The sequence below is a fragment of the Macaca mulatta genome, chromosome 2 (assembly GCF_049350105.2).
Source record: "Macaca mulatta isolate MMU2019108-1 chromosome 2, T2T-MMU8v2.0, whole genome shotgun sequence".
Classification (NCBI taxonomy): domain Eukaryota; kingdom Metazoa; phylum Chordata; class Mammalia; order Primates; family Cercopithecidae; genus Macaca; species Macaca mulatta.
Window position 1 is genome coordinate 181092422 of NC_133407.1, and position 144179 is coordinate 181236600.

The window sequence follows — 144179 nt, forward strand, 5'->3', positions numbered from 1 at the left end:
GACCAAAACCACATGGAAAATTCCAAGGCTTGGGACATGCAATCTCTGAAGCAATGGCCTGAACTGTACCTTGGCTCCTTGTAGTCACTGCTGGAACAGCTAGATGCAGCGGCCGAGGCTGCACACAGCAGGGAAATCCTGGACCCAGCCCAGGAAATCATTTTTCCTTCCTATGTATCTGGGCCTGTCATGGGAGGGGTTGCCTCAAAGGTCTGTGACATACCCTGGAGACATTTTCCCCATCGTTTTGGCAATTAGCATTTGACTCCTTGTTACTTATGCAAATTTCTGCAACCAGCTTGAATTTCTTTTTAGAAAAATTTATTTTCTACTACATCATCAGACTGCAAATTTTTCAAACTTTTATGCTCTGTCACCTCTTGAATGCTTTGTTGCTTAGAAATTTCCTCTGCCAGATATCCTAAATCATCTATCTCACGTTCAAAGTTCGGCAGATCTCTAGGGCTGGGGCAAAATGCCGCCAGTCTCTTTTTTAAAGCATAGTAAGAGGCATCTTGCTCCAGTTGCTAACAAGTTACTCATTTCCATCTGAGACCATCTGCACCTGGATTTCATTGTCCAAATCACTCTCAGCCTTTTGGTCAAAGCCACCCAACAAGTCTCTAGGAAGTTCCAAACTTTCCCATATCTTCCTGTCTCCTGAGCCCTTCAAATCTCTCGGAAATTCCAAACTTTTCCACATTTTTCTATCTTCTTTTGAGCTCTCTAAACTATTCCATCCTATGCTTGTTAACCAGTTCCAAAGTGGCTTCCACATTTTCAGGTATCCTTATAGCAGCACCCAACTCCTGGTACCAATTTATTGTATTAATCCATTCTCACACTGCTATAAGGACATACCCAAGACTGGGTAATTTATAAAGGAAAAAAGTTTGATTGACTCACTGTTCTGCATGGCTGGAGAGGCCTCAGGAAACTTGCAATCATAGTGCAAGGACAAACAAACACATCCCTCCTCACAAGGCAGCAGGAGAGAGAAGTGCCAAGCAATTGGGGAAAAGCCACTTATAAAACCATCAGATCTCATGAGAACTCACTTCTAGCACAAAAACAGCAGCATGGAGGTGACCGCTCCCATGATTCAATTACCTTCCACTGGGTCCCTCCCAGGACACATAGGGATTATGGGAACTACAATTCAAGATGAGATTTTGGTGGAGGCACAGTGAAACCATATCAGTATTACAGTCTTCTTACCACAAGGGTAGAATAGAGATAGAGATGGGCTTAGTCCCTGGGTTTTAGACTTTTTAACTCCATGTCTTTATTCTTAACTAACTACAGTTGATATAATTATATTCCATGCTATGACAAGGAAAAGAGTTTTATTTTTAATGCCTTGGTATTATTCTGAATCATATGCATTACTGTAGCATTTAAGAGTGACATTTAGAGAACGAAAGGATGCACCATTAGGAATTATGAGTCTGTACACAAATGAATACAAATGCAAACATGAAATGCCTTGGTCATTCCCTGTTTCCTTCCTGAGTCTATGGTTTATGGTAGAAAGCTTCATTGCTCACAGAAACCATTTTGGAAGGATCATTACCAATTGCATAAAAGTTTTTGACAGTCAGAACATATTAGGTGATTGTTGACCATAACTTACTGAAAATATGAAAGTAAGTGAAGCAAAACTGAGACTAGGGAATTACTCTGAGGCTCTGAACACCAACAATTTAGTTGAATCCAGTAATTTACTGTTGCCAACTTAGTATGGCTCTCTGAAGCACTTTAAGCTCTACTGCTTGCCAGAGTGGTCAGTTGGTGGGTGAAACGGTTTTTTTTGTTGTTGTTGTTGTTTTATTTTCTAACATGTTTAGATTTTTTTTTTTCTGGCAATGAGGTTCTAATATTGCTTCTTTTCAACCCTCAAAACCCTACTCTTCTGCCCAGCTTGAGGTGTCAGGGAATGATATGGAAAATAATATTATTTTTACTCCAGGACTGTGCCCAAAAATCAGGTAGAAAGACTTGCTTTGTTTTCTCAAGGGCTGGAAATCACTGCCATAGGAATGAAAAAAGGGTGAACTGGATAGAGTAAGACATCTATCTCTTAAGCTGGGCATCTGTAAAATACCTAAAGGGACGTAATTTACACTCCAGGATTTCTCAGCCTGATTTAATTTTTTGTGCTCTAAATGGCAGGCTTGGTGTGATATATTGGATATAATCTCTGTGGAAGGTAAAATTACAAGATTGTAATTGTGAGGGCATGAATTACAATTTCTGTAATAATGGGCAATCAGAAGATGTGACATCCTCAGTCAGTGCTGCTGATTCCTGGACGAAGGCCCTGCCCGTGTCTTTGCAAAGCCTCACATATGGTGTTTGAAGTATACTGACAAAAAAAAAAAAAGAAGAATTATGAGTGGTATTGATGCTGGTGCTGTGATTAACAGTGATACAAAATCCTTTGAAAAAAATATAAAATGGCATAATTTAAAGTTCCTTCAGTATCATAAAAACAGCATGGAGGAATAAATGAATCTAAGCATTCAAACCCAAAGGAAAATAGCTATCTCAGCCATTTGTCAGGAAATTGAATGAATTCTGTAATCTTTCTTCAATCAGTTGATTGGGGGTTTTAGGAAATGGCGTAATCACTTGAAAGTGGTAGGATTCCCCTAGATGCACACAGAAGTGCTGCTCACAGTGTCCTAGACAAAACGTAGAATCTAGTGGTGGGGAAAGGTTTTCCAAGACCATGAAACTTGTCCCTCATTATGTGGTGCAGCACCTAAGCACTAATTAGCTGTGAGATCTTGGGCCATTTACTTAGCCTTAATCTTCAAATGTAAAATAAGAGGTTTGAGAAAAGTGATCTTATATACTCTTATGATGATTAAATTATGAGATCCCAGGTAGATACCTGACTTCCTCTGGAATGGAAGGGCAGTCAAATGAGCAGGTGTTTATTATCACATTTCTTTTTTCTTTTCTTTTTCTTTTTATTTATTTATTTATTTTTGAGATGGAGTCTCGCCTATTGCCCAGGCTGGAGTGCAGGGGTGTGATCTCGGCTCACTGCAGCCTCTGCCTCCCAAGTTCCAGCAATTCTCCTGCCTCAGCCTCCTTGGTAGCTGGGATTACAGGCACACGCCACCATGCCCAGCTAATTTTTGTGTTTTTAGTAGACACAGGGTTTCTCATGTTGGCCAGACAAACTTCTGACCTCAGGTGATCTGCCCGCTTCAGCCTCCCAAAGTGCTAGGATTACAGACGTGAGCCACTGCACCCACCCCAACCTATTATCATATTTCTAATTTTGATTATTATATGCTGTATTTTTGGTTGGCAAGGTGATTGACAATTTTAATACCTTGGTTTCTTCAAGAGCTAAAAAATAATTCTTCCTAGAAAGTTATATTATTGTCAGTTTCAAATAAAATATATAAAGCATGCCAAGTATTACTGTAATATACTTTTCCCAAGCCACTTGTTCCTGTTCTTCCTCCTCCTCCTTCTCTTGGTTATTTCTTTCTTTCATATCACTCATTAACTTGCCTGAATTGTCTACTCACAGTTCAATGCTCATAAAAGAAATAAGTGACTTTTACATAACCAAAGATGCTCGATTCTAACCCCTATGTAATTAAGCTTTAGACCACATTATACCAACACTAAAGGCACTCAACCCTACAATGACCCTTATCTACTTATCTACTACAGCCTTTGAGGTATGTCCTAAACTTAGACACCCATTCATTGTAGGTACTCTATGCTGTACTATAATTATTTGTCCGGCTACATGGTTTTTCTTGAAGAACTTGAATACAAAGAATAGAGAGACTCAGATGATATAGCAGCACAGAAGAAAAGTCATGAAGAGTTTTCAGTAAACAAGAGCCATAATACAGGAATAACTGCAAAAATAGAAACCAGTTAGCTCAAGTCTCAGTCAATAGTAGAAACAGAAGTAGAGAAAGAATTATATAGAGAGATTGAAACTGAGTTGCGGGAATAATTTACTACCGGAATTGTTGTTGTGCATCTAGAGTAGCTTGAATTTTTTGAGTTCCAGTTCTCCATGCGACCTGATTATGTACATGCTGAGGCCTTTTTCAGTGTTTCCTGGTTCTTCTGTGTGAATCCTGATCAAAACTAACATTATCTGAAAAAAAGAAAAAAAAAACAACTTGTGTACCTTTTTGTTCTTTGCCACCTTAAAGAGCCTAATATAAGGAAGTGTCAATAAAATTAGCCTGTTGTTTCTGGTTCCAAATGGGCTTATTCCTGAATATGCAAAAGCATTTCAGTAAGGGTAGGCAGAAGGGAATTACAGTAAAGCCTAGACACGTTAACCTATTTTGTTTTGTATTTCAGGTTTTAGTTAAGGGATAAGTAGTCAAGGAATCTGAACCTAAAAGTTTACATGAGGTGAGTATCTATAAACTGCATGTATCCATATTATCTCTGTTCATGATTTGTAGGGATAGTCAAGGTTGAGGTGTAATAAGATTATTTTGTAAATAGAATTTGGTTAATGTTGTTATTACCTTCGTGAATCCCTGGTATCAGCAGTGTAGTTTATCATTCCCTACCAGAGAATGGTATAAATTAGACTGCAGAATGCTTATTCTGTCTGCTAGTCATTGAAGTATTTGTCAGTGTGCTAATTAGAGTCCTGTTTATGAGGCTGAAAGAGCTCAGGGCCAATTTCCCACATAAGCTCCTGTTGGTGGGCATAGTTTCCAGAGAAGCATGGTTACATCTGGTGTGCATGTTGTAGCTCAGCATTGATATTTTATTCATTTCATAGCTAGCAGCAGTTTTTCAGGCAATATCTGTCTGAAACAGTGGATTCAGTAGAAACGGCAATGTAGCTATGATATGCTCTGTTCTATCAAGTGGAAAACTTTAAAGGAAAACCTGTGTGATTTGAATATCCTCGTAAATCATGTTTAATGCACCTTTAAATTAAAGGAGAAGAGTTGATCACAGAAACAATAGTGCTTAATACAAATCTCTTCCCGGTCTGATGCAAAGTAAGCCTCATACAATGTCATGAGAATGAAGCCATAATCATAGGGTCAATTCAGGAACCAAGAAGAGCAGAATAATATTTTGATCCATGGAAAAAAGGGCGGTGCTTTCTCCACTCCGATTTAGTTTGTCAGTCAGGCAATAGAACATTTACAAACTTACTTGTTTTGGTCAGCATGACTGTGAATTTGAGGGTGAACATACTTTCTTTTTTTCAGTCCATCTATTCCTATGTTTAAATTGAGATCCAAAACAGGAGGTACTAAGATCATGCATTCCTCACAGGAAAAACTGACTAATTTTCATTATCCATAGGTCCAGTTGAGATGCAAGTTTAGCTGCTGATCAATTTCATTCATTTAGAAAAGCAGGTGCCTCTAGGTGGATTTAAACATCTTTAAAGGGACAATGCTATTTATCCAAATTATTACTCTATCAAAGGTATGACTAGTTTATGACAGTATCTTGTCCACAGCCATCAACACTGTGGTCCTTAAATGACCCACCCAACTATATTATCGACACAGTTCACAGCAGTGTCCTGTGACTTACATGAAGGATGAAAAAACATTTGAAAAGCCTGAGGTCATCCTCAAAATGTTACCTGCTTGATAGACATAGTAGACATTCATAAACCTGCACCTCTCTGGTGTTGAAAGCCAAGAAAATATTTTATAACTCTGCCCTTCTATTTTCAACATCTCACCTGGAAAAGCAAGTTAGGTCTAGAGAGAACCACAAAATATTGGGGTAGAGTTAGAATGCAGAAAATGAGAAGAAGGGTCATAGATAAAATGTTCTTTTGTTCTGTGATGACTTTTCTCCTTACCCTGAATATTAGACTGGCCAGGTCAGGTTAATACAGGTTGCCATCAAATGGCAAAAAGAGAAAAGAAAAGTCAGCGAGCGATGTATGCACTTTGTTGCAGTTGCTGAATGACAGTGGGGATTTGTTATGGGACTTTGTGAAACACTTTAGATTTTGGTCCACAGTGATGCTTTTGGTTTCGGGAGAAACTTTGTTTCTCCCTCCATCTTTTATCCATGACCTTCACCTAACACTTTTATCCTAGTGAATTCTGGTTAAAATAAAATAAATATCAAAGGAATATACAGCTTAAGAGAAATACATTTTAAAAAAGAGAAGGAGGCATCAAAGCCAACCTCTGTCCCCTATGGGTTCAGGGATTTTTTTTGAAATCCAGCTGCTGTTCTACTTTTCGTTCTCGTATTTTTTAACTGCAGCTTAGTATTGGTAAATACATCTACAGAGAAAAAGACAATATTTCCTCTCATGAATTAGCACCTATCTTGCAAAAGATGTTCTACTTAGCATTGTAGAGAAAACGGCAACCTGATTCTTGCTCAGGCCTCTCAGATTATGTTGTGAATGAAAAACTAAGGTAGAAGGATGAATGTGAGTATGTTCTAGAAAATGGAAAACAGGCAAGGGAGACATTGATTCTCACCTAAGAGATCTGAGAAAGCTACATTAAACAAAATTTAAAGGTGGAATTTGTGATTCTAGCATTTTAGGAGGCTGAGGCAGGTGGATCAATTGAGCCCAGAAGTTGGAGACTAACCTGGGCAACATGGCAAAACCATATCTCTACAACTATAATACATAAAGTAAGCCAAGCATGGTGGCACATACCTGTGGTCCCAGCCAGTTAGGAGGCTGAGGTGGGAGAATAACCGGAGTCCAGGAAGTCGAGGCTGTAGTGAGACATGATCATGCCACTGCACTCCAGCCTAGGTGAAGAGTACGACCCTGTCTCAAAAATAAATAAATAGAAATAAAGGAAGAATTTGGGGCGTAGAAATAGTGGAAAAGAGGAACCTTTTGGTAGAGAGAGGAGACATATGAAAAACTCCTCAATCAATATTCGTCTGATTAACTAAAGAGTTGACTAGCTATATAAGTCAAGAAAAATTAGAACAAATTCAAGGAATGGCATCTTTTTGCATGCTGGAGAATAAGATGCTGGAGAGATCTGAGGAAAATATTAGAAGACGAGGTAACAACAAAAGACAATGGCTACATTCAATAGAACATTATCCACTGTACTGAGGGGCCATGGAAGTGTTTTGAATAAAGTTGTAATCTGAAAATATAGGTTTTAAAAGGTACCTCTACCAACACCATTAAGAATGGATTAGGAGGTGTAATGACTAGTAGGTAGAATACCAGTTAATTAGTTACTATAGTTCTGGTAAATTTCAATAAAATGTTTAAAATTCTATGGTGTGCTGTAGTTTGCAAAGTTCTCACACACAACAAAATTCAAAGTTTGCTCATCTGAATAGTACCTGATTTAAGGGAGAAGGGCATGACTGAAAATAAAGCACGGATCTGAGAGATATTGTAGAGACTGAATTGAAGTATCTGTCTGCTGTTTAAACGACGACGATACAAAAGCTATCAAAAGACATCAGTCTTAGCTGAGAATCACTTATCATCGTCGCCACCAACAATATATTGAGGACATCCTGAGTGTCAGGCCCTGTTCTGAGATGATCGCCTTTAATTCTCACAACTGCGTGTAGTCACTCCCATTTTAGAGATGAGGAAACTGGGCATTAAAAAAGATGAGGAAATTTGTTCAAAACCACACTACTGGTAAGTGACAGAGTCAAGATTTGTTTGAATTTGAAACTGTCAACCACTCTAACATTGAGTGCCTTCTGTAATACTGGTGAGTGACAGGCATGGAAACAATCTGTTTGTTTGTATTTTCCTGATTTGGTCCAAGAAATAGGGGTCTTACGAAAAGTTTTAATTTGACTTTTTAAGTTATTCATTATTTGATTCAAGATAGACAGTACTTTATTTTAAATTATTAGCCAGAAGCTTGTCAGATTTGATTATAATGGCAACAGATCCCACTTAAAGAAACTTGGCAATCTCTTACCACACTAGATTTTAAACATGATGGCGGGCAAATAATGGGAAGCTTTTCTGCCAAGGTGCTGCAGCATCCTGATAAAATCACCTTCACTCTCAGAAACCGTTATATCCAAAATCCTCAAGGCTTGAGTGATAATTTCCTCTTACCACCCATACACATATGATAATATGTGCATTCTCAAAGTTATTGTTATGCAGTCACAAAATGTATTTCCAACATGTCTTACTTTTAGCAATCCCGTTTCAACTACTGTAGATTTCTTTTGGAGCCCAACTTAAATCTTTCAGGCCCCAGGGATCACTTAATAGGTTACTGCTTCAATGCGCTAAGTGGGCCCTTGGTGGCATGAAGCAATTAATGAGTTGTCCAGAAATGCCTGGTAATAGCTTAAATCAAGAATACAAATGAAGCTCTCATTTGCTACATCTTCTACAATGTATTTTCATGTAAGTGTAAATGTGCACTATCTGATGGTTTCTCTATGATTTCTTTCTATGCTGTGCTTGAAATCACAGTACAACTAGTACAAATTTCTTTTTCTCTATGTACTTCTTTTAATTATATGATTATACACTCTCCAGAGAGGTTGTATTGGAAATGACCTGTGGAAAGAAATGTTTGAAGGTGCAAAGTCATACTATTATGAGAATGTAGAACTCTTAGTTCAAATGAGAGGGCCATTTAGTCACAAATATTTTTTAAAAATAGTAAGTATCTATGCGCAAAGTAACCATTATTATGTTTCTTATCTTGTCTTTCCCTTATATGGCACATTACTTTATTTTATTCATAAATTTGTCCTGAAGTACAGAAGAAAACACAACAACAGGCTGTATTAAAACTATTTCTTTCCAGAGAAAGCACTGGCATGGGAAAAATCTATTTAAAGAGCATTGTCTCTTTGGTTAAGCAGGAAATGAATTTGCTACAAAGGGCTGTGGAACCCTGCTCTGATAGAATTGAAGGTAATTAAAATCTAATGGTAGAATCTAACCATTTAAATTGCAATTTAAATTGGTCAAATAGGATTGAAATCAGAATATTTGACAACTTTAAAATGGGACTATAAGAGATTCACTGTGTGCATATGAAATATTTTCCTTCCTCTGGATTGAAATTAACATTGCATGGAAGAAATGAAATAGTTTTTACATTTATATGACTTTTCATTCGTCTAAAAAGAGAGTTGAGTTGTGAGCATTTTTATTTTATAATACATCATGATAAAGAACAATTGGCAGTAAATTAAAAGCTTTCAATAACAAATGAAAGATGATTAGGTATTTGCTGTTTATGAGATCTTATTATTTTAGCATGTTTACTTTATTATATAAAGTCTGAAGATGAGAATTTTATATTATCAAATTACATTTATTGCTGGTTTAACTTAAGGCTGCGTGGTTAGGAACAGTTTTTCTCTTCCTAAGTGTGGAAAACTTAAAGTTGCAATGCATATGTTTCCACATGTAATTTTACTATTTTTATTAAAATGTTAATACATTAAAGTGGTTTGACACATGAAGTCAAGGTAAAGCTAATTTTACTTTTTACAGGAATTAATAAAACACAATGATAAAGACTAATGGAAGTTTAGAGAGATTATGATTTGCCTAAATGAATAATTCTTCCAAGTTTTTGCTCAACACTATTTTTTAAAATTATTTTAAGTTTAGGGTGACATGTGCAGGTTTGTTTCATAGGTAAACTTGTGTCATGGGGGTTTGTAGTAAAGATTATTTTGTTACTCAGGTATCAATCCTAGTACCCATTTGCTATTTTTCCTGATCCTCTCCCTCCTCCCACCCTCCACCGTCCAACAGACCCCATGGTGTGTTGCTGCCCTCTATGTGTTCATGTGTTCTCATCATTTAGCTCCCACTTTTCTAGTACATCACTAATTCTTACCATTTTGCACATTATATAAGGCCCTAGGTACAACTATTCTTAGTACCACACCAAACACCAGATGTCCAGTGTTTTTGAGGATATGATCCACTGCATCTACATCTGTCAGACTCCATCTTCTATCAGAAGACCACGGAGAAAGTTTTCAGGCCTTATTGGCCACATACAACCTACATCTCTGAATAGGGCTAGGAATTGAAATACACCGGTAGAAGAATGGCTAGCTAAAGTGCTAATAATAAAAGATAGATGTAGGTAAAATCATGTAAGTGTAAATGTGCACTATCTGATGGTTTCTCTATGATTTCTTTCTATGCTGTGCTTGAAATCACAGTACAACTAGTACAAATTTCTTTTTCTCTATGTACTTCTTTTAATTATATGATTATACACTCTCCAGAGAGGTTGTATTGGAAATGACCTGTGGAAAGAAATGTTTGAAGGTGCAAAGTCATACTATTATGAGAATGTAGAACTCTTAGTTCAAATGAGAGGGCCATTTAGTCACAAATATTTTTTAAAAATAGTAAGTATCTATGCGCAAAGTAACCATTATTATGTTTCTTATCTATAAATATAAAATAAAATATAAAATTTTATTTTATATTTCAATAGCTTTGTTCTTCATTAAAATTGTTTTCTAATTAAGGATTTTAGGAGGGGGGTTGTAATACATTTATACAAACAATTCTCTCCTACACCCCCCAAACACACATACAGGCACATTTTAAGAACTTTAGTTTACGAGAATTTTGTATCTCAAGGAAATGTGTGCTTAACTCATAGTAAAGGACTCCAACACTACATAAAGTAACCACATAATTTGAAGTGAAATCATTATTTCAAAAGGGAAACATAGGGAGGAAATAAAGTTCTAACAGCAAGAGGAAAATCTGGTTCTCCATCCATTAGCTTCATTGAAATTATAGACAAGCAGATGTTCATGAAAGACAATATATTTATGTATTTTCCCATAGGAACAATGTTAAAATTGAGAGTTCTATTCTTGACAGGAGATTTGGCATAAAAGTAAGCCTAGCTTAGGCCAACGATGTCATTAAAAAACCCATAAAATTCTTCCATATATTTAATAGTAAAATTATGCTCAGAGCCCAATAAAATGAGCATAAATATCCTATACACATTGATTATACAAGAGGGCACTCTATGCTATAAAGTATACATGCTTCACATAAATAAAATTACACTATACTATAAATTAAAACTACTTAAAATTAATATGCTAGCTATAATAAAGATTGAATATTTAATTAACAATATTTTTGCTTGCCTTCTTAGAAATTTTATGATTTGAACGGATTGGGTATCTTAAATTGCTGTCTAAGGAAGATTGAAATAACTTATTTTCTTTGAAAGATTCCCTGTCTTAACTCACACCATCCAGACTGCAAGAGATGGTGAGACTGCTCAGCAGACTATTGCGTACGAGAAGTAAGCTGAGAATAATCATGGATAAGAACACACAGGCACTGGACCCTCTGGCATTGGCCAGCCATCCAAAAATCAAAATCAGACCTCAGACAGATTTACACATGACTTGAGCTAGTGTAAAATTCCAAAAGGGGGAAGAGATGGAAGAGACACAAAAGAGAAATCTTGCAACATTAGTGATACTTTTGGTCAGGAAGCACTGCAGCTCTTGATTCCTCTATATAGCAGGAAATACAGCCGGGGAGCAACTGACAGAGGCAGGGAAAAGGGCTATGGAGATTATCCGAAAAGTGAGTAAGTCAAAGATTAGAGCTAAGGTCTAGTCTTGAGAGGTGACAGTAACAGAAAAGGGTGCTACTTGGTGGATATACAGATGTCCGGAGAATTCCCAGAGATCTAATGACAATGGATCTTAGAGGCAGCAAGACAAACTTAAGACCCTATCATCAACCCTGATGGAGGAGGGGTCTCTAACACACAGTCGGGTTTGTCTTTACTGGCTCCAAAATTGGATCTTCAGTAATCTGCAGTTAGGTGGCCTGGAGTAAGAATTGATAGGCCGGGCGCGGTGGCTCAAGCCTGTAATCCCAGCACTTTGGGAGGCCGAGACGGGCGGATCACGAGGTCAGGAGATCGAGACCATCCTGGCTGACACGGTGAAACCCCGTCTCTACTAAAAAATACAAAAAACTAGCCGGGCGAGGTGGCGGGCGCCTGTAGTCCCAGCTACTCAGGAGGCTGAGGCAGGAGAATGGCGTGAACCCGGGAGGCGGAGCTTGCAGTGAGCTGAGATCCGGCCACTGCACTCCAGCCTGGGCGGCAGAGCAAGACTCCATCTCAAGAAAAAAAAAAAAAAAAAAAAAAAGAATTGATCAGCACTTCCGCCAGTAGACAGAAGCTCAGCTGTCATCCAGTGACCCTCACATGATGCTCAAAAATTGAGTTCTCATTTTCAGAACAAGAATTTTATTTTATTTTAGTCCATTCAGATATCTATAATAAAAATGTCATAAACTGGGTGGCTTATAAACAACAGAAATTTATTTTCACAGTTCTGCGGGCTGGAAAGTCCAAGAGCAAGGCACCTGCAGATTCAGTATCTAGTGAGGGCCCCTTCCTTATAGACCGTGCCTTCTGACTGTGTCTTCACTTGGTGGAAGGGGCAAAAAGCTCTCTTAAGTCTCTTTTATAAGGATTCTAATCCCATTCATGAGGGCTTTGCTCCAAATACCCAATAACCTCCTAAAAGCCACACCTCTTAATAGCATCACTTTGGAGATTAGGTTTCAGTATATAAACTTGAGGGAGGAAGACACAAACATTCAGATCATAGAAATCTTCGTGGCATATAAATGTTCATTCCAAAAAATAAACTTAGTAATATGCACATAATTGCAGCAGTAAATCATTTGCTTTTACCCCTCATCTCATTCCACCAAGACCACTAAGGCTGCCAAAAAATGCAAATAAGTTGTCTGCTTATGTTATTGATTGCTTACTTTGCTGTGCATAAGTATGTTTATTGGAGCACTATTCACAATAGCAAAGTAATGGTGTCAACGAATGTGTCCATTAAGAGTTCATTGGAGAAAGAAAATGTTGTACATATACACCATGTAATACTATGCAGCCATAAAAAAGAATAAAATTGTGTCCTGTGCATCAAAATAGATGGAGCTGAAAGCAATTACCCAAAGAAAGTAAGTCAAAAACAGATACTCAAATACAGCATGTTCTCACTTATAAGTGAGAGCTAAACAATGGGTACATATGGACATAAAGAAGGAAATGATAGACACTGAGGATTTCAAAAGGAGGGAAGCTGGAATGGGAATGAGGGTTGAAAGATTGTCTGTTGGGTACACTGTTTATTATTTCGGTAATGGATTCACTAGAAGCCCAAACTCCAGCATTATGCAATATAGCCATGTAACAAACCTTCACATGTATCCCATGAATCTGAAATAAAACAATAAAATAAAATAGAAAATGCAAATAGCAAACTGAGGAATGTGATTTGAAATGAGCAGCTATCGCTATCTTCCTCTGCCTTCATGTTGTATAATCTGGGGAGGTGTTGATTGTTCAATTATCTGCACATGGCCTTGAAGCTTTTTATTTCAGTTTTTGGAATCACGTTCATTACCTCATTTTATTCACAATGCTCTAACATAGATACTGGGAGAATTATTATTATCCCCATTTTACAGATTAGGAAACTAACTTGAAGAAATACAAAGTAATAAATGCAAATTTGTGCTTCAATAGTATTAGGCAAAGCATCTATCTGTGCTCAAGTTCTCTCACGTGGTAAATCCTCAAAAATATTTATTTGCTAAATGAATGAAGTAATGGATGATTTTTTTCCACCAAAGTATTATGTTTTAGGGTACAAGCAGAGTAAGGTAGAGATGTGAAGTCACACCAACCTGATGAATGAAGATGATAGTCGTAGCTAACATTAATTACATGCTTACTATATGTCAGTCATTTGATAAGCACCTTATGCTAATTTATTCCTTGGAAGAACTTATGAAGGTGGGTAATAGTATTTTTTACATTATACACATGAGGAAACGACAGGATGTATTTTAGAGCTGGAATTCACACTCAGGTAGGCTGACACCACAGCCTATGCTCTTAGCTCCCACCACTCCAGGTAGAATCAAATCTAAAAGTCAGAAGTCACAACGATGGCAAAAAGCAGCCTTTGGAATAGCAAGGGGAAGCCAGGCAAGTTGGGAGGTCTAATATCTACCATGTGCCCGGCCTTCAACTAGCTGCTTTACATAGATTATCCCTAGTTCTCAACTTAAGCCTAAAAATTGATATGACAATCTGACTTCATAGATAAGGAAGCTGAAGCTCAGAAGCTAAATGACTCCCTCAAGGTCATTCAACTAACAATTGACAGAACTGTGGTTCACATCAGGCCCAATACCAAACCAGGTCATTTTTTTCATTATACATAATAATCTATGGAACTAATCTGCAAAGGAATTCATATAAGTGTCTTTTTCACCAAGGAACAGTCTTTCTCAGTTTGAAAAGTTCACCCCTTTTAATGGAACATATATATTAATGCCTCCCGAGAATAAACAAGGAGCTATGAGGAAAAAACACACTGTTGTAGACGTTGCGTGGTGTGTATACTTCTTTGTATTTGAGGATATAAAAATGATGCCACATATCGATGATGATCTCTTTTTAGCTTTCTGGAATTGAATTCAACTTTACTCTAGAGCAGTGGTGCTCAAACTTTAGGATCAAGTGGAGGGCTTGTTAAACAGAAAATCTGGGGTTCTACCCCCAGTTTCTGATTGAGAAGGTCTGAATTTGGTCTTGAAGAACTGTATTTCCAACAATTTCCCAAGTAATACTTATTTTACTGGTCAGGGAATAATGCTCTGAAGACTATGGTTCTAGAGTTATTACAAGTTTCCAATTTATTCCTCTTTACCCCAGACCCATGTTCACCATGACACAATATTAACTTTTAGGAATGAGCAATATGTTCTTTGAGCAAAGTGCTGAATTCCTTGACTTCGGGTATAACAAGGCCTCTAGGGAACTAGGTACTGACTTGCAGATGTTATGCATTTCATAGTGAGTTCCACATTTTCCCTAAGCTAAAAAGCATGGATATAGATGATAACTAAAAGTTAAAAATAATAATGCATACAAATGCAATGTATGCATAGGTCCTATACTTTTTAGATTATTTGAGGTAGCCCTGCAAAATAAACATAATCTAGAAAGCTTCACCTGATCAATATTGTAGAATTTGTTCATTTTTTCTGCCAATAATCAAAAAGAAATAAGGCGTTGCTCATGTTTTGCAAATGTTTTAAAAACAATTTTCATAGCTTCACAGCAAGCCTTGGACTTTTCTAGTTGTCAAAATTCAGCTAGGAAAAGCTATGACTGACTGTTTCATTCTGACAGTTCCTTTGGAACAATTATTTAATGTGAGCATTATTTAAATGTGAGGGTGGAATGAATATATCTTGGAGTGGCTTTTAAAATTTAGTCTCAACATCTTATCTTCCACCTACATTTAAAACAGCGCATTATCCTTCGCTTCCTGCCTTCTATCTAGAGTTAGCCCAGAGTTTACATATTGGGAGAAGCAATTTTGATTAAAGAGCAAAGGATAAACATAGTAATGTGCTATCCTTGGCTCTGTTACTCTGTTAATCCCATCTGAAGAAAAATAATGTTGATTTTTAAGCTGAGAAAAAAAAATATGATCCCTTTTGAACTGTACAGTTGACATCAGAAACCCACACAGTCTTCAAAGCACTATTTTAAATCTCTTGGGTATGTATAAAATGACTTTCACTGGTTGCCATTTTGAGGAAAAACCCTGACGTGAATAGAGTCAATGAAGGAAGGCTGCTGTAGCCTTTCTCTTCCGACATGCGGGAATTACAGTTATATTACAATGCAGTTATATTATAGTTATTTTTATAATGGAGTCCTGGCCACCCATTCTAAGATATTTAACAGGTAATGAAGGAAACATTTGAGAGTCGACAAAGCAATTATCACTGTTCTCCTGGGGAGATGGGGTAAGGTGGAAATGCATAAAAAAGAGTTAGTCATTTACTTCCAAAAAATGGGTAGTGTTCAACTGAAGGGGACAATCTGAAGAGTTTCTGTATCTTTTCCACATGCCATTTCTCTCAAAAATCATCAGACAATGGTGTTATACTCATTCTGGAAATTGCCTTTATGTACAAATAGCATTCATTACATGCAGCTTTTCTCAGCTCTAAAGGGCAAGGGGAAAACAAATTATTTGTAAAATAAAAAACAATAACACTGGCATGGATTTTTTTTTTCTGGATGAGTGAGAAAATGCCTGGATGTTGTTTTCAAACATTCTGGCCATCAGCTCCAGAGAGCATGGACAAACATAATTTTCATTGTTGACATAATGAAGATGATGATGCTTTTCAACCATTTCCCAAAGCATAAACTCATTTTCTGTGTGAGCTTGGCAGTGTGACCATAACAAATGCTAGTGATGTGGGAAAAACAAATGCACAAATGAAAAACAATGAGTCAGATAGCTCATTCATTGCTGTCGGTAGGAGCCACAGCTCCCCAAATCTGCTTAATATGCTGCTATTGTATAATCTGAAGTTTGTTGCAGACCATTTTCACTTTGAATAAAATGTTAGAACTGGTTAGGAATAAACAAAGCCATTATGTTTTCACTACATCTCAAAAAAGATTTGGAAATTTATTTTCTTGCTGTACGTACTCATTAGATTAGGTACAAATAATTTTTTTTCAGTAGGAAAAACTAAATGAAGTTGAAAATTGATGTAATTATCTCAACAGTATAGATAAAACACTTCATTCTGCTTATCAATTATCAGACAACTAAAACTGTTCTGATTTAAATTACCTGAATATTTTCTCATAAAAAGATAGCATTATAGATAGTAGCATAAGAAGACTAGTATTAAAACCAATTATTTTTCCTTACTGTTCTTAGTCAATATTTTTATCAACTTCCTTCCTGTAGTTTTTTCTGTGTAAACTCTTATTATATATAGTTGTGTATTAGTCCACTTTCATACTGCTCTAAAGATACTACCTGAGACTGGATAATTTAAGAAACAAAAGAGGTTTAATTGACTCACAGTTCCACATGGCTGGGGACACCTCAAGAAACTTACAATCTGGCAGCAAGTGAAGGAGAAGCAAACGCTTTCTTCACAAGGTGGCAGGAAAGAGAGAGAGAGAGAAGGGGGAACTGTCAGAAACTTTAAAAACCAGTAGCTCTCATGAGAACTCACTCACTATCATGACAACAGCCTGGGGGAAACCATCCCCATGATCTAATCACCTCCCACCAGGTCCCTCCCTCAATACCTGGGGATTACAATTCAAGATGAGATTTGGGTGGGGATACAAAGCCAAGCCATAACATATGTCACTGGCTCCTCCCAAATCTCATGTCCTTCTCACATTTCAAAACCAATCATGCCTTCCCAACAGCCCCCCAAAGTCTTAACTTATTCTAGTATTAACCCAAACATCCAAGTCCAAAGTCTCATCTGGGACAAGGCAAGACCCTTTCACCTATGAACCTGTAACATCAAAAATAAGTTAGTTACTTCCAAGACACAATGGAGAAACAAGCACTGGATAAGTGTTCCCCTTCCAAATGGGAGAAATTGGCCAAAATAAAGGGGCCACAGGCCCAATGCAAGTTCAAAATCCAGCAGGATAGTCATTAAATCTTAAAGCTCCAAAACAATCTCCTTTTACTTAATGTCTGACATCCAGGTCATGCTGATTCAAGAGGTGGGCTCCCAAGGCCTTGGGCATCTCTGCCCCTATAACTGTGCAGGGTACAGCCCCCATGACTGCTTTCACAGGTTGGCCTTGAGTGTCTGTGGCTACCATTCTGAGGTCTGGAGGATGGTGGTGCTATCATTCTGAGGTGCACGGTGCTACCATTCTGAGGTCTGGAGGATGGTGGCCCTCTTCTTACAGCTCCACAAGGGTAGCAGTCTTCTGCTTGGACATCCAGGCGTTTCCATAGATTCTCTAAAATCTAGGTGGAGGTTCCCAAAACTCAACTCCTGTCTTCTGCACTCCCAAAGGCCCAATACCACATGGAAGCCACCAAGGATTGAGGCTTTCACCCTCTGAGGTGCAAGGTCCGAAGATATGCCTTGTCCCATTTTAGCCACGACTGGTGCTGGAGCACCTGGGATGCAGTGCACCAAGTCCCAAAACTGCACAGAGAAGTTGGGCCCTGGTCCCTGCCCAGAAGCCATTTTTCCCTCTTAGGCCTCTGGCCTGTGATGGAAGGGGCTGCTGTGAAGGTCTCTGATATGCCCTGGAGACATTTTCCCCATTGTCTTGACTATTAACATTCAGCTTCTGATTATTTATGCAAATTTATGCAGCCAGTTTGAATTCCTTTCCCGAAAATTGGTTTTTTTTTTTCTATCACATGGTCAGGTTGCAAATTTTCCAAACCTTTATGATCTACCTTCCTTTTAAACATAAATTCCAATTTCAAACTACATCTTTGTGAACACATAACTGGACACTTTCAGTATAAGCCAGGCTACCTCTTGAATGCTTTGCTGCTTAGAAATTTCTTCTGCCAGATACACTAAATCATCTCTCTTATGTTCAAATACACTAAATCATCTCTCTTATGTTCAAAGTTCCACAGATCTCTAGGACAGGGGCAAAATGCTGCCAGTGTCTTTGCTGAAGCATAGTGTGAGTGACCTTTACTCCAGTTCCCAATAAGTTCCTCATCTCCACCTGAGACAACCTCAGCAAGGACTTCATTGCCCATGTCACTATCAGCATTTTGGTCAAAATCATTCAACAAGTTGCTAGAGTGTTCCAAGCTTTCCCACATCTTCTGAGCCCTCCAAACTGTTCCAGCCTCTGCCTGTTACCCAGTTCCAAAGTCGCTTCCACGTTTTCAGGTTATCTTTATAGCAGTGCCCTATCCCCAGTACCAATTCTCTGTTTTAGTCCATTTTCACACTGCTATAAAGATACTACCTGAGACTGGGTAATTTATTTAAAAAAGAGGTTTAATTGACTCACAGCACCACATGGCTGGGGAGGCCTCAGGAAACTTACAATCATGCTAGAAGGTGAAGGAGAATCAAGCACCTTCTTCACAAGGTGGCAGGAGAGAGATTGAGAGGGATAGAGAGAGAGAGAGAGAGAGAGAGAGAGAAAAGGGGGAACTGCCAAACACTTCTGAAACCATCAGCTCTCATGAGAACTCACTCACTATCGTGACAACAGCATCTCTTTTTTTTTTATTATTTTTTTTTATTTTTTATTATTATTATACTTTAAGTTCAAGGGTACATGTGCATAACGTGCAGGTTTGTTACATATGTATACTTGTGCCATGTTGCTGTGCTGCACCCATCAACTCGTCAGCACCCATCAACTCGTCATTTACATCAGGTATAACTCCCAGTGCAATCCCTCCCCCCTCCCCTCTCCCCATGATAGGCCCCGGTGTGTGATGTTCCCCTTCCCGAGTCCAAGTGATCTCATTGTTCAGTTCCCACCTATGAGTGAGAACATGCGGTGTTTGGTTTTCTGTTCTTGTGATAGTTTGCTAAGAATGATGGTTTCCAGCTGCATCCATGTCCCTACAAAGGACACAAACTCATCCTTTTTGATGGCTGCATAGTATTCCATGGTGTATATGTGCCACATTTTCTTAATCCAGTCTGTCACTGATGGACATTTGGGTTGATTCCAAATCTTTGCTATTGTGAATAGTGCCACAATAAACATACGTGTGCATGTGTCTTTATAGCAGCATAATTTATAATCCTTTGGGTATAGACCCAGTAATGGGATGGCTGGGTCATATGGTACATCTAGTTCTAGATCCTTGAGGAATCGCCACACTGTTTTCCATAATGGTTGAACTAGTTTACAATCTCACCAACAGTGTAAAAGTGTTCCTATTTCTCCACATCCTCTCCAGCACCTGTTGTTTCCGGACTTTTTAATGATCGCCATTCTAACTAGTGTGAGATGGTATCTCATTGTGGTTTTGATTTGCATTTCTCTGATGGCCAGTGATGATGAGCATTTTTTCATGTGCCTGTTGGCTGTATGAATGTCTTCTTTTGAGAAATGTCTGTTCATATCCTTTGCCCACTTTTTGATGGGGTTGTTTGTTTTTTTCTTGTAAATTTGTTTGAGTTCTTTGTAGGTTCTGGATATTAGCCCTTTGTCAGATGAGTAGATTGCAAAAATTTTCTCCCATGCTGTAGGTTGCCTGTTCACTCTGATGGTAGTTTCTTTTGCTGTGCAGAAGCTCTTTAGTTTAATGAGATCCCATTTGTCAATTTTGGCTTTTGTTGCCGTTGCTTTTGGTGTTTTAAACAAACCACTGCTCAGTGAAATAAAAGAGGACAAAAACAAATGGAAGAACATACCATGCTCATGGATAGGAAGAATCAATATCGTGAAAATGGCCATACTGCCCAAAGTTATTTATAGATTCAGTGCCATCGCCATCAAGCTACCAACGAGTTTCTTCACAGAATTGGAAAAAACTGCTTTAAAGTTCATATGGAACCAAAAAAGAGCCCGCATCTCCAAGACAATCCTAAGTCAAAAGAACAAAGCTGGAGGCATCACGCTACCTGACTTCAAACCATACTACAAGGCTACAGTAACCAAAACAGCATGGTACTGGTACCAAAACAGAGATATAGACCAATGGAACAGAACAGAGTCCTCAGAAATAATACCACACATCTACAGCCATCTGATCTTTGACAAACCTGAGAGAAACAAGAAATGGGGAAAGGATTCCCTATTTAATAAATGGTGCTGGAAAAATTGGCTAGCCATAAGTAGAAAGCTGAAACTGGATCCTTTCCTTACTCCTTATACGGAAATTAATTCAAGATGGATTAGAGACTTAAATGAGACCTAATACCATAAAAACCCTAGAGGAAAACCTAGGTAGTACCATTCAGGACATAGGCATGGGCAAAGACTTCATGTCTAAAACACCAAAAGCAACGGCAGCAAAAGACAACAGCATCTCTTTTACTTGCAATGGACTGCGATTCTAACCAATACAAAAATGTGTACCTTAAAATGACATGAAACTAATAATCAAGTAATCTAACACAAATTAACTCTATCTATAATATTTAAAATTTTACTAAACAGCTAAATCAAGTTGTTATTAGTTTACTCAGCTGTCTACTAATGGTACAATATCTATAAAACTATATTAATACTAGCGAATTTCCCTGTAATCAATGTTCAGTTCTTCAACCTTTATCTTTCACACACACTAACACACACCTATTAATATACAAGGAACTTTGATCAACTCTGTAAACTGGAGTTCTTTATTCTCTCCCTTTCTCTCACATCCCAAGTGGTAAATGAGAACTTTGTCAAGGGAAACAATTAAAACATTAAAAGAACAATGACTACAAAAGGTGAACTAACTAATTAATAAAACTTAGAAGGCATATTACACCTCCAATATATTCAAATAAAATATGACTGAAAGTTTTCTAAGTAAATTAGGAAAATATCATCTACTTCATGAAGTTGTTACAATATGTATTAGATATAAAAAGTATCTACAAGTAGTAACTATTCCCTTCTTCTTAGTTTTCCCCTATTACATATAGATTAAAATAATACATAACAGGAAAAGCTAGATGATTCAATTATAATTCATAATTTTTCTTAAAAAATCTAATATGCAAAAAATTATGAGATCAAATTAAACTATATGTAGATATTGCCTTATTTGCCTTAGAATAAAAAGATTTAATATAAATTTTAAAATGCAGATTTCTTTTAAGAGTGCAACATAATTTTTTAAAAGCTGTTGAAATATATAATTCTCTAGTAGATAAGTACTTAGATTTCAATTACACTAAGGAGATTTTATTGCCCCAAGGCTTCTGAAAAATGTGATATTGTTACTAATCCCCTAAGATAAGGCTTTTAAGAGAAATACAGTGTAATTTATTTACAGTTCCTTTATCTCTCAAAGAGGTCAGGAAATTTGGAACTTTAATGTAGCCGTAACCGTTCTTTGACAATCTATGGGAAAAGCAATATAAGTTTTAACAACTTGGAAAATTTATCTTACAAACTGAAAAAAAACGAGTGATTTGTAAGTGACTACCTCTAGATAAAAGTACATAAAGGCAACCAGCCTTTTAGTATTTCCCCATGTCCTATCAACCTGAAGAGATTAAAATGAGGGAACAAGAGTCACCATCATGTAGGCATTAAATAAACCATACACAATGAGTCAAACACTCACCAGCATCACTATTGGGCACCTAGTGGCCCAGTCTGTTACTTCCCAACTTTGTTGCTTTATCTGTTCCCTCAGTAAACTTGGGCTGAGAAGTCCAACCCTGGCCATAACCTTTGATGTGCCTGTCCTCTATTCCAACATTGCTTTCCTCATTAGAAGAGACAGATGGCTAATCTTAGTGCCTTAAGTGACGCTAGTGCGGGGACTCTTTCCCTATGGAACTCCTCATCCCTGTCCATCACTTGGCTTGGGATGAGTGCTAAGGGACAGCATATGCAGCATGTAACTTTCCTCATTGGCTCATGGTACACTAATACCCACCTCCAAAAGCAAATTTTAAAACATAAGGTAAGTTTGATGAAAAAATATAATAACAATCAACATGTATGAATTTACCAAATGCATCCACAAATATCACATTTATGACTTATGTAGGAGCTGACAAAAATCAATGTCCTTTGATCATTGTCATTCACCTACTTCTGCCAGGCAGAGTTTGACTTTCAGAACTAGCCTTGGGCTAATAACACTTCCAGAAGTTCCCCATGACACAGAATACTTCCCTGAATGACTAACACTATTTAGTAGCATTCCAAAAAGCCCTTTGGAGAAACCTTCACATAAGAGACAAAGATAATAAAATGTGATTAAATAAAAAATACAGACTGGGCACAGTGGCTCAGGCCTGTAATCCCTGCACTTTGGGAGGCCGAGATGGGTGGATTGCCTGAGTCAGGAGTTCGGGACCAGCCTAACCAACATGGTGAAACCTCATCTCTACTATAAATACAAACGTTAGCCAGGCATGGTGGCATAGGCCCGTAATCCTACCTACTCAGGAGACTGAGGCATGAGAATCGCTTTACCCAGGAGGCATAGGTTGCAGTGAGCCGAGATTGTGCACTCCAGCTTGGGTGACAGAGCAAGACTCTGTGAAAAAAAAAAAAAATTCCAAGGATGTTGCTGAGAAAAATAAAGGGTACTTTGAATGAAAGCGTTTGGCTCCAGGGCCTCATTGTGGACTTTGGGTGCCCTGAACAGGTCTGAGGGAATCCACAGCCAGAAGGGTTATAATACAAACTTGATACTCTGTCAATAGTGGTAAATAAAATATAAAAACAAAATCACTAACATTTGTATCCAGCAGCAATATGTAATTAGAAAGTTTAGTTCCTAGAAAAGATTTCGTTTACAATAGCTGCCAAAACCTATGACAGCTACAAATAACTGTAACAAAAGTTTTATATTATGAACTTTTATGGAGAAAGTACTAGACTCAATTGAAGGTATTGCAGGAAGACTTGAATAAATGGATCCATAAAACAAGACTGATGATGGAAAAATCCCTCAGTATCAAAAATGTGGCAATTTTTCCCCATTAATCTACAACTTCAATGAAATTCCAATCAAAGTTTTAACATAATTTTTCTCATATCAGCTTTGAATAAAAGTAAGATGCAAAAAGAGCCAAGGCAATTCTGAAGGCCAAAGAGGGGAGAAGGAGAGAAAAGGACTTTCTTATAAGATACACAAAGTAATAATTGTTGGAACATAATTCAAGCCGGAAGTTATTGAGGCAGGAATGTAAAGATGTCATGAAACTGATCTGTCTCAAGATAAAGAGATTTCAGTAACATGCTATTGACTTCAAAAATCAGCATGTGACATAGTGTGATAAGGAAGTATAAAATATGATAACATTAAAACTCTGTTGTTCGAAAAATATCCACATGTAGTAATCATTTTTTAAATGGATGGAAAGAAAGCATGCAACTTACTGACAATGATCCCTCTGGACAGACAGTTAAAAGAAATAGAGTAGAGAGGAGGACAAAATGGACTTCAACTTACATGAAAATTTTTTTTGTAGATCTGAAACAATTAAAAAATATGTGCATATTTGTTAATCCAAGATGATAAAACTTCTGTGGTTGTTACATTGCTGTCTGCAGTTTTCTATAAGTTTGAACGTTTCAGGAATCAGAAAGAGAAGAAAATTATAGAAATTATGGAAGACAAGTTTGAGGAGAATTCCTATGGGTCTGTGGAAATACCTCCTCGGGGAGTGAGCCACATGGATTTGGAAACCACTGCAATGGTAAACAGGCAAAGTTCTTTACACATCCAGCTATGAATCCAAGGCCAAATGTGTGCACACTTCTTCAGCCTGGCATATCTTTGTAAAAATAACCATAGGTCCTACTAGTTTAATCACAATATTCATGGCAACTTTCAAAAGAGTTTCTGATAAAGTCTTAGAGGCACGAATCGTCCATGTTGATGATTAATTTGTGAAATAAGAGAAACTCTCAATATATATCCATTGACAAGGTAGAAAGAAAGCATTACAGTGTTTCTTTTAATTTTTAAATTCTTAAATTTTTTAAGTAGAGACAGAGTTTCACTATGACCAGGCTGATCTTGAACTCCTGGGCTCAAACAATCTGCCCACCTTGGACTCCCAAAGCTCTGGGATTACAGGCATAAGCCACCATACCCAGCCTGTATTAAAATTTTTAGTGAGCATTAGTGAATTGCCTTTGTTCCACATTGTATTTATAGAGTGAGATGAGATACCAAAGAAGCACCTATGTCTTATCTTTACACGATTCAGAAGAAATTATTGGGTTCCATTTTCTTTACAATGAGAACCCTACATCATTTTCTGCCATCTCATTTTATCAGTCACAAAATATACATTAGCAAAATGATAGCTTTTAAATAAATAAGTTCAAATTTCCAAGTCACAAATAATTGCTAAACACAACTATATTTCCTCTGGAGTAATTTTTCAGTTTAGCCAATTGTTCCCTACTATAAAAATAAATAAATAATTTACAAAACTACATACAGGAGAAGAAATAGCTTCAGGACCTGTATAACTCTGAGTCAGGGTTCCATGAAATTGTCAAACCACAGCTCTCCCAAGATCTTCTAGTGTTAGTTGATTAGTTAAACCAGCAGGATTATTCAGTAATGGATTTTGCTCTGGGCAATGCTAACGCAGCTATGCTCCTGATGAAAACTAACCTCAAAATTTGGGTCATGTTGCCTTTGACTAAAGCTCCATGTAATGATTAGCACTGCTCCTTTCTACACAGAAAATGGAAGAGAAAATTGAAGTAATTATGTTGGCAATTTAAATAAAAAAGGAAATATCCAGATACTTGAGGAAAAGAGGAATTGGAGATTTGAACTAAGCAGATAACAATCTGAGTTCTCAATTTCACTTTGCCAAGAATACAAAGCATTTTATAAATGAAGATTACTGAGCAGAGATTTCTAAAGGTTATGTCTAGTCCACATGAGCAGAAGCCCCCAAACTAATCCTCTTCTGGATATCTCAGCAAAATGTGGCATTAATTAAGGCTATTTCAGTTTTCTTGTGTTATTCAAATTTTCAGAGACTGCATTTGCCAATAAGCTGTCAGGCAAGATATCCTCACAAACATAAATATATAACTTTTTAATTCAATTTTCACTTACCTTTGAACTTCTGCAGGACGGGCAGCTGTCATGAGGAATGTGGGTAACAGCTGTCAATGATTCTCGTTCTGTCTCCCACCAAAGAACTAGTTCCTCCTAAGAAGTGGCAGCGGCCTCTTCTCCCAGAGTCCAGCGGCCCCTTGTTGCATTTGCCCCCTATTATCTCAGCTACTCTGTTTTATGTTCTTTACTGCTTCCAGCCTGTTGTCACTGCTGATGTCATTATTCTTCTCCTTGGCTACCAGCATCCCCGATGCCAGCCCTGTAGGATATGGGTCCAATAAATACCGCCTGGCCATGTATCTTTGTACTCTGTTTCTCTTGATGCCGAGGAATAATTTTGTATAACTTTAGAGTTCATCACTCCCCACCTACTCATGGCCCTGTTTTTCTTCAATTTGATCAATATTATCCAGGTAATATAAAAGAGGACCCTCAATTCATGAACCCTTACCTCCAGACAGTAAATAGTTTTAAACCATTTCAATTGCACTGTCAGATTTTGTAACACTTTTATTTATTAATTGCTTAATATTCCTGGACTGATTAGGAAGTTTAGCCTTTTAACAGTATGATACCTCCAATCAGTTTGGCCCTCCTGTGAATAATAATGATTTCCTTCTGCCTACCTGCCTTTCAAAGTTGGACTTTTGTTTCTCCTGCCTTTGGATTGCATGGAAACATCAACTCTTCCAGGGCCTCAAGCCTACCAGCTTTTGGACTGGAACTACACCATCAGCTTTCCTGGGTCCTGACCTTGCCAACTGCAATTCTATTCTTAGGACTTGTTAAGTCTCTAGAATTATGTGAGCCAATTCCTTATGTTACACACACACAAATACTATACACACACACACACACACACACACACACACATCTTATATAACACACATACATATTAAATATATATAATATGTGACATATATACCAATATCATATATTCTTTTTCTCTGGGGAACACTGACTGATACACCAACTCCAGCTCACTCTGATATTTGTTTTGTTTACTATACAAGTATTTTTAATTTTTTTTCTAAATTATGAGTTTAGATTGTTTTATTTTAAATGTTTCCCCACTTGTAAATAATTGAAGAATCTCATTCCCAAAGGCAGTTGCTCTATGATCAGCTTTCTCTTTTTCTTATAAATATGGAATCAAAATAAATGTGTGCTGGCCCTCCATCCTGTTGCAATTCTTCAAACTATTCTTCATATTATGTTCATGACCCGTGTTCACAAAAAAGGGTCTCCCATGAACTTCTGCTCTACTCTAACTTCTGGAAGTTTACTGTCTGTGAGGCTTCATAGAGTGGCCTTACATTTTCCACAGCTGACAATGCCCCTCATGAACCATCCTGTCTTGTGAGGCTCCCAAAGCTAATTGTCAATACTTAGGGCTCCGGGTAGTGCCCAGTTGTGTGAGATTGGATTATCCCTGGGTCAGGAAAAGGATTTTGCCTCAACACTATGCCACTTTCCTACCAACCCTCCCCCAAGACACAGATCCTGCTGGCACTTAGGAGAGACTGTGAAATTCCAGGCAGAAGCCAAACTCCTTGTCTTTCCAGTTTTTTTTTTTTTTCTGTCCCTACCAAAGTTTTTAAAATCGTAATTTCCATTTTAGTTAGAGCTCAAGCTCAAAGAAAAATGTCCTTCCTTACCTTTAGCTGATATTAAGAATGTGTCTCCCTGCACAGGGCTCAGTATTGAGAGCGCAGACTTTACCTACATACAGAGATCACTGGCCTTCCCTGTTGCATTAGGCAGCTTATTTTAGACTAAATCTTTCTCAATACAGATGCTCCTCAATTTCCAATGGCGTTATGTCTCAAAAAACTCATCATAAATAAAAAAAAAAATCACAGGTCAACAATGCATTTAATGCCCTGATAAGCCCATCTTAAAGTCAAAAATTGTAAATGTAACCATCATAAGTTGGAGACCCTCTGTATTTGTGAAAGTAGGAATTGGATGTCGAGAGCAGGAAGGAGGAAAAAAAAAAAAACAGGTCAACATTTTAAACCATTATTTTATTAAACGATCATCTTTTACATGTCATCAGACCTTACCCCTGAAGTGCAAAAAACAGTTTGAGGTATTAAAACTGAAGAAATGTTTGCACATATTTTGTAAGGTTTTTCACACTATAATAACTGTAAAATTCAGTATAACTAAATACTCCATATAACTGCAGATTTATAAGAACAAAGTTGTAAAAAACAGGCTTGGTTTATCTCATTATAACTCTGATTCTTCCTTTTTTGATGAAAGGGTGGCAAAAAATAATATGATACTTAAGTTGCTTCCCAAATGATATGTGTCCATTATTCAATTCTATAAAATGGAGTATAGAATTGAAAAGGCCAACAGCTGAAACAGCGGCCGTTCCAAAAGCATAAAAATCAAATTGACAAAACAGCTTAAATGATATAATGTCCTATTCACAGAACTTAATCCTAGAATCAATGGCAATTCACTTAAAGTATCTGAAATAGATTTACCAGTATATTTCAATACTATCCATGTACACATAGGGTAACATTAGTAGTATGGTCAGTTAATCATGTTAACACAGATAACGTTCAGAACAGTCACTTCAAAGTTATTTTGCAGTAACACAGGGAAGAGTAGACTGGCTTTTTACATGATTTAAAATTTTTTGTGTGTGAATAAATTATCCAGAGACTTTCCAGATCCCACTTCCCTTGGTGTCTACACCTTGAAATAAAAAGTTGATGCAATTATATAGCTAATTATTGCAATATAAATACTTTCTCCTGAAATATTCAGGCAAATTGGAGAAAAAGTGTTTTTCAGCTTGAGGATTGATTTAATTATTAACTCACATTGTAGACATTTTATTTGAAGCAATCTAATATAGCTTGATGATTCACATGCAGTATAACAAATTAAGTCCCGACTAATGGGTCACCAACGTTGAATAGAAATTAGCGATTACAGCAATTTCTTATAGTTAACATGGCACTTCTAGTAACTTCACATGCTGGGTTTTGGTTGGCTATTAAATTGTTTTATTTGTTCAGCGCATAGGTAGCTTAAACAAAGAGAACGTTGTTTTTTTTGTAAGAACATGGGCTGCTTAAAACTTGCTTTTCTGCAAAACTGATAAAGGATCAAATGCTTCTTGCAGTTTACTAATAGAGGAAAATATTGTTTATTCATGGCAATTATGAAACCTACAAGAAGATACCTTAAAAAGAAACCCTCTCCTGATTAATTGTATTGCCTGGCACCAAAAATATGGGGGGAAAGAATATCTTTTAATGTAGATTCCAACAATGTTCTGCAAACGACACTTAACCTAAGTTTCCTTTTTGTTTTAGGAAAAAGGGAATCTAAACTGTTCAAAACCCTTCTAGGAACAGTAGGTTTATGAGCTGATGATAATGTTCCCTTTTCACAACTACAGCTTGTTTTCACATGTTATGATTCCTGAATTAAAAATAATCTTTGCATAGTTACCTCACTGCTGGAAGCACAGCTGCAACAGCAGTTGAACTGTTTACCTGGGAGGAGAGTTAACATGTGCTGATGTTCTCACGTGAACCAGAAGAAGAAAACCGATCACAGCCATTCCTATTCTAACAAATAATGATCTAGGGACACTTAGTACTAGGACACTTGGAAGCTAACAACTATTTTCACTATCTTCTATACAAAAGGATGCCCCAGGTTAAGAGATATGTCCCAAGAGTTTCTTTTAAAATGAGTATTGTCAGACATGGAAATCAGCCAAAAACACAGGAGGTCATAGAATGAGTAGTTACATCTCAGGTATCCAAATTGGCCAGTCCAGTTAAAACACATCCTGAAGCAGGGAATATCTGGATTAAAACAAAAAGCAACATTTATTCTAGGACCACATGTGCAAATCTAAATGCCGCTGCACTGGGCTTTAATGCTTAAGGGGGAAATGCAACACATTTCATTTTTTGTCTACTCCAACCTTTTATCTTTTAACCAACAATCAAAAGCAAACTGACGTAAAATGAAATATTACTGATCCTGGAAGAGCTAAGTCCTGAATATTTTTCACTTATTGTCAATATATTCATTGGTGGCATAAAAGTACGGCTGGCCACATACATCAGTGACAATAGCAATATTATAAACTTCTTTCACTATCATTACGCTGACAAGCTACACTGTGAAATTTATCAAACCTACAAATATTGAATGTGGACTGACATGAAATTCAGATGGAACACTGACTGCAGTCACACATAGTTTAGTCAGTGAAGCCTTCTCTAGAGAGGAGGCACCTGTTACAGTCAGTCAAAGACTGGGTTTCTTATGCCATTCAACACTAAACTGGTGGGTCCCTTCCTGTGCAGAAGGGCCAGTGAGCACACAAGAAGAGAAAAGCTCATAACTCCCAGAATGACCATTCCTGATATCAGTGCACTGGTGATGGCGTTCAGCTGGAAGGGAGGCACACTTGGAGAACCTGCAAATAATGAAACACACCCAGTTGTAAAGGCCCCATATAATATTTATCCCACCTTAACCCAATTTTACCTGCAAAACGTCTTTCATCAGCATCTCATAGAATAGCAGCATGGCACTGAATTGTGTTACAATCTATTTGACTGTAATTCAACCCAATACCAAAGGATTGTATGGTTTAGAGGCTGCCCATGGGCCGCCAAAACCAAAAATACCAAAAAGCTATCAAATGCTATAAAAATTGACCAATAGATCACATATGAGCTTGAAAACCCTCAGTGAACTGTTATCTAAAATGTACCAAACTTGGAAAACTCAAGCTCATTACACTGAGATGATTACAGCTTTGTAACTGATCACCAAAAATGTAAAAAAAAAAAAAACAGCAAAATATGTTAATTATCTTACCAAGTTGTGAATTGTTGGTTGGAGTCTCATCTGAGGGGAAAAAACAGGAAAAGAGAAGTGACATCATCTCTCCAAATATTTACCTTTGTTTATTCTGATCAATAATTACTTTGTACCTACATTTTTACCTATATCTCCTCTTACTTCCACCCATAATCTCCTTGAGTAAGGCAAAAATGAAAGGCCTCCTAAATCATTCTGCTTTTCCATGCCCTGTTTCATATGTCCTGGATTTCATCATCTTTCTATTCCCCAAGCCCACATTCTGCACCTGTCCTGGGTATACAAATGTAATCGAAAAAAATCTACACTATGTTGTTTTCTTGCCTGCCAACTTTGTTTCATCATTAGCTCTCCAGTCAGGTTAGTGGGGGCAGTAATTTTTAACAGCTATTACATTTTTTATGGTCCTATAACCTGCTATTTGTTATTCTGTTATACAGAATATTCATTATTTAGTGCCACTCTATTTTAAGTATTGCCAATTTGTCCAACATAATCTGCAAACACATCACTTTAAGTTCCAAGAAGATAAATTTACACTTAATAACTATATAAAAGGAAAACATGACTACTTAGCTTGAGTTGTAGTTTTATTTGCATCTGTTAAGTAAAAGATTGAAGCTGTTGATTTTTGACTTTTCCCTGCCAAATACAATAATAGATATGATAAACATATTACTTGATTTCCCAATTTTTATTGTCCAATTTGTCATCATGTTGCTATTAACCCTTGAGCTTGTATGAGCTCATATTTCATATTTGAAATAACAATAATTTCATATTTGTGTTTTAATATTTGTGTTTGTTATTTGAACCATATAATGTGTGCAATTGACTGTTTATTTCTGGAATATAAATATTATTATAATCAATATGTGTATAAAACTACATAGTTCATAAACTGCTGTTTCATACATTATCACACTTCATTCTCACAGAAGCCATATGGTTTGGATATTATTGCTACCCCCATTTTACAGATAAAGAAATTTCCATCTGTCACAGCCTTTATGACAGAGTAAACATATGCTTAAAACAAAGCTCAGTTTCAGAGTCCTTTTCCTAAAATAATATAAACTGGCCAAGTATGAAAACTATTTCTGGTGATGAAGATGAATATCTCAAGCTATGAAACTCTAGGATGAGTATTTAAAACAAGTAAGAGGAAAACCTGGTGAGATATTTATAAAATATCTGACACCATTTTTTTTTCAGACACATGAATCTTGGCAGAAACGATGCTGTCTGATCCTGAAGTACAATGCTCAAAATTAATACGGCACTCATTCATAGCACTCTTTTGAATGGTGCAATGCATCGCTATAGGACAAAAAGAAAAATAACACACATTTTTATTATACAACATTCAGAAAAATCCTAATCTCTAACCAACACTACTTTATAATCACACTTGCTTCTCATGGAAACAGATGGGATGAATGGACTATGAGCAATTCTTCCAAAATATCCATGTTCTCTTTTCCCAAGATGAGCTGCCTCACTGGAACACAGGGGGAGAATATATAATGGTACAAAATTTCTTTTTGAAAGCTATTGTCTTTTTTAGAAATCACACTTAATTGCTTTAAAATATTTCAACTAAAAAATAGAAAGTTCCTTTCTAATAAGTGTTCCAAATAAGACAAAAGTGCTATGACTAGATGCCCTCTCTGCTATTTTCTGCCTCCTAAGGTTAACAAAAGTCAGACTGTCCCCCTCACTCCCCATATTACCACCAACACTTCTATAGAAGCAGTATTTCAGGTGTCATTAATGAGGACTTGGCTGTGGACAAAATCTCCCTGTGTGGGGAAAGGACGCACCCTTTTCCAAATGAGACTGGAATGACAAAATCCAGGTTCCAGGACTCTGAATAAATGAAAGCGTACTACCTTTGGCAGGTGGTTGAAATCAAAACCTGTGATATTCTAATACTATTTGGAATTGTATTTGATACTGGATAAAGGTGGAGAGAATTGCTTTATCTAGTTGCTATTTCTGGTAGCCTCCAATTTTTGTATTATTGCAAACAAAGCAAACAAACAAACAAAACATCAAAGCACTGTAAAGCCTTGAAAGGGAAGGTAGACATTTTTTCAGGAGACTTTTATCGCACCACAGCTTGTTTTTTCCTCGAACCCACTTGGTCTTCACACGTACATATATGCTAAAAGAAACACCTGAAGCCTTCTGGAATTAGAACTGATTGGAATACCAAACTTTTGGGGGTCTCCAAGAGTATATTTATCTATTTGAAATCCTATAGGAGGAAGGTGACAGCAGCAATGCCACAGTCATTTGAAAGCCAGAAGTGGCAGATAAATTGTCATTCTCTGCTTTCTCATGTAAGTAGTTGAAATAATAATAATAATAAAAAGACCACGAAAGATATATGCAGAATAATTTTTTTTCTCTTAGCACTAGAAAACTATTTTTTTAAAAAACTTTAATAACCTATATAGTAAAATAGACCACACATTTCAAGTTAATAAGCGCCGACCTTTTTACTTTCCACAGTGTTACGTTCGTTAATAGTCTGTTTCTACCTCTGAACTCTAAGATCTCCAAGGACAAAGTCTGTGGCCTGTTCTCTGTTGTATTTCCAGTTCCTAGAAGAGTGCCAGTCCCATGAAGAGACTAAACAAGCATGCTCAAGTGAATTATTAACTACTCTAATAATTGAACAAGAATATGGCTTGGGTTTCTCCACAGGAATTTAATTAAACAAAACAATTAGGTATTGTTTTCTGGTGTTGGTGCCTTTAGATTTCCAGAATTGCACCCTTTGATAAGCACTCCCCTATCCAAGCACCTTTAGCATTTTGAAGTTTTAAATAAGAACACTTCAGGAAATTTCTCTTGAGGGGTTGCATTATGAGGGTGTGAAGATTTTCCTAAGTCAAGTAACAAAACTATTAACAATGTTGGGTAAAAAAAATATCCAGAATGGATTTGATTTCATTAAAAAGCAAAACAAAACAGGAGTTCTGAGGTTTAACAACTTACTGAACTTGACCTAAGCTAGATGTCTAGGGACAAGGAGTGGTTCAATGAGCAAACAGAGCAAAACTTCCAAGAATCAGAGAGCTTTGAAGAGAGCAAATCAAGCCTGAAATTGGACTTGTCTATATAAAATTGGCCACAGGACCTGAAGAGATAAATTCTAGCTGACCTAAGATAAAAATAAAGCGAAACTAAGGAAAAAAGGTAGTTCTGGTCATGAAGCTGAACATGAAGTTTACATAGGATTTGCATATGGATGGATAGGGCTTGAGTTCTGAGTTCTGTGTTCATGTAGAATTTTTAAAAATATATTTTTTCATGGGTATCATAGTATTACAATGTAAACATCTTTATATATGTTCCTCTAAGCAGTGAGACCACCATGATGACTAAAGAAGACCATGCCAAAATGTATCAAAATTATTTAAAAATAATTCCAGAGAGAATGAGAGAGGATTCAAGGGAACTCTGAAAGTGTGAGTGTGCTCCTCTGGGGACTCTGCCGATGGAGAAACTGGAGGTGATCCCGAGACAACTCTAGCATGTTGGGCAATAAGTGACATTCTTGAGGTGGAAACTGGTTGAAAATTGGAAAGAAATCCAGGCATGACATCAGAGGCATTGTGATAGCTCTTTGTGGCAACTGGACATGGCATGGATGAAACCTATAAACCTAGAGAACTGTTTACTTATGTTAGAATTAGAGACTTCTACTTTTTTATCTTTGCTGGGATTTGGGGGATCTTAGAATCTTTTTTGAATTTTAAAAATTATTTTACACTAATGATATGGTTTGTGTACCCACCCAAATCTCATCTTGAATTATAGCTCCCATAATACCCACATGTCATGGGAGGTAATTGAATCATGGGGTCGATTTTTCCCATGCTGTTCTCATGATAGTGAATAAGTCTCACGAGATCTCACAGTTTTATAAAGGGCAATTCCTCTGCACATGCCCTCTTGCCTGCCACCATGTAAGACATGCCTTTGCTCTTCTTTTGCCTTCTGCCATGATTGTGAGGCCTCCCCACCCATGTGGAACTGTGACCCCATTAAATCTCTTTTTCTTTATAAATTACGCAGTCTCAGGTGTTTCTTTATTAGCAACATTAGAATGGATGAATACAGCTAACAAATTATTTAAAAACTGTAATACTTAGTTCTGCATAGGCAAGAAGGAAGACGGTAATTAAGGAGGAAAAGCCATCTACCCAAGATGAACAGAAGAAATATCACTTTTAAATTTCTTTTCTTATAGCAAACTGACTCTAGATATGCTCCATGGAAATAAAAATCTCTTTTATTGTGCCTACCCAAAAGCAATCCTAATTATTGGCAGCAAGAACTGAGTTTCCATTCAATGTAATTCTATGAGCCACTTCTGAAAGCTAGATAGAGATCAAAAATGGGACTTTCACAAGCCACAAACCAGTCTTTTATTTTATTTTATTTTATTTTATTTTATTTTATTTTATTTTTGAGACAGAGTTTCACTCTGTTGGCCAGGTTGAAGTGCAGTGGCACGATCTTGGCTCACTGCAACCTGCGCCTCCCTGGCTCAAGCAGTTCTCCTGCCTCAGCCTCCCAAGTAGCTGTGATTACAGGCATGTGCCACCACACCCGGCTAATTTCTGTATTTTTAGTAGAGATGGCAATTCACCATGTTGCCAGGCTGGTCTCAAACTCCTGACCTCAGGTAATCCACCCGCCTCGGCCTCCCAAAGTGCTGGGATTTCAGGCATAAGCCATCGTGCCTGACCAAACCAGTCATTTTTAAACCAGTCAGAGCACATACCAAAAATCTTCAGGGAGTACGGGCTAAGTTTGAAATTTCATATTTAATATATCTCTGCATTATTGAAAGGGCCTATTGGTTTGTTTTTAAATAATGTTAGGACTACACAATTGTCTGAATGTTTTGGGCCAAAACCACTTTTTACTGATTTGCCTATTTCAGGCAAAACTTTCTTTTGACTGTGGGATGGGCAACATGGAGAAAAGGTACCGAAAATTTAACTGAAACATAATAACAGCATTAAGGCTAATATAAAATGGAGAAAACATTATTAGCATATAATCCAAATCAGAATTATTCTCTTTTTTGGGAGAAAATTTAGAATGATAAGAGTTAGAAAAAAAAATCTTAAAACTTTTATTTTAAAATGAAAAAAACATTTTAAAACTTTGTAAACTTTTTAAAAACTTTTACTTTAAAAATGAAGAAACATTTGCCCAGAGAAATGAAACAAAACCTCTACTCACATGGCATGTTAGAACAAAAGCTAAACCTAGAACCTGTTTTTCCGGCTTTAGTTTCAGAGTTTTTCATGCCACATCTCTGTTTTATCCAATGGACTCCGGAAGTCTCTGGGTTCACACTGACTTAAACCTACAAAATCTACATCCATTTACTCTGTGTGTGTGTGTGTGTGTGTGTGTGTGTGTGTGTGTGTGTGTGTGTAGGTACATGTATGCACATATATTTGTATACCTGAGAATATGTTTATAAAGAGTTATAAAGAGTTGTGTCCATTAGATCATATAAATTCATGAGCACAAATGAATGCAGTAGATGAGAGTATGTAATATGCACAATTCTGAAAGGAAACAAATGGTACTCAAACTGGGCCATATACGGAGTGTTTAATAGGCTATTTATAAAGACGTAGAAAATTCACGAGAGAGAGGAGAGTTAAGGGACGAGGAGAGTTAAGGGATAAGGAGAGGGTTTTCAGAGTAGTTACAGGGAGAGAATTGTCTAGGAGGAGCCCTGTGGACTCCACAATTTCTGTGCCCTCCCATCTGCTTACAGCACCACCGATTGGTCAAGCCCAGCCAGAAACTAGAGGGCAAGGGAGCTAGAGGCTGCAGTCCACTCAAATTAGTAGTCATGGGTGACAGCAGGGCAGAGGAGGGTGAAGCGTATTCACGGGGTGATTACACACGTCCAGCATGGGCCGGGCTCACGCCTGTAATCCCAGCATTTTGGGAGGCCGAGGTGGGCGGATCAGGAAGTCAGGAGTTCGAGACCAGCCTGAGCAATATGGTGAAACCCCATCTCTACTAAAAATACAAAAATTAGCCAGGTGTGGTGGCAGGCGCCTGTAATCTCAGCTACTCGGGAGGCTGAGGCAGGAGAATCTCTTGAACCTAGGAGGTGGAGGCTGCAGTGAGCCAAGATCACATCACTGTACCCCAGCCTGGACAACACAGCGAGACTCCATCTCAAAAAAAAAAAAAAAAAAAAAAAAACAGGTCCATCATGGCATACTCGTGTGTGTGTGTGTGTGTGTGTGTGTGTGTGTGTGTAAACAGGAAATGTAGTAAAGACAATATTGCCCTTTGTGTGAAAGTTGAGTAAACAGGAAAACTACTGTGAAATTAAAGTTGCTTAGCAGTTTATCTTGTCTCACAGTTAATTAGTGCTGTTTAGGAACCACTTTGAGTTCTTGTTAGAAGCCAAGTAACGAGGCATTTTGGAACCGTCTATTACTACATACAGAAGGAGGAGCACACTTACCACTCCGAGTAATGATGGGACCAGCAGAGAGCACCGCACTGCCAGAAGAGCTCTGGGAGCTCCAAGTCGTCCTCCTCCCAGCATCTCTCCTTTCTCTGTGGCTGCAAATCTGAGGTGTTAATGAAAACAAATGAAATTCCACAACCGGCACAGAATTGTTTCTTTATGGCCATTTGGAAAGCAGATTCTTTTGGAAGAGATACCACATGTTTAATTTTATTCATTTCCTTCTGTGCATTTATTTAATTACTTTGCATGTAACTGCTACAGTGTTTCTTACCCTGGCTTGGGCCACATTTCTTATTTCCTCCCTCTGTAATTGTGCACTGCCTCATTAATTTACATAGCTCAGTGGCTCTCTTGAAAAAGTGCTGTGTTTATCAAACTTTTCTACTTTTATTTCTCTCAAGCCTTTAATAAATCCTTCCTGGAAATGTTGGTCAGCATGGACTCAAGGTAATGTGGACTCTCCATTTACCCCTATCTGACATTGCTTATTAGTCCAAAGGGATCAATGAGTATGAAGAAATAGCTTCCCATTTATGCATGAATTGAACATAAATATAAACATATTAACGGTATTTCAAATTAAAAAGGGGCCTGCGTTTTTCTCAGGTTAATAATGATGTGACCCTAGAGAGCCAGTCAGAATAGAATTTTTTAATTCACTACTAAATGGATCTTTATTTTAATGGTGACTGTATGCAATTCAGATGCACACCTTTCACTGCTTTTTTAGCCTTTAATCTCAGTGATTTCCCGACCATCTGACCACAATCTACCTTTCCAGCACCAGCCCAGTGCGCTCCCCGGGTTTTCCAATCATCTCTACTCTGCTCTACAACCCTCCTGAAGAACTAGAAGCTCTCTGATCACACTAATTTATGTGTCTGTGTCTTTGACCATCGTTTGGCCAGCAGTGTCTCTCACAGTCTTGATTTTGGTTCTTTGGGGTTCAGTCCACTTCAAAGTAACAGCTGGAGTTCATCTCCACCAATCCTCTCAACCTCTCCTGATTTAACTCTCTTGCAATGGTGAATACCGCCTATTACTACCATATATTTGTCTGCCTTTGCACCATAAGATTTTTGTCTTGCTTTCTTCTGTGACTAGCTCATGATCCTAAAAGATAATCTAATTAAATTCAGAATTTGTGCATGCCTCATCTATGTATCCCCAGTACAATGCTTGGCACAAAGTAGGATATTTAGCAGACCTTTACTAGATAAATGAATAAATCCTACTTCAAACTATTTGACCTAACACCTATCCACTTTCCAAGCAGAAATTAGTTTCTGACATTTGATAAACTTTCAGCTTAGATCAACTCAACAACTTAGAATGAAGTTCTTCAAAACATACCGGCATAAGGAAGGGACAGTCATCTGCTCTACAGAGCTTGGTAACACAGTGCAAGAAGACAGTGGACATTTTCTGATTCTTGTGTTTCACAAATCGGAACACTTCAAACGAAAACCGGCCCCGCTGGCTTCGGCCATTCTCAATGACGGTGGTCTGAGGATCCTTGTCACAGCTAAATTTTAGGGAACGTGAAAACAGGACATCACTGGAAAGTATCAACCTACTGAGACTTGTAAATTAATTTCTACCGTATTAAGGATCCGCCATTACATTAAGAGCTAACAGAACCATGCCACGTTACAGACATTTAATCATAGTATAAGCTAATTCAACAGATATGACAATAAAACCTGGATCATAAAATTTAAACAGATCAGTTTCTGATTGCAATAATAGCTAGAAGAATTATACTTTCACATAGTTCAAAAATCCAAACAATTTAAAATATATAGAAACCTGCCAGAGGCGATCTCACTTCTTTTCATTCTCATTTATTTTCACATCATTCCCAGGGTTTATGAAAATAGAAACTGAAGCAATGTATTCTTACTGTCCTCCCTCCTTAAACATGTGATAGCATATTGTCTACGCTATGTTGTACCTCGCCTTTTAAAGATTTAGCAGTGTTAGAGATCTTTTCGTATCAACATTTAGAGAGCTTCCTCATTTTCTTCCACAGCTGTATAGTATTTCATCATGGACGTGTTTCAGACTTTATTTAATCAGTTTCCTATTTATGTACATGCATTGTTTTTAATCTTTTGCTTTTTTGAAATGAAGTAATAATGAATAGCCTTATGATATATCATGTTGAACATGTACAGGATTATCTACAGAATACATCCATATATCAGAATACATCATTTAATAGATATTGTCAAATTGCCCTATATAAATATTGTTCAATTTTGGACTTCACAAGCAATAGATGAAAACAATGCTTACTTCTCCAGAGCTACATCAGCAAAATGTATGGATAAAACTTTTTATTATTCCCTATTTGAGAGTAAAAATGAACTATCACCCTATAATTTTAACTTATATTTTTCTTATAATTAATGAGTTTGTATATCTTCACATATCTCATAGTCATTTGCATTTCTTTATCTGAAAATGGTTTATGTCTTTTGACCAAATTCTGTTGTGTTGTTGGCCATTTTCTTTCTGATTCTTATGAGTTCTTTTATGTGTTAAGAAGAGTGGTTACTGGTTGTTATATAAGTTACAAATTGTTTCACTTTGTTATTTGGCTTTGGACATTCCGTGTGTGTGCGCGCACGCGCGTGTGTGTTCACAGTTTTACTCTTATGTAGTTAAATTTTCAATATGTTATTTTGTGGCTTCTAGTATTTAGACTGAAAAGAGTTTCCTTACTCCAAAGTTTTGAGGTATTTCTCTTGTTTTATTCTACCACTTTTAAAGTTGTAGCTTTTACATTTAAATTAATAATCTATTTAGGTTTTATTATGGTGTATTGAGTGAAGTATAGGTCCAATACTATCTTTTATCTTACTATTATCCATGTCCAACACTGTTTTTAAAAATCTACTTATCCCACTGATTTGTGGTTCCACACTCCATCTTACACTAAATTCCTATATGTTTGGGGATCTATTTCTCAGTTTACAGTGACTTTTGTCTATGTGGCTAGCCTTGCATAATATGACATTCCTTTAATAATTGTAGACATTTTATTGACTGTGATATCTGATAGAACCGTACTCTGCTCATTTCCATGTTGATTCCCCTCTTATCTTTTTGTATTTGTCATTTATCCCTTTTTTTCTGGATTTGATTAGCTCGTGATTCTCTATTAACGTATTTTTTCAAGGAACCTACTTTTTCTTAACTTCTTCCAGAACATTGATTCATATTTTCATTTTTGATACAAGTCTTATTTATGGGTTTTACAACTTCCAGTGGTGAGGACTTCCTGGTTTTTGATATTGTTATGAATTGTTGTCTCTCTGTATATAGCTTATTGCTTATGTCATTTAGATTTCCTATATCCTGACTTCCTTACTTACTTGTTGGCCACCAGAAGTAAGTTTTCTAAGAGGTAAAATCTCTAATTTTTTATTGTATTTCTATGTCTTTTTATATTTCCCCTGGTTTCCGCTTAATGAAATCTTCAATTTCATCCAGGGCATCAATTCATTATGTCAATGAGAGATTTTTTTTTAATTTAGGAAAGTGTTCCTGGATTATATTTTTAAACATGGTGTTCTATTATTTTGACTTTTGGGTGGACAATTCTAATTATGCATATTATACATATATTGAATTCCCTTTCTCACCTTTTTATTTCTATCTTACTTATTCTTTTTATTTTCCTTTATATTTGTTTATTTTTATTTGTATTTCTTATACTTATCTTCCATGTCTCACACTGTTTCTGCTGTGATCTACACACCTTTTGAATGTCTTCTAATTACGTGTCCCTTCCTCTCATACATTTTTTTATATTTCCATTTATTTTCACTTATCCCAGTTTCCTTTTCACATTTTCATAGCCATGACTTTTACTGTCCTATCCTTACTTACCTAAGTTCTCATAATTCTATCTTCATAACCATGATGCTTTTTGCTTTTTAAAAATGAATGTTGGAATGTATATATTACATATTCCATGGCAACAGTTTTCTGGTGAGTTTAATTCATCTTTAAAATTTCTTTTCTGCCATTTTCGATATTTTTCCTGTAGAATATTGGAATACTGCAAGAAATACCTGCATCTGTTTATCATTCAAGTTTGAAAGAGTTGGATTTCCCTAAAGCTAAAACTTTTAGGACCCCTAAGGCAGTGTGGAATGGTAAATACCTTCCTAAAGGGTTTCCCCAACTCAAGGGCTCCCTCCTCTGTTTTTCAATAACAATTGTCTTTGAATAGAGCAGAACTGTGCAGCTGACTGAGCTTAAAAGATATTCACGGGTTCTACCACCAGCTCTGGGTTCCTGAGGTTTATTCACCAGCCTTGCCACCAAGGCAGAGCCCCTGCCTTCCCAGGTGATTCCTTCACCTTTAGAAGGTGTGCTTTTGCGGGCATTTTCTAAGATCTGCCACTTCTGAGGCTCTGAGCATTCTCTACTGTTTCATTCTTCAGATTCCCCAGCCCGGGGGATAGCAGTTTCCATTCAAAGTAGTGCGCTTTCCTTCTAGGTGTGTATTTCTCCTGCTGCTTCTGGGAGCTGACTCCCTTAGGACCCCTCAGCACCCACTTTTCTTCCCTGCCTTCCTTACCACCTCTTCTACACTGCTTTCTACACCATTTTCTCTTGATCTTAACTGTTTTAATCAACACTAACATTTCCTTTAGAATTTCTAGGTTTTCTTTTCCTCCTACATTCACACAAAAGGACATTTGGGAAATTATTTTTCTTTATACATTTCACTCTGAATCGTTTCCAATACGAAAACTGAAAAGATTCAGAACTAAGCTGCTTCTACATTCACACAAGAAGTCTGATGATCATATTCCAGATTATTAATATATGAGGATTATAGAAGTTTGGGAAAATAAGAGAAATGTGAAAAAAAATCCATAACCCTACCAAGCATAAATAACCACTGGGAGCCTCTTGCTGTTTCTCCTTACAGTCTTTTCTGTTATATAAATGAAGTTCATTATATATACACAATTATATATTATGATCCTTTTCCTTGATATTTTAATACCTTTAAATGTTAAAGAATCAATTATTTTCAAAGATAGAAATACCAATTAGATAAAAAGGGAGAAGGTAAGAGAAAGCCAACCATTTTTTTTCTAAGACATAACTCTATATGATTGTAATACCTGTATGGACTCTCAACTTACTGGTTGTCCATCATTCACCTAGCTATTTCCTTATGGCTGAATATATAATTCGTTCCCATGTTTTACTATTGTAAATATCACTGATAGACCAGAACATCATACATATTTTAAAATGTATTTCCCAATTTGTAAAGCTAGAATCAAAGAATATGAAACTTTTAAGGCTTTTGATACATACTGACATTTTTTCCCAAAAATGTTGCCCAAATTAACATTTCCAGAAATAGGCTATGTTAGAGTAACAGTTTGACCATACCCTCTGAACGTCATCTTACCCTTGATTAGCCAATAAAGTGTATTCTTTTGGTTTCCCATTACATTACTTCCATCATGTGTCAATAAGCTGCAGTGAGCTGAGCCAACTGCACTTTATAAGCATGATTAGAAGACATTGCTTTACTCTCAAGTCTGTTCGGCTGTCAGATAAAAATGCTGAAAAGGAACTGGGATGATTGAATGGTTTTATGATCAATGTCCTCTTTCCCCAAATGTATATTACATTCACTCTATCACTGTCTATTGGGGAAGGAGGATGAAGTTATTGGCTCTAATAAAAAAAGGAGTGGTAGGTTATATTATAGTTTTATACTAAATACTGATAAATGAACAAAAGTATTTTGGGGTCTAAATTATCCAGACCATTACTTTAATTTTACTCTCCTTTTGACATATGAGCCAGTCTAGCTGCAGATAAATAGTAACCTCCATTGCATTTCTTTTCCTGCAAATAATGTCCTAACTATGCTTTTCCTAAGACAGTGAAATATTCCCATATCTCCTAAACATGAATAAAATATCTTTGGTGGACCTAACTTACTTACAACTCTGATTCAACAATAGCTTTATCAGCATTTTGTGTTGAAAACTTCTCTCAACTTTTAAACTTTCAGCTTTATAAGGACTCAAAGTTCAAAATGTAAAACTTGAAATTCAAAAGCTATCTTAGTGATTTATAATTTATCTGACTTAGATTTTCCATTTCAGTTATCTACAACTGGGTCATTGGTATCAATACAATACTTAGACAGCTAAGTCTTACCTAAGGAAGAGATCATATCGAATGTCATCATTTGGGTTTCCTGATGGAGTTGTATAGCAATAATCCATTAAAACATTCCATCTGAAAGAATGTAAGCAAACATAATCTAGAGTCAGAATTTCTTTTTGGGTATTAGTTACTAATACAAGGGAAGTAAATATTGACAAAATTATTATCTCTTGGAATATAATTGTTTATTACCTGTTATTTGCAGAGGTTTATTGTTTATTAAAACTTTCTCTTATTCCATCCTGCTTATTTCACATGCATGCCTGCATCAAAACATCTCAAGTACCCCATAAATATATACACCTACTATGTACCCATACAAGCTTTTAAAAAGTAATAACTTTCTCCTAAACTCAAAATGTTTAAAAATCTGCACCAAATTGTCAATTTCACAGTAAGGGAGTCAAGGCTAATGTCATAAATAATTGTGTACGAGACAACTGAATGGTCAAAGTCTGAGAAGTAAACTTTAAAATGAGCTACATAGATGCTTATATGTTCACTGTAAACAATAGCCTTTTGTTTCTAGATATGACTGTCTCTAACAGAATCAGAGAATATTATAATAGCAAATACAGCAAAGGAGTTTAGAGCATAAATTGCATATCAGAATCAGTGATTTGGCGATTGTGGAGTCCCCAATAGACGCTGTGTTAGGGAGAAGAAAGCCATGAGGCGCATACACATCCACATCCTTCCTCCATAATGTTAGATTTTGCTCACACTTATACATTAGTCCACTCCAACTCTGATGTTATAAAAAAAAACTAATCCACGGGTAGTGAATGCCAATGAAATGGAAAAAACTCCTGCATTATTAAAGGACAATTTTAAAGACTTATACAAGAATATAAATATTTTTCAGGACAGGAAGAGGGAAGGTAAAGAAGAACGAAATTTCTGGAGTATACCAATCTCTTTAGGATGCAAAGTTTAAATAATAATACATGAGCAATCCAAAAGAGGCCATTTTCACATTACTTTTTTTTAATAAGGCAGGGTTAGAGCTTCAGCTTTTGAGTTCCATTTCAGTTTGATTGCTCTGAATTTTCTTAAGTATCATCCAAAATTTAATCGTTTTTTTATAGAGATGTTTCTGGAGATCATTTTGTGTAATTTTGACACACTCTTATGCAGAGTCCTTTCATTTTTTAATAAATTCATATTGAAGAGTAACATACATATGGAAAAGCAAGCAAATCAATTGTTCACAGAATGACTACATCTGGTTAATCATCTTTCTGATGAAGAAATCCAACATTTCAGCATCCCAGATCTTCCCATACCCCCTTCCAAGAACCACTCGCCTTCTTTGTGGGAAGACTTGTTATTTTCCGATTAATGACACAACATGAGTGTAACCTCTTAAACTTTGTAATTTGTTATTTCTTTTTAGTAGCATGCCTAAATGGTGTGGCAATCATAATATTTTCAAACTGAGTTTAAAAATGAATGGGCCAACTTTATGACTCATGAGGGTTTGGGCAGTCAAAGTGTTTTGACCTAAAAAAGATAAGACTTTGAAATTACCTGCCATCCAGATTAGTGGCTTGGACAGCTGCAAATACTTTGGTTTTCAAAGGTAATCCTATACTGGGGATAATTAACTGCTGGTTGTAGGTTGAATCCTAATGACAAAACAATAAAAAATCTATTATTACCTCCCCAACAACAGCACACTTACTACTTAAAACAACAATGTTAGAGAGAAAAAAAAGAAAGTAAATCAACATAAATCTACAGAATCAATGGAAAAAGGATTTACGTGACCCTCTGGTTACTTGGCAGAACTATTATTAAGCCATATCCATGTAACAAATTGATTCCATGCATAAATCTTTTGTTTCCATAGTTTACCATATATGGTGGCTGATGTTCAATGTTTCTCAGTTATATTCAGTGGTCATTAGTTAATATTCAGTTTGGTTAATATTCAATGGTCAATATTTAGTTTACTTAAATTAATATGCCATTTATTTGATTATATTAGAGACTAATATTCAGTTTATTTAAATTACATCGGCTTCAATTTAAGCCCTTTACTATAGACACTGTAGGTCTTATACTTCTGATAATATTTTATTTACTCAAAATCACTTACCTGGCAACTTGAAATTGTTAAAATGTAATTGAAAATCAAAGTAAGACCATTTTAAAGTCACACAAGAACAGAAATTTTCTTCTAGGCACAATAGGAGAAAGTACAGGAGAACCACATTTCTAGAATATATCAATATCTTCAAGATGCAAACTTTGAATAATAATACACGGAAAACCAAAATGAGACATTTACACATTACATTTTGTATAGGGCAAGATTCAGTTTTTGAGACAAACAGACTCCAGGCTGCTAGAATACATGCCGTATGGTTCCTGCACAAATTCCTTAGAGGTCACTCATACAAGGGTATCTCAGGACTTCATTTTCACTTTTCTACCCTTATTTTAGACCAATTCTAGAGAGCTTATTTGTATCATTCTCAAACCCACAGTAGATTAAAGCATCGGATTAGAAATTAAGAAGTGGCAGGTATAATTTGATAATGAAGAAAACCAGAAAATATAGAGTGCAAAAAACAAACTAAAAAAACCCTCCGAATTTACACAGTCATGTAATTTAATGTAGAGGCCAATTGTTTCCCTAAACTTAGTAATTCTGAAGACATTGCTGTTTGGCAGCAAAGAAAAGTTTTTAAGGGTCATTATAAAATCTTAAAATCGTTGGGAAAGACAACATCCCAACCATACTCTCTTTAGAAGGCTTGGAAGAAAGCAACATATTTTAAATTTTATAATTTAAGACAGTAATAGTTTGGATGCTTCACTTTTGAGAAAAAAATGTTAATACGGAATGTTTTATTTCCAAATAAAGTCAAATAATAAATAAGAGATATACTTAAAAACTGATACTCTTCAGTCTTTTGTTTTCTATATTTTGGTGATAAATGATCATAGCTCCTCTAACCATGGTAGGTAGTATTTTTATGTAATTATCTTTCAGGCTCCCTTTTCCAACTTCTCCAAGTAACCTACACTTCATTAACTATACAGCCCTTTCATCTTATATTTGAATCAATATTATCCAGAAGAATGCTTACTTTCTTTACAACATTATATTGCTGAGTCATATGGCAAATGACATATGATCCAGCTGTGGTTTAATTATGAATCATCAATTTTTTCTTACTGAAATTGCTTCTAAGAGGTAATTTTCCAACTTTAATTTGTATGATGACTTTTACTCATTAGTAATATATTGTCCCTAAAATCAATTATATCCATTTTAATTTTTCTCCAGCATTTAAAAAATGTTCATAATTATAATAACCTTATGTAATATTTGCTGACTCTCCACCCTCTCAGAAGAATCTAACATTTAAGTAGAATTCCAGTACACAAAAGCATCCTTACTTTCCATTTCCACAATGAACAAAACTGACATATTTATATTGCACAAAATAATGCCACAGTTCAATTAGTAATCTTCATACATGAAAATCACGTAGTTGATGTCATTGGTTTTTTTAAATATAATTTCCCCTCAGTATACTTACTGAATCCCAGAACACATAAAACTAAACTATTGTGCTACATCGAACTGAGTACAACTTTTCCTCTCCAAACAACAAATCAGAAAATGAAAGTAGTAGGGATGTAATATAAAATTTCATCATCCTCAAGGGTTAGAAATAAAAAACTTTCCTTGTGAAACAGGAATTAATGGCTTCGAAGATTATAATATTTTATTTGGAATGCTACAATAAAATTACATCTGGCTAGCTACATGTTAATATTTCAAACAAATAATAAGGATGATTTTGGATCAACTAATGAAAGTGTATCAAATTTTTTTCTAGTGTAATTTACTAATTTTTAGATATCCTGTAACATGCCAAAATACTATGATGACACTGTGTTAAAAAAATTTTTAGGTTGAGGCATTGAAACTCTTCTGTATTCTTCTGTATTATACATCAATGATGAGCAAATGCCACTTTATATTTATCAAAACCCATAGAATGTACAAGAGGAAGAGTAATCTCAACACAAAATAAATGTCAATTATGAACTTTGGTTAATAATGTATCCATATCAGTTTATTAATTTTAACGAATGTATCACACTAACACAAGATGTAAATAATAGGAAAAAAATGTGTGCAAGGGGAGGGGTATGTTTGGGAACTCTGTACTTTCTAATCAACTTTTCTGTCAAACTAAGACTGCTCTATAACTGATTTAAAATGAGAAGTATTTTGGCACCGTCTATTTCACTTGTAGTCTAATATAAAAAAATTGGTTACCATATAATTAAAATATTAAGGTTATCATCTAATTATAGGCTTTTTAAGCATTATAACTTCAGAGATTCTTTGAAGGATTATACCTTGTTAGCAACAGAACTACAGTACCGTCTCTAGTGATAAAAGAAAGACCTTAATAACAAAGCTTTCCTGAAATCCACACTTCTAAATTTTGATTTTCTGCTATTTCAGTGAGAGAATAGTTTAATTTCACAGAAAGTAATAGTATCATTAAATGTCATATGGATATATTTTTCACTTTCTTAGGATCAGGAATTCTCATCTTTGTCTCACTCAATTATAACAAATAATATTAAATCCAACTAGTAAAAAAAAAAAAAAATCCAACTAGTAATCTCAACTCTACCTCAGAGAGATTATGCATATAAATTAACAGACAGAAATTTTCCAGTTTAAAGTTATATAAATATTGTTAACAATAGTAAATATCTAGCCATATCAAAAATGAATATTGGCACACGTTTGCCGAGTATTGTAGAATCAAGTATCTTGGCAGCTTCTCTCTTTCTCTCTCTCTCTCTCTCTTTTTTTTTTTTTTTTTTTTGAGACTGAGTCTTGCCTCTGTCGCCCAGGCAGGAGTACGGTGGCGCGATCTCGGCTCACTGCAAGCTCCGCCTCCCGGGTTCGCGCCATTTTCCTGCCTCAGCCTCCCAAGTATTCGGGACTACAGGCCCCCGCCACCATGCCCGGGTAATTTTTTTGTATTTTTAGTAGAAATGGTGTCTGACCGTGTTAGCCAGGATGGTCTTGATCCCCTGACCTCGTGATTCGCCTGCCTCAGCCTCCCATAGTGCTGGGATTACAGGCATGAGCCACCGCGCCCAGCCGACAGCTTCTCTTTGCAGAAGGAAGTTCAGAAACGACAGAAAGGCAATCTTGATTCTAACACATTTTAATTTGTTGTTTAGAACTCTGTGGTGTCAGATTACAAATTTATAAACATGATTTTTAAAAATGCCTTTGGAAAATGTCCTACTATAATATTTATAGCTCATTATATTCAATGTATAAAGCACTGACTTTTAAATCAGTTGCATGAATTATAACTTGGTGCCATGATGACATGAATAATATTGTAAAAATCCGATTCATAATTTACAAAAATGTTGGTTGATAGATTGAAAAATTGATATTTAAATCAGGCATTTAAAATGTATGAATAAAAATTTTTAATCAACATGAAAATATCATTTAGGGGATTAATGTTAGAGTTATAAATAGAAATCCATGTATTTTTCACGTTTTGCTGCCACTGTCGATATTTACATGACAAAAATTTAGATAATGCTGTGTAGTCAATCCAAATTATTTCAGATGTGACAGAATTGTCATCAGCCAAAACCCATATCGAAAATATTAACACATTCATCACCAAGGATGCCGCCAAGGCAAACACCGTTTGTACTGTTAAAATCTTTGCATCACACATAAAAAATAACTTCCTAAATCTTGAAGCTAACTGTAGCTACTCACACACCCCTACCTAAATAAACAAATAAATACCTGTAAATGTAGATAGACATTTGAAGTAATTATTTAAAATCACACTTATGATATAAAATTTAAATCATTTATCAACTTTTAGAAAATTTAATGGAGATGTTACTCTACCTTTATCACTAAGATATATGAAAATGGTAGCAAAAATAGATAAATGTTACCAAGGCATAACAGGGTTAATGTGGCTTTCAGTAGATTTTTATGTAAAAGCCATTCACATAAATGACTCCTCACAACAGTGAAAGAGAAAATAACATCCTTCACCCATCAACTTACGTTATAAAGGAGCAGGTTCAAAGTGCTGACAAATGTGCCATTGTTCTCTCTCACAGAAATAGCAGCTGAGGACCTAAAACACATTTAGAAAAAGGAAAGCACTCATGAGATTTTAAAGTACAAGTGATACCTGGATGTTAGATTTAAAGCACTAAAACTCCCGAATAATTCTGACATACCGTTAATTATGCTTGAAGTTGCTATACTGTTTAAATCTCTGAACAGATAAAATAATAAGAAAGCAAGAGGGAACAAGTAAAGACAAGCTATTCTTCATGATCCTTTTATTTTTAAAGCAATCTTTTTTGTGTGTTTTGCATTACTTTTAAGAGATTTGGCAAATAAGGGCTTGAATCTGATGCAAATACACTTTCATCAATTCTATTACAATAGAAGTTTCATGAGATCAGGGAATTTGTTTTACTTTGTTCATTGCTAGAACATTGGATGGTAAATAGGTAAGTGATAAACTGAATAATCAATGAATTTCCATGCAATTGAAGCTCAGGAATGTGTTCAGTGTGGGGAGTAGGGGGCAGAGTGAGAGGCGCTTTCCTGTACAGCCATATTCTTTTGACTCAAAGCCTTTCCTTTCTCATTTTCCACATCAAAGTCTTGCTTCTGTCCAAGGTACTTATCATCACTGTGCTATTAAAACCAGCTATGAATATTTTTTCATGGAAGTAGAATGTGGCCTCCACATTTCCTCATAACTAAGATTAAGCAATAACTAAGACTTCATAATAGCAAATCCTAAAATGGGAGAAAGCGTTCACTTAATCATCCCATTTTGTCAAAAATATTCAACAAATCCAGGTGATTACATTGGAATATGGACATAGTCCTCTCTGGGAGTATGTGCTTTGGAAATAATGAATACATGAATATAAACAAAAGGCTACACCCTCAGTCCATATTTGGAGCTCCTTGACTATATGCCATGCCATGTTTCTGGGAGAATCATGAGCACCCATGCAAGTGACAGCTCAACAGAGGGATGGAGATCCCAGAATCTGGGTAGAAGAGCCCAGCAGTGAAAGCATATGGCCGAGACGGAAGCCAACCAAAATTCAGCAATGTAGTTACCAAATGTTATACAGGCTGGAAACACCACAGGGCCTTCAGGGCCATGAAACACCCAAGGCTCTTGGGCAAAGGGATTGAAGAGAACCCAAGGCAGACAACTGGCTAGTTTGATTCAGCTTAATTTGGGGGAAAAATGGTTTGGGTCTGTTATGGATCATAACAATTAGAGATAGGTAGATAGATAAATACATAGATAATGATAGATAAACAGATAGAGATAAATATATTAGACATAATATGCTTCCCATTACATTGTCTGAACTTAACTATTTTCAATAAATCCTACTATCTTTCTAAGTCCCTGAAAGATAAGAAACAACTGAAGCAAAAATGCCATATGAGAAAGCAGGAATAAAATGCAAACTTACGAAGCAAGCTGGGTATTATTAACCAGGTATTCCAATGGATAGCTACAACTAAATTTGTAAAGAAGCCCAGGTAGATAGCTGATGATTGTTGGTGGGTCTGGAGTATCAATATATCCTGAAATATTTCCTATTTGCACTGAAGTTGCATTTCCATAAGCACTGACTCCAGGAATTGTGGATACCTGTTAGAATGTTAGATTAGTTTAATGATTAAATGGCTATATATACGTCCAGGCACTTCATATGCAAAATAAAACATTAAGCAAGATCAACTATAAAATGAGAAGGTTTTGAAATTGCAAGTTTATAAGTGAGAAATGCGATTTATAAGTGGCCTGTAAGTAAATGAAACTTTGTATTTACCAAAACACTTTACTCATCCTTTATAAAAAGAAAGAAGATTATAGGTTCAGATGGTTACAACAAGTAATCTGAAAACACTCATGGATGAAGCCAAAATTCTCTGGCATGGCTGAAAAAAAAAAAAAAAAAAAAAAAAAAACCCTGTTAATCTGAACCTTTTTCCCTGTTAGCTTCATATCTCCAGGCTCCAACTCTCGAAAATAATGCTGTCACTGTCCCTACTTTCCCGTGATGTATCCTACTCCTCCCCAGGATCTCACCTTCCCTAGGAAATTCCCCGGACTCCCCATATGCAGTGTTGATCTCCACAATATTTGTAGGCAGAGCAAGAGCAGCCTGCTCGCTGGGCAGTTCCCTCAGCCATCACCGACACTCTTTGTGGGCAGGGACCATCTTGTCCACCTTTGCAAAGTCAGCATAGCACAGCGACCAGCATCTTGGGCCCCACAAAGGATTTTCAAATAAATGAATGAAGGTCGTAAATTTTCTGAGGACTGATCTTCTCAGGGTCTTCCTGTCTAGTTCATAAGGATACTTATCTACTTCTAGGACAATAGTTTATAGGTGGGTTTTGGGGGTTCCTGAACTTTCAGAAGTTATGTAAAAATGTTGTCCATGTGTATTTTCTTGGGTCTGCTTGGCCTTCGTTGAATTCTCCAGTCTTACTAAAATTTAAGATCCACCATTTTAGGAATAATCAATAATTTTTTGACCTTCGTAATACCAGAGAGTTATTCGACCTTGTCAAATACAAGAGGGCATTCATTAGATATTTTAGCAGATACTACTTTATTACTAAGATCTGTGATAATTTTCAACAATAGAGTAAACTTTACGCATGAACCTAACAGCACATGGGTAAAGCTGTGGCAATTATCTAGTTAATTTATAAATGGGACAAGAATCTTTATGAATGAAAACATCATTATTCCAATCCAGAGACTTAGTAGCCTACTTAATTTTTTTCCCATGCAGGAACGATCTTAGAGCAGTTCCAAAGCTGATAGCACTTAAGGCAAAAATGAAAGATAAGCAAATCTTCCCCTCATCCCACTACTTGCTTGATTTGATAACTAAACACACCAATTCTGTCTATGAAAATAAAATACATACATATATATATATAGCAATTTTTTTTTTTTCTGAGACAAAATCTCACTCTGTCACCCAGGCTGGAGTGCAGTCATGCAATCTCGGCTCACTGCAACCTCCACCTCTTGAGTTCAAGTGATTCTCCTGCCTCAGCCTCCCAAGTAGCTGGGATTAGAGGCACACGTCACCTGGCCCAGCTAATTTTTGTATTTTTAGCAGAGGTGGGGTTTCACCATGTTGGCCAGGCTAGTCCCAAACTCCTGACCTCAGGCGATCTGCCCACCTCGGCCCCCCAAAGTGCTGGGATTACAGGTATTAGCCACCATGCCCAGCCTGGCAATTTTTATAGCAGACTTATTCAGCTTTTTAAAAAGGTAAACAGCACACACATTGCACACTTTTCCTGGCGTTTCTCCTGAATCGTTTTCTAGGCAGCAGGGCAAGGTGACACATTCAGACAAGAAAGGGAAGGAAAGCCTTCAGGGCATGGTGGGAGACGGGGAAATGCTGCTCATCTCCACATAGGCTCTTTCCTTCCACACAGAACAGGAACTTGTAATAATCGACCTGCATCACTCCCCCTTAGGCCCACTTCATAACCTCTCTGCACACAACTCAGAGAGTTGAATAAACGTTTTTAATAAAAAGAGTCAACAATACTCAGGCTGCAGGCTTGGAAATGGTCATGGGCACAATATTCTAACTGCCCTCTGGGAAAAGATAAAGAAGATTCAAAGAAATCTATTTTCTCTGTCTTCCATCTCCCACCAAGTCTTAGAAACCCTGGCCTTGGAATAATCAATCCTTTCTCCTTAATACAAAATAATAACCTGCGAAGAGTAAAAGTCAATATCTCCTTCCCTGGGCTAAGTGATCATGTTTATTGTGCTTCCTTTTTTATATTTGCAAATTCACCAAAAAGATTATATTTAAATAAGCAAAATAAAAAATAGTACTAAGTGAATTTCGGTGTAACTATTTAACTAATACTCCCGTCAAATCACAATATATTCACTTCTACTAATTTTAATTCACTGGAGAGTCAATTCCTTATTCAACTCTATTTTTGGTGTTCCATGCATTAATAAATAAATGAATGCTACAAACTAGTATTTCTAATTCAGGGTGGAAATGTTTGAAGAGATGTTTCAATTTTCACAATGACTACAGAGAGTGTGCTACTGGGATTTCATGGTAAGACTGGATATGATAAACATTTTGAAATTCAAAGGACAGTCCCGCACACTTAAGAATATTATACCAGAAATACTGACAGCCCCTTTTTACAAGGCACTCGTATCGATCATTCAATGGTAAGCATGAAAGAAGATTACAAGCTTCCCATTCTGTCTTTCATCTTTCTTTCCAAATGAGGTCACTGAAACAACAGGCCAAGTGGTTCACTGCCAGACTCACTGGAACAAACATTGTTTGAATGGTCAGACACTTTCTTCTAAAGCCTGAGGAATATGGCTAATGCTAAACTGTAGAAACAGATCCATCAGTGTCACTCACACAAAAAAATGCTGCTTAGAGGGGCACAGCTGACCTCAGGCCCTTTGACTGCCCCACTGCTATAAACATAACCATTACTGGAAGATAGAATTGTGTATTTGGGAGTGCATGCCTCAAACAGGCAAAGGAAAGTGATTTGTTCAATTTTATTATTTTTTTTTTTTCTTAAGAGATAGATTGGGCTTCTTATTCTTTCACGAAATGGGGAGATTTTTTATTTATGACCCCAGACCTAGCACAAAATATCACACTAATCTTACCACCAAGTTGTTTCCACAGCCCTCCAAGGTGCTGAGATTGATGATAAAAATGACCACCGCTGGAAAGGTGTTGTTATTGATGAACCCTCTGCAGTGGGAGTCCCCGTGCCTTCCATTCAGTGCCAGATCTGTTTCCGAATAACCCGAGAAAAGTACCGTGCAAAAATTAATCTTCATCGTAATGGCCTGCACCCCACAATAGACACTGATGTCTCTTTCAGCTGAAATAAAAATATATAAAAACAAACAGAAGTCAGAAAAGCAGAAAGAATCATAAATACCATTAACATCCCACTGATATATTTATTCATCTCCTTTGTCTGTGTAACTCATTTTTATATTTGATACACCATAATCCAATGTGCCAGCTATGAAGTAGACAAGAAAAATAGCCTTTTATTTAGTTATTTAAGGAGAGATCTTTGAGTGTAGAGATTACAGTTCACCTCTGTTTCCTTGTGCTTGGTGTCCAGTGGATGTACATTAAGTGTTGATCAAGTATTGCCAAATGACCAGAGAATTGAGTGGAAACAAATCAGGTTACTGAGGAAATTCAGAACGAGAGCAACTGGATTATTCAGATCACTTGTCAAGAGTAGTGAAAATCACTACAAATGATGCATTTTCCCAAGTATAAGGAGAAAACTGTTGAAATCCACCCGAAACCCAATTGTCAAGCACTTTGGTATTTGGTAACCCATCTTACGGGTTGTATAAATAAAAGCCATCCATCAGAATTCAATTTTATTTTGCCTAAATTAAATCACACTAGAGAGAAAGGGAATGAAAAATAGTGTTGATATTATGAACAAAAATGCACAGCTCACTATAAGAAAATTTTGCCAATGACTACGCATGCCTCAGTTAAAAAAAAAAAAATGACCTAAACATGGAAATGTAAAACACAACTTGCATGGTTCTCCATGACTCCGTGGGCTATCTGTGATGGGATCTAGCCCCTGTCTATAGAAGTGAGCACACACACACGGTCTTCATATCTCTTGTTAGTTATTTTTCTACTTGTAATGTAGAAAATGTATAAAGGAAATGGGGAGAGTGGCTGCTAGGTAATTCCCTAGAGGCAGATTATTTTACATTCCTCAGTTCTGGTAACTGCTATGGGTTGAATTATGTCCCCCCCAAAAAAAGATATGCTGCAGCCCTAACCCTCAGTACCTTAGGCTTTATTTGGGAAAAGGTTGTTGCAGATTAAATTAGGTAAGATGAGGTAATACTCGGGTAATTACTGAACCCGTAATTCAGTATGACTGGCGTCCTTATAAAATAAACATCCAGTGAAGAGACAGACACACAGGGAGAGACCATGTGAAGGCACAGGATTGGAATGATGCATCTACAAGCCCAGGCACACCCAAGGTTGCTGGCAAACCACTGGAAGCGAGGAGGAGACAAGAAAGGATTCTTCTCAGACTTTCAGAGGGAGCATGGCCCTGCCTGGATTTTGAACTTCTGGCATCCAGAACTGTGAGGTAATAAATTGCTGTCTTTTAAATCACCCAGGACACAAGTTTCCGTTGTCTCAAATCACATTGTTTGTGGTACTTCGTTACAACAGCCCTAGAAAACTAAGAGAGTGACTTTACCATTTTTTATCACCCTGGTATACCAATTAGATAAAGAACCTGAAACAAGTATCAAGCTTTCAACGTGTAGAAACAAACAAAAACTGATTCTGCTTTTCAATGGGGAAATGACCTTGATTGTTCAAAAGAGGAAAACCAAACAAAATAACACATATTTTTGGTGAATGATGGTATGTTCACCTAAGCAGTATGTAAATTTCATTCAAGGTTTTTAGCATAGAATTAATTTGCTTAAATAATTCAGTCCTAATCTAACAGTAGAAATGTTCAATAGCATTATCTCTTTAGAGTGTTTATTCTATATACACACTGGGGTTTTTTTCTAGCAAAGCAAGTCATATTTGGGGAATGTGAATAAGCAATATGGAAACGTCTATGTTTTTTAATAAGTTTAAACTCATTAAAATTACCTATAAAGAAAGATGAAAAATCTTTTTCATGGCCAAAAACCAAAAGGCTAGGTGTTGTAGGAAATTCTACACAGTATTTCCTTTGTTGGTGGAAAAATAATGAATTAATTATGAAGTATACTTCGCCAACCTAGCAAATAATAAACGCCATTTAAAATTAAGGGGCTATCTCCATAGCCTTCAGCAACATTAACTATTTAAATGCAAAGATAATTTTTAAATGATAGTTTTTTCTAAAATAATACAGTTTATTTTAATAAATGTTGATGAGTACCTATGAAGTATGTCTTAAATCTACTGATTTTTCTCTATCTACATGCTATTCCTTTGCTCATGCCATCATTATCTCTCCCCTGGAATATTGTACTAGCTTCCTAACTGGTTCCTTTATTTCCAGTCTCAATGTCCTTCAATTAGTACAGCTGTTAATATATTAATCCAGTCATGTCATCCTCATGCTCAGATTTTCAACAGCTACCTTTTCCCATAGGCCAAAAGCCCAAATCTTGAACTAGGTGCTCAAGTCTCTCCATAATCTGTTACCTACCTACCTCTGCATGCTCCTCCCTCTCTCTCTCTTCTATCAACCTTGCTCCCTCAATTTGACTCTGAACATTTTTCATATCTTTAAAGATAGAAACCAGAAAAGTAGTTATCTCCTGGGGTGGAATTGCCTATAATAGGAGCACGAGAAAAATTGGAGAAAAGATAAAAATGTTCTCTATCTTGATTTGGGTGGAGGTTATATAAGTATATACATGTGATAACATTTCAAGCAGTACCCTGAAGATTGGCACATCTTATTATATGTAAATTATTCCTCACCAAAGTACTGTGGGCATTTTTAAAAGCACAATACAGGAACGCACACAAAGTATGTGCATCAGCGCTCTTTCTTCTGTTTGGAATGCTCCACCTACCCCAAAGCTTTGCCGAAGTAACTCCTACTCATTCTTCAGGTTTCAAATTTTATTTACCCAAATACTTGACCTGATCCCAAGTCTAAGGTGTGCCACTCTGTTTTATGCTGTTTTGTTGACTTAGAATCGTATATGTATTTGTATGTTTTTCTTAATAAACTGTGAGTCCCAGAGGCAGAAAAGGTTTTATATTAACCAATGTATTCCATTGAGTAATTAGCTAATTAATCATATAAGGTACTGGAGCAACAGAGTGCACTGAGGATTCAAAACATAGTGGTCATATTCCCAAGCACACGAGTCCTCTCTTATCTTCTAGGGATACATTCCAGGACTCCCAGTGGGTGCCTAAAACCACAGATTATAATGAACCTTATATATAGTATGTTCTTTCCTATACATGCATACCTATGATAAAGTTGATTTTATAAATTAGGCACAGTAAGAAATTAACACGAATACTAATAATTATTATGAGTAAAGTATTATTAAGTAAAATGAGGATTACTTGAACACAGCAAAGCAACGCTGAGACAGTGAATCTGATAACCAAGATGGCTCCTAAGTGACTAGTAGATAGGTAGCAAATGTACCATGGATAAGCTGGACAAAGGAATGACTCACATCCTGGGCAGGATGGAGCTGAATAGCGTGAGATTTGTTTACACTACTCATAAGGGCACACAATTTAAAATGTATGAATTGTTTATTTATGGAATTTTCCACTTAATATTTTCTGAACACAGTTGACTGCAGTTAACTGAAACTATGGAAAATGAAACTGCAGATAAAGGGAACTCCTGTGTATATTACAGTCCCTTAGAGGAGACAGACACATTAGCGTGACAGAAAGATGGACAGAAAGATCACGTGGAGAGCTATGGAGTAGCATAGAATGCCAGCTTTGCCCAGACCAGCTGGTTAGGAATGGCCTCCTGGAGAAGAGGCATTAGCTCAGTCTTGAAGTATCAGTAGGAGTTAGCTGGATAGAGGAGTGAAAATTTTATAACACAGAGGGGACAAATGTGAATAAGGAAATATGCTCAGCCTGCCTGGGAACCAGGTAGTTCCCAACCATTTGTAATTAAAATGCAAAGGAGGAAATAGCAGGCAATGAGGACATGTGTTAGGCACAGGTGAGATCACAGGGAACCTTTACCTATAAAATGGCCTAAGATACCATCTACCTGAATGTCAAATCAAATCCTCAGCTGTGAGAGAGTTCACTACAAATTCACTTTCTGCTTGGTGAAATGGAACAAGTATCATTGCACTCCTTGATATACCATAAATATACCAAAGTGAATACCTATTCATGAATATGTCACGAAAAGAGAAGTATCATTCTTCTTAACATAAACCAACTAAAGACCAGTTTCCTCAGCTCTGTTTAAGGGTATTAATTAATGCTTAGAGTATCTGAACAAATGGCAAATGATTACTGTGACCAGATGTAGTGCTTTTTTCTGTTTTCTGCTTTATAACCCATTTGTAACTCCTGCAATGAGACTGAATTTGCTACAAGCTTATCCCACTTTAAGATATGATGACACACTAAAGGCTTTTTGCAGTGTAAGAAAAGAGATCTGTCCAAGTCTTTCCTAACCCAGCTCTCTAAGGACTTTTCACTATTGTTCAGAGAAACACATTCTTTTCCTGGTTGTGGGTACTAGAGACATCCATTCAGCGCAACGCTACCATTTGTGAGGCTTTGAGGAGGAAAAAAGAAGGATACCTCAAGTTGCCAAAGGGCAATTTCTGCCAAAAGGAGAGAGAGGTTTTCAGTTACTGAATAACAGTTGCTCTCTTGCCCTCAACAGCTACAGTTTTTAAGCCTTTTACTGTCCAATCCCTGGCCTGAATTATGATGTTCAAGACTACTAAACAACCTGATGAGTAGATATCTTTGGGGGTTTGATTTTTAATGTTTTATGTTTAAAGATACTAAGTATGTCAAATGGCAGGCCTGCAGACAGAGTTTATGTGCAGTTACATTGCCAAAATGCAATGTTTTTTCCCCTGATATTAATCAAGCTAAGCTTTTCATAGAAATTAGCAATAATTGAATACTCAATTGAACAGGGTAAAAATAGTGTTCTGTACTCTGTCGTCCATCTATCGGGCAATGGTTTTATCTATCTCAGATTTTCTAAAATTTTGCAAATTTTAAACATCCTGTCACATTGTCAGCCACGTTTCTCTCCATGTATAAAATGTGTCCTGATTTGAGGTTCATAGAATATGGTTACCATATAAATGGAAGTCAAGAAGGTACAGATCTAGTTCTATATACATGAATAAGAATTCATTCAACTTTTTTACCCCCAATAAAGTTCTATTCCTAGAACATTTAATTACACCTTTTCTTTTACACACAATTACTGAAAATATATTTGCATTGTATTATTTACATATCTAATAATACATCTAACTTTGGTCTTGCTTTAAAAATTCTATACTCAATTTGCTTAAATCTAACAGCATTCAATTGAGTCTAACGGTGAGGCTTTTGATAGACTGCATCATTTTCAGATCATCTCAATACTGTTGGAGCCTTCATTTCCCTTCACTAGCATCAGAATGCTTAATATTTTCCAGTTATTTTACAGAATAATGAGTACAGATTGATACAATTATTCAAATAATTTGCACATATATATTCTGCAATACAAAGATGGCAACACTCCAAAATTTGGCTGTAGGCTGGTAGTCAGCACTGTAGTGCAGTGACTCAAGATGTTCCTTCATCATTGGTCTGAAACAGTAAACATCTGCATGAAAAGAAATTCTGGAGGTCAGTGTATAGTGTAAAAGAAAAAAGATGTGGAGGCCGGGCGCGGTGGCTCATGCCTGTAATCCCAGCACTTAGGGAGGCCGAGATGGGTGGATCACGAAGTCAAGAGATCGAGACCATCCTGGCCAACATGGTGAAACCCCATCTCTACTAAAAATACAAAAATTAGCCGGGTGTGGTCGTGCATGCCTGTAATCTCAGCTACTTGGGAGGCTGAGGCACAAGAATGGCTTGAACCCAGGAGATGGAGGTTGCAGTGAGCCAAGATCGTGCCACTGCACTCCAGCCTGATGACAGAGCTAGACTCTGCCTCAAAGGAAAAAAAAAAAAAAAAAAGATGGGATGCACAAGAATCAAACATGAAAAATCAGTGCCATCAATTTTCCACTAGTCTAGAGGCAATTGGTTTTATTTATTTTCAAGATCTAAACTACATGCCACTTCTTATCAGCAACGTGTTTCAGGAAAGGATTTATTGTGTACATATCATGTGCCACTCTCTGTGCTAGACTTTGAGAAAACAACATTAACAAACGACCCCGTTTCTTCAAGGAGCTTACTGAATAAAGAAGACAGAAGAAAAGTAAACAATTACAATACAGCCTGATATTGATACACTAGAGATTTGTAAACAACATTATAAACAACCTTGTCTTGGTAGCAAAGTGGTGTTTGAAAGGGATTGTTAGGAAGGAATAAAATAGTTCCATCTGGTTAGATTCTCTAAGGAAGTGATGGGAAGATTGAATGAAGAAAAAGGGATGTCACTGATGTGTAGGTTTCTAGCTTTGGTGAGTGGGTGGATTATGCCCTAAGATAAAAAAATTCAGGGAGAAAGATGATAAGCTCAGTTTTTGAGAGGCTGAGTTACTTAGGTGACATTCAAGCAGAAATGTACAGTAGGTAGTTCAAAATATGAGTCTAATATTTGGGGACAGAAAACAAGAAATACAAATTTGAGAATCACCAAATACTCAGTATATCAATAATAAACAATAGTGATAGCTGAAATTACCAATGAGAGTATTCAGATAAGAAGAGAGATAAACTTAAAACAGAAAAATAATTTCAAAGCTGACCTTTGATGAGCCTTTCTGTAATTTTCCCAATGGAGTGTAACCATCCTCTCATGGTCTATCCTATCTCACTTTAACCGTGGGTCTACTGTCTCACTTACATTCTATCTGAGAGTGGATATTTACTTTCCTATTAAAGTATAAACTAATAGTAGAGAGTTCTGGGTTTTCCTAGAGTGTGTCACAAATAGCAAATATTGATTAAAATACATTTATTTCAATGGTGTCTAAGTCTTTAATATCAAGTTCCAATATTTACAAACAAAATATGTGTACAGTTGATATGGGTTCGTCTTGACTGTTCATCTATCTGTATTCTGCCAACTGCCTGAGATCATGCCTCTGTTTTCTGAGTGTTCAATGAACATCAAAATCCCTAATGTCTAACTTCAAATTGAGAAAAGGCAACTCATTAAATAATATAAAATTAATAGATTATTGCAAGTTATTTGTATTTTATCTCTTTAAGTGTATTAGGCTTGGTGACTAGTTATCTTGCCTCATTAAAAACTGAATTTTTAACAGTGATAGGTTTGTTGATACCTATTACTATTAATAGCAAGCAAGTGCATGATGGCCAGCTGGGGCTAGTGTAAATACTGTGTGGTTTTGTAACAACATAAAGATAGCAGACCATCACGGGTACCATGTCCTAATCAGCACTTCTTATACTTTACTGTGCAGATGAACCACCAAAGAATCTTATAAAAATACAGATTCTGATTCAGTAGATCTGAGTTGGGGCTGAGTTTCTGCATTTCTTACAAGCTTCCAGGTGATCTTGATGTTACAACTTTTCAGTCAATTCAGGTGCTAAGTCACAGCTTTGTATTTTGACTGGACAGAAGATCACTCATAGGTGGATTTCACCTGGCAAGTTTAAGGGTCCTTCCAAATATCCATTTGTCTGATTTACATGCTTACAAGAGAGAAAAGTTTGGTTGTAAAAGGGACAGGAGGGATAGTGATAAGAATCGTGAAGGGGCTAGAACTGCGTCTGACTCCCTTTCTCGTCTGAAGAACTGACTGGTTTTGAATCTCAATGAAAGAAGGCTCATAAAATGCTCTGTGAGGCTGAGTCTAAGTAAGCCTTCTTTAGTGCCGCAGTGGCAATGTGTGAAACAAAACTGGGAACAGGATCAGCCTCTTCTCTTACCCCCATCTCTGTCTCATTCTGTAAACCATAGCAGTTTAATACCCGGAGGAAGCAGAGCAGCCCACATCAAAAGGCAGCTATGCCAAGTGGGGCAGTGTTTCCATAAAAAGCATCTCTGGCAGTGGTGGTGCCTGCAGCACTGTGGTCAAGGAGTCCAGACCAAAGAACCTAAGTGGACCTTTCCTGAGCATGCGTGACATGCTGTCTTGGGGAATCGGAAGCAACTAGAGAGGATGGGGGTAGAGTGGCTAGTCCGCAGTGAGCAGGCAGGAGGGTCTGTACGGTTCAGATGCGGAGATTCCTGTGAATATCATCACATTCATACTGATGCACTGGTTTGTATGTACTTAAAAGCAGTATTGGTTTAAAACTGATAGTATAAACAGCAATCTGTTCAATATAGTGGGAGGAACCTTTTCTGTATGCTGCAGAGTGCTTTGTGGCATGGTAGAAAATCTCACCTGAAAATAATTTACATTCTTGGCTCCAATAAATATTCCAATACTAATTTATACCATCTTCGTAGACTGTAATAATAATTTATATATCAGTTCTGCTTTTATCTATAAAATGACAGTGGTGATATTTGGTACTACATGGGCTTACAAATTGCCTAGAGAACAGATGCTACATATGTTGTTTTAGCTCATTTTTGAAAGTTAAGATTTGCTCTTACCAAGTTTTTATATAAGATTGAGGTTTTGGTGCTAAAAGAGCTAGAAGTCCTAAAGGGGTATTGATATTTCATCTACACGAAATACCAACAGCTGATGAAGAACTTAAAGTGGATTAGGAATTCAAGTTTCCTCTGTCTATTGAACAGGTTTTGTGCCACCTCAGTTTTTCATCACAACATCTGTTTCTCGTTAGCAAATGCAAGCTGTTGTTTCCAGTGCTGCAGGAAATTCATACGCAGTCTGAGGCAAACTTTGCAGACTTATAATCACACTTGCTGCTCCACATTCTTTGGAACCAGAGAAGTTTGGTCATCTTTTTTCAGGCAGAAAAAAAAAAAGCAAATGGGTTTTATTTATAAAAACAGAAAATGTGAAAATTCGTGCAATAAAGAATGCTGTTATTAAAACATGGGAGAATATGGACCTTGAATCACTCATTGAACTTGCGGATTGCTGTCTTCTCCACTGTACTTTATCATTGTAAATTAACCAGAATGCAATCAGCAATAGCCGCCTGGATCTGTTCTTCTGCCTCATCTGTTGTAGTAATTGCAGTCACAGGTGCAAAGTGGAAAGCAGGCATCCTCTTGACAACTTGGAGACCAAAGCACTATCAGTAAGTAGGAATAAAGGAGAATTGGCCTTTCCTTTCCACCCAGAGGACCAGAATATATTCCCTAGGATAATTATTCCACTGGCCTCTCTTACTTTGTCTTTGGGCACAGAACAATGCCATGGTTAAGCAAAGCCTAACACAAAATTAGACAGTTCATTTTACCGAACTCACTCATGATTCTATTGATTAAGTCATTGATTCTGAATTTTATCTCCTGTAGAACACTTGTGTTCATTGAATATTAAAATATTAAAAATATTACCAATAAAAAGATTTCCTTAGTCAAGCAGGTCTTGAAAAAACTAAGCAAATTCCCCTAACACATGACTTTTCAGATCCTTAAACATGGTAATTTCAATTGAGAATCTCCATACATACATCATTTTTAAAACTTACTATTCAGATTTCATTTTCAGACATCATTGTTTGATGGAAAGAATCCTAGTTTTATATCTCTATTAATTTTCAGATTTGCAATATTTAACAAATTTATATCCTCAGTTTTCCTACTGTAAAGGAAGGATTTAAAAAGATTTTGAAAGTTTGTTGTAAGAAATGAAAGAATTCTGTGAGGTACCTGGTACTCAAAACATGGAACTTATTGCTTGTTTCCTTATTAGTATTATTTACAACATAATATCAAATCACATGTTATGAAACACTGACTCATACTCAGTTTCCCATGACTACTTAGTTCACCTTAAGACAGTGTCAAGCCATAAAGTTTCTTGTGCTATAAGCCCATTTTTCTACTTGGATGTGCCTTTATCATTGAAGATTTCTTTAGAGACCAGAAAGTTTAGTCTAATCCTCATGTACTTCCAAAGAAAGGGCTGGCTTCAGAAAATACACACCAGTCACAAAGGCCAAGTGCATTCATCTGTATGTTTTACGTTAACCAAATAAAGTAGTTGAGTTTTATTCTAGAATCATCACAACTATAATTTTGGTGGTTCATGAGTCTGCTTTTGGCTGTAAGCTTGGATAACCAAGAGTTAACTACCTCTAAAAATTAAATGGCATTCCTTTAAATTTAAATGAATTAGACCATGGTGCAGTCTCTTGGCCCCAGGATAAATGCCATGGAAATTAAAGAAAATAGTTCTAATGTCATGAAACAGCAAAGGTCAGATAGGGTGAGATGATTACTCTCATCATTATTAACATTGCTTTGCATTTAGATAGCCCCTTTCCTTTGCCAGACTCATTCTCATTCCATCCCATTGCTTAGGCTCTGAGCAGCTTGCGGAGCTCCTGATGACATCAAGGGTGATCGTGATGTGGAAGAGATACTGAGAGTCAAGAAGGCAGTAAGCAATTAATCTTTAGGCTTTATTTGCTCACTCTGATCTTCTTTTTGCAAACAACCTCCAAAAAAATGGGTTAAATAATACCCATCTAAATATAAAGTCTCTCCTGGGACTTCAGCATTATTTGGATTTTATTAACATTTGTTTTATTAAAATGCAAATTTAATGTTTTTTAAATACAAATTTTAAAATTGTAACTCTGTGTGTGTGTGTGTGTGTGTGTGTGTGTATGGGTGTATGTGCTTATGAATATATGTCTGGAAAGTTTGGGTGTTTGTTGCCTAAGCCAGATAATACCTAAAGTGCTAATATGTGTAAGAAAAAATACAAACACAAAACACAAATATAATCGAAAATAGAGGAAGACACTTCTCCCTCCCTTTTTCTGAGAGCATTTACTTTAGAAAACTTATAATTAGAAGTACTTTCTCCTTTCTTTGAAGTGTGTATTAATCCTTTTGAAAACTAGATAGGATTCTTGTAAGCTTTATGACCCAGGAATGGCTTTCTCAAGGATCTGAGAGCCATCTCTTTGAAATGTAAACATCAAGGGAGATGGTAGCCTTATGTCCCAGTTTCTGCACTGGGGAAGGGAGCCTAATTTTGATGTGAGCCTTGCTCCAAATTGCAAAACTCCCTCCTGTCATAAAGATATGAGCAGTTAATTTTTCCTCTGGATGAAACAAATCAGCTAACACAGATGGTCACCCTACTTACCAGGTAAAGAGAGGATTCATATGCATCACAAATGGTCCTGTCAAGTCCTCTTACTTGAGGACTAGTTATTGTCCATATTGAAAACATATGTAATGAATTGTCTCTGCTTGGCTATATAAAATGGCAAGGTTTCTTTCTGTTTTTGTAATCTCTTACTGATTACTTGTCATGTGCATCATATTCTGGTTTAATGCTTATTTAATTATGAAAGTGTTTTTATGTCTCTACTACCCAGGCAGAGAGTATTTCTAGGTTGGGAGAAGATTTTGTTTTTAGTTATATTTCCCCAACAAATAATTGTGCTTTTCATTGGAATAATTGACTCAAGAAAATGATAGAATACACTATCAGTTGTTCTTCACCATAAAAGTACATTCGATTCATCTGCAGGGTTTAAGCTACAGATTCCCAAGACCACATTCAGAGATTCTAACATCACTTATTTGAGGTGAAACAGGTTGAGTCCCCACTTTAAACAACTAACCCATATGATTTTGATGCAGGTGGTCAGTAGATGCCATTGTACACAGACTTTTTAACATGATTTTTAAAACTTCACCATATGATAACTACTTCTTTTTCCTGTCTTAGTCATTTCATGGCTCTTTAACATGTCTTATTAACCTTTACAAGTATATAATTACCACACCAGTCAGATCTCTGCTGAGCAGTCTTTCTATTACATGGCCTTCTTATCCATCCATAACAGGGTCATGGCTTGACCACCCCGCCCAGGCCTCCAGTGACTCTGATGACAGGGAGTCACAGCCTCTCACTACACTGAGGGAGTGAACACAATTAGCATCTCTCACCTTCTCCAACTGTGTCTTTATCTCTCCTTCTCTTTTAAATCAAACAAACAACTACTACTTTTCCGAGATTAATTCCTTCATCTGTACCGTTGATCGCTTCGGTATTTTCTTTTCTCATTTCATCAATTATTCTTTATTAGTATTTCCATTTTTTGAATACTGTCCCTTTAATCATGTATGCTCAGGCCTCTATAGTCCCAGGAATTGATTTCAACTCCTGCCTTAGGTTGCTCCTTTCTTTTGTTTCAGTTCCTAGTTCAGGTTGCTCGTTTCTTTCTTTTTTTTTTTCCCAACCACAAAAGTTATCTAAATAGCAGTCTATTTTCATACTTTATATTTTCCTACTCTCTACTCATGGCTTATCCACTGCACAGGGAATCAACTCTCATACAGCCATCTTCAGTTTTGATCTCTCTTCTCAGACCCAGCTCCATATTTCCTACTATTGAATAGAAAGAAACTGCCACTATATATTCTAAAAATGCCTCAAGCCCATTATTTCCAAACTCGAACTTCCTTTCTAACACATGCAAGTGTCCTGTGTTTTTCTTGTCTGTTAACAACATTAACATCCAGTTGTTCCAGTTAAAAAGATCCTCTAATCTTCCATTTCTCTCACCTCCCCAATCAATTCAATTCTTCTTATCTGCTGAGTCTACCACAAAAATCTCTCTTAATAACTGTCCCCTTGTAGTGCTTCCACTGCCACTGCCTTCAGGATATTTCTTTCTGCCTCTTGTCTATCCTAACTTGATTCTATCTTGCACACTTCTCCTAATGTCTCTTCCTAAAACAAAATATGACCACATCAAACCTTTAAAAGGTATGTTTAAAAAGACTCAATGACTCTTGATTGCATTCAAAATTAAGAGAAAACACTTTTATTACACTACATAACACACGTTCTCGCCAAAATAATTGTACTTGAAGTTACTCAAACTTCTAGCTCTAATTGGTTTACAGGATAGACAGGGAAAGAGGACCCTGTTCAATGACACCTGAGAGTTGCAGTCGGCCAAATCCAGTGTCAGAACTCTACAAGACAAATGACCAAACTGCTCAAAGAGATAAATAGCATTTTGTAAAAGCAAAGGACAGAGAAGAACAGTTATAAAACAAAATGAAATAAAAGATATATCAACAAATACTCTGTGTGAAGATTTTAGAGGCAACTTGACTGAATTTAATGATATTAAGAAATTACTGTTGACTTTATTAGACGTATACGTAAAGGATAATGATTTTTAAGTTCTTTTCCATCACATACAAACACCAAAGCATGCATAATACATTTATTTTAAATATGCTAGAGATGGGAGTGGTAAGGACAAAGATCAAACAAAATTTATAAATCTTGATAATTGATAATGCTGGATAATCAATATGAATGATCTTTCTACTAACCTCTACTTTTATATATGTTTGAAATTTTCCATAATAACAAATGTAAAAAGAGCTCATTTTTGATATTAAAAGCCATTAACAACTCTGCCTTAGCATATTTTCCCCGAATTCCTTTAGTCATTCCCACCATGACCTTCACATTTTAGTAACAAACCAAGCACTTACATCCTACGTCCAAGTTCATGAAGACATTCAGACAATTTCCGATGTGTGCTCTGTTGCAGAAATCGCGCTTTATCTATGTAACTACCTACTGATTGCTCTATGCAGGTTTGCTGTTCCACAGCATGCTCCAAACACAGGAGGACTGGCAGGTTTTGAGAATGTAAACCATGGCCAAAGAGATTCCATTTGCATGGCAGACTTGGAAAAGTGTGTCTAATTATCTAATCTTTATTTTGTAAATGTTGAACTGTGGTTCCATTACTTTAGCTAATATAAAATGATGAATACTTAGGTAAAACGTTGAGTAACCTCTCATTGGGTGCAGGTTTTAGAAACCTGTGGGACATGCCCATCAATGTTGCCAAATCTCGTATTTGTCATGACATTGATGGGCTTCTGTGAAATTCATTCTGAAGCTCACTGTGTACTTTGGTGGTAATCATCATTTCATTGAAATAGCATTTTTTGGTATTGTACAATATTTCACAATCTTTTTCTTAAGATTATTCCTAAATAAATATATTAGCATTTAAGAGCAGTTTTTTAAAGTCTGAATTAATTTATGAGAAAAAAGATACAAATTTTGCAAATTTTGAATGAAATTAGTCTCTCCCAATTTTTTACACAATAGGCAATATTTTTCATATCTGTGAGCAGCCATTATAATAATATCAACTATGATGAACACTTTGTATGTTAATATGGATGTAAATTACAGCTGTAGAAATATGTCTTGTCATTTGCCATTTGTTAATATCCACTTAATGTAAAGAGATAGGCCCCATTCTCTATATTTATTTAAATGACTTGCTCTTCAAATATAATCACTCTTTCAGAAGCAATTAGAGAATAGATTAGGCTTACACTTACCAGGAAATCTACTGTGGAGGTTGGCATCACAGTTGTAGCCATTGAACTGAGCAGACCCTGAAAGCACTCTAATTGTTAGAAGCAGCAGCAACCGTATTTGTTCCATTGCAAAACCTGGAAAAGAGATATCTATCATGTGGACACTCCTACTTACTCCTTCACTCCTACTTACTGGAAAAACTGAGGCTGATCTCAGCTCACTGTTGGATAAGCAGTCTACATCCATGCAGACAAAGCTCATGAAATAACTGAGGATTATCAGTAGTAAAGGCAGATATTTGGGTTATAACATTTCAATATTGTTTTCATTGTTGCCTTCTGTTGGCTAGGGGTGACAAAGCTAGATTTTCATAGTAGAAGAGCTAACATATAAATCATAAAGTTTACAAAAGGAAAATTCTTTATTATGCATAGGAAGAACTCAAACCAAGTATCTAGCAGATTGGAATAGCATAACTAGGCAGACTAACCAATTTGGAGATGAGTCTACATTTTATAATGCCAACAAATATATAGTCAGAGGAATTTAAATCTTGAATACTTAATTCTAAGAGGAATCTCGATAATCTTAATGACCAAATAACAATTTGCCCTCAACAGAAAAAAATTTCCCCCAACAGAAAAATTCCAGACTACTGCCACTTTTCAAAATCAACGGTTTGTGTGTCATTTTCTTAGGAAACATAGTGATAGAGCAAAAGGAAGAACAGGGAAATATTGTGTGTGTGAACGATATTGCAGTTCCTCCCATGACTGCTCCTTGGTGAGTAGTAAGGACTGATACAGACATAAGAAAACGTTGAATTCTTAGGATAAAGTAATGGAAGATGTTTTAAAATACATCAGTGTGGGTTGAACAGTTAAATAGAAATGGACTTTAATACTTAAACACCGGTCAGTCTTGCATTTAATAATTCTTTTTCTTGGATGCCCATTTATTGGCCTGATAGAGTTAAAACATCTTTCAGAAATACTAACTTATTCTCAGAGCATAGTTTGTATCCTGAAAAAAATCTTTTGGGTTGGTGGTTTTGGTCAATGCATAAAAAGCAAAAAGAAAATAAAATTGCAAATGGTTTACTCAAATAATTTAGTGCATTTTAAAAGCTAGGGTTTTGGAGGGAAAATGGTGTTTTAGCTGTCCTTAAAGATCTGCCTTTAGATAATCAATCAAGTCTTTAGGAAAAGGAAGGAAACACATCTTGCTTTTGAATCATCATTTCACAATAACTAGTTTACAGTGAATAAGGTCACTTTGGTGAGGATGTGGGAAAGAAAGGTATGCTTACTCTCAAAAATAGACTGAAAAAAATACTAATTCAGCAGGCACTTCCTTCCTTCGGCACTATCACATAGTACTTAGGCACAGATCTAAAGACTTTGGAGAGAACAGCCATATGCCTAGTTAGTTCTGATTGCCTGTGACAGTTCATAAGCAAAAGACTCACACCAGTGGCTGACCCAGACCCTAGGCACTCTTGGCCATACCTGCGCCATCATTATCTAGCTCCTCAACATACTTCAAATAGAATAAGACAGTCTTGCTCTTTTGGAGTCTTTGGAAGATACTAGAAAAGAAAGAAGCCTGAATAAGCAATACACTCCACTGCACCCACATTTATTCCATGCCCCACCACTTCCTTCTCATGGTGGGTCTCAAGAACTCCTGGAAGACATTGGAAACTCTAGACCCACACTGTTGTCCCCAACATAGAGTTGTATCCTAAGAAATTACAGAATCAGGAATTTAAGTTGGTGAGTTATTTTGTGGTTCTGAAATGCTTTCTAGCTAATATATTTTTTCACAGGAGAAAATAACATTTCTTGAATGTACACTTTGCACAAAGAAGGCACTTGGTGCCAGATAACTTTCCTGTAGCTGCTCATTTATATTTTTTATAATGATGGGTGAGATTACAATTATTGCTGCATGTACAGAGAAAAGAATGAGTCTCAGGATGTTTAAGTGACACAAGAGTAAGTGGAGGAACTAGAATTCAACCCTAAGTCTTTCTGATAGTAAAGTTTGTTGAACAAGTTACCTAAATTTCATGTTATTAAATTTAAGATTTTCTTTATTGCCATTTAATCATCAGCCTTTTTCTTTAGCTTTTTACATTTTGTATCTTTTAATAGATCTGTTCATCTTATAATGAGTAAATAATTTTTATGTAATTAATACAATTTGCTTTATAGATATATTTTATAATGGGGCATTATGAGGAATAAAATTATTTTTAAAGAGACAGAAGTCCTTATTTCTCATTGTGAAAACAGCAAAAACATTATTATTGACTAAACTAGACACATTTGTGTTGAACAAAAATAAATTAAAAACTCGTGTTAATTGAAACAGCTCACTGAGAACAAGTAGTAAACTCTTAGCCTCAAAGCTTTAAATCACACCTAAGGTTGTCCAAAAAAGGCATGACACTGTCCTACTCTCTTTAAGAAAACCTACTGCATTTTCATGAGGATTAATACCCTAACCATTTTTTAATGAATAAGAGGTGGAAGTAGAAGACAGCTTTCTTTAACAGAAAATATATTGATTGGATTCAAATAATCCCTTCTCAGCCATTCTCTAGATTTGTCATTTAAAAATCAAGATAAAGGCCGGGCACGGTTGCTCATGCCTGTAATCCCAGCACTTTGGGAGACCGAGGTGGGCAGATCACGAGGTTAGGATATCGAGACCATCCAGGCTAATACGGTGAAACACCATCTCTACTAAAAATATAAAAAATTAGCTGGGCGTGGTGACGGGCACTTGTAGTCCCAGGTACTCGGGAGGCTGAGGCAGGAGAATGGTGTGAACCCGGGAGGTGGAGCTTACAGTGAGCCGAGATCGCACCACTGCACTCCAGCCTAGGCTACAGAGCAAGGCTCAGTCTCAGAAAAAAAAAAAAAAAAAAAAAAAAGTCAAGATGATGATCATAGACTTTACAAAGTATAAGTGCATAAAGAATAGTACAGTTTGATCTGTGTTTTAATATTAAGGCACATTAAGCAAGGAATTTTAAAAGGACACCCATATCTCTTATAGAGGCAGTATCCCTATTTTTAATTTCTACACTGTGGGTAGAGCTTATGACATTTTCAAGCCTTCTGGATGTTCTTTATAGTTCAACTATAAATTAAAACGAACTGATGAACTATTATCTTGCAAATTTCCCATCCTCAACCTTACCTTCATCATTTCCCCTGCACGTGGAAAACCTGAGCATCATCTTGCCATAGCAAGCTTGGAGATGCTATTTTACCACAGTCCCTAAATTCTTTTCTGAAATTGAACTGTATGGGATTGGGGGATTATGTTAACACCCTTTACATTCCTCAAAAACATATCATCCTGGCTGCTCAGGCTCCCTGGCTCTTAGACAGGTGCAATTCCAGACATGTGTATTTTAGTCCTGATCTGGTTATAAAGGTTTAGTGGAGTTTCTCTTCAGAATGTAGAACCTGGTTCCTGTGGTTTACTCTGGAATAATCTGAGGTGCTTGCTGACGCACTGTGGCTCCAGCAAACTCTTGGCAGAGAATCTGAGCAGAAGCATTTTTCACCTTCTCCACCACATCTAAGTGCAGCAACCAGTGTCTCTGCTTGGATTCTAATAGTGGTTTACGAGAATGACTTGCCTAATACATCCAATAATACAAAATATTAATACCACATTCTGAGATGATAATGGCCTTGAAGATGTGTGTGCAAAAGAGTTTTGTATGTGTTTCTTACTTAGAATCTTCATAAGTTTAAATTGATGGGAATGGGGAGGAGAAGGAGGATTATAAGTAAAAGGTTGAATTTTAAGAAATTCAGAAGTGTTTATATAAAAAGGAGACACCCGTATCTCATAAACTGTTACTAATAGAAGAGGAAATCATATGCTAAGTGATTTGCTGTCAAATATGTCAATATTTCTCATACTAAATTTTCTTTTTAAAATAACTTCTTCCAACATGTAAATCTCTAATTTCTTTGCTTAGAATTAAATTTGGAGTCAGAAAAATATAATGCACTTTCAGTTCCTCCTCAATTTTATAGTAATTGATATAGTTCTGTCACAAACATTGTTCTTTAGATTTTAATATAAAATAATCTTTGTTTAATCTTTTTATTGAGATCTGTTACTGTATGTACCAGGCACTGTTCTATGTTTAATATTCAACTACTTACATAGATTTAATTTTTACTTATGTTAAAAATGTGAAAACCAAAGCTTAAAGATTTTAATTGACTCGCACAGGATCACAGACATAGTAAATGGCAATGCAGAATTCAAAACCAAGCTTGACATTTGGAATTATGACATTACTCTGTTTGACTTGATTGGAGCTTTTCAAATAAATGAAATTAATGTCCTACTGATTTTCAGAAAGTAAAATATATTAATAATGTATGCTTAAGATATGCTTTGAATTAAATAATTCAGATGATTGAGACAAAATATTTGTTAATATCTACACAATTTTCATGACTATTTCATTTAGGCAGTGAGTGCATAAAGAATATTGTTCTTTTCAAAAATTGATTTAACGCAATACTTACAAGTTTTAAGAGCTGACTGTGTACCAGAGAGTTTTAAGTACTTTTATATGTGTTTTCTAACTATGACACAGGTAATTTATTCTCCTTATACTGGGGAATGAGAACACTAAGGCACAGTAATCTGAAGTAATTTGCCCAATGCTAAGCAGACAGCCAGTGTCAGAATCAGGATTCACGCCCAGAACAATGACTCCAGAAACCACCCTCAACTATTATATGTGGCACTGCCTTCCAGAAAATGATGCATATAATTCTAAATCAAATGGAAATTTGGCAATTTCCTTGGTAAATTTGATCAGTATTGATTTATTCTTGTGTACGCTGTTCAAATAATTACTGAATGTTTATATGTGTCTGGTACGCTCCAAGGGGTGGGGAGATGCTAAGGTACAGCAATTAGAAAATTTTTTATCTGCATATCTGCATAGAACTTACATTCTAACTTCTAAGAGCAGTCAGAAGGAATCAAAATCTATAAGTAAAATATAGAGTATATTTGTGAAAAGCGCTACGGAGAAGAATAAAGCAAGAAGAATAGTAGGAAGTTCTAAGGTGGAAGGGAAGAAATGTTGAAATTTTAAATAAAGTGGTCAGAGATATATAACTAACCCATATAAATGAAGCTTGCTGGTGGGGAACATTGATTATGAATAACCCAGATCTCTGTGTCTATAACGTATACCTCACTTGCTTTTTTTTCTTGCTATTTAGGTACTTCTCAAATAAAATAGACTTTCCTAGTGCACAAATTACTCTTTGGGAATAACTTGGACACTTTAAAAATCTGCATTAACCTTTTCAGATGAATAAAGGTGGCTCTTAGTGCCTGAGAAAAGTAATTTATTAAATAGCACCCCTGTGACCTGAAAAAAAAAAAGTGAACATGTTCGAAAGTGCCTTTATCTGCTCTCAAGAAATAACTTTTGCAGAGACAAATGAGCTCAACAGTTTATCAAACTTTTAAACTTCCTTAATTTTATTGCCTTGATATAGGCTGATTTGTTGTTATAGTTGGAAAGAAAAATAGAAAATTCAAACTAAATATCATCTCTTCAAATGTTAAACATCAATCTGAGATTCATGCACTTTTCCCCAATAAACTAAAGCTAACTTTTTATCACACAGATTCACAAAACTATGAAACGAGTTCTTTGGCATTGGTGATGCCCCAGTCCTCTCATTCTTGGCTCTCCTCTGCATTTACTGAGCAGCTACTCTCCATAGGCTGCCTTTCCTGCAGGGGCATGGCCTCAGACCTGGTGCTTCTGTATCACTCACTCAAACCTGCTCTGCAGAAAAGATCACAACAGTTCATTAAGGTTTAAATTACTGGAAACATTTAAAGTTCTCAGGAAAAAGGAGGAAAAAAAATGTGCGTATTTTAACAGAGATCAAAGTTTAAGTTAAAGGATGAAACTCTACTCCAGCATTGGATAACTAATAGATCCTAGGTAAACAGGCACTAAAGCCACACAGGTAGGCAACTGTATTGCCCAGTTAAGAATCTTGATGTTACACAGTCTACTCTCCAGGAAAAGTACATATTAAATCACCCTCCAAAATCATTAGTGTTGTTTGTTTGTTTTGTTTGTTTGTTTGTGAGACAGAGTTCCGTTCTTATCACCCAGGCTGGAGTGCAATGGTGTGATCTCGACTCACCACAGCCTCTGCCTCTTGGGTTCAAGTGATTCTCCTGCCTCAGCCTCCTGAGTAGCTGGGATTACAGGCACCTGCCACCATGCCCAGCTAATTTTTGTATTTTGAGTAGAGACGGGATTTCACCACGTTGGCCAGGATGGTCTTGAACTCCTGACCTCAGGCGATCCACACACCCCGGCCTCCCAAAGTGCTGGAATTACAGGCATGGGCCATCATGCCCGACTATAAATCATTAGTTTTAAAGTGCTAAGGATCACAACTCCTTAATAAAGAAACATGTTTTCTGATGGGGCGTCTAGACTGAAGCTCTACATTCTTTATCTTTATCTTGCACTTGAACAATCGAGTCAACATAAATATTTTTAAAAAAATGAAAATATATGACCTTCATTGGAAATATTCATTATTATGTACATATACATTCACTAATGTAGAATGTCCTTGTCTTGCTAAACAAAGAAAAAAACACACCATGTACTTTAGGAATAATGCCTCAAACAAAGCAGGAAATATGTTTAGCCATCAAGAAGACATTCAGAAATTTTATGGCTCTTAAGATTCTGACGTATACCATAAGTAAATATGAAAGCTAAAGGCTGCTCCTAAGAGAAAAACCTACTCCAATTTTCTCTGACACAAACTGAGTGTTCATTTATTTCCCTTTGCCTGCCTTCCTCATTTGTCTTTCTGTTGAGGGTTTTCTCAAGTAATCTACAGCATTTAAATGATCTACAGTGTTTAGAACATTTATTGTAGTACCTTACTTTTGGGGGAGTAAGTGAAATGACAGATTGAACTACGTCACTTTAAAAGCTTTCCCTTAATAATTCACCAGGTTCCTTTTCAAGATATTTGCACATTTTATTCTTCTGAAGTAGCATTGAAGATATGCTAGCATATTGACTTCCTTCCTCCTTTCATGAAGTGTAATCATAACAAATTAATAATAAAATAATAATTTTACTAGTTATCTTAATTGCTAATTTCCCTCTAATAAACTTGATTATTAGTATTATTACTTCAGAATAAATATATTTCTTTCTCAATAGAGATGATAGGCAAAATATTTATGAGAAGGTACAACATAGAAATCAATCACAAGGGACACAATGTCAATATCTTTTGGCTGAATATAAACCCACTCCCCAATGTTCAAAAGTATGTTCATGGGCACCAACAACAAATAACGGCAATATAATTTCACATCTTTGTCAACCCTTTCCTAAGAATAAAACAGCTCTTTTTCCAATAGTACTCCTCTCTTTGAGATTTCTGTTAATTAATTAACTTATTTATTTCACATATTTTTGGTGAGCAGTTTCTAAGTGTTGGACTCAGGGTCCTGGGAAGCCAGTAGTAAGCAAAACAAACATAGGCTTTACCCACACAGAGCTTATAGACTAAAGACGGAGGGAGTTATTAAATTAATAATCAAGCACATTAAAAATGTTTACAAAATATACTAGGCAATTGCTATGAATGAAAAGTAAAGCACAGTAGAACCTGATTTAGATGGCAGGTGTCAAGAAAAGACTTTCTGAGAAATGCGATAGTTGAAAAGTATTGAAGGACTGAGTCGAGTTAGTCAGATGAGGGCTGGAGCAAGGCGAACTAGGTAGCATTCATCGCATGACCATAGGTCCTCAAATATCAAAACAGTCAATAGTTTGTGAAACTGTTTTGGAAGAAAGTCCATCATCCTGAGCTAGGAGGAGAGGACCAGAAGTTAAGTCTCCCTGTAGGCAGCAGGGCCGGGCTGTACCTTTTCTCCTAAGTGGAATGGAAAATCACTGAACACCTTTGAATTGAGTGCTAGCGATATACTACTAGGGGTGCATTAAAGTAAACATACTGAAAATATTATTTTGAAAAAGAAATAACAGGACTTGTTGCATTCTAGGTGCAGAATGAGTATGAAAAAGGAATCAAGAATGACTCACAAGTTACATTCTCAGAAACTAGGACTATAACAGAGTCTAATACAACCTTGAGACATGGAGATTCCAATCAGATATTGTATTTCTCATCTTTCTATCTATGTATTTATCCAAACACATATACATCCATCTATTTATCCATCCATCTATCTGTCATGGTAGTGGTGGACACTGAGTCATTTGGAATTAAGTTTTAGATATTATGATCCATATTCCAACACACATCTCATAAGAATAAGGCGCTTCTTCACATAACCACAATGGCATTATCAGTCTCAAGACAGTTACAATCCAATATCAAGTCATAGTCAAACTTTCTCAATTCATAAAAAATATATTACATAGCTTCCCCTCCCCCCAATCCAGGAAACCCTAAAATAGGCCAAGGAGATAATACAACTAAGTGAAAATAATTATGTATTACATTTGGTTGTTATATTCCATTAGTCTCTTGTAATAAAGAAATTCCCCTTCCTCAGATAACATTTTAAATTTGTAATTCCATGGTCCTACCAGACCAGAAGAATGGGAGAAAATGCAAGATTCTGTCAAATCAGAAATAAAGTGGCATGACAAGTTATTCAAATATGTTAAGAATCAAGAAATGCAAAGTTTAATCAAATATTAAAAGCTGCATGGTTGCAGAGAGAATTGGGTAATGCGTCATTTGCATCTAAGGGATGTTAGATACTTAGATACATGAGCTAGATGAGTTATGTGGGCTATAACAACAATGAAATGAATTTCCCTAATTTATTAAGTCCTTACATGGACTATAAATAGGATTATGTTGCATGATGGCTGCAAATAAAAATCTAGCCATGGTACCAGCCAAAACTTTGACTAATAAGTAATTTCAGTTAGTTTAGAAGATAAATGCATTTCAAATGGATGAGCATCATTTAACCCTAGGCATATGTAAGCACATGTTTAAAAGAATCAACAATTAGATAAATATTTTAATGTTAAAGAATCTATGCATGTTGTTTGTTTTAGCAGTTCAAATGTGTTAAAGAATTTGACCTACTTAAGTAACCGGTTAGTCTTTTTATTATGACTTAAAATGTGTAACAAGTAAACAATTGAAACTTCTTATGTAAAACTGAAATGCTACCAAGGTTATATATATCACCAAGGTTACATATATATATGTATAGTTATTTAATAAACCTAAGATTGAACAAATTTATTTTTTAATTTTTAAGCATTAGTTAAATGCTTGAGATTTTTTAATAGCAGATAATTAAACTCCTGTAAACATATTAAACTGCCCCTACTAAAAATGTAGTATATTTGATTTCCTTTTCAGTACATCAATCGACTGGCTTTGTATATAAGATGAAACATTTTTCAAAGCCCACTTAAAAATTATTATTGAATGTTTTTAAGTCAGAATTTGAACTTAAAATCTTGAGGAATGACTAGATTTGGGCCTAGTTTTTTATTTGAATATTAATTCTTAAAACTTTAGAATATATTTTTAAATAATTCAATGTAGGGGATCAAAAACATCATAGTGAACACAAAAAAAAGTGGTTGCTTTGCTTCAGAAGCCATGTTAAATGTAAGATTCACTTCTTTAAACCATAAAATCATAGACTACAAGGTGAGATGCTCACACTAAGAGAGTTATATGGGAACAAAAATCAATGGAAGCAAATCTGTTTGATATTGTCTCTCACATTTATACAGGGTCATAAATAAATTCATTGACCGAAACAACAGGAAGACTACACATACTATTTTCATTAATAGCACTTCCCTCTTTTTTCCGAGAATATATAGTTGAGTTTGTTAATAAAAATACCAGTTTGATGTGACTTCACTAATTGCATAGAATATCTGTTTCTTCCTCAAAAACATTTTAATCAAAGGGAAGCACTTCAACTTTGTAATAATCGCATTAAAAACAGTAAAACTTACAGAAGTTAATATAGGAAATTGTCTCTATGATCTAATGGTAGTGAAAGTTTTTTAAGGAAAAAAAATGCTTTACCACCATAAGTAGAGGGCTGAGCCTGCCAACAACTTTTAGAGGCTCACCGAGATATTTGCGTTTTCATGTTGTCTGTGTATTTCATGTAACATGTCATTTATGCCACACACCAGGGCACTCCTTGAATAAATATAATTGTAGGCTCTGGTTCTCATTCTGCCACTAATTGTGTGTGTGCTCTTGGGGATGTCACATGCTGGGTCTTAGTGCCAAATACTTCATATGTGAAATGAAGTATTGCCCTAGAGATAAAGTGCCTGTGAAACTATGATGTTTTAGCAACTGGGGGATAAAATAGTAATACGTTCCCTAGGACCACCTTCAAATATCACCTCCTTTATCAGAATGTAGGCTTTACTATTCCAAAAAGATTTAGAGATCTTCCATTGTCTTCTTGCTTTATCCATGACAACTGAAGAGTTGGCAAGTGATGCATCCCCACAACACTCATATCTCCCTCTGGTCATTGTTTAAGAGAGAAAATCAGCAAGAGATCTTACAGCCTAATCTCCATGTTGCTAAGGAGAAACATTAGCCCTTCTGCTTTTGGATGATTTTGTTCTTCCTTCCAGACAGAAATGGCAAAATTAAAATTACGTGAAAAAAATAAGTCGCTATTGGTGGTATACTTTTATTTCTTTTTGAGTCTACGTTTTTGTTTCTCAATGGCCTTTAGGAAGCAACAATCACGAAATAAAATAGGCTGCTGTAATTTATAATGGTACTTTATTCTGCCCAAAACACATTTTCAACCCTGTTCTCATTAACGTTCATGATTTTTTTTTTAATTAGTTGTTGACCTGTTTGAGGGGATGTAATGTTAAACTTCATGACCTCACTCAGGAAGGTGTTGAAGCAAACAGAACTGCCTTTGCTCTTTAGATCTGGAAATTGATGTCAAGTGGCTAAATGTTTTTCTTAAATAGTTGCATTATTGCTATAAGTAATATAAAAGAAGACAACTAAAAACCTCTCCTGAAATAATTTCTAAAATTTATAGCTGCTTGTGAACAATAAAACTACATCCACAAAATATGATACTTTCAGACATGATGAAATCACATCCACAAAAGTTTTAGCCAGTTGGATCAAGTAGCATATATACCTAAAAGTATTACTGAACAATCAATATTGAAATCTGGGAGAACCTAAAATTTAAGCCCTTAGTTTTAAACACTTCAGTTAGCACTATACTAATTGCTTCTATTTTATGGATTTCATAAAATCACTCATAGACAAATGAAGATAACCATTACACAAATCTTTACATTGGAAATTAATAATTAAAAGGAAAGAATTAAGTATGAATTCTGATTTTTTTTTTTTTGAGACAGAGTTTCACTCTTGTCACCCAGGCTGGAGTGCCATGGCACAATCTCGGCTCACTGCAACCTCTGCCTCTTAGGTTCAAGCAATTCTCCTGCCTCAGCCTCTTGAGTAGCTGAGAGTACAGGCATGCACCACCGTACCTGGTTAATTTTTGTATTTTTAGTAAAGATGGGTTTTCACCATGTTGGCCAGGCTGGTCTCGAACTACTGACCTCAGGCGAGCCACCTGCTCAGCCTCCCAAAGTGCTGGGATTACAGGCGTGAGTCACCGCACCCAGCCCAATTCTAACTTTTAAGTAGTGGCAGTATTATTGTTTTGAAATGGCTCTTTAAAAAATGTTCGTGTGTGTGTGTGTGTGCGCGTGTATGTGTGTGCGTGTGTATAGGAAATATGTCAAAATGTTAATGATTATACTAATTATACTATTTCAATGTTTGTATATTTGAAATATAATATAATATAACTAAGTTATAGAATTTGCAAAGGATATTTCATCTAATAGACTTAAGGCATAGAAGTAGAAATAAGACTAACTTATTTAAAGGATCAAAGTAAATGGTGTCAAGATATTGGAGAATGAAAGCATTGAAGGGAAGGAAAATTATTACTTAAGAAGATAGCTAACATGCTTTTGTGTCTTAGATGAAATGAACATAATTCTAAGAAAATTATATCCCTACCATAGTCAAAGTTGGGGATATGAGACATAACGCTAAACATAACTTTCAGCTCCTATCTCAATAACCAAAATGTTCTTTGGGATCTGAAACACCAGGCAAGCTCTAGAAATAGCTGTGAGCCACAGTAGGCAAGCTAAGATGTTCTAGCAATGGATCTCTGTCAAAGGAAAAGTTACTTTACTGGTGCTAGGACCAGGGGCAGGGAGGAGGTGAGCAGAAAGATGTATTATTCTGGTTTGGATTGCAGATAATGTTGCATTATATCTAGTAAATCAGGATTTTTGGCAAATTTGAACATAAACATTTACAGGCATGAAGACCTCCACCTTTTCTGTATATTATAATATATAATAAATTTCATAATATTTTGGTAAAATTCTATCAAGAACAGTATGAAAATCAAGATTCATCATGGCAAAACTATCTCTACCCAGAGACTCACACAAAAGATATCATCCAGAAATACATAACTACTTGCCAATTGAATGTCAATAGCTGTTTAGTTTGGTCTATTCCTTGGTCAGTGCCATAAAACAAAGATGAAATATAAATGGACTTGAAGAAGATCAGGGATTAGATATTTGAAAAACATAAAATAGTCAAATTTCCTCCTGTATGTGATATTTGAACTTCTAAATAAATTAGCTTTCTTCACTAAAAATAAATCAAAGTAATGGAACAACAACAACAACAACAACAAAATAAAAACAGCTATTTTTCAAACTACCTACATACCCTGGAGAGTTTTACTAATTCCCTGTTCCACAGGCCCTGCTGAAAATCACGGGATTAGAACAATGATTTGCAATGAACAATGTGCTAGAATATTGGTTAATGAGTCAAGAGCAGCATTTTTCATGAAACAGAATAGGATAGCATAATATAGGAGCAAATAGAAAGTATTGGAATAGAATGGAACATCTTAGAGAGCACTGTGTATGTACTGTATTCCTAAAATATATATGTGCTTTGTATGCATTTATAGGTGTGTATATATTAGATCACTATTAACATATCTTACCATGAGTCATAGTCAAAAAGTTTAAAAGTTACTGGTTTAGAACAAGACAGCAGCATGGTACCCATGGGCTGAATCTTCCCACCCACAGACAAGTTTTGATTGGGTTCACAGAAGAAGCAAACAAGAGGAAATTAGCATTCCAAGACCGAACACTTACAAGAACAATGTTGAGAGAAAATGTATTTTCCCAAGTTCTAGGTAAAGACTCAAAGTTGGATTATAGAGTTTGATTGATTCTTCAGTTGTGTGTGTCTTGGGAAAATGCTTGTTATAAATATATAATATTATGGTAAGGAAGTAGAGGGAATAGATATAGGGCATTCATTTGTGAATTAAAGGAGAAAAATATGAAGGTACCTAGAAGGAAATTTGTATCTAGAAGAAAATTTTTCACAAAGGGAAAACTTGATGGCAGAGAAAGGAAATGCAAAAATATGTATATTCAAGACACTGGAGAGACGAGGACAATTTATAACAATAGTGTTTTCTCTTTTGCTCATTGATGCAGTGTTGTAATTAATTCATAGGGAACAAAGTCTGAACCATTGTTTCCTTTCTGTTTCCTGACGGATAAAAGAAAATCATCCCCTTACATAGAGCAGATAATTAATGACTATTTGTAAACAAAGGATTAAGACTGACATCTTTGATTACTTTTTACAAGGATGAATTAGCATTGGTACACAGTTTCTCCTGTAGCACTCTAGTAAGAAAACCCCCATTTCCAAAACAGCTACCTAGGATGGAATATGTGACCTATAGCTGAAGAGTAGAGAATGGGCTGCAGGAAAAGCAAACTCTCAGCCTTTCCATGGCTAGCACACTGCTTACTAGCCATGTTAACCAATCAATTACAGAGCTGCGCAGCACAAAATAGGACTTTTTCAGAGTATGCATTGCCACCATCGAAAAACTCCACGTTGAAATCTCTAGCTATCTCTCCGCTACTTGAGATTCACCTAACTCATGAACGTTAGGTGAGAAATCATAGTCGAGGTCCCTCTTGTACTGTAACAATGTCAGAAAGCTGCTCTTTGAAAGTTGGTGTATGCTTAGAAAATGCACATTTATTTTAATTTTTAATGGAAATAAGAAGGTGAGTTCACTGGAGAAAAAAATATTTTAAAAAATCATTACGGAGCCAAAATAAAATTGGAAGATTAATATTCTGTGTTTATAGGAGAGATCCTTGAGTTAAGATAATATAATGGTCTGCATCCTAACTGCTAATTTGAGTTACCTGAGGAGTTTTAAGAAATATGAATGTCCAAATTTCTCCCGCAGTGATTCTAATAAGCGTTTGAGATTACGAACTACTGAGATAGAGGAATAAGGTTTTGCTATACTTGAGATTCCATTTCTAGTTGTCTTTTGTTACTGGTAAGCATATTTACTATTTCCTCACCATGACTCCATAGCTGGAATCTGAAAACAGAACTTCCAAGAAAGGATAATGCTCCCTGATGCTACAACATGGCAGTTTAAGCCTGAAGGAGTCAGCCAATCAGCAACATCGCGCGTTTATGAACCCACTGAAAATGAATTCAGTTTGCATTTCTTTGATAGAGTTCTTACAAATAAAGTGAAAAGGTTTGGACCAAAAGTAAAACAATTGTAAGGAAAAAAGATGGGATCCTTCTTCCCACTGAGAGACTCGCTCTCTGTGGCTCTTTTCTGATCAAATGATACAACATTTTGTGCTTTCTTAAATAACCATGACATTTCACACCAAGGTTGATGAATCCTATAAATAGACTGCCTAAGCATGTCATGTCCCTGCTTGAAACCCTTTATTATTTTCAACACCATTCAGGAGAAAGCTCCAATTCCATGACACGGCAAAAAACAACAACAAAAAGTTCTTATCTGCCCAATAGAATGTTTCTATTCCCTATGCCCATCGTATCCACTCTAGACTTACTACGGTTCCCAAATTCAGTAGGTTGTTTTCTGTATCCGTATCTTTGCTCACTTTACTGCTTCCAGCTATAAAGCAGCTCTTCCCAAGCCCGCCAGCCCTCCACAAAGCCATCTCTCTGTTCAGATTTTCAAAAATCTTCCCACGCTCTTCTTTCAAGACACTCCTCTATCAAAACAATCCCGTCTTGCACATAGAATTGACCACTTCTTCTGTATTTTCATCAAAGTCTATGCGTCATTCTATAACAGCAGTTCTAAAAATGCTATGCATTTAGATCAGCATTTCTCAAAGCTGGCACTATTGATGTTTTGGGCCAGATAATTCTTTGTTGTAGGATGCCATAACAGCATTGTAGGATATTTAACAGCATCCTTGGCTTCTACCCATTATATACCAGGAATAGTTCCCCCACAAGTCGTGACATCCCAAAATATCTTCAGACATTGCCAAATGTCTCCTAGGGGGCAAAATCTCTCTTTGGATGCACATCTTTGTTCTTTCCTAGTAAATCTCTAAGCTTCATGAAAGGAAGAGTATTATATTTGTCTTTGTATTTAGGAGCTGCTAGAGTGCCAGATCCACTGCAGATTTTCAAGTAATGTTTGTTAAATGAATGATTACCTTGCTACAAAGGGGATAGTGCCATATCATCAAAATGTAGAAAATTAAGTGTGCCAACATTTAGTCCTCAAGATAATGCTTTACTGTTTAAACATTCCATCATTAATTAAACTTTTCAATTTCTTCTAAACATCAATCAAACTAAAATCATCAAATCAATCTACCCATCACTAGAAATAATGTATATTTATTTTTGTATGTTTTTAATACAAAAGAAAATGGGACTTGGGGTCTAGAAATTGATTTGAAATTGTACCCACATATATAAAACTCACATTAAAAATTGCTTGAATTTAGTGAGTTCCTTGGTTCAGTTTTTTTTAAGTCTCACTAGTATTTTTATGTTCTATAAGTAGCTTTAATTAATTGGTTCACTTTTTAAAACAAGGTTCAGCTGTACTTTTTATGCCCTGTAAATAACTTTGATTTTTATAAACTAAAAAAAGTAAAACAATACAATCTTCTACTAAGTCTCCTTTACACTTCACTGACAGTGATGGCACACATTTTAATAGAATTGATAAATAATTTTAGAAAATAGAAACATATTACCTTACTTTTAAATATTTATTCAATAGGTTTCTAATTAGAATTGCTCTGCCAAAATTCAAATACATGAGCACAAATACATAATACACAAATGCACAAAAGTTTTTTAAATGTGTGTACTCTATGGATAACAATTTTAAATCTCTAAAAGATGAGTAGTTTTTAAAAATTATTCAATTATTATAACTTATTACATGAAAATTGTGATAAATTACATTTGAAATATAAAGAAAAGTTGGTCACAAATTCTTTCCAATTCCATAATATTATAGAAAGAAAAATGATTTAATTTCAAAGTACAATTCATGTAATATAAACAAGATTTATATTCTATCATGTAATGATGGTGTGTTCAACTGAGAGAGAGTGTAGTTGTAACTCTGGCTTTTCTCAGATAAGCACATATGAGCAAATATCATACTTTAAATTCTAATGGATAACAATGAGTGGTCTTCAGTCTCTCTTACTTTTTGAATGGTGAAATTTTAGATTCAAGAACTTACAATGTTAGTGAAAGGTTCAAGTTAATCTCATTTTATAGAGAATCTTAAGTTTACAAACAAAGCCACTGACAGTTTCATTTGGCCTCAGGTAACTTTTAATCGAACTAAATATATTTTTGAATTCAGCATCTCTATTTTTCACAGATACAAAAATAGAAATAACAAAATCATTATATTGGTATAACTTTAACTTTACTATTCTTGTGGCTTAGCCACTTTACAAAACTTTGGTTTCATAATTTTTTAAATATTTTTATCACTTTCCAAGAAAAAATCCATAAAGCTCCATGTATATAATTTTGTTTTTTTAAATGTATTTCTTGATGTTCTAGGATATCTTATTGTGACTTCCAGAAAATTAAAATGTAAACCAAGGGATTGGTAAACTACAGCCGGCAAGCCAAATTCTGCCCATCACCTATTTTTGTATGGTCTATGTGCTAAAAATTGTTTTCACATTTTTCAAATGGTTGAAAAAAATCAAAGGAAGAATAACCTTGCATGAAAAGTGAAAATTACATGAAATTCAAAGTATAGTATCTATAAATGAAATGTTATTGGAACACAGCTTATCTGTGTTTAAGTTTTCTTTGGCTGCTTTTGAGATACAGTAGCGTACTTTAGTAACCATAACAGACACCAACAAAAACTAAGATATTTGCGATCTGGCCCTTTACAGAAAAGTTTGCTGACCCTGCTATAAACAATTAGACTATGACTATAAACCACACAACATATAAATCTGGGGGACAGGACACAATATATTTCTAAGGAAATTCATTTCAGCAAATATTGTCTTTCAGTACTCTCTCATTGATATATTCTTTTGTAAGCCTTGATAAAGGCCATTGTCCGTTAGCAATAAAATACCATGATGTTCATTCAAACTGGTGGAATTGATCAGCTGCTTTTTTAAGGTGTACCTTTCTTTACCTCATCATTCAAGTCTTGAGAGTTTGAAATTCCTATAATTTCCCACTTGAAATCAACTTAGACATCTAATAATAATCAGCAGTGACTCTGAATCTGTAAAATTCAGTCTAGTGCTTTACTTTATCATGTCTTGGTAGAGCTGTTGTGTCTGGCTTCCAGCTACACCATTTTATAATGAAGACAAACACAGCAAACCAGATCAAGCTTAATTAATAGCCTTGACCTACTTTACATTCCAGCTTAAATACAGAAAGAAAATAAAGCACAAATTAGGTAAATTAACCAAAAAGATGAATTCCTTGCAAGCAAACATTTCTGAATGATACAAAAGATGATCATTCTCTACTCATGAACTTAATGTTATTCAGGCTGCTGAAAAAGCTATGAAAACATGTATCTTTAGCCATTTACTGTTTGATATCATAACCGAATAGATTACAATCTGAGCATCTGCTCACAATTCAGTGGTTCAAAAGTTACGTTTAAAATAAGGAGTCCTTGCAAAAAAAAAAAAAAAAAATTCAGTGGTTTATTACCTCTGCATTATGGGCCCTTTTAAGGGGAAAATAAGCTTTAAATGTCTTGAAAGAAATGTAGAATCTTCCCTTAGTTCCCAGAATCATGAAAAACAAGTGAGAGAGAAACAAAGAAATGTAGAATTTGCTGTAATATCTACCATGATCTTGTTACTATATTACATGGCTATTAACAATAATGATAACTTTGCGTGTTTTTTTTTGAGGTTGTTTCTGAAAAATCTGTAAAATGAAAATATATACATTTTTAGATTTTTATATTTACCTAAGTATTATAATAGTAAAGAAAAATAAAAACTTACACAGGGAAACTTAAAAATACAAAACTAGGTGCAGTTATTCAAATGGAAGTTCTGAAATGTGTCACATAAGGGAAAGCTAGTGACTGAAAAATAACATCATAGAGATTTTCAATTATGTATTAAGAGAAATATTAGATGTCTAACTAAATTCAACCTCTTCGTTATTGCTACCAAATTTATTTAAACTGACAGTTTAGCGCTGTTTTTGATTTTCCTTTTTATTTGACCCTTAAAGTGAATTATAAGAACCAATTCAAAGGAGCAAAATGAATAATGTCATAACCCTGAAAACCCAAAAGATCAGTATCTCAGATACACAAACACGGTCTCTTCCTTAACACCAAAAAGTAACTGGTTTTTCCAAAGGCAAAATGGAAGAAGCCATTGGAATGGAAGGAGCCTTAGAGATCACCCAAGAAATGGAAATCACAATGTTTCCCCTTATTCATAAATAACTTCTCCCAGGTTATGGGAGATTCCATGTCAATTTTAACAATACTAGGCTAATCATTAGAATAATTTTTATTTAAAAGAAAATCACACCATAATCATTTTCAATTATCATATCATCATTGTAATTAGAGATGATGCCACACATATCCAGCCAGCTTCTCTGGTGCAATAGAACCCTGATAAGAAATCTAAAATATACACTGTTTGCTTCCATTCATGGAGCATGTGTGGGCTGTAGCCTGCTGGCAAAGTCTGTGGTTGGAATTCATGTCTGAAACACAATGGTGTGGTAAATCCTGCACAACTTTTGACCTCAAGCCTCAACCTCAAGATTGAAGAAACTGCCAAAAGACTCGGTCCTTTCTCCAAATATAATACAAATATTTGGGATAAATTGAAGTTTACAAAATACAATTTTGTTTCTATCTTCCTGCACCCAAATAGGGGAAGATGTTTGTAACCTCCTTTTGCTATATTTAAGATACTTCCCAGGCCAAACTTTAACCATCACTGGAACCACAACAACTATAGGAGTTTTACTGGACGTTGTCTTGTGTGTTAAAGAGAAACCGTTATTAAATTAAACTGAATCTTCCATGCTTAGTAAAAAGGCAGCATTTTTAGTCACTTCCGGTGGCTTCAGTGCTGGGCACTTACCCCAGTCCCTGGTTCTGTGGAGTCAGCTGTCCTCCATGTGCTAGGTTCTGCTGCATGTGGCTGAGTGTTCAAATGCCAGACCTTACCAAACTTTTTCAGAAAAGAGTCAAGCCTTCAAATAGGAGAAGAGCTGGTCTTTTTGAAATGTCTTTAAAAAAAAAAAAAAGAAAGAAAGAAAAAACTGAATTTTAGACAAGCAAATGCTTCCACAGGTCTCACAAGGTTTTATAAAACCAGTCATCACCACCATGAAACCTGAGCTCATCTTTTAGGGACCTTTGTTTCCTTCTATTTCTCTTTGTTTTCATTTCATTCCTTTCCTCTTTTTTTTCCCCCTACCTGTGTTTGATCTTGTATTTTATGCTGTACAGATGTCGTGAGTGGTATATGTGAAGTGAGCTATCATCAGCCTGATGAGGGAAAGCCTGCTGAAAAAAATCATAAAGAAACAAGGCCTGGGATTGGAAGGGGAGCTAATCTGCACAGTTATCAATGTCCTGTTGTGCTTCGTGAAAGATGCCGGGCCCTTTCAATACTACATTTCACGTAGTGATGAAAACAGGATATGGAATATCACCGTGAAAACTTGTTTGATTGGAATAATAATGACTAAGAGGCAGACAATGCAAAAAACCCAACAGGACCCAATTGTCAAGAGGAAGCTAGACACTGAAACTGCTTCATAACCTCTGCTTTTGTTTAGGGGCCTCCAAGCAACTCCCACCTCCACCAGCCTTTGGAGCCTGGGACCCAACTGGAAGTCATCTAAGCATTCCGCTCCAAAAGCTATTATGATTCCTCTTTGGAAAGAAGAGTGGGAAGCTGGGATACAGGCACCACAGCGAACACTTTTCAAGATGTTTTGGCCATAGTGAAGTAGTGAAATACTTTGCTGCTATTTTAGTACTGAAATGCACTACTGTGCTTAGGGATAATTGTGTGCAAGATTGAATGCTTTTGTATTGATTCGTATTACTCCATCTGCCATTTAATAATGATGGCTACCCTAAAAAAAGCACATTGCGCTACCAGTGATTCCACCGGCCTACACCTTTATAAGATTTCATTTTAGTCTATTGGCTCAGGGTACTTTAACAACATTTACATTCTCAATTACCTCTGGGATAGAGGCAAGCTGCCTATGGCTACTGCAAACTGAGATTAAAATCTAAGAGTTCAGCCTCTTAAAATTTCTAGTCAACCCCCTGGACCAAACTCTTTCCCTAAATGGTAAGTGATTTAAAATCTAATGTAACCACTAAAAATATAATAGCCAGAAGCTATTCACACTGCTTTCTATATTCTGTTTAGTGTTGAGTGAGAGCTTGGTACTTTCTACACCAAACAAATCCAGGCTCATGTTCTACAGGGAAGTGTCAGCTCCACGAAAAAGCATACTTATAATACTAATCTACCCACGAATAAATGTGAGGTGCACGAGTTACTGATTTTTCAAATACCTTTAATATAATCTGTCTTGTATTTGAGGGGGTTAAGCACTCATTAAAAACATAAAAACATTAATGTATCAAATTATTGCATGTACCCCCAAATATGTACATCTATTATGTATCAATAATAAATAAGTAAATAAATAATTTAAGTGATCATGAGAAACTTTTTTTAGGTCTTCCTAATTATGTTGACAGTAACTGCAACTTTTTCTCATTCTCCAGAGACTCATGTGTGTTTTACTCTATAACGAAGCATCAAGCTAGATATTTTCAAGCAATGTTTCAGGTTTCGCTTTGAATGCATATCCATCATGTCTTCTACTATTTTAAAACATAAAATGAAAATGCAACAGGTTCAAGTAGCAATTAACAAATTCTGTCATTTATAGAAAAATATCAGTAGCTCTGTCCTATGAGAAAATGAGCATTTCATAAATATTGAATACCACTACCCACATACTCTACAAGTTGGTTAGCTAAAAAGACAGTAGCAATTCCACTAAAGGCTTTCAGCAAGGAAAAGATAAAATAGTTGAGATAAAGTAGCTGACATTATTTGTTACTATTTTACTTTTAAAATGTGATGAACAACAATGTCATACATTTCACAAAATTTCAAAGGAAATTTTACCAGTTTTTGGAAAACATGGAGCCCCTTATCAGGGAGATTTCTTGTCTTCCAAGCTGGGTGACTTGGCTGAATATTTGATTAGTTGTACATGCATCATATGCTTTATCAGGGAATAATTTTAGGCATATGAAATATTCATCACTATCTGATAGCACCAGAAGTGGAAAGCTCAGGAGTTATCCTGTCCAGAAAAGGACTTAATGTTTCATAATCAGAGGAAAAGTGACCAGTGCCCTTTAGTTCCCTAAAGAAGGCTGAATTTAGATTAAGAAGGCATTCTGACTGGTATCTGTTTCTTCAAACTAAATGGCTCATTCCTGTCATCCTTTAAAAGTCATATAACTAAACTCTCAATGACTGAATTACTCCAGTTGGAAAATGAAAGTAAAAAGCCCTCCTTGTCACGGAGCTGTAAATTAAGGATCATTAGTAAGTCAGTACTTTAGGATCTTGCTTGTGGGAGGATTATGTCCTTTATATTATTCAATATAAGTACCTTTTCAATATGAGAAAAGCAGATTACATTTTTTCTTTAAAGCAAAGTTTTAGATTCACACTAAAACATCACATTATAAAACAAATGTAAGAAATTTGTATCTCTAAACCCCTATGCTTCATGACATTTGTAGCATCCATCGAAATGTTTAGCCTCATTTTCAGAGTTCCTTTGTTTTTGCTTTACAATGGGCCTAAACTGAGCAACATAAATATATATTTATATTGATTTTTCATTTGGATTGAAATAATCAGTTAATCCAGCAGCCAGAAAATAGTTTTGAACATCAGAGATTCCACCCCTACCCCCACCCTGGCCCAGCTCATTTTACCTTTTATTTTTAACTAGTATGTTGGTATCTCATAGACACAGTGTAATGACTTTCTTGCTGCAGACCTAAATTATAGGAGAGCTATAGGCTTTTCAGTTAGTTACAAAATGAGTTGTAGTCGAGATACTCTTATTATACACAAATAAATTGGCTCTATGTCCTAATGGGATTTCAGGCCACACAGCATTGTAGACGAATTATAAGAACAGACCCAGCCACACTTGAAAGAAGGCCCAAACAAGCTTCATACATAAGTACAATCGATTTCCCAGTTCAACAAGTGATTTACCCAAATATTTCTAATCTCAGAGTCTAAAAGCTGAATAAATTAGCCTTACTTTTGATCAGCATGAATTGTTAGTTGATATGTTAGCAAGCAGTTATAAGGCTAAAGCTTTATTGTATTGTACATATTATTTTACCACAAAAGGGGAAAATGTTATTTTTAAAATGCTGAATTTATTACTTTAAGACCATTAGTGGAAATACTGATATATTGTTCATATATGGCATGATACTTAAACCTCTGTTTTTGGGGTATTTTTAAATAATTCCCCTTACGTATAAGATTTGCTGATATATTATAGATGGTTTCAATGAAGAAGTCACGGTGAATATAGTATTTATTGTACTGTAATTTCTTCTCAGTTACTTATTTACAGATGATCAATTCCAGGAACTAGCTTTACTAGGTAACTGATATTGAATAACTTTAAGAAAGCTTTTAAATCATCCCCAGATTTGTAAGGCATTTCCTTGTTTCTTGGATTACTTAAGCTTACTTATTTCTGGAAATGCGTAATCAAAAGCATTAAATTTAAAATAATTGTAAATTGGAGTGCTGATGGCTATTAAAGTGCAATTACTGTATCAGCTCGCCAATACTGCTCTATTTGACAATAAAAGCACTGAAAGTATGGTTTGTATTTCCAGCAAATCTCTGTTGAAAGCCACAAACTGGATAATGGTAGGAAAAACCGTTCTAATCATACTTCTATTGTCATAGTGCTATTCCTTTCGAAACCAACAATTCTAAGCAACATGCAAGCTAGAAACAGGCTACTGTAATACTTTCAATACACATTATAGAATTGTGGGAGTTTGTCCTGAACCCAGTAGTTAAATTGAGAATCCCTTCTTCGCTAGAACAGGAAACAAACTTCAAGGACCACCAAGGCTGGAAGGTGATATAAATAAGTGATAAGAGCCACCTGGTGAATGGGCATGTGAACACATTCAGCAAATAGCAGGAATCATGTCCAAATGGAAAGCACACAGCTCGCCTCCTCGCCTCAAGGTAGCAATGGTTGGCTATACTCTTCCAGAAGATTACTGCCATCCAGGAATGCGTTATCCAACATTGCCAGAAACTTCCATTTTTTACCAAAAAAAAAAAAAAAAAAGCAATCAAGGTTTTTATTTGAAATCACCCAAATTTTATATGAATTTTATATTGAAATCACCCAAATTTTATATGCTGCTCATGTTTTTTAATCATTTGCACATATTTGGACTGGATTAAACCTTTGAGCTTCCAGTTTTCCACCTTATCTAGAAGTCTGACAAGTCGATAATATGTTCTTACTATGGGATCATTTTCTACTAAAATCTCATTGCTTTTGGACAGCACTACCCAGCTAGCCAGTACTGGCATTGTCCTGAATTAAAGAGCAGATTTCGTATGCCCATTTATAGGGAATGTCCATGGGGCTCAGCATCAAAGTTGCATGTATATATGTTCAGCATATAAAAAGCACCATATACTTAATTTTTGTTTCAGGATGGTCATTGTCTAACAGATTTTATAAAACCATTGTCCATAAAGGAGTTTTCTAAAAAATTAAAATACAGATTTTTTATAAGAAAGAAAATAAATCATTTAATAATATAAAATAAGCACTACCCTGTTGATAAGTAGCAATGAGGCTATTAAATGAATGTGAATAAGTTTCCGACACAAATAATTAACTTTTCAAATTGATTTGGAGAAAGTGTCTATGACCGTCCTAAGATCATTGCCTGCACTGTGAACCCCCATCCAGAAACAAACACAACATGGTCTTAGTCATTTAATTTTACTGGTAAAAAAATAGCCTTTTAAAAAATTTTATGACTTAGTGTGAGCTGTAGAATAAGGACATTTAATTTTAATCATTTATTAATATTTATTTATTTATTTCTATATTTATTCTTGATAAAAACTAAGTGTAATAAACACCAAAGGACAGATGATTGAAGTGTAGTCTAGCAGAAGTCAAACCAGTTTCTATTCTAGCTCTGCATAGCCATGTAAAATCATTATAGGCTTAAAATTTTTCAAATGTCAAATAAAATTCAAGAATTATTTCAAAAATCATTTGAATAATGATAGCGGCCATCTACATAATCCAATACACCCTCGATGTTTGAATCTCTTCTAACCATTCATGTACATAGTCTCATAGTGTCTCTCCCTCTCTTACACACACACACACTCATATATATACACATATGTGTGTATATAGAGGGATATATACATACATCCCTATCAAATGAAACAAGCCAGTCTGTGCTTGTAAACCGCCTACAGAGCTCACAGTTCTTTGGAGCAACGATGACTATCAGTAAATTTATCCTTATGGTGAAGTAAACTCTTTCTGTTACAGTTACTTATTCTTCCTCCTTTTTTATTGGAGCAATACAAATTATGTGTGACTGCACTATATATTTCAATACAGCAAACTGAATACAGCTATACATCATCTCCAACTTTTACACTTTTCAGGCAAAACAACTTTAGTTCCTTCAATCATTCTTATGATAGGTTATATCCTCCCTAATATCATGTTCACTTCTAAATATCCTACGCTGGTATAGCAGCATCCTCTTCTCTATGTCTGGTTCTAGAATCAAACATAATCCTCTAGGTAGGAGCTAGTGAGCATACCACACAGGATTGAAAAGTTCTGCTACTTAAGTATTCCAAATCATACGCCTCCCAAAACATATTTTTGTTAAGCAAGTATGATGATTAATTTTATGTGTCCACTTGGCTAAGCTATAATGCCCAGCTGTTAGTTCAAACACCAATCTAGATGTTGCTATCAAGATGGTTTTTAGATATGATTGTTATTTACAATCAGTAGACTTTGAGTGAAGCAGATTGCCCTCCGTTATGTAAATAGGCCTCATCCAATGTGAATGCCTAAAGAATAAAGACAGAGGTTTCCCAAGAAAGAAGCAATTCTGCAACATGGAAGCCTTACCTGAGGTTCCCACCTGCTGCAATTTCAAGCTCCAGAATGCATCAACCCCTCACTGGATTTCCACCCTTCCAGCCCACCCTATAGATTTTGGACTTCCTAGCCCCACAATTGCATAAGCCAATTTCTTTCTTAAAACATTCCCTAGATAGATATATAAATTGATAGATAGACATTAAGACATTGAGATAGATAGAGATATATCCTATTGGTTCTGTTTTTCTGGAGAATCCTGACTAATACAGCAAGCTAATTTTATACATGCTGCTGCTAAACTCCATCTCTCCTATCATATAATTTAATTTTGTTTTAGTTTTTATTTGTCCATACCCAAAATGAAAGAAATTATATTTATTCACAATAAACTTCATTCTATTTGAGTTGACTCATTATTCTTGAGGGAAGGATTCTTTTGGAGACCTAACTCTGGTCTCCCATGTTTTCACTATCTGTCCAGCTTTATCTCAAATACAGATGATAGCATCATACTTGTTTCACCAAGCCTTGTTCCAGAAGTTCAATCCATATAGGAGTTAACTCTGTAAGAAAATAGTTTAACACTAGCAATAACCTATGTGAGTGTTATTCTTGTTTCTCTAAAGCATAAGTAACTCTTTTTAAATCATACTAGACAAATTATAAAGCTCAAATTTAGTAATACAGTTTATTTCTATCCAGCTTACTAAATTTTCAGAAGAGATCATACCCTTTGAATGAATAATCCCAAATAAGCATTGAATTGAGCCTGTGTACCCCAAGGGGATTTAGACCATCTGCTAATTTTGCTGGGCAAAGGATTTCTTGGTGCAGTTTTACATACTTTCAGCTTTGGAAAAATAGAATCCAATTTGCCTCCAGCTCTCATCCTTTTTTCCCACAGTTAAATACTTTGTCTATTTAAAACAAACTTTTGAAACCACTTCGTGTTATTTAAAACCCAATGTATTTTGTCCCCACAGCGAACACAGCTGGGGATATTAAGGCCACTAAAAGACTATTTTGCAACAGACACAATTCTTTCTTAGGAACTGGGTCCTTTAAAAATTATTTCCCGAAACATTTTTAACCTTTCCATAAACAATTATTAGGTCAAATAATATTTTTATTTAGTCTAATAAATATTTTGGAAGGTGAACAATATTACATTTTGAAGCATGACACAAATCTGTTGGAATTTTTATCTGACCACCATTCCCAGCTCCCTACCCTCTCTGTGAACACAGGCATCTGTAGCAAGCCTTTCATGAACAAGGAATCCATTCAAGACTTGGATTCCTAGGCCAGTTCTCAGTCAGCAGGTTTCCTATGCACTTGTAGGTGCCAAACAGCAACTCTCCTGTTTCTCCAAAAGAATTCTTAATAGAGAGGGGAATAAACTTTAAGTGGCTTCCTGATTTCACCATTTCCAAAGACCAATGTTAGGTTGCTGAAAGATTACTTCATTTGTGCCATCAGGTGTCTAACAAGCTTTAGAACAGAGTAAATTATCTAATGATTTTTTTTCTTCCTTTTTTTGATGTAATAAATATTAGTGTAGCTAGCAATCTGTTGCATTTTTGTGCATACGAATTTTTGAACGACATTCTTTGAAAACAGCACTTCTGTGGTGTCCTAATTTTCAGCATTTCAGGCTTTCATGAGAAATTAGAGATTAACATTATAGTAATTTTAATAATAATCTGTGTAGTAATAGAAAAAACAAAAGTAAAGAAATGTATGTGTTTGCCCAATACTGATTCTGAACTCCACTCTAAGCAAATATTTACTCATTATCTGAATACAAAAAGTAAAATGTCCTCAGGGTGGGAGTGCATCCATAAACTCCCAATCTACAGATGTCAAAAGCCAGGTTGCAGCAATGGTTCCACATATTCATGTTCAATCAGATCAATATGCAATCAAGATGAAAAAGGAAATATAATTCACACTGAAAGGAAGACTCTCCAATTGATCAAATACAAAATTAAAACAGGAGACAAAACACTAAAACTATTACTTTTATGAATATGATCAGTAGTCTGGAAAATGAGTTTCATACAGATATAATGACCCCTCAAGAATAATTTGTGCAAAACCTAATCAATGTTGTTAGCCTTGTGTAAATCATGCCTAGTGCCCTCTTGGTTATGATTTCTTCTCCTAAAGAATGTCCATTATTTTCTATGCTTTCTGAGGCATAAGACTACCGAATAGCCACATTTGAACCACGTGATCCTGCAAGTTAATCTGCGAAGATTTATTTGACTTGGATCCACAGTTGAGCTCTCACCTTGAAATCAAGGTTCGGCATTACTAAAATAAGCAGCTTCACAGAAGTCAGCTTTTAATCACTGTTTCAGCAAGAAATGGAAACTCCATAGGTAATTGTGTTTACTGATATTCATCCTAAGGAATTTTCCTTCTTTTCAGAGGAGGTGTGTGCCTTCCTCAAGTTTTAAGAAATACAAGACAAAAGGATTTAGAAGGATTTGGAAACAAATACTCCATATAATGCTGAAATTAAGGAATTAGATTATATCTTTGATAGTTTAACATGTTTTTAACATAATTTTATTTTTGTATAATTCCTACATTACACAGGAAATATTCTGGGCAGTCATATGTGTGGGCGTGTGCGATGGTTTGAATGTCTCCTCCACAACCCATGTTGAAATTCAATTGCCACTGTAACAGTATTAAGAGGTGGTGCTTATCAGAGGTGACCAAGTCATGAGGGCTCTGCCCTCATAAATGGATTAATGCCATTATCTTGAGAACAAGGAGTGTCCTCCTACACTTGATCTTAGCCAAAAGGTGGAAAAATGATGGAGTACACCCCTGATAAACACATAAATCTGGCCTCCATTTTTCTCTCTGTCTCTTGCGCCTTCTCTTTCTCACCATGTGATTGTCCTTCTGCCATGTTATGCAGCCAGAAGGCCTTCACCAGATGTGACCCCTTGATCTTGAACTTTTCAGCCTCCAGAATGATAAGCCAAATAAACTCCTATTGTGTATAAATTGATCTGTCTGCCATATTCTGCTGTAGCAGCAGAAAACAAAGACAATATGTTTTTGTCAACATTTGTGTATTCTGTTTATTGAGGATCTCAAGGTCCATTGTACTAGATATGTGGTTAAGAAAATATTTTAAGAATCAAGTATGCTTCCTAAAGTTCACCATATTATCACATTCGTTTGTTTAGATTATTATTAGACTTCTAAACTGATTTAAATAATCTTATAAATAAGAAGAGTACATATAATAAAGGTTTTGTGAAAAATTTAAAGGACAAATGTCAAACAGTGAAAAGGGGATTTAGTGCATAAGAGTGTATAAAGGACCATTGACTAAGATATGAACAGTATTTTTAAGAGCAACTCACAGAAACCAAAGAACATAGTCATTCTGCTTTTAGACTGTTTCTTATCATTGTTTCTTAAAAAAAAAAAAAAAAAAAAAGTTGAGAAGAAAAGTTAAATGACAAGAAATCTCTCTTTCCTGTAAGTCTCTAGATGGTCTTCTGAGAATTTTTCTTTCTTTCATTCTCAGTTTCTGCAGAAATCATCCCTGTGCTAGACATTTTTAAGTGTCCTCCTAATATCTATTCACTTAATTTTTCTTTCCAATAGAATAGCAATTAACTTAATGGCTAATGTTTCTGTTTGAAAATACTTAGCTTTCCACAATCCCATGAATCTGAAGATGGGTGTGTGATCCAGTTCTGGGCAAAGAAGTGTAAATGGCAATTACAGGGTTGGGCTTTTCAGTGTGACTGTCTTCATGAGAAATGGAGCAAATCTACTCAGTGTATCTTTTGCTCTTCATCTTCTCCCTTTTTCTCCTTTTAGAATTGAAACATAAGGTCCAGAAGGGTAATAGTTTTTTTGTTTTGTTTTGTTTTGTTTTGTAAGCATGAGGAAAACAACATTACTCTAAGGATGGCAAAACTAAAAGCTAGACGGCATCTGGGACTTCGATGTGATCATATCACGGTAACAACCCTTGACTTTCTGCCTGCAGACTGTTACATAAAGAATAAGATAAAATAATAAAATCAAGCACTTGCGTTAAGTTTCTGTGACATACAGCTAAAAACAACCTTAATTCTTGAACTTCCTTTATGTGTCCCCAGTCCCAGTCTGGTTTAGGTGCTCCTCCTTGCCTCTGTGATATTTCATACAAACCCAGTATGTTTAGAGTGGCACCTGAGTCTCATTGTATCATGCTGAAAGGCAGATAATGGAGGATAGGAAAAATAGCATTTTATTATTTGCTATAAATAAATAATCATAACTCTGCTCTGCTTCAGAACCTTTATGTTGGCACTCAGGAATAAACATAAAGTAAAAAACATAGCAGTAAAAAAGGTAACGCCTCTCTTATCTTTTTCATAGCTCTTATCATTGGCTGATAGTACTGGGTATCTGCATCACTCTATGGCAGTCCATGAGTACAGAGTCATGACTGTGTTCATGACTAGTGCCTAAAAGAGTTCCTAGTAAATAGTTAGATATGAATAAATACTAGTCAAATATACAATCAATCATTGAAATGAAATATTTTGAGAACTGAATATTGTACCTTTCTACTCATTTAATTTAAAGCAGAATATAGATAGTAAATTTTTAAAAATTGATTGTTTATCCCAGGTAGACTCCTAAAGGATGGCATATGTATATATATTTGAAAATTAAGTCTTCTATAAATGCCTGAAATAAAAATTTTAAATGACTCACCTATTAGTTATAGACTTGGTGAGATTTGAGATTGATTTTATATAAATATTGAATAACTTATCTGTATTCCTACTCAGCTGCAGAACAACAGAGTTGGGAAGGACCAAGACTTTTCAGCAATTTCAGTTCTTTCCAAGGTATGTTCAAGAATGCAATTAAATCCTTGGAGCGCAGCCTCATACCTTAACTAAAAAAAACTTTAAGAGTATACTTTAATAATTTTCAATCTCTAACATGTGAGTGCTGAGAAAAATTTAAATTTGAGGAGAATCACACCTTAATGGCATTTCAAGATGAGTTACCTCCACAGAACCTGCAGAATAAACTTGTTAAGCATCATTCACTTGGATATGTAATCATAACTTCAAAAATGATAACTTTCATTTTGGTGAAGTTGACAGTGAGCTCTTACTTCTGATAACATTTGCACAATATGTTCAAGATGACCACCTCATTGTATAAATAAAAGAAACATGTTGACACCATAAATAATTGGAAAATGCAATTCTGAACGATTTCATTCAAAAGAGAAAGATAGGCTCTGAATTACAGCAGTGGATTAGAAGATGACTAGAGGTAATCATTCTTTTTAAAACATTTAAAACTGTGGTTTAGAGTAAAAATCATTTATTTTTTAAGAACTTCTGAATGTAGCAGGTGTTTTTAAAGTTCTAACATAAGAAGTTTGTAAAAATTATCTAGAATTTGAGGAGAAAGTAAGCAAAATATAAACTTCTACAAGTGAAGTTAACCATAACCAATATATTTGATCAACCATCTAGAGAAGTGTCCATCCTAAAAGCTTATATATAAATATCTTGATACTTAGGTTAAGGGTGTATAGACAAATTCCACAGTGGAAGGGACCCCAAAATTATAAGTAATAGAAGATCAATTACATAACTGAAGTTGCAGTACCCAAGGTCTTCAGAAGGGTGAAATCCTGGTAAACAAGAGTTGAGAATTACATATTGCAATTATGTGTTGAGTTGAAGGTAACTTGTGTAGTTGTGTGTCAAGCCTACTCCACAGAAAAGGGTGCCTTTCTAGGTTTAGAAACCTAGTCTTCTCAACGGGTTTATTTCTATAGTAAAGAAGGATGCATAACAATCTATTGGCATGGTTTCAAAGTTAATCTAGACTTTTGTCTGAGTTTTCTGATAATCATCTGATTTTCCTAATAGATATCTCTTCTGTGAAGGGATCCTTAGTGTACAACTTTACGACTTCCATGCCTGGTCATATTAATTATAAAAGTAATATATTATGAAAGCAAGCATTTCTGTCAGATCCCATCACAGACTTCCATTTCCCAAGACAGTTAATTGTCATTGATTCCTATTATATAATGAAGTAAAAATAAAATAGTTTTTAAATGATGTAAAATAGAGAATTTTAGAGCTGGGAGGAATCTCAGGAGGCATACAGCCCAACTCTTTCACTTAACAAAGAGGAAACCAAGGCCCAAAGGGGCAAAAGATCCTAGGTCATCAGCTGGTTAGCCCGAGGGCAAGAAATGGAGCCAATACCATCTCACTCCCAATCCAGGCCTCTTTTAAAGAAATTGAACATGACAAGGAGAAATTTTCTTTTACCAACGATTCAGACTTTTAAAAAAAAATCAGAATTAGAAACAACTTATCTATCTGGTTATAGCTGACACTGACGGAACATAATAGTATAAATTTAGAAGATAATTTGGCACCACAATGAGTAAGGAGTTATCACTTTGATGAAATTTCTTTAGGTTTCATTTAACACACTTTACCTTGGTGCATTCGAATTCAAAGGCCCCTGGAAGAGGTGGACCCGTTCCTCCCAAATTTTAGGTTCTTGTTCCTTATACCACATGACTTCAAGTCTTCTGTTAGTTATCTTGCTTTCCTTTCTGCTACTGATAGTCAACATGTCGATCTGATTTAAATGAAACATTTAAGCAGCTAAAGTAAACATTCTACTTTTATGAGGCATAGATTTGGACAATAAAAATTGAGAAATCACCTTTCTCTTTAGATTCTTAGGTAAGTATAAATAGGGCAAGCTAATTCAAAATGGAATCTTGTGGGTGTTGGGTAAAGAAAAGGAAAGGAACTTCATCTTTTCCCCACAAATCAGAGAATGAACCAAATGCATAACTCTCAACAATCTACTTATTTGGAGAAATGTTTGGATTAGTAAGTGCACTTATTATGACTCTTGCTTTGGGATTATCATAAAACCAAACGCTTTTCTCATGACTCTACTCCACTTCACAATACTTGTAATATAGCAAATAGTAATCTATTAATCATAATTATCAAGTAAAGGAATATCACAGGAGCTGTTACAAGCTCAAAGATACTGATATCTTCCTAAAATATGTTGTTGTTTCAAGGACTAGAAAAGTGTACAGTACTATGCTGAGTAACTCTTAGGGGAATGTCTCTGAGAATATTATAGCTTTGATATGGCTTTTCTATTATATAATATGTAACCTTGTGTCCCAGTAAACCACTTGGCTAATGGAGTTATTCCCATTTGCACATTTTGATGCTGGGTGCTGTCTCTAGGAAGAAAAGAAATAGAGAACAACTTTCTATTGTCTAAGCACTTAGAGTTGAACTGGAAATACAGACCATACACAACAGATAGCCGAAGAGTTAGCATATCTTGCTCTGCCTTGGCTCTGGCCTCTACTTACAGTTGTGCTGCTTAGATGTAGATCAACTGAGTTTTGTTTATACCTGAAGGGAAAAATTCCCCATCATATGTTACATCGAATCCTAATAGAAACGCCTGCAGCACAAAAGCAAAAGCAGATTTACTATTAACTCACTCTCACCTGAAACATTCATCTCAATTCGAACTTAGGTTAACACATAGGCACTGGTATTGTCCTCTGGGACAGTTCACACATCCTCTAGAATTTAGAATTTTGAAATGAATGTCTAGGTGAAGACAGAGTATCGAGGCAGCCTACATTTTAAAGGCTCAAAATGAAAAAAGGCACAGTAAAATAGGTCAGCGGGACTACTTAGTGGTAAATATCTCATTTTCTTGTTGTGTTTACCCTTCTGACCCAACAGAACAGTAACGTATATCCTCTTACTGCATTCTTAATAAGGTTATTTACACTGCATATCCAAGGAGTTTATGCTGTATGCAATAAATTCTCGGCTCTGAAACGTGGGTGAGATTGTAGACATCAGTATTGGAGGAATTAACCTTGTAAATGAGGAGCACTCTTATTGAAGTTCTGGATTTTGATTATTCAAGAGTGACACGGGAATATAAGCAGTTTTCTGCAGAATGATAATGATCAGCCTCACAAAATACCACTCGCTATGAATAAGTAATAACATCTGGGCAAGGAGTGAAGAATTCTGACTTCATTTTTTAAATGTCTAAGTACTACTTTGCAATTTTCCATGCCAACAGAGGAAAGAAATATTGTGAATATCTCTGATACATAGAATTAAGGTCTTGTTCATCTGTAGTGATCTGTATCATGAACTGGTTGGGCTTGACAAAACTAGGAGGAGGAAATCTAAGTAGAGTAGAACCTTCTCAATTCACACTGCCTGTTACTCATGCCCCCCAGTATGCCCCAGAGATTCCTTTATGTCCCACCTACCACTCAGCCATACCTATGTGACTTCAACTTCCACAGTTAAGACACATCAGGATAAACTAGTTTATTAATTTCCTGATTTGTGAAGAAGTTGCAGGCATCTACGGGTATGATTAAGCTATTGAATTAAAGCCCAAAAATGGGTTACTGGGATCAAAAGGAAAAACTAATATTTTCTCATTTAAGTAAAAGACTCAGATAATGTTATGTGAATTTAATTTCAGCCAGTTTTCTAACGAAGAAAAGCCTCTGAGGATTAACATGGGACTTGAAGATTCTTCCACTGATTCTTTCTCCACCAATTCATGATAGTTATATATATATATATGTTGAAGAGGTATAAGAAGAGGATATGTCGGAGAGTCTGTAATTCAGATGAATATTAAAATTTTTCCTAGTAACTTGGAAACAAAAGCTCTTCTATCTGATGTCTTTCAAGCCCATGTCTAAAACCTAACCACCATGCCTAGGAATCAGGGAGTAGATGGATGGAGAATTTTTTTTTCTCTCTCTCTCATATGAATACTTACAGAATATATAGCATCCACAATAGTAAACATAAATCCCATTGCACATTATGGTATAGGCAGGGTTACAGAATGCACCTATTTGTGAAAACTGTAAAGCTGCTATTTGTGCACTTTAATATCCGTAAATTATATCTCACAAAATAGAACTGTAAATAATAATAACAAAGTAGGGGTGGGAAGTGGGCAGAAGTGAAAAATAAAACAAGAATGGCTGAATATTGATACATTTTGAAGCAGGATGATGGGTACATAAGGGTACATTATGCTATTTTGCTTACTTTGAATAGGTTTGAGATTTCCCATAAGAAAAGTTTTTAAAAACACTAATAGTTTTAGTTTCATTATCCCACAGTCACAACTTTTATCGATATAAGGACCATGTTTAAAATCCACTAATATCTTTGACATTTAACAATGCAGACTGAAGACATCACCTTCACACAGCCCTACCTGAAGGAAAGAGCTTGACATTTTCTAACCTCTGGGTCTTTGCTTGAATAAAGATGGGACATTAAAAAAGCATTCTCATAGTCATCAAATATTATTCTATTGCTTCAGAAAGTCAGTGATACCCAAGCAACTCTACACAGGTTTCTTAGGCCTGCAATGTTGTCTCCATTTCTTTCCACTGCCTTAAATAGACTGAGCCTACTTGGACTTACCAATGTCCTCTCATTACCGACTTAGCCTTTATTAATTCTACCACTGTATTTCTGAGATCCTCAGATTAAAAATACTCTGTACTATTACACAGCATCCTACCTAAAGTACTGATATATCAATACTGAAGTCTTTATAAAAAATGTTTAGTTGATGTTCAAGCTTTGGTACAATTAAAAGTGAAGGTAAAACTGCTTTATAAGCACAGATATCTTCATACTATTACATAAGAAATGGTTAGTGCTCAAAAAAATGTTTAGTGAATGAGAGAATGGTAGAAGGGAGATACTTAAATGATTTTAAATTATTTTCTAATGGACTTCGAACATAGAAGTAAAAAAAGTAGTAAAATACTTAAACTAAAAAAGCATTTTCAAGATTCCATAGTGTCAGTAGGAAGCATTTATGGACCTACTGTGGGCAAAGAAATGCCTCATTATACTGAGGCATTTTTTAAAATACATACAGTATTTTTTAATTATAAAAAGGACTATTGGTCTAATAGCTGCTAAGAGAAGCAGTCAAATCTCTAGGGGAAAAATGCCTCTACTTATAACACATTTATTATGAGGACAGCCTTAGTTTGCTAAGTTTTACTTTGGTGAAAATTGGTTTTAAAAGATCTAAACATTGAAACCTAAAGTGAGGCAAAAAGCTGTATGGAGGCTAAATTAGCTGAATAGTTACTTTTTCTCTCTCCTTTGCTACAGTTTATGTGCCAAATATTAAGTAGCAACAGCTTAAGAACTGAAATAATCCTAACCATTCATTGACAAAGGGGGCTATACTAAATTTGCACTAAGCATTCTATATAATGGTTTTCTTTCCATAACAAAGAGTAGCAAGTCAATCATTATCAACATCAAAAGCCAAAACTAATAAATTAAACTTTAGACAAAATCAGCTGGTTTTGCTCCTGCCATATTACGGTGCCTACATGCCCAATCCTTCATTTCAAAGAACATTAGACAGTCAATGCTATTCTTTCTAGAAACAGGCCAAAAGAAGCACATGTAAACTTCTAAGGTATGGTGTGAAAACAAAGCACCAATCCAATGGACTGAGTGCCCACAGTCTGTGAAAAATTCAGAAGAGATCAGAATAAAAGTTTCACATTGTATGCACTTCATACGCAGCCTTTGCAACACTAAGCTTTGCAGTAGCAAAAGCACAAAATGGTGCAGTCCTGTCAAATGTTACATTGCCAGAGCATGAAAATATCAATAATGACTGTATCTAGAAATTGTATTTCGGCAGTCTTTTGAGATGCGTGTGTGTGTGTGTGTGTGTGTGTGTATACACACACATACATATATACACACACACACACAGATACACAATGCACATACACATTCATATACATACACACACATACATACATATGTGTCTGTATGAGAGAGAAAGAGATCTGTCTGCATAGTTCATTATAGAGGAGGAATACTGTGGCCGACACGTCATGCATATGACTAGCCATATAACCAAAAGTTGCTCTCACTAACAACTTTTGGATGCTTTTTTCCTTCAGGGCTACAGCTTGTTTTCTTCTTAGACTAAGCTTAACGATGAGTTGTGATGGAAATTTTGTCCTAAAAATGTTTAGTCGTGAGAGCAATGGGTTAGGAAACGCTAAGAAAGCAGAGGAAATGATTCCTATTGGTTTGAAATTCATGTGGAATGAAAATATTCCACACCTGTGGTCAGCTCCTGGTCTGGGTTAACAGCCTCATGCTGAGTATCATAGGCCAAAGGGAGACTAGTTTAAAGAGTGGTGAGAGGTCCAGACGCTACAGGCAGTAATGGAAAGTCAGCGGGATGATCATTCTTCCTCTTTATATTTTTTATTAGTGTGTGGGTTGCTGCATCAGGTGTGGAAACAGGAATAAGGGTACGATAATATCTCTACCCTTGAGCATCACACTATTCAAGTGAGGGAAACAAGACATATAAATTAGATAAACAATAAATGATAAAGTATAGTATATTTTAAGGACCAAGTAAATCGTGCAGTCAGTAAGTGTAGAAAGAGTAAAGAAAAGGGAGAGATATAGTCAGGGGAAACTTCTGAGGGAGACAACCGTGGTGCTAGCCCTTCTGAGCATGGAGAAGGCAGAGGACGGCTTTTCAGCAAAGGGACCCCCCGGCTTATCCCCATAGAGAAGCCTGGGACCCTCCAGCCTGGCAGAAACACAGCTCAGACTTTCCAATATACATAGCAGGAGGTCAGCTCTTGTTTTTATTCCAGTACTTCTAAGCCTACGACTCATCCTTTAGTTAGCAATAGGAAATGTGAGAGGCTGCGTTCAATATAAAATTTCCTACATAAAACCCTGCTGAGAAAAGTGCACATCAAGGAAAACCATTCAAGACATTTACTCCTAAAGGATTTCTAAGCTCTATCCTTGGATCAGGTTAGAGCTTCATAAAGCTACATATCATGACTACCTTAGCTTGGACTAAAAGGACTAAAAACTGTCTTCTGAGTTATGCTTTAAAATTAAACTCCTTGGCCAGACGTAGTGGCTCACACCTGTAATCCCAGCACTTTGGAAGGCTGAGGTGGGTGAATCACTTGAGCCCAGGAGTTCAAGACCAGCCTGGCAAACATGGCGAAACCCCATCTCTACTAAAAATACAAAAATTAGCAGGGCATGGTGGTGCACACCTGTCATCCCAGCTACTCAGGATACTGAGGCATAAGAATCGCTTGAACCTGGGATGCATAGGTTGCAGTGCACCGAGATCATGCTACTGCAGTCCAGCCTGGGTGACAGAGAGAGACTCTATCTCAAAATAAATAAATACATTAAAAAAACCCTCTGACTTGGAAAAATATATCAGAAATAATAATCACATAGTCTTTGATCCAGTAATTCTAATTCAAAAAATTATTCCTAAAAACAATTTCCCTTGAGTATATTAGTATGTATTCATGATCATTTTGGTATTTTTTTTTCTTTGTAGTTGAGAAGACTGGGCAAACAGATACACCTTAATTCAGTTAACTCATCCACTGAAAATATGCATTTACCATGCAGACATTTAAAAAAGAATAATTTATCTGTCCAAACACTGACTGAGAACTAGCAAACTAGGAGTTGATATCTACATGATGAGAAGGAACATTCACATGATGATCTTGGATCAGAACATAAAAGGCTTAGGTGACAACAAAAGCAAAACTGTCTAGACAAGATGTCCCGAAGGATCATAATGAAGGCCACCCATGACTGAAGTGAGGTGTATAAGGAATGAGAGGTGATGAGGATTGATATCTGGGCATGGAGAAGATCACACATAGCCCTGAAGACTGCGGCAAAGAATGACATTGTAACCCAAAAATAATGGAGCCAGCACAGTATTTTAAGCAGATATCATAGTTTATCTTTTAAAATAGTGACTCTACTCTCTGTATGAACATGAACTATACAGGGGTAACAGCAGAGTGGGGATACAAGATAGGTGGCCTTGCAGCAGTCCCCGCAAGAAACTGAGTGTGATCACAGGGCAAATGTGGTGGAGTAAACGGTGTGGGAGAACATTCTAGAGGTAAAATGCTTGCTTCTTCTTCCTTTTCATAGTTCTTGTTTTGCTTCATTACTAATGTACTAGCATTGTTATACATGTGAATTTTATTGTTCCATCTTGTATCTTTTTTGAAAACAAGTGGTGCATGAATATAAAGTTATAAATAAAAATGTGTGTGTGTGTGTGTGTGTGTGTGTGTGCGCGCGCATAAAAGCACAAGCTAAGTAGCAGCAGTATAAATATGCATGTAGGAAGAGCATGAGCCAAGAATCCAATAGACATGACTTCAGACTTGTGCTTTTAAAGATTTTATTTTCTTTACATTTAAAAGGCATGATCTTTACTAAATATGATCATGGTAGTATGAAGATTAAGAGTTAATATTTAAAATGCGCAGCACAGGTCACATTGAAGAGGGTCAGTAATTGCTTGGGATTACAAATGGGAAGAACCCTGGATATTATGCCACAGAAAAGATCTGGGGGTTTTTGCACAGAGGGCTAGAGTGCAAAACAGTGTTTTAGGAAGATGTCTCCGGAGGTAGTGTATAAAGGAAAGGGAAAGGCCAGTTAGGAGATTATTGCATTCTTTACAACAACGATATTAGAAAGAGAAAGAAGAGATCTCATTATCACCCTTGACAGACAAAGAAGAGAATGACTCACCTTAGGTCAAACAACAAATCAGGGGTAGAAATGAGACTGGACTGGAACTCATACTTCCTGATCTAAGTACGCTAATTCCCTAGACCTCTGCTGCCTACATTATTCAAATACGGTATGTGAATTTGGCTTTCCATATGACCTTTTTCAAATATTAAATCTTGGTGAAACCCACCATATAAATAATACACCAAAGGTCAAGAGAATAGAGAAAATAGTGGTTTTTCCTAAGTTCAAAAAAAAATCCCATTCCTTGAGATTTGTGTCTACTAATTTTCAATTTTTTCCAAAATCAAAGCTTTTATTTAAATGGCATCAAACTTCCTCTTTGCTACTGCTGAATCTATATGTATATATGAGTATATATAGTATGTAGGTGTGCATTCACACATACATTTAAGTGTTAAAGTGATCTGTCTCCATTAACTCAACTGTGCAGAAAACACTTTTAAAGAGAAATTATTACTTAGCTCACCACATCTTTAGAACAAGTAAAGGTTTTACAAATACCTCAAGGAAGTATTATACTCAGTAAATGTGGGGATTTGAAAGCCCGGATGATTAGTGAAGGTAGTGGCCTAGACGATGAGAACGAAGCACAAAGTCACGTAAGATCCTTCATTAGTAATGAACTGTGCTAATTGCATTAAGATCCAGGGTATATTCAGAACAGGGAAAGGTGAGTGAGGTGGTGTCCTGAACAGGTGGCAGATAATGTCATCTTCTAAATTTGCCCAGGAGTAGCAATGCACAGGACTCCCTGTGCTAGAGAGTCACCTTCTGAAATAGAATACAAGGAACTGACACAACAAAGACAAAATATCATTACTTTTCAAAATTTAAGGCTGTAATCTTTAAAATACCTCGTCAGAGTTCTCCTACTCACTTCCAATTTATAGTGGAGAAATGCACTTACATTATTTTTGAGCAGTGGGGCAAGACTGGTTGACGTGTTGATTGAAGAGTCTCCCATCAACCCTCCTTCTCCAAGCAACATTCAGTGGCAAAGATAGGGCTTTACACAAGTCTACCCAATTAAGGTATTCCAAAAATACTACATTAACTGAAGCAGTAGGTGGAAAGAGAGAGCGAGAAAAAGAGGACCACTGCTCACAGTCTGTCTGCCATTGATTCTGGTGTGGGAGCGCTCCCCATTGCACAGCATTCTTACATTTCTTGTACTCCCTTAATTCCCTTGATGATAGTGAAGCTAGCACTGGGTATGCGCAAAGTAGATGATCCCCCAAATTTTTTCTGACTGTAATCAAATTGAAGGATATGAAAAATTTGCTGTGAGGAGTGGTGGAATGTATTCAAAAGCAAGTAACATAAGCATCAGTCCTTATTTTCCTCCTCTCTTCCTTTTTATTAAGTAGAATTTACTGTGTGCCTGCAATTAATACTAAGCCCTTTACCTGTATTATTTTATATAATCCTCACTGCAAACCTATGACATAGGTACCAAGAAATCTGCATTTTAGAAATGAGGATACCGAGGCATGGTTAGTAAGTAGTGGGGCCAGAGCTCTAATCACTTAACTTTTGAGCACATATTTTTAACCACTCTGTTTAGAGAAATTGCCAGGTGTGCAAATTGAGACTAGAAAGAGAACAACATGTTCACAGACCACCGAGCTGTTCAGTATAGCTGGTGGAAACAGGAAAGAGCGTAACAGAGTGCAGTGGTCAAAGGCTCAGGCTTTAGCCAGCACCACTGCATCTAAATGCTGCCTCTGCCACCAGCTAACCCTGCAATCTCGGAAAAGTTACTTATCTTCTCCCAGCCTTAGTGTCCTCATCTGGACTGTGCTGTATTAGCTGTTATTCATATTATTACCATATCTCTTTGATGCTGATGGGCATGTTTTTTCACAGTTTTATGTATCTAAAAATCAAGACGTATTATGTAATCAATATCAAATAATCTTTTCAGCTGAAAGATATAACCCATTTGTTTTTGTTCTGAGTGAAGAAAACTAGTCTGCATGAAAGGTGTTTGTTCATTAACTTGTCTGAGTTCATTGCGTTGGTAGCATCGCATGCAATTTAATTTTCACTGAAATATGAATATCCAATTGGGACTTAAATGTCTTCAAAAAAGATTACTCTATGAGGCCTATGAAGCAGCTTGCATAAGAAGAAGACTGTTGCAAACAGGTAATGCAATTAGAGGCAGAAGACAGAGCCAATGTTTTCGAATAAATCACAAGACTTTTAAAAGTAGTGAAGCATAGCATGGTTGACTCATGCATTGTGATGGACTATCACTGAGGCACCAACATCTGCCTGACAAATGCTTCTACCAGGTTTTCAAGAGAAACTATTAAACTTCCAACATGTAATTCAATTAAAGAAAAAATGGAACCATGAATTAACAAGTAGGAAATGCAAACAAAACATCTTGAAATGACAATATCTGTCTCTAAAGAAGTCATGAACATGCATTGTTAAAAGCAGCATGTCAAGGCCAAACTACATAATTTCTCATAGCCTAAAGAAAGTCAGAAGAATCATTAAACTCTGACTGTAAAGGGAACTTGAGCTCCAAGTTTAATTATGCTATTTAAAATGATAGGAATATGTAATTGATATAAATTATTATTAGTTCATAAAAGAAATGTTTGTATTTTGTACCCGCCTCCAAGTCTTATGAAATTAGTGCTGTGTCTTAAAATAGATGACACCTTGGAGACAAAGTAATATGATGCAACCATTATGAATGTGCCCAGGTGCATTGGTTTTCTATTACAAATTACTCCAAATATCGTAGCTTAAAACAACACAAATTTGTTCTCACAGTTCCAGAGTTCAGAAGCCCAAAATGGTCTTATGGGGCTAAAATCAAGGTGTCAGCAATGACTGCATTCCTTCAGGAGGCTCTGGGACAGAATTCATTCCTTGCCTTTTCCCATCCCTAGAGGCTGCCCACATTCCTTAGCTTGTGGCCCCTTTCCATCATTAAAGCCAGCATTCACATAACTCCAACCTCTGCTTCTTTCATCAGGTATCCTCTCTGATTCTCCTTATCAAGACCCACATGACTACATTGGACCTACTGGGATATTCCAAAATAATCTCCCCATGTCAAGATTTTTAAATGAATCACATCTGCTATATATGTGTCTGTTAAGTAAAGCAACATAGTCATAGGTTATGGGGATTAGGACATGGATAGCTTTGGAGTCTGTCATTTGCCTACCACTGGAGATAAACAGGTGGTAAATTGGAGTCAAGCATTTAGAGTCAAGCCTTGTCAAGCATTTAGAACTTAAGCAATGAAGTATCAGTAAAGGTTGTCATCTACTTCCTGATCCCTCCTTCTACTACCTCACTGACATCTTTGCCATCTTTAAATCTCTGATTTAAGTTTATATTCAGTTTCTAATCTCAAAACCTAGGTATATTTTTGCTACTGTGCTTTGCACCTATAATGGCTTTACCTCTTTCCTTCCTTTTAATTGCCCTAATTAAGAATAATCTTTTGAAAAGGAGAGTCTACCCTCTTAAAAAGCCTTCTTGAAATCAAAATTTATCAGATGTGGTTATATCACCACTCTCAATTTCTTTCTATGTTGTACTTTGTAAGGTTGAGAAATTTACAAATGTGACACCAAATCAATTTGTTCAGGGAAGACAGTTCCATGCTTAAATGAAAGGGTCAAACCACAGCACCAGGTGATGTTCAGAGACATGGATGACCGCATCCTAAGGAATGTAGGCCATAATTCTGGCTAATTTTACCAGCCCCTTTTTAAAATAACTTCTTCAGAAAGATATATGGAGGCTGAGGGTAATTCTTAACACTGTTAACATCAGTGATCAATGGAAACTTTTTTTTTTTTTTCAGTTTTTTAAAATAAAGGAAGGAAACAAAAAAAGAAAATCTATGTCAATGAAACTTTTAAAGTTACCAATTTAAACATAAAAGCCAGGATATTTAAGTATCCCAAGGGAACATTAGCTTGTTCATATTTCATGTGCTTCATTTTAAGGCATAACACTTAACAGTATAATTAGCAATCAAAAATATTTTATCTGTGTACTGTGGGTGTTTGATGTTATTATGAGATCCTTGAATTTTGCATTTCCTGACTTCTGTGTTTAAATGTATAACCTTAATGTTGCATTATTGTCATGTCTTACATTAGTTATTGATAGCTTGTAAATGAAATAGATGCCCTAGCAGGTCTTTTCTACCTCTAACTTCCGTAGATAATTTCTGCAGACACATATTTTATGAACCAATATTACAGAGGCTCTATAAAAACCGTAATGGAAAACAACACAATTCTTGCTGAAATGTATGGGGGGTTCTAAAAGGTTTTTCACTTTGTAACAATTATGTTGAATCTCTTTGAAAGGTTGTTACTTGTTTTGCTTCTTTATGTCATTACATCAATTTTACCTTGCACTGAAAACCTATTTCAAAAAATTAAAGCTCCACAGCAATTTTCAACCTATCAAAGATTTAATGTAGCTTTATAAAGCCTGCATTATGTTGTTTTCTCTAAAAATCACCAAGATCTCAGGTAAAGGACAGAGTAAGTCAGTACTTAAATGTATTCTAATTGTGAAAGTCATTTCTTTCTTTGATATTCAGGATTTTCCATTACCACATTTCACTGGCAACTGGCAAAGTGATAGTAGTTTAAACGCCAAAGAGATTTCTAATAAAATTTTTGCCAAGTCAAAACTAGCTTTCAAACCTAAGTGTTTTATCCAAAGTTTTTTTTTTTTTTTAAATCCGCAAAGCAAATGTAATGTGGGAATATGAATCAATCTCAGCACATCAGGTTAGGTAGATTTCTGCCATGCCTTCTTGTCCTCAGAATGTCACCCCATTCCCCAATTCACTGATAAGTAAGCAGAATTCAAAACTGCAAACTCTATTAGTTCCCTGTCTAAATCCAAACACTATTATACGAAAATACTCTTATTCTTTATACTGCACTGGTAACAGTTTGGATATCCAGAGTTGTTGAATCTGCAATTGAAGATAAGATTTTTAAAAATCTATTTAATGGAAGAACAACTTTGAGAAAGTGATTTTTCTAGACAAAACCCTGTGATTTCACTGGTACAATGAACCCATGGAATAGCACAGTTGCTTAATACACTTCTGGGCTGGTAGTTGACTTTGACATGTTGTCTTAAAATTTAACCAATTCAGTCACCTAAGGAAAAAAAATGCTAAACTTTTTGGTGTTGTATCTTCACACCCTCTATCTCAATTTCCACCTTGGAAAACTTTAGTTCCAGTATATAATTATAATATACATTACATATGAATACAAAATATTTGTGTTGACAAATTCATATTGTTTAGGCCTCAGATAAGAAATGTCCAACAATTATAGACCAGATTAAGAAAATGTGGCACATATACTCCACGGAATACTATGCAGCCATATAAAATGATGAGTTTATGTCCGTTGTAGGCACACGGATGAAGCTGGAAACCATCATTCTCAGCAAACTATCACAAGGACAAAAAAACCAAACACTGCATGTTCTCACTCATAGGTGGGAATTGAACAATGAGAACACTTGGACACAGGAAGGGGAACATCACACATCGGGGCTTGTTGTGGGGTGGGCAGAGTAGGGAGGGATAGCATTAGAAGATATACCTAATGTAAATGATGAGTTAATGGGTGCAGCACACCAACATGGCATATGTATACATACGTAACAAACCTGCACGTTGTGCACATGTATCCTAGAACTTAAAGTATAATAAAAATAATTTAAAAAGAAAAAAAAGAAATTATAGCTATACCAGATATACATGTTTGAAGGAAGAGGAAACAAGGCACTATGCACGCATACAGAGATCAAGAAAATGTTTTCAAATTTCAATTTCCTGCTATTATTTTTGATTCTGAGGTACACAACACCCAAAATATATTTTCTTGAATAGTCTATTACATCTTAAGGCGGAAATCAACATGGTTGCATGAAGGTACTCAATAAAAAGTGCAACTGTTTTTGAAACTCAGTTTGGTTGCTCTGGTTTGAGTATTTGTCCCCTCCAAAATTCATGTTGTAATTTAATCTCCAATGTGGCAATATTGAGAGATGGGACCTTTAACAGGTAATTAGATGATGAGGACTCTGCCCTCTTGAATGGATTAAACCATCCATAGATAGATGGATTTACAGGTTAAGGAATTAATGAGTTATCATGGCAGGGCAACTGATGGCAGAAGAAAAAGAAAGAAGGAAGAAGGAAAGAGGAAAGAGGAAGGAAGGAAAGAAGGAAGGAGAAGGAGGAAGGAGGAAGGAAGGGAGGGAGGGAGGACGGACCACCTGAGGTAACATATTAGCACATGCAATACCCTGCACCACCTTGGAACTCTATAAAGGGTTCACACCAGCGAGAAGGCTCTCATCATATATGGTCCCTCGACCTTGGACTTCTTAGCCTCCAGAACTGTAAGAAATGAATCTCTTTTCTTTACAAATTACCCAGTTTCAGTTATTTTGTTGTAGGCAACAGAAAATGTACTAACACATTGGTTGTAGAAGGACAGTTACGATAAGGCCTTAAGAAAAAAATACCTGAGAGTTCTTATCATTGTTAAGCTTGTCTTCCGGCACAAAACCAGTTGCACTGATTTATACTAAGTGCCAAAAGAAGAGGATATTGTGGAACAACATCATTATAAAGCAGAAGTCAGCAAACTTTTTCTGTAAAAGTCCAGATAAAAACATATTTTCCTCTTTGTAAGCCACATACAGTTTCTGTCACGTATTCTTTGTTGTTTGTTTGGTTGATTGGTTGGTTGGTTGGTTGATTAGTTGATTAGGGTTTTCTTTTCAATGGCCCTTTAGAAATGTAAAACTCATTCTTAGCTACGAGCTCTAAAAAGCAGGCTGCAGGGCCTATTTAGCCTGCACATTGCCCACCCCTGTTACAGAGGTATGGAAAACACTACCAAATTTGAGTCCCCACAAAGTTAAGTCTGATTCCCTGATACGGTTATCCCTTGCTGCCTAACAAAGCACTCCAAACCTTAAAACTACAATTACAATCACTTATTTTGCTCACAAATCTGCAATTTGTCTAGATCTCAGTGGGGATATCTGATTGCTGCATCATAAAATAATGGGTTGGAGTGGTTCAGTTGGGGCTGGATGATCAACTTCCAAGATGACTCACTTAGGGCTAGTGAGAAGGTTCTGGCTATTGGATCCTTCCCAGTGGCTTCTCCAGGGGATTGCTTTGGTTTCCTTATAACATGTTCCCAATAACATGACGGTGTTCTCTCCCAAGAAAACCAAGCAGAAGCTGTATCACTTTTTATATCTAGATTCAGAAATCACATCATATCATTTCAGCTATAGTCACAATCCCATTCAGATTCAAGAGGAAGGAACATAGACACCTCACATCTTGAAAACAGGAACATCAAGGAAGGGAATGCGAAATGGGAGACATTGTTGTGGCAATTTGGAGGATATACAATCTGCCACCCCAAAATTAAGTTTTCTGTCTTCGCTTTTCATATGGGGCAGATTTGGACAGAGTTGAGTAGATAAAATATACTTTTATAGTTTAGACTTAGAGAATCTTTTTAAATACTTCATAAACTTTCTGCAAGTGTGATGTATTTAGTTGCAGAATTTAAGTTTAGAAGCTAGAATCCATAAGCTCTCTCTCCAAAGAAACTGGCAGGAGGTCAGCACTTTGGGTTGTATAAAATGAGTTAAGAAAGCCAAAATATATCAGCATACCAAAAGGAAAGCATGTGTTAAACACATCCTTTCCCTTTCTGGATTGTTTTCTAAGGAGACTAAAAATTTACTTAGTCTGTAACTCAAAAAGGACATGAGGTCCTTTTCTGACATCTTTTTTTTTTTTTTTTTTTTTCTTGGGAACCTAGAATATCACTGGGCTTACATGTTAATTATTTGAGGTGCTTTCCCATTTCAGCAGCGTCAACCTACCTTGACATTGTTTCCGTTTGCAACATTCCAATAATCTCTCACATGTTGGGATATTGATCTAGACACATGGCTATGAGTGGCCAGTTAAGCAATGTGTGGCAAGGAAAAGACAGGCTGTGGTATGCACCACTGCTCATCTCAGCAATCAATTTCAAGCACCACAACTTTATCAGTTGTTTAGAGATCTATAATCATTGTGAAGACTCACAGCAGCAAACCATGCACTTCATGTTTGTCAAGCTTTGATTTGATTTTCTCTGCTCTAGGGAGGAACTGACAGGCTTAATAGAGGCATCTGCATCATGTGGAATGGATAGGGTGAGGCAATACCTTCAAAACATACTCTTTGCTCTAAATACCTGAGTAAGTCAGGCTTAACTGAATAAAATATTTTAGGATTTTTTTTTATGGATTTTAAAGCACATATGCCCTATTTCTCAGCAAATCTTGTGAACACAGATAGAAGTATAAAATGTGGTTACATGCTGTTTTCATATTTCCATTGATAGTATGGTGGTACTAACACAGATTCTAAAAAGGAGAGACTTAAGGGTAGAAATCCAGTTGCGGGTACAAGTTGGGAGGCTGCTTTGAAGTCACTTGGAGTAGAAAGCACGCTGTGTGTTTATTTGTTAGGGCCTAAAATTATCTTTTTGAGTAAAGCACATGGTTTTAATATAGATTGTTTGTTTGAGTGCCTTGAAGAAATCTCATGGAAACTACTGAGACCTAACTCTCTTGCCTCCATCAATTTGTACCTGGTCATTAATTCTGATAAACTCCCCAAAATCACAAGGAGGGTATAACACATTAAGTATTTCTTTTTAGCCTGCTTTACAAGTATCCCTTCAAAGGTCTTCCTCCAGTCCAAAAATACATTTATATTTTTTCAGTATCTAATATGCTATCAACCCTACCACCATCACATATCCAAAGCAAATAATTCTTAGTAATTCTTCCTTCAATCAGCATCAGAAAACCATGACACTCAGGATCTCATCTGAGAATAAAATCGCTAACTCTCTGTTGCATTAGCTAATGGCTTGACAAGAGAAATGATATTAAAAGTGACCATGCAAGAATATGCCATCCATCTGATCCTCAGTTTATATATTATAACTCAGCCCCATCTCTGGATAAAGCTATAGAAACAGAAAGCTACATAAATGAACCACATTAACCTAGACCCATACAAAATCACTTTCTCTGAGTTATGTCTCAATATGCAGCCCTAAATTTATATCTAGGGTCCAAATGAGAAAGAAACATGAAGCATGCTGCCATCGTACTATAAAATCAAGGTAGAATTACTGCCTTTAAGATTATTCAGGGCCTTCTGCACTGAAGTTTTTTTAAATAGAAAATACAGTGTTTCATTTTTGGTATGTCTTGAGGTTGCCTGTGCATGGCAAAGACATGCTTTTACCTACAACCTTTGTTCATTTAAGGTAGCTTAGAGGAGTCTGACAGAAAGTAAAGACTTAAAGCTCCCCCCGACCAAGAAGTAATGAATTTATTTTAGAGTTTAATACTTAGGACAACCCTTGAGTCAAGATGACATGTCAACCATATGTGTTGATCTTTTTCGCCTCTGAGGATTTCACCAAATTGATTGTAAAAGAATAAATCATAGTTGAAACAAGTAGTAGCACTCTCTCCAGCACCAGGGCATGCTTAGTCCATTTTTATTTTTTAAGGACCAGCCTTCCTCATTTACTTAATTACCTGCCTGGGCCATATGGGCATTTGAGTGTGCAAACACTATCCACATCATTGAAGTGAACAACAAAGGAAAGATAGTACAACAAAAATGATGATGTGAGGATAAAGAAGCAACAGCCCAGAAGAGTAAAACTGAAGTTATACAGCTGAGGGTGGAGGTTGGGGTTTCTTAACACCATCACATGAGAAAAATTGAGGGAAAAATAGGAATATTGATTAAAATCAAACCCTTGCCTTTCTGTATCACCATGTAGGACGCAGACGTCTATCACTTGGATAAAAAAATCAGAAGTCTCTTCTCTAAAGGATTTCCTGATTCCCCCCAGAAATATTTTTAATTGTAATATTTTTGAACAGTTGTAATAGTCACATGCCTGCCTAATTGCTCTAAAGTAAATTCAAAAACCACTGTGCAGAGAACTACTGACATGCTTAATGTTGCTTTATTTTTAAATATATATAGGCAGCAAAACATCATATGGTATTGGAGGCAAGACCGCACCACGGAATAGAGAAACTAATGGTAAATAGGAAAATGTCATTCCGGAGGAAATTGACAGAATTTAGGGAGTAGAGGAGAACATTAAAATACTGAAAATAACATCCTCAGAGATAAATTAGTATTATATACATATAACAGAAAGACACACACACAGAGAGAGAGAAAGAGAGAGAGAGAGAGAGACTCTAGGAGAGAAAATCCAATAATATAGCTTAATACATTTTAAAAATTTTAGCCCGAATAATAAGTTATAAAATAATTAAAGATAAAAATGTTAAAACATTGCCAAAAATTACAAATATGAGAGAAAACATGTAAGAGAGAGTATACTCTCTCAGTGTATCCTCCAGGAAGGCCAATATCTAACCTACAGTAGTTCGGATGATCAGAGCAGAGTGGAAAAAGATATGAAAATCACGACAGAAAAAACGAGAAAGAATTTCTCAGAACTGAGGCCGGGCGCAGTGGCTCGTGCCTGTAATCCCAGAACGTTGGCAGGCCGAGGCCGGCGGATCACAACGTCAGGAGATTGAGACCATCCTGGCTAACACGGTGAAACCCCGTCTCTACTAAAAATACAAAAAAACTAGCCAGGCGTGGTGGCAACTGTAGTCCCAGCTACTCGGGAGGCTGAGGCAGGAGAATGGCGTAAACCCGGGAGGCAGAGCTTGCAGTGAGCTGAGATCACCCCACTGCACTCCAGCCTGGGCGGCAGAGCAAGACTCCGTCTCAAAAAAAAAAAGAAGCATTTCTCAGAACTGAAGGACATGAATCTTAAGATCAAAATAATGGATGAGTGCTTAGAATAATTAATGAAAAATTACAACTAGACACTTTATTGTAAAATTTTGTAGTGACAAATATAAAAAAGAAAATCCAAAAAGTTTCAGAAGGGATTAAAATTTACATACAGGTCAACAAAAATGACCAACAAAATACTTAACCATAAATATTGGATTCTAAAAAGTAATACAATAATGCCTTTGAAATATGAAAGAAAATGATTCTTAACCTAGAAGGAAGTCCCAGGATTACAACTTTGATCCAAGAGCCAGTCCTGATTGTTAGAGCATGAAAATGGGCCCGTGATTGAGTATAGTGGTCTCTGATAAAGAAAGTCAAGAAAAAATAGGTAATATAAATTTTTTTTAAATGATGACAGAATACAAAAGAGGTGAAGAAATGTGAGAGCATCTCAATATACAAATGCCTGATAGGGTTTACAATGTGTAATTCTCTATAGTCAGATGAATGTGAAAACCATATATTAGCTATCACATTTTAAAACTAATCTATAGGTAAAATACAGAAGACATGGGAAATGGAATGTGTTTTTATCAACTGTGATGATGCAAAAGTAAAAATAGTAGATTTGGGGAAACTTGGGACAATGGAAGAGAAGGCCACAGGCAGTCACATCCTCATCTTATAAAATGAAGAGTCAAGAAAGCCAGCTCACAGTTAATGTACAGGAAAGAACGATGGAGCTACATAATTAAAATTAGAAAAGTAGCCAGTACACAACTGAAAAATAATGATGTAATTTAATGGAAGGATGGAGAAAATTATGGAGGAGAGTAGATAGCTAAATCTTTGTCATGATTGCAGAAAAGAAATAGACAGAAAAAATATTCCATCAAGAAATAACAGCATAATCATCTTATTTAAAATGCTAAGATAACAACTGGGACGGCCAAAAGGATTAAAAATGGATACTTCTGGAGAGGGAGGCTAGAGTTGTTAAGTTTGTTTTTATTATAAATAATTGTTCATGACTTGACTTTTGAAATTGGCATACATATTTCTTTAATGACTAAAAATATGTTTAAGTAAAACCTATAACTACCAAAATGTAATAATGAATGTATTAACATTTAATATACTAACCTTCTAATTATTATGATTTCAACTTGTCTTTAATATATTCATTTGCTTCAGAAGCCTAACTTTGGGGTGATGAGACACATACACTATTTTTACATAACATTTTATCTTATTTATTTTCAAAATATCTGGGAAGCCACAAACAACCCCTTAGGTTCTGAAATTACTGATCAAAGTAAATTTTGGAAATTACTGATGAAGAATACATTTTCAAAAGTAAATTAATTTTCCCATAAAAACTTTACAAACTAGGAGAATACAAAAATAAATTTGCCTACGACGAAAGAACTAAAAAATGCTTTTAAATGTATTCTTAGAAATGTGGAATTTATAGAATGGAGAGTAACCCACTGGGGCACTCCTGGAGGAAAAGTTCTCAAACACGGCTACACAACAGAGCCACCAATATTTAGGGAAAAAAAAGACCCCACTTACATCAATTTTCTGGGGGTGGAGGCCCAGGCATAGGTATTTTTTTAAAGTATCCAGGTGAATCTGAAGTGACACCAAGGTTAAAAACTACTGTCCTAAATGAGGCTATTTCCTAGTATTTCCATGAGGAATCTCTTTCTAGCATTTCTTGGGTAATTTATGTGTTTTGCATTGGGAGAAAAAATCAGTCAAGGAGTACAGAAAATGGAGTGTGATGATTTCTTGCAAGAGATAAAAACAACAATCAACATAGAGACACTGTTGGTTCGAAGACACCCACTAGTCAAGTTTACTAGTCCAGTGGAGAGCAGAGAGGTTGAGGTTGACATTTCTGGGAACCAGACAAGAGGAAGGAGGAGAGAAGTTTCATGATCTAATCAGGTGTCTTGCTTGTGGCTATTGCCCTGTTTTAAATGTATATTCATGGCCCTGTGTACTACTAAAACTAAATCATATTTGCAAATATTATTTATATTAATAAATGTAATGCATAGCATAATTCAGACAAATCCTATGAGTGATGTCCCAAGAAATAAGTTTAGAAAGCAAAATAAATCTTAACATTGGAGATTTTGGCACATGGTTCTGTGTAGTGCTGTTAACTTTGTAAAGGTTGAGAATATTACATTATTTAACTGTAACTCAGTAGTCTTCACTGGTGTATATGCAAGTATTTAAATATGCACCATAAGCTACAGCCCTTTGTAAATATACAAAATGTAACATTTCATTTATCTTTGTAATAATGTGTTTCAGTATTCATAAAGACTACAAGGAATGTATTTCAAGGATCATTTATGTTTTGTAGAATTCCTGAAAGTCCCCAGGAATTCCAATTGCTTATTGGAAAAATCCAAAGACTCATATATGTCAGAAAGTTTAAAACATTACACCTTTCTTTATAATGGTAGTACCAATTGTGGGTGAGTGCTGTCAAAATCGAAAGTCTTCACACTTACTTCTTTCAGGTGAAGAGGACTCCATGAGTGATGCGGGCTTTTGGAAGAGGCAGAATGGGGGTGACGATAGTATTGATGGAGCGTTGGCATTGGACCAAGGAAGAAACAACTGGACAAATGTGGAGACTTTTAGAAAAAGGTCTGTGTGGGTGCAGTCACTAATGGAGTTACTGAGTCCCGAATTCACTGAACTGAAAGAAAACAAGCATCAGCTGGTCATACGTTCTTCATTTAGTCAGCTTTTCTTTTTCTATCACTTCTACAATACAATAAGCCTCAGTGCAAACCTTGCAAACATCTTCTACCAAGATTCCCTTTATTTGCTAGCAGTGCATTTTTTAAAGAAAGAGGTGGGGCCAGCGCAGTGGCTCACGCCTGTAATCCTAGCACTTTGGGAGGCTGAGGTGAGCAGATTGCCTGAGCTCAGGAGTTTGAGACCAGCCCGCACAACATGGCAAAACCCCATCTCTACTAAAAATGTAAAAATAAAAATAGCCAGGCGTGGTGGCACACGCCTATAGTCCCAACTACTCAGGAGGCTGAGGCATGAGAATCACTTGAAGCCAGGAGGCAGAGGTTGCAGTGAGCTGAGATTGAGCCACTCCCTGCACTCCAGCCTGGGTGACAGAGCGAGACTCTATCTCCAAAAAAAAAAAGGTGGCCATATTTGTATCACAGGAACATCCATCTTCAACTTTTAAATAAAAACTTAATGAAATCCGAGATACAAAATAAAAGTAAAAGTACTTAATATTTAATTTTAAATATGTTGGTCCAGAAAAAAAAAGTTACCTGATTTTTTCCTCAACTAGTGGCAATACTATAACCTACTGCGTTTCTCTCGTCGCCTTGTCCATCAAGAACCTGAGAGCTAAGTACTACAATTAGTCACGGTAAACAAGATTAGGCATTTCTTTAGCCTAATTGTTTTATCTTCCTTTTTGTTATTCTTATTTTGATAGTTCTGCTGCAATGTCATTTTTTCATATTCCTGTGTTTGTGGTAAGCGACCTCAATGGAGTGCAAAGAAGCAGAAGAGAACACAACTTATTAAAAGCATATAATATTCCATACACTTCACATACTTAGTATTTACAACAACCCTATGAGGTTTGTATTATTCCCATTTTACAGATGAGAAAACAAATTCAGACAGGTTTAGTGGATTTGCAAAGCAAATAAAAGCTAATTATCTGTGAATCCACAGCTGGAATTTTAACTCAAATGTTCTCAATGCCAAGTCCATATCCTTTTTGCTGTAGCACAACACCATTTTTCCTTCCACACGAACTGCACTTACTCTATGAGAGCTGACGAAGGATGTTTTACTTGGTTGTGATTACAATATAATTACAGTACACACACACACACACACACACACACACACGCACACACCTAGTCTCATTTGCATGAAAAAAGACAAGGCAATAAAAATTTTAAAATATTCACATGACTAGGTTCTAAGCCCCTTCTTGACTCCTGCTACGGTGACATTTTTTTTCACCCTCAAATCCACCAAGGAAAGTTGCACAAATAAATAAACAGCTCCAAAGGACCATCCAAAGCAAGAGAGAAAGTGAGGCCTGTCCCCATTTATAATCTCTGGAACCAGAGCTGGAAGACTGGGGTGCCAGAGCAGCTCCGAGGTTTCCCCAACATTCTGGTGTATGAGAAGACTGAAATATTTTAAAATTATCTCTACACTGCTGTGGCTTTACCCGAAAAGAAGAAAAAATTGAAAATTTATCTCTACGGCTATACTGCCAAAGACAAGTATGATCATTAAAATGTGTGAGAGAGCAGTTAGAATGGGTGGATGTGTAATATTAAACTGTTCATAGATAAATCTTAAATGTTTTGAGTGGGGTAAGGTACTCATGAAATATAAATTTTCAGCAAGTGGAACTTCTCTAGATTTCTGACTATTATGATCTCCTTCTAGGGACAGAAAAGAAAAGCACACTCACATAGCTCCGATTATCCTTCACATTACTGGAAAGATACTGTGAGGTAGATATTAGAGCAACTTGTTAATTGTGATAATGATACAATCAAAACAAATGCTATTAAACATGAAACATTATCGGCTATTGTAATTAGAGAGCACAATTTAAATAATCCATAAAAGTTTTTTTAAATAATAAAGCTGTTCTTATAGGATTTAGACCTTCATTTGCTCCTTTTCCCTCCTGGCTGGTAAATTCATCTAGCTATTATTTATTTATTAAAGAGCTTTAATCAAGGGAACTGCTGTGTTGTCACATTTTATTAAAGTTGGTCCTGAGCTGAGCACAACAGGAGGAGGTCATCATGGTGCTACGCAGCTCCCCCACAATTAGACACTAAAGTAAAATCACTCCATCACTGATTCAATTGATTTTTATAATTAAATAGTCTTTACTTAAAATAGTAAAACGGACACAAAAACATGTTCTGCCTTGTTCAGCATCAGCAGGTCCCTATTTGCATCTTGAGTTTTTCCTCCAGTTATGCTTACACGTCTTTAGAATTTGTTATTTGCTTTGCCTATATCCAAAGCAGTTATATATTTTAAGGTACTCTATAAGCTCTATAAGGCTCAATTATTCTCTTTTTTTTTTTTTTTTTGAAACAGAGTTTCACTCTTGTCATCCAGGCTGGAGTGCAATGGCATAATCTTGGCTCACTGCAAGATCTGCCTCCTGGGTTCAAGCAATTCTCCTGCCTCAGTCTCCTGAGTAGCTGGGATTATAGGCGTGCGCCACCACACCCGGCTAATTTTCTTTTTTTTTTTTTTCTTTGTACTTTTAGTAGAGATGGGGTTTGACCATGTTGGCCAGGCTCGTCTCTAACTCCTGACCTCAGGTGATCCGCCCTCCTCAGCCTCCCACGGCGCCTGGCCTCAATTAACCATTTTTGTTGACTCCTCTGAAAAGTGGGTCGAGACTGTCACTTCATTTGCAAATGGAGAAGAGGGCACACTAAGCATAAGTGAATTATCAAGGTCAGATCCCAAGAATAATTTCAAGTACTATCTTAAAATTTTAAGATATTCATCTTAACATTTGTCTTTAAATTTTAAGTGCTGTCAAAGTGTTTAAAAGAAAGAACTGTGTAAAAGGAAGCCATTTCATTATTCTCTTAATGAACATGGTTAGCATGATGTCTCAGAACTAAGAAGTTGAAGATGGCCAAAATGTATAAAAATTTAACAAGTTATAGGATTAACAGTCAAATCAAGCTTTTGGATTAGTTTAGGATTAATAATCAACCAAATACCAAGATCAGAACTAAAATACAGTTTGCACCACATGGCCACAGTTTGGTTGAGGAGTGACAGACTGGCATGAGTTTCATGTGTACTACTCATTAAGTAGCTTTGCAACTCACCCTATGAGCATATTTCATGTAACTCACATAGTTCCATCAGTGTTGTCAGTTTTGACAACATACAACAAGTTTGTTTTTTGAAATTATTCTCACTGCCAGAAATAATTTAAAAAATAGTATACAGTAAAGACCTTACAGAAACAGTGAAAATTATGACTCATCCAGCTAGATGTGGATTCCACATTTCAGTGTGCCCCTAATTACACACCTTAGAGGAGTCTGATTGATGATATCCCATAAGGAAAATACCCTCTTAATTGATTCATCACCCAACCAACCCCAATCCGCTGTTGGCAATGACAGCCACAGAAGGCTGTGTGAGTTAGTGACTAGGATTATTAAATTACTCTAATCCAGATACTTTTCAGTTCTTTACAGTAGATTAAAGTAAGTTCACACAAGTTGACAAGAACAAGACCAGAAAAAGAATGAAGGTCACATAAGAAAAAGCAACTAAAAGATTTTATGCCATTCATTCATCTCACAAATATTTATAGAGTGTCTATTTTGTACTAGGTATAGACTAGGTGCCTCACATACCATGGAGAGAGTAAACAGCCATGACCTTTGTGCTGGTTAGCATTACCATCTGAATGACAGAGAAATATTTTTTAATTCTACTTATCTGCTTTTGAAAGTAACACTAGAGAACAAAATAAAATGAAGGCAAATTTCAATCCTCTTCTTTCCCATTTCTTGCTAGTCATCAGACGCTGAGGCTCTCAATCTAGTTAGTGTGAGCTTGAACTCATTATTTAATTTCTGTGTGCCTGTGTCTTCATTAGTAAAATGGGGGAAATAACGGTACCCATGTTAAAAAATTATTGCAAAGATTAAATGAGTTAATCAATGTAAAATACAATGTAGAACCCTGTAGGTCCTACAGTAGGAAAACAAATGTTAGCATTTGCTATTGTAATAAAATTTTTATTACAATTCATCTGACTTGTAACCTTAAGTGGTTAAAGTAAAAATCTTCAGAGGTAGTGACAATGTTGATGTAAGTGAAGAGCATGGAAATCACTATATTAAGGGTCAGGTTGTTTTGTCCAGGATTGGGCATGTCTGCTCCAGATAACTGGTGGTACAGAACAACCAAGGTTAGGATTGAGGATATTTGTCCAGGGAGTTGAGAAGTCCTTTCAGGGAGAAATAACTCATCATTAAAAGAGCAAGGCTGTGAATCCAGGATGAGGACAGCAAGGTGAGGCTGAGCATTGAAAATGTCACTCAGATTGTCCTTGTGCTCTTGCTCCAGGCCTAGAATGGGGCATTACCAAAGAAAGAATGCAAAGTAAGTTTTCTTCCTCCCAACTGAATCTCCATAAGAAGTTTAAGGTATCAGCAATGGCAATGTCAGAAATCCCTGTGAGACTTGAGTGAGCACTAGGGACAGTAGGCGGGCACTCCACAGACTTGGCTGGTCCAGCTGCCAGTTTTGGTTCTAGCACCCATAGCTTTCCATCCTTGTTAGGAAATTCAACACATTTGGGTGAAGAAACTGAGAATTTTTAGATTTTCTGCAAAATGGGCATTAGCTTATCCAGAGAAACACTGGTTTGCATCTGTTATTTTGACACTGTTGTTAACTCTCAATTTGTGCTATTTAGGGTATGCTAGTTCTGCTACTCTAAAAAGCACTTTAGAATTTTTTAATGGGGAAACATTTTTTAGATGTGTTGTTAAAGTGTTTTAATCCTACCTGTAGTTCGGAAGCAGCAATATTTTTCTTATTTTCAACAGAGAATAAACCCGAGCTGACTTCCTTTCCTGGGAAGTAAAAAGTGCTCAGTATCATTTTTATAGAAGATTAGGTTTACTGTCATAAGCAGTCGTTGCATCCTGCAATGATTTTTGGCACACTCATACTACTTTTAATTTGAGTTGAAGTTTACTAACCAGAAGCACAAAAGATGTTGCTTTCTAACACATAGCTCCAGGGTAATGTGAATTAATCCAGGAGACAGACTTCATCCCTGAGCAAAAGATCACTAGTTCTAGATTAGGGAAAGTTTGAAAGTTCATATCAGACAGCCTCAGATCAATGCCTAACTTTTGGTTTCCTGCTACACGGAATAATTTTTAGGTAAGTGAATTTTTAGCAAATGTACTGAAAAACGGTTCCCAGTGAGTGCTGTTCTTCAAAAACGAATTCATATATTTGAGAACTAGCAACTTATTCCAACGAAGGTTGCTGTTACTCAAAACTTGATTAGAATTCATTCTGGAAATTTTTTCAGAGCTACTTTACAAACTGTACAAAATACCAGATCTATCAGTATAAATTATATGGTCCCATCTATTCTGACCCTCAATTTAATATCAGGTTTGGTTCAGAATTCCTTCTGTCCTCTTCAGAAGCATCAAACCCAACAAAGCAAAAATAACCTCTGCTGAAGTTTTCAGAAGGAAATTCTCTAAAGGTTATATCTCATGAGAGTTGCAACAGTATCTTGAAAAATAATACCGTAGTTACAATATGTTTATAATCTCATAAGCTGTAAGAGGCAAGATTCTTATTTGTTTACAATTAAAAATGTGCATTGTATAATACATGTAATTTGCATACTTCCACCCAAAACATGAGTTTCAGCAAGGCTGAAACAAAAAAAAAATGTATTTTGGAGTTGGTCATTTTGAAAATTAAGTAGCAAGCAATTACCTAATACTGGTTCTTCATAAATTGTTTTCTATGATTAAGTTTTATTTTGGGGTATTTTCTGATTTTTTAAAAAAGGTTAAATCAGCGCCATTCCACTACATCTAAGCTCATCTCTGCATTCCCCCAGGACTTCTGGTTTGCTATGCTGTATTTTACTAGTGTGTGGTGTATACATGGTGGTCTATGTATGGATGGAATGGGTATATCCCGGATAGCTTGAGTTAGTTTTATGTTTGAACGTTTTTGTTTACTTTCAAAAACCTTGACACGAATCAACCCAAGTAGGCTAAAAATCTGACTGTGGAAGTTATATTTTCTCAACATATTAGATCAACAACTGAATCACTCTTAAAGGTAAAATGATTTCCTCAACTCCTGGAACACAACGTATGTACTGACCTGTGTCAGTCAGGAAATTCAGAATGCCAGATGTCTGATGAAAGACGCATTTTCTTAAAAAGAGACCCATTCCTATATAATGGGGGCAGGGAATAATAGCACGAGCATCTGGCACAGTCTGTAGATCAGTTTGCTTGGCCCAGAGGTCTGACGCATAATAGCATTATCGCAAATCCCAGACTCACCATCTTTTGCCCATGAATGTTCGTGGATTCTGGCTGCACAACCAAAAACAAAAGCAGAGGATGGCCATGTCAGGACCAGTTGACTATTGACATACAGAAGATGTATGAATGCAGCCTCTTGATGATCAAGACGGAAGCAAGCATTGGAAGACTACCAAAAGTAAACAGCTTTCCTTGTCCCTGCAGGCATACGTGCAAAATAAATCATTCCTGAGATGGTGATTAATGTTTTATACTTTTCTACTTCTCCTTCCAATTAAATTAAATTAACATACATCTAGTTACTTATGAGACTGAGTTCTTATGGCCTTCTCGAAGGCTAGTTTACTATTTATAAATGTGGTTTGCTGTTGTGCTTTTTATATCTCTTTAATGGCCTTGATAATGGTGAAGACATTCAATGTTATTGTATTTCCTCCATTTAGTGGGTTTTATCTTAGACTCCCCTGGGTTGGGGTGAATTGTAATCTAACAAATAGACCCATTCTTTGTGCTCCCCACTCTGTTTTCTTCCAATGTCTAGTAGGTGCATAATTGCTACTCTTTTTGACACAGCAGCCCCATGTGAACTGTGAAGTTTGCAGGCTGACGTTTTGATCTGGAGTGAAATTTATGAGATTTAGTGCCTTGTTGTTGGATATTCTTCCTCATACCTTTATGTAGCTTCCTATGCTGCCATTTTACCTATTTGATACTCGTATTGATGGATAAATCACTTCTGTTGAATACTTAACCAGGACCGGATCCTGTTAGCATATTTCTAACGTGAACTGGTGTTGTGTAGGTGTCCTAAATGTTAATGAGCTGTCAGCGACACTTACTTCTTGGCTCTCTGTTTAGAATGTTCGAGGTCTGGATGATGTGAAAACCGTGGGAGTCAATGTCCAGCACCCCTGAAAATATATGAGGGATCTGTTCGAGATCGTTAATCTCTCTAAGTCTCAATTTCCTCACCTGCAAAATATTTTATTAATGGCTTATTTTATTAATTTTATTAATAGCTTATTTTAATATTTATATTGATATGTAATATTTGTACACATTTGTAGGGTACATGGATTATATTGATATATGTATAAAATGTGTAATGATCAAATCAGAGTAATTGAGATGTCCTTTATCGCAAATATTTATCTTTTCTTTTTGTTGGGAACATTGCAAGTCTTCTAGCTATTTTGAAACATATAATAATAAACAATATATTGTTAATTGTAATTCTCCCCCATGCTATCAAATACTAGAACTTATTCCTTCTAGCTGACTGTATTTTTGTACCCATAAACCAAGCTTTCTTCATCCTCTCCTTGCCCTTTCCCTGCCCTGCCTCTGATAACCACCATTCTAATCCTCACTTCCATGAGATGCAATTTTTTAGCTCCCACCTATGAGTGAGAACATGCAATCATTGTCTTTCTGTGCCTGGCTTATTTCACTTAATATAATGACCTCCAGTTTCATCCATGTTGCTGCAAATGACATGATTTCATTCCTTTTCACAACTGAATTATAGTCCATTGTGTATACATATCACATTTTCTTTATTCATTTTTCCGATGATGGACACTCAGGTTGCTTCTGTATCTTGACTACTGTAAATAGTGTTGCAGTAAACATAGGAGTGCAAATATCTCTTTGATATGTTGCTTTTCTTTCTTTTCATATATACTCAGCAATAAGATTGCTGGATCATATGGTAGTTCTATTCGTACATTTCTGAGGACCCTCTATACTGTTTTTCATGGTGGTTGTACAACTTTACATTCCCACCAGCAGTGTATGATCATTCCCCTTTTTGCATATTCTCAACAACATTTTCTTGTCTTTTTGATAACAGTCATATAAAATACTTAAAGTAATTGACCGTCTCATAGTGTGGTCGTAGAAATGAAACAAGTTGATAGAGCTAAAACACCTAATGCCTGTTAAACACTTAAAAAATGCTAGCCACCATTAAATATTTTTAATTTTACAACTATTGGTATAACAATGTTGACAAATTCTATACAATTAATTTTAGAATTACTAATATATTAATTTATTAGTAAACCTTATAACTTTTATTCTTTATCTGGTTATATATATATGATATATGAATTTATTATATGATTCCTTAACAGTCACCTAGCTCAAATAATGCATAAATATGACTGCATATTATTGAATGTACTTTTAGAAGATTGTTGGTGATAGGTATAATGTGGAAGAGAATAGAAATAGTTCAGATTAAATGTAGGTCACAGATATGTCTAAGTGTTATCAACACATCAATCCCACAAATTATCAGTTTTTTAAAAGACCAACCATAGCTTAGAACCCATTATAGTGACAATACAGACACAGCCATTGTCTAGAGGGGATCAAGTTTCTAATTTCAGAATATGTTTACTTCTGTAACATCTTAAATACCATTATGTCTTCAGGTATGAAATTTCACTTCTGTGTCACTTTAAGAAATACTAGTATATTTTCAGATATTGGATTTCAATGATATTAGGTTTCATAGGTTCTCTTCTTTTTAAAATCTCCCTAATGTTGAGATTTATATATAATATAAATATTAATATATTAATAAATATAAATATTATAAACAAATTATGTAAACATAATTATCACATCAATATATAGTATAATGATAATATAATAAAGTGATATAATATAAGTAAAATAATAATGGTATAATTTTGGTTAATCAGAACATATCCTAGATTTTTTCAGTCTAATAAATGCATCCCAGGTAATTTCTATGAATTTGCTTTTTAAAATTACAAGAAATAATATCCCTCATACAAAAAAGGGAGTCAGTAGATTGGTATTCCAATTCCCTCTGCTGCATATTCTCAGGGTTTTCCAAACAGTAGATTGTGATATCTTTCCGGAAAGGGGGACAACTTTCCTCCAACCTAGCCAGCAACTTAGGCAGCTAAGAAAGATAAGACCGGGTTTGGATTTGAAGAATATCAGCTTAGTAACTAAACAGCCTGAGACGATGCTCAGGAAGACAGACAGTTCCTCTATTTCATATGACTTCATTCTCTGAATGAAATTTCATTCCAGGAAGAGTACAAGACTTTGTCCACCCAGCAATTGAGTATCTTTGGTGAAAGACTCTAGCTGCTGATACTTAGGCACTGGACATTTTCAGAGATGGGGGCTCCGGGAACACACACCTGCTGGATTAAAAAGAGGTGGGTGACACAATAGTGGCAGGGAAGGGCAAAGTGACCTTTCTTGATAATTCTATTCTTTGATAACTTTCATAAAAAAAGAAGTTTGTCTCTGCCTCATAATACATTCAAATTGCTATGAAATAGGATCAGTGTTTCAGCATGTGAACTAAGATGTATATTCTCATGTCTAGGGCCTAAGTGCCATGTTAGTCTTTTACTCTCAGTAAGACAGTCAAGTGAGAAATGGTGATGATGAAATCTAACACAAAACCCACAGAACTGGGCAGGCACAGGAACAAGCTTTAAGGGGTAACAGAGTCTGGAAAGCAAACCCAGACTGCCAATAGGCATCAGCGAGGGCTGCTGGATGTTAGGAGTTGGTTTCCATTCCCTATAAGGAAGCAAGGCTCCTAGGTTATAAATAATCTCTGGAGAAAATAGAGGATTTCAGTGCAAAACATGAAATGACGATCGGTCCAAAAGCCCATACTATGAATTGAGGCACATAGAATGATGCTGAACTCAGGAAATCAGATGCAATAGACCTATCCTATTCTCTATTCGCGGAAACTGTAAGGTAAAAGCAATGTGAGAGCTCCAGTGATCAGAGGAAGCACAGTATGTTCCAGATGGGTTTTGCAGTAAGAGTGGCTCAGTGATGCTATCCTCAGTCAGAACAGCAAGGAGGATGGCCCACTGTGAATATTCAGCCAAACTGGGGTGTATAGACTGGAGCTCCTTAAATTTCCTATTAAATGAAATTTCCTGTCAAAACATGCATTTATCAAGGAACCAAAATATGGCTTATCTGGGAAATAAGGCATGATATCAAGGAACTGAGCAGTCTGAGACATGCTGAGGTAAACAGTTACTCTGAAATGGCAAGATCCTGTTGTAAGTGGTGAGATCCACAAGTTCATCGGTGGAGGAGCTGGGCCAGGAAGAGGCATGGAGATCGAGATGTGAGTCAGTGTAGATGGAGTGATTGAACTGACTCAACTGTTTAGAGACACTGTGTGCAGATTCAGTGGGGAATATGCCATATTGGCTGAAAATACTGGATAGGACAATGTCTTGGTTTAAGTTGGGAAAAGAAAACCCAAAGGAAATTGAGTACTTGAAAGAGAAATAGAGTTTCAGATCACTGAAATGAGTATGTGATTATATAACATGTGCATAAATATGTTCCCAGAGTTTTGTGTAAGAGCTATGAATTGCAGTATTATTGTCGCTTCCCTTATAGGAACATCTTAGTAACGGCCCAAAGATTGCTTCTGTCTGGATACACTAGGGCTATCACCTCCCCATTATACAGTGAACATGGAGGTTTACCAGCTTCTCAAGATTTCCTTAGCATGACATTGTATGTCTGTGTGTGTGTGTGTGTGGTGTGTGTGTGTGTGTGTGTAAAGCTACAGAGAAGCAAAGAAAGTCTGAGTGAATTAGAATGCCATTATATGTAGCATTTTATCTTCCACAATTTTTGACAATACATAAATCCTATTTATAGAAGCAAGCTTGTGTATTAATGATTGCATGTCAATATTAATGATTAGAGCAACAAAACAATGCCTGTGGGTGGAGACTGAGAGACTGAGATGAAATCAAAGCGGGCACCATGGAAACATTTCAGAAGGAAGAGAGCTTCATTATGGTATTTCACTGGGGTGCTTATCTTATTTGGCACTTCTAATTAATGCACTAAGAGAGAAGGGTAATTTCTTTTATTCAGATTGCTGAATCCTTGTAAACAACAATGCCATGTGAACCATTATTTTAAAAGATGGAAAAGCATTCAAAATTCAGAGCTTTTGTTTCCTAACTTAAATGTACCACTTTGCCTAATGGCTTCCTTATCTTTATCTACTTTGATATTTATTTTTGACATCTTATATCCTTCATCAGAAATCCAAAATTTTTAAATGTGTTTGTTAGCCACTCGTATGTCCTCTTTTGAGAAGTGTCTGTTCAATCGTACTCCAAACCCCAGCATCACACACTCTACCTTTGTAACAAACCTGCACATATACCTCTGGAATCTAAAATAAAAGAATATCATTATTCTTAATGTTACTAATGTGTTATCAACACATTAAGATCAGGAAATTCCTTCAAGTTCATGCGCTTATAGAGGCCATTCTTTAGAAAATACAGGGTGTCATTAAAAGGTTTTTTTTTTAACAACAGATTTGTGCAAATATAACAAAAAGAGATCAAGTAAAGTTTAGAAAGAATGGTAAAATGTAAAAGGAGATGGGGCCGGGTGTGGTGGCTCGTGGCTGTAATTCCAGCACTTTGGGAGGCTGAGGTGGGCAGATGATTTGAAACTAGGAGTTCAAGACCAGCCCGGTCAACATGGTGAAACCTCGTCTCTACTAAAAACACAAAAATTAGCCGGGCCTGGTGGTGCATGCCTGTGGTCGCAGCTACTCAAGAGGTGCAGGCAGGAGCATCGCTTGAACTTGGGAGGCAGAGGTACAATGAGCAGAGATTGTGCCACTACACTCCAGCCTGGGTGACAGAGCAAGACTCTGCCTCAAAAAAAAAAAAAGAAAAATTGAAGGGAGATGGGAAAATTAATGAGTGAGGTGATGTCATACAGGAAGCTATTATAAACCTTTAATTTAAAATACATAAATATGCATTTAGTCAGAGTGCAATCTGGAATGAGAAGAGAATGTTAGGAAATCAACAGGAGCCAATATTATACAGTTATTTTACAGAAAATTTTAAAGAAATACTATAATACTGCAGTGGAATTACACACCAGATAAGAATCCCTAAATTTCCTGGTATTGGAGGCAAAGTCTCTTATAACACCTTCAAAGAGAAGAATACAAATGAAAATACACTAGAAAAAGTGAAGTTTAATTTATACTAAAGTATAAGGACAATGAAAACGTGAGCAGAGAATAAAGGAACAATTACAGGACAGCCCTACTAAGAAATAGGCAAATTGAAATTGTATATGAAGGCAAATTTCACCCATCCTATAAGTTTGCCCTGGGCAGGACTAGATGATCTGGAGCTCAGCGATTTTGAGGAACATATTGCAGTAAGGGTAGGCACATTTGGGAATAATTGCATTTCTTAAATGCAAATGCGTAGTGCTGTTTCTGTCCACATATTTATTATTCATTGTCACTTAACCATGAACAAGTGTAAGATCCCTTTCTGGCATGAAAATATATTTGCTTACTTTGTTTTTCAGTCAAGACTTCTCATTCAAGTTTGTAATAAGAATTCGAGCTTGAGTAATCATTGGGCTAGAACTTGTAGAAATATAGAACTTGAATAGGTAGCAATCATATTTTTGTAAGTGATTTCAGCATTAAGAGAAATGTATCATGGTTTCTCAAAGCAAGATACCTTACAGTTGCCCCATGGCATGAACATGAAGATAAATTAGGTTGAACTGAGTAATTAGTTGAAAAATAAGAATGCAAGTAAATATGGAATATATGACTTATACAAGTCTTAATCTTGTTTTCCAAGGTGCATGGTAACTATTTCACTTATTGGAATAATTGGCCAAGGAATTTGTTAGCTAGTAGATTTTGTTAGAATGATAAAGTAGTTGTAATTACATGAAATTTTATAATAGTCCTCATTTTGTTGGCATATATAAGCAACAAAAAGGGAGCCTCTATTTATTTAGGTTACCCTGAATAATTCTTTCTCTTGAACCGCTTTGCTGCAGAAGTTTGCATGGAATTAGCTAGGTTGCTGTACCCTCTACAGGAAGCCTCCGAGAGATTGCACAACAAAAAGCATGTGTGAGATTCAGTCTGATTTCTGAGTACAAGCGCACTGAATCTGGCCTAGCTGTGTACAGACTGAATTCCAACTGACAATCTCTTGGAAGGCATTAAAGATTCTTAGCTCTCTGCTGAGCATGGGTTCTGCCTCTCCTTAGGACATTAAGAAACTCTGTTATCCAAGCTCATTGATTTTGTTTTTTTTTTTTTCATTTAAGACATGCTTCTTGATTGAAAAGAAGAAATTAGGTTTGGCCACCAAAGAAGAATGAGGTGAAGAGTGGCCTGCAGTTGATCTAAGTCTCCACTCAGATGAAATGTTCCACTCTCCCTGAAGAGGCGGGAGGCAGTATGGTTGGTGAATAGATGTGGACAACAGGACAATCCTAATGGCAATGTCAGCTTGAGTCAAGTCTTCTGGCATAAGGGGTATTTGAAAAAAATAATAATATTATTTATGAAACTGGACAACTTACTTTATATCTTTAATCCTCAGCTTTCTTATCTGGAAAATGGGAATAATGATGGAGCTATTATGAGGCTTAGAAAGATTATAATCAATGGTAGGTATACATGCGGCAACCTACACAGATAGACTACAAATAGTAGTAAAAAGGAAAAAAAAATGTAAAATGTTTCTATGCAGTAAAAAGTATGAATTCAAAAACAATATTATTAATAAAATGTAGAACTAGTGGTTATAGAGAATTGAAAAAGTCTGAAAATGAAGTTTTTCATGTTAAATTAAATTTTCTTTATTTCTGATCTCAAGCCCAGATTCACAAGGATACATTAGGTTGGAAGATACATGGTAGTGAAAAACTGAGAGGTGTAAATGCATGTGAAAGAGCCAAGGACAAAACTCAGGATGATGTGTTATTTGTCTGTTTCTCCAACTGCAATAATGGAGGTCAATTAATTAAATACTCAACAAATATTTAATAAATAGTCACTGTGCATTCAGCAGTGCAAATTACCACTGTAGTACCTGCTTTAATTGTAACTCACATTTTATTGAGAGGAAAATAAAACTCTTTTTTTGTTGGCTTTGAATGAATTTATATACTGATATGTGCAGAAAAAAATGAAATTGGAAGTTGTATTCTTTCTTCAGCCCACATCCGACGGAGCATATGTGTTGTCTCTTTGATTTAAAAGTCCACATTACACAGTGTGCCTTAATTACCATATGGTTAGTGGAAAGTGTGCATCTATGGTGCAGTAATCTATTCAATATAGAAAAATCTATTTATGATTCAAGAATAAACCTAACATTAGACTTCAGTGTGTTTTTTTTAGCTTTGCTATAACAACACTTAATCTGGAAAAGAAAATTAAAATTCAAAAAATTATCTTGCTGAATTATAAATTAGAAAAATTGATTTGCAATTATCTAGTTTTTGAATTGTGTGGCTTATGAAAAAGGACTAAAGCTGTCTACTTGGCTTACTTTAGCTATTGATCAATCAAATAGGTTCATTTCAGGAGAGATTTTCCTATAATACTAGTTAGGAACAATGCAAATCTGCCTGCTACGTGGTCACTAAGATTTTAAATAGAAGAAAAGTCATCTATAGCATGAAATAATGATTCTCAAAATGCAAAAGTTGAACCTAATTTCTAAAAGTATTCTAAAATTGAAGCAAAATTAAAGAACATGGTATGTTGTTAAACAAAAACAAAAATTAACCATTGGTCATTTGAAGGTATTTTCCAGTGGAACATCGTTAATAGAGAGGATTGATCAAAGGCCAGTCAGAAGAGACATTGTCTCTTTTGTAGACTTAGAGCATCCTCGGGTTAGTTAAAAAGCAATGAAGAGATAAAAAGAAGAATATCACAAATGACTCCATGATGAATATTTAAATGCACACATCACCCTTCCTTAAGCTTCCTATTTTCCGACATTTCAACGAGGTTTCTTCAATTAGAATAAAGCTTTGTGCTGAGACAATTAACAGAAAATTAGAACCGCAAACTTTTTTTTTATTATAAATGTCTGGAAAAAAATTAAAGACAAAGTAGAATTTTCTTGACCATTCTAAGGAATAATTAGTTTACATTAAACTTGGACCCAGGCTAAATCTAGAGAAATTTAATAAAGTAGACAAATAAGCCATATATTCCACTTGGATATCTTCCATAACTCCTACAAGTCTTTAATAAAATCTCATGTTCACCACAAGACCACTGGTGAACATTCGATTAAATACTATAACCTGCCCCCTCTAGGGCACCCCAGTCTCCTTACCTGATGTTCTACATTTTCTTTCTTCCACAGTATCTGAGAATTGAGGCCATCTGATTCCATATCCTTAATTATTAGGACTGAGATACAGGAGGTGCAAGTATCAATATAACACAGGACATTTTTGCCCCAGAAGATAACGCTGCAATCCAATAAAATACATCAATCTTTGCTTCAGAAATACTCATTGATTCATACAGTTTACTCACCTAAGCAATCAGCTCTCCTAGCAAGCAATCAGTTGTTCACACTTATCAAGCAAGCGTTTACTATGCAAGACTTTCTCTACCAATCAGATAATGTCACAAAATCTGGCCAATCCTAATCAACTACCCATTTTGAAACATAAATCTTAAGCCACTTGATCCCAGGCTACAAACATCAGAAACACTCTTCAGCAATCTGCTAGCCTTTTATGGATTTCTTTCGGCTGTGGATTTTTTTTTTTGGTCAAAATTTGTTGAATATGGGGGATCATGGGAGACGGGAAGCAGGACTAGATTGCAGCTCCAGACAGAGCAGCATGCAGAGGCTTGCATTGTGAATTTTAGCTCCAGATCAACTGCAAGAACAAACCAGCAATCCCGAGAGGACCTACAGACTCTCTGAAGGAAGCAGACTGCTCCTACAGGACCTGGGAGACACCCTAAATACTGTGAGTGCCCTGGCTGTGGAAGTGGGAAAGAGAAGTTGAAAGGCTGTTTGCAGGAGAAGTTTCTGACTTTACCTGGAGCTGAGTCAAGTTAGAGAGCTGGGACGAGTGAAATACAGGGGCAGAGGAAGTAGCAGAAAGGCCCTAGGTGCTCCCTGGGTCCCCAAGCAGCCCATTCCTGCCTGGCACCACAGGGATCCATCAGGAGGGTGGCCAGAGGAGCCTGGGGTAAAACTCCACAGGGAAAAGGAATTCTCAAGCTGAACTTTGTAACAACTTGAATAGGGTGAGAAGCCTCCTGGTCAGAACTTGAGAGAGGGCATGAATCTGGCTTGCAGACTTCAAAGGCAGGGGAAGAATTAAAACCCTTTTCTTTAGCAGCTGGGAGATGGAAAGCCTCGGGCAAGTTTTCAAGCTCATCTCACCCACCATCTGGAAACAGACTCAGGGCTGTTGCAGGGGGCACCGTGGGAGTGAGACCGGCCCTTCAGTTTGTGTGGGAGCTAGGTGAGGCCTGTGACTGTCGGTTTTCCTCCACTTCTCTGACAACCTGCATGACTCAGCAGAGGCAGCCATAATCTTCCTAGGTACACAACTTTAGTGACCTGAGACCCTCACCCCCTCCCCACAGCAGCCACAGCAAGACCCGCCCACAGAGAGTCTGAGCTCAGACACACCTAGCCCCATCCCCACCTGATGGTCCTTCCCTTCCCACCCTGGCGGTGGAAAACAAAGGGCATATAATCTTGGGAGTTTATAGGGCCCCACCCACTACCAGTCCCTCTCCATACTACTACAGCTGATGCTTTCTGGAAAGTGCCACTTCCTGGCAGGAGGACAAGCAGCAGAAAAATAGAGCTTTAAAACACCAAAGCTAAGGACCCTCACAGAGTTCATTGCACCCTCGCCACCTACACCAGATCAGGCACTGGTATCCATGACTGAGAGACCCATCGATGGTTCACATCACCGGACTCTATACAGACAACCCCCAGTACCAGCCCAGAGCCAGGTAGACTTGCTAGGTGGCTAGACCCAGAAGAAAGACAACAATCACTGCAGTTCAGCTTATAGGAAGTCACATCCACAGGAAAAGGGAACACCCCATGGGGCAAAAAAATCCGAACAGCCTTCTGCCCTTGACCTTCCCTCTGACAGAGCCTACCCAAGTTAGAAGGAACCAGAAAACCAACCCTGGTAATATGATAAAACAAGGCTTGTCAGCAGCTCCCAAAAAATCACACTAGTTCACCAGCAATGTATCTAAACCAAGAAGAAATCCCTGATTTACCTGAAAAAGAATTCAGGAGGTTAGTTATTAAGCTAATCAGGGATGGATCAGAGAAAGGCAAAGCCCAATGCAAGGAAATCTAAAAAATGATACACGAAGTGAAAGGAGAAATATTCAAGGAAATAGATAACTTAAAGGAAAAATGGCTGGGTGCAGTGGCTCACAACTGTAATCTCAGCATTTGGGAGGCCGAGGTAGGTGGATCATCTGAGGTCAGGAGTATGAGACCAGCTTGGGCAACATGGCAAAACCCTGTCTCTATTAAAAATACAAAAATTAGCCAGGTGTGGTGGTGGGCACCTGTAATCCCAGCTACTTGAAAGGCTGAGGTATGAGAATTGCTTGAACCTGGAAGGCAGAGCCTGCAGCGAGCCATGATCATGCCCGTGCACTCCAACCTGGGCGATAAAGTGAGACTCTATGTCAAAAAAAAAAAAAAAAAAAAAAAAAAAAAAACCCTTTTGGATACAGCTAAGGCCGTGCTAAGAGGAAAGTTCATAGCCCGAAATGCCTACATCAAAAAGTCTGAAAGAGCATAAACAGACAATCTAAGGTCATGCCTCAACAAACCAGAGAAACAAGAACAAACCAAACCCAAACCTAGCAGAAGAAAAGAAGTAACCAACATCAGAGCAGAACTAGATGAAATTGAAACAAAAAAATACAAAAGATAAATGAAACAAAAAGCTGGTTCTTTGAAAAGATAAATAAAATTGATAGACCATTAGCCCATTAGCAAGATTAACCAAGAAAAGAAGAGAGAAAATCCAAATAATCTCACTAAGAAATGAAACAGGAGATATTACAACAGACACCACTGAAATACAAAAGATCATTTAAGGCTACTATGAATATCTTTATGCACATAAACTTGAAAACCTAGAAGAGATGGATAAATTCCTGGAAAAATACAACCCTTCTAGCTTAAATTAGAAAGAATTAGATACCCTGAACAGACCCAATAACAAGCAGTGACATTGAAATTTTAAAATTACCAACAAAAAAATGTCTAGGACCAGACAGATTCAAAACAGAATTCTACCAGACATTCAAAGAATTGGTATCAATCCTTTGACGGTATTCCACAAGACAGAGAAGAAAGGAACCCTCCCTAATTCATCCTATGAAACCAGCATCATCCTAATACTAAAATCAAGAAAGGACACAACCAAAAAAGAAAACTGCAGACCAATATCCTTGATGAACACAGATGCTAAAATCCTTAACAAAGTAACAGCTAACTGAATCCAACAACATATCAAAAAGATAATCCACCATGATCAAGTGGGCTTCATACCAGGGATTCAGCAATGGTTTAACATACACAAGTTAATAAATGTGATACACCATATAAACAGAAACAAAAATCACATGATCATCTCAATAGATGCAGGAAAAACATTTGACGAAGTTTAGCATCCCTTTATGATTAAAATCCTCAGCAAAATCGGCATACAAAGGACATACCTTAATGCTTAATGTAATGAAAGCCATCTATGACGAACCCACAGCCAACATAATACTGAAAGTTGAAAACATTCCTCCTGAGAATAGGAACAAGACAAGGATGCCCACTGTCGCCACTCCTCTTCAACATAGTACTGGAAGTCCTAGCCAGGGCAATCAGAAATAAAGAGCATCCAAATTGGTAAAGAGGAAGTCAAACTGTCCCTGTTTGCTGACAATATGATCGTTTACCTTGAAAACTCTAAAGACTATTCCAGAAAGCTCGTGGAACTGATAGAAGAATTCAGCAATGTTTCTGGATACAAGATTAATGTACTCAAATCAGTAGCTCTTCTATACAACAACAGCCACCAAGCTGAGAATCAAATCAATAACTCACCCCCTTTTACAATAGCTGAATAACAAAAAAGGTAAAAAACTTAGGAATCTACCTAACAAAGGAGTGAAAGACCTCTACAAGGAAAACTAGAAAACACTGCTGAAAGAAATCATAGATGAAACAAACAAATGGGAACATATCCCATGCTCATGGATGGGTAGTATCAGTATTGTGAAAATGACCATACTCCCAAAAGCATTCTACTAATTCAATGCAATCCCCATCAAGATACCACCATCATTCTTCACAAAGTTAGAAAAAAAAGTCTAAAATTTATATGAAACCAAAAAAGAGCACACATGGCCAAAGCAACACTAAGCAAAAAGAACAAATCTGGAGGCATCACGCTACCTGATTTCAGACTATACTATAAGGCCATAGTCACCAAAACAGCCTGATACTGGTATAAAAGTAGGCACATAGACCAATGGAACACAATAGAGAACCCAGAAATAAACCCAACTACTTACAGCCAACTGATCTTCGACAAAGCAAATAAAAACATAAAGTGGGGAAAGAACACCCTTTTCAACAAATAGTGCAGGGATAATTGGCAAGCCACATGTAGGAGAATGAAACTGGATCCTCATCTCTCACCTTATCCACATATCAACTCAAGATGGATTAAGTACTAAAACCTAAGACTTGAAACTATAAAAACTCTAGAAGATAACATTGGAAAAACCTTTCTAGACATTGACTTAGGCAAGGATTTCATGACCAAGAACCCAAAAGCAAATGTAATAAAAACAAAGATAAATTGCTGGGATCTAATTAAACTAAAGAGCTTTTGCATGGCAAAAGGAACAGTCAGCAGAGTAAACACACAACCCCAGAGCGGGAGAAAGTCTTCACAATCTGTACATCTGGCAAAAGACTAACATCTAGAATGTACAATGAACCCAAACAAATCAGAAAAAAAAAAAAAAAATCAAAAAGTGGGCAAAGGACATGAATAGACAATTCTCAAAAGAGCATATACAAATAGACAACAAACAGATGAAAAAATGCTCAACAGCACTAATGATCAGGGACATGCAAATCAAAATCACAATGAGATACCACCTTACTCCTGCAAGAATGGCTATAATCAAAAAATTAAAAAACAGCAGATGTTGGCGTGGATGCTGTGATCAGGGAACACTTCTACACTGCTGGTGGGAATGTAAATGAGTACAGCCGCTAAGGAAAACAGTGTGGAGTTTCCTTAAAGAACTAAATGTAGAACCACCATTTGACCCAGCAATCCCACTACTGGGTATCTACCTAGAGGAAAAGAAGTTATTATTCAAAAAAAGATACTTGCAGACGCATGTTTATAGCAGCACAGTTCATAATTGCAAAATCGTGGAACCAACCCAAATGCCCATCCATCAATGAGGAGAAAAAGACACTATGGTGTGTGTGTGTGTGTGTGTGTGTGTGTGTGTGTGTGTGTGTGTGTGTATGAAATGGAATGCTACTCAGCAACAAGAAGGAATGAATGAACAGCATTTGCAGTGACCTGGATGAGACTGGAGACTATTATTCCAAGTGAAGTAATTCAGGAATGGAAAACCAAACAGCATATGTTCTCACTGATATGTGGGAGGTAAGCTATGAGGATGCAAAGGCGTAAGAATGATATAATGAACTTCAGGGACTTGGAGGAAAGAGTGGGAGGAGGGTGAGGGATAAAAGACTACAAATGTTGTACAGTGTATACTGCTCGGGTGACGGGTGCACCAAAATCTCACAAATCACCACTAAAGAACTTACTCATGTAACCAAATACCACCTGTACCCCAATAACTTATGGAAAAATTAAAAATAAAAATTTAAAAAGCTATATTGAAATATGATGTGTCTCACTATATTGCTTAGGCTGGTCTCATACTCCCGGCCTCAACAGATCCTCCCACCTCAGCCTCCCAAATCATTGTATAGAGGTTTGCAACAATCTCTAATATTTCCTTATATTATTGTGGCCTCAGTTGTTATGTCTCCTTTTTCATTTCTGATTTTATTTATTTGGAATTTTTTTTCTTAGTCTAGCTAATGGTTTTCCAATTTTGTTTATCTTTTCAAAAAAAGAAACTTTTTCTTTTCATTGATCTTCTGTAATTTTTAGGCTCAATTTTATCTATTTATGCTTTGATCATTATTTATTTCCTTCTATTGAATTTGGGTTTGATTTGCTCTTGCTTTTCTAATTCCTTGAACCTAGTGCATTGTTAGGTTATTTGAAATCTTTATACTTTTTTGAAAGAGGTTTTTATTGCTATACACTTCCCTCTTAGTACTGCTTTTACTGAATCCCATAGATTTGATATGCTGTATTTTCATTTTCCTTTTGACAGTTTGGCTATAATATACCTAGGAGAGGACCTGTTTGGATTGAATCTATTTGGGGTTTCCTTGAGCTTCCTGGATATACATGTCTCTCTCTTTCCCAATACTTGGGAAGTTTCCAATTATTACTTCATTAAATATGTTTTCTACACCTCTACCCTTCTCTTGTCTTTCTGAAATATCCATAACGCAAGTATTTGTTCACTTAATGTTGTCCCGTATATCCTGTAGGCTTTCTTTTTCATGTTTGATGTGTCCCTATGTTGTCTTCTGTGCATCTGGTAGAACAGCTGCCTCTTCTAATTTTATGGAGTAGGCTTCATAGAAAAAACACATTAATTTAACAGGGTTCATAGAAAAAACATATTAACAGGTTCTTCGTATGTCAGTTGAGTGGATTGCATTGGCTTTGTTTCTAGGGGAATGCAGTAGTATAGTCTCCATATAGTTTCTCCAGCTATAATCCATACTAGTGACATTCACAAGTGTCTCAGTGGCCTAGGCTGAGAGAGTTTGCAATGGTGGTGTGTGGCTTTGCCAGGCATAGACTCCCTAGGATGTTTCTCAGGTCGGGAGTGCATGCATGCATATTGTGGGTCAGCCAACTTGGGGTCTGGCTCACAGGGGCTGGAACCACAGCCTGTTACTCTGGTCGGGGGCATGAGTGGACAGTTGCCGGGGTAGCCCATCATGCTGTTTCTCAGGGCCAGGATTTGGACACATGGTTGCTAGATGACCTGGGCTGTGCTTACCAGAGGCAGCCCATGAGGCTGTTT

General features: G+C 36.2%; 1 protein-coding gene across 1 annotated transcript; it reads right to left on the bottom strand.

Moving 5' to 3' along the window:
* Positions 1-27605: 27605 nt before the first annotated feature.
* ZPLD1 (zona pellucida like domain containing 1) lies at positions 27606-88334 on the bottom strand. The gene is made up of 11 exons (XM_015129711.3): positions 88187-88334; positions 68541-68654; positions 54010-54230; positions 50780-50961; positions 49326-49398; positions 44756-44853; positions 43217-43297; positions 38360-38531; positions 36998-37106; positions 30469-30498; positions 27606-30061 (listed from the first exon to the last, which is right to left on the bottom strand). Exons 2-11 carry the CDS (start codon positions 68644-68646, stop codon positions 29886-29888), a joined length of 1248 nt encoding a protein of 415 aa, XP_014985197.2. The 5' UTR covers positions 68647-68654; positions 88187-88334; the 3' UTR covers positions 27606-29885.
* Positions 88335-144179: the final 55845 nt, after the last annotated feature.

Coding starts and splice junctions, on each gene's coding strand:
- ZPLD1 (XM_015129711.3), bottom strand. CDS start 68,646: ATGGAACAAATACGGTTGCTGCTGCTTCTAACAATTAGAGTGCTTTCA. Junction 50,962..54,009: donor GCTGTGGAAACAACTTGGTG/GTAAGATTAGTG, acceptor ACATTCTAACAG/GTATCCACAATTCCTGGAGT. Junction 38,532..43,216: donor CGATATGATCTCTTCCTTAG/GTAAGACTTAGC, acceptor CCTAAAATTTAG/CTGTGACAAGGATCCTCAGA.